Source organism: Sinohyriopsis cumingii, chromosome 2 (genome assembly GCF_028554795.1).
Source record: "Sinohyriopsis cumingii isolate HCF-2022 chromosome 2, ASM2855479v2, whole genome shotgun sequence".
Taxonomy (NCBI): domain Eukaryota; kingdom Metazoa; phylum Mollusca; class Bivalvia; order Unionida; family Unionidae; genus Sinohyriopsis; species Sinohyriopsis cumingii.
In genome coordinates, this window is record NC_142962.1 from 104,974,427 (window position 1) to 105,118,605 (window position 144,179).

Consider the following 144,179-nt stretch of genomic DNA (forward strand, 5'->3'; position numbering starts at 1 on the left):
TTCTGAATTCCATCGTTTACATCCTCACTATGTGGAACAGGAACAGGAACAACTGAATTAAATAATTAACTGAGCTATCTCTACCAAAACACTACTTAAATATTTAGATGATATAATGATGTTTGTTTCTTCCTCTCAGGAGTGTTAAAGATATAACCAAAGTTATTTACAAAGAGGATTTTGAAGCATGAGCAAGAAAAACAACTCTATCACAAGGGTGAAAACTCATTTCCTTTGCACTTCTGTCATACTTTAATTTCATTTTTGACTGAGTAGAGTGAAGATTAGTTTTTTGCTTCTTCACAAGCCTTTGACAATTTATAGTCAAAAAGATTAATCTAGGAATCTTCATTTGAAAGACATTTCTCTTTTACCAACTTTAATAGTCCATGGGTAGCATGTCCAAAAGCTAGTTCAAATGGATTAAAATCCAATGGTTCCCAAAAAGCAAACAAACATCCTCATCCAATTCCTTTCCTGTATCAAAACAAAATGACCAAATCCTGTTCTTTCAAGTTTGATGAAATCTTTCCAAAGCCTCCTGACATACAGGGTGGGTGATAGGCAGATAATTTCAACTGTTGGATGCCTAATTATTACAAAACTTGTTGGAAAATAACAGACATAAAAGTTTGACAATTGATCGGTCTGGGTAAATCTGGGAAGGTCAACAAGCATTAAAAAAAACTTTATCAAAGCTTTTACTATGGTTTTAGTTTTAGTGTTTCTCAAAGGAATTGCTTCTGGAAATATTGTGGATGCACACATTATGGTCAACACATATTTGCAGCCTAACTTGGTCTATACAAGGGACTGACAAAGTCTACCGTTATTTTGCTAATTGGTTCATCAAATGCTGATGAGCCTTAGGTATATTCTGAGTGTGCTTTCCTACTGTGTGACAAATATGGCAAGATATACGGTATATAAAAACATCACTTTTCATTTTTGGCTGAGCACCACCTATCAAATAGCTGTTCTTTTTCCCTTGAAAATTCAACATGGGTGTGTCCAGGTTCTCTTCTACAGTTCCTAAACCTTTGTCAAAATACCTCATATACCAACTCATAACCCTTCAAGATATATTCCTTAAGTGTATCACACTCAGCACTTTGTAGCACAGACAGTGAAGTATAGATGTCATATATATGGAATTGTAGAAATATAATAGCTTTATACCACAGTAAAAATAAATTCTGTTTATAGTATCAATTCAGTTTAAGTTCAATAGAAATAAGTTAAGTTCAATAACAGTGCTCTTCAAAATCCACATATCAAGCAACCCAGAGTTCATGTGGCTTACATTCTCATGTGTTGGTCCAATTGCAGCAAGTAGTACTTAAGGCACGATATTGACTATGTAGGTATATTAGAAGTAACATAGATAGAGACTATGGTAATTACCATGTATGTTTGTAATGAACATGGAAGTTTATAAAAGCATTTAATCATACAATGGATCATAACTGACACCAGCCTTGTGTAAATAGCATTCAGGCAACAAATTTAAGCAATTGATATAATGGTCATATGTGTTCATAGTTTATATTTCTGTTCATCTCTCATCTCCTTGATCAGTCATAATTGTAGTCTTTTATCTTCCAATATATAAAATCTAGTACCAAAATTCTAACTTTATATCTTAAGCAAATATCTAACTTGACTGAATTATTGACATCAGATAGTTAAATAATTTCATTCTTCAGCAGGTTTCCATCTGTATACCATCACTGGAGTCTCTTTCTTTCAATAAAATCGAAGATGGAACTTTCATAGCCATAGATGACCTTGTAAAGTTCCTTAAATCTGACCATTTGATTCATGACAGGAAAAAAATTGTGAAGAAAGAAAATAGTTTACAAGAATTACAGTGACATGAGATAATCCAGACAGAAGAAAATAAATTGGTTTCATTGTCAACTTTCTTTCATTATATGTTTCATCACTATGATGACTTCCAGGTTTGCAAAGTGGTATGTGATGAACTCTTAGAACAACAAACACAGTCTATATCTTCAAACAAATCAAACAAATCAACATGGAACCTATAACAACTACTAGCGTCTGTTGAAATTTTAAGTTTGGGTATGTGTGAAGAAACAATTAAAAAGCTACAACTTGAAGGTTGAATATCTCATCTTTAATTATTGATTATAAAACACAATTCACCAACAGTGAATGGAATAAAATTCAGCTGTTAAGAGTGGCACTATAGTACCTTTTGTAAGAAAGAGGTGTCTATGAAGATGAGCTGGAAAGTAAATGGGAATCTTTGGATTATGTAACAAGTTGGCAGAAAACGGACAAGAACTCAATCAGTTTTGCTTGAAGGTCTGTCAGTGGAATGTTTTTTGTAAGTTTGCTGCTAAAGCGATAAATGGAATACTATCCATCTGGAAAGTATCCATTGACCCGAGAAAATAGAAATCGACACAGAAAATGTTCTTAGAGATGTACCTGTTCTTCAGTTTCAAAATATCATATGTTTTCAGTGCACAAATGTGTGTGCACATAAACAGTAATACACACTGGTATCGAATTACAGGAATTGCAACCTAATGTTGAAACATATGATAATATCTCTGATAGTTCATGCCCCTCTGAAGAAAAGTCACAACGTTTATGTGCCTGTTATACTCTTTATTCCCAAAGGCTACCTTCTGCTTGATAAGCGTTTCATGCAAGAACTCATGTTTAGTCTGGGAATTTCCCGACCCCATTATGTGTCCCTTTCATCTTGTCTGACCACTCCAGTAGCCTAGTGGTTAGAGCATCCACCTCGGATGTGGGAGGTCGTGGGTTCGATCCCCGACCAAGTCATACCAAATACTTATGAAAATGGTACTAACAGCTGCCTCGCTTGGCGTTCAGCATTAAGAGGTTAGTGTTAGGACTGGTCGGCATTGTGTCAGGATAACATGACTGGGTAGGACATCATGCTACATGTATGCAGCATGATGCCCCAGTGCTAGACATCACTATAAACTGTCATACTGCAGACATCGTAGCGATATGACTGAAAAATTGTTAAAGCTATGTTGAAAACTCAAATCACGTATACACACACACACACATCTTGTCTGAATGATCAAGATCTCCCAGACGAATGCTGAATTCTTTACTCCTTTTGCTTTCAATGTTTAACAAAGGAGAAACATTGGCTTGCAGACCCCTTGGATGTGAACCAATTTAAAAGAATGAGAGAATGGCACTTGCATGTTCCTTTACCATTCCAGTGTTTATTAAAACAAACACTAGTGAACAAAGACAGCCTCAGGTGTCGATCATCAGATGATTTCTACCCCTCAGATCTGTCCTCTTTATATTGCCATTTTGATTCATCAGTGAAATACTTAACAGAAATTACAGTCATCTAATACAAGATATTATTACAGATGAGTTGTTCATCAACTACAATAACATCACATCTGTTTTTTTTCCATCACATCTGCTGCCAATATAAGCCAAGTCTTTAAAACATACATGAAACCATATCCATTATACAATGTAAAAGCAAGTGATGTCTCATCTTCTGAACATTTGGTTTGTCTCAGAGTCTGCCATCTTGTATTTTTGCATGGACAATCTTGTCCAGCTCACCATGAAAACAGACCCACAACCTGGTGAAAGGAGAATAAATCAGCTATGTACCCTGCCCATCACAATAAAAACGCATTCCAAAGGATTCAAATGATGTATTAACATGGTATCTTCCACTGTGTGAAGAAAAAGAAGATTGTGCATGCAAGGAAGTACCACAACTGAAAAGAGATCTAGAGAGCTCCTAAAGATGACCTCAGACGAAGAGTATGCTTTTGAACGTTTTCAGTAGCAAGCCACAGGGGGCCTGAAATACATCTGAGCAAGACTTACATTATTCCAGTCCTTCACAGAAATTCTAAACAAAGCAGCTTCAATGGAAAATTCTGAAATTCTGCAAGAAAACGTGCATCTAGACGAAAACGTTTCATCCTTGACCATTCACGATGTGGAGAAAATGGACACTTTAGTAATAATGACAGAAACAAAAACTTCCCATTAAACATCTCCAGTGAAGATATAGACAACATTAATGGAACCATTACCTCCATTACAGCAACTGACGTTAATGGCGATACAGTCGAGGACAGGAAAAACATCCAGAATGATCCAAAAGTATCTTGTGATTTGTTGTCATATATCGATGATAGTCATATAAATGAGAGGATGTACAACCAATTTATGAAGAAGAAAGGTGAGAAGAAGAAGAACAGGAGAAGGAAGAATATTCAAATATTTGGACAAAAGTTGATGCTGATAAAGATATTCTCCGAGATGTTCAAGCCCTCCTTGAAGAAATACAGATACCATTTATGACAAAGATGAAACTGCAGTTTCATGCAGTACTGATAGTAGCCTACTAGAGTATCAAGTACAAATTTCCATCATCGCCACTATTATGCCATCATCCTCCACCTTACAGTGGCAGAGATGACAATATAGGCACATTGAAAGTGGCTCTCAATGATTTTTTAGAGAAGGCTGAATTGAGTGAAACAAATGAAAATGTTTTGCTTGCACCCAACTACAAGATTACAAGAAATCTTTTTAGGCATATAGCTGTGAACAAATTGTATGCAATATTTCTTCCTGACTTTCCAGTACTGCATTTGAGAAAGTCTAAAATCATGAATTTAATATCAGTCTATGAAACATCAGGCCTCACTGATATACTGAAATATATGAGAGATGATGATGTTGAAAAAGACTGCAATAAATTAGTAACAATTTGAGAACATCGAGACAACCACAAGAAACGTTTGGCGATTGTCAGCAGCTTTGCATATCTCGGTTCTCATCACGTTTATTGACTCGCTAGTGTGAAACCCAGGGGAGCTGAGAAAAAAAATTGTGTGATTAGGAGTTATGTCAGCCAGTTTAAAGTGAGATGAAGACAAATATTGAAAGAATTCATTAATAAAAACATCCACTGAGAATAAAACATTTCCCTGCATACTGATATAATGAGACATTGAGACGAAATTGTAGCTATCAGACTAGGAGGAAAATATGGATACAACTTACCTCTGGCCAGTGTGAAGACTTCACTTCCATTCTCGTTCTTAAATGGACCTTCCAGTTATGCTTGATTTTGCTGTCAGCTTTGATAGAACATTACAAATTGAGTCAATTTCACAGACCAATGAAACCTGCTCTATTCACCCTCTCATAATGCTAGTATTAATCAGCTTTGGATTAGATTAGCAATTGACCACAGAGGCGCAAAGAAATGTATTCGACAATCAGCAATGTAATAATAAAGATGTCCACAGTAGACGAGCAGAGACAAGTGCATACAGTATTCCAGTCTGTCATCTCAGACAAAAGATGAAGAGACAGCATCCAAAATATCAGAAAGGAGCATGGGGAAAAAGCCAGTGATAATGACTCGGTCCATATTGTAAGAACATTTGGTCTTATACATCAAAAACAGGAAATGTCATTAAGTTTTGACCACATTCTAAGAAATGTATATCTAAGGAGAATCCAGAGGTGCAGCAAGAAATGTTAGATTCACTCACAGAAGAGATAGAAAAATTCACGATTCACAGATATGCAACAAGAGAGGGTCTGTTAGGTATGACACTGAGTGATTGTCTTAATGTTGAATTGATAAATGGACCCAAATATTGTATTAATACAATAAAAAAGATCAAAAGGGTCAACAATCAAGAGGAATAAAGATGCACCAAAAACAGCATGAACGAGAAAGGCAAGGAGAAAAGGACAGTGAAGTAGATGACAACAATTGTGGACTTGTGGACTGTCTAAGCTCTTCCATGAATATTTGCCAGTCAATCTTTAAGCAAGATGGGACAAAAGCATCCAACAATAAATCTATGAAATGAGCTCTTCTCTAGTTCATAAAGAAAATATATGAAAAACGGATACCCTATGGCACATTCTATAACCTATTTTATAACCAATAGGTGGGTCCCCGAGTACCCGGATACCAATTGGCATCTTTCCTAAGTTGGGTCGGAGTTTTCCAGATTTATCATTCATCATAACGGTATACAAGTTTTCTGACAGTGCTTGTAATGGCAGCACTCCCATTGTTTTCAAGTTGACAATTCTTGTGATTGAAGTACACATACTTTTTCAGTTACAAGCAGACGTGTGTCTTTTCCTGTAAATAACTGACCTTAATCCTATAGCTAGTTTTCCACGTGAGAACTCTTTGATTTAGCTGCAACTTTTGTTCAGTGGCAAGTAACAGAGCGTGGTTATTTCATCTTGCTGCACAAATGACATGTTCAGTTGCAACCTTTAATAGCTTTTACAAATTGTATGATCAAAGTGTTACTTGCAAAGTTCAAGCTCAGACTTTAAATAAGCATCTGCTTATGACAGTGAGGCCAAGGAAAGGAGTCAGATGGTATTTATGATGACTACAACACAAAGATTTACTGGACAACAATGGAGGATTTCAGAACTTTATCAGACAATGAGGATGAATTCTTGGTTTTTGTACCAGATGATATTTGATAGTGGTATTTATAAGATACCATGTGAATAAAAAAAAATGGAGACTTAACTTCATGCATAATACCCAATAAGAACAAGATGATGGCCAAATTTAAAGTGACAAGTGATTGTGTGTGCATGTGTGTGTTTAGTGGGAAGCCTGGCATGGACCTGAAAACAGTTGTATACAGTAAATGTTACATATACTGTAAGGTGATATTGAAAATCTCATACAGTGTAAGATCTCATTCCTTGGCTAACATAAACTTCATTTTCACTTCTCATATAATCAGTATAACCTGTCTTTCAAGACCACTGCTAAGTGAAACCACCTGTCTTGAGAGACCACACTCTCAAAGCACACATTTATTATGTAGCATTGTGACCTGTTATGAGAGACCACCTGTTTTGGGAGACCATACTTTTTTGGCAATATTAGTGGTCTTTCAAGACAGATTCTACTATATATATATATATATATATATATATATATATATATATATATATATATATATATATATATATATATATATATATATATATAATGTATGTGTGTGTGTGTTTGTGCGTGTCGTGTGTGTGTGATGAGTCTAATTAGAGTGTGATTAGGATTTCAATATGCACAAAATTTACTGTTCATGTCAATTTTGGTTGGTTGGTTGTTGTGGGGTTTAACGCCATTTTTCAGCACACGATAGGCCATATATGGCGGCCAGTATTAATGGTGGAGGAAGAACCCGGGAAAACCCCGGAAAGAACCACCGACCCACGAGAAGCTACTGGCATGCTTTCTCACATATCTACATTGGCTGAATCTGAGACTCGAACCGGCGCAGACAGAGGTGAGGTGGCAGTGATCCGTAACGGCGAACGCTTTAGACCACTCAATTTTGAGAATTTGTTTAACTTACATATCATCAATAGGAAAATAAATATCAAGTTTGTTAATTGGATTTTATAAATTTTCAGTTCAGTCTGCAATATATGTTAAATATATTTGGTACAACAGTGTTCCTTTCTGAATGTAAAAATGGTGCATAGCAAATGTTTTTTTCATAAGTTCATGTGTTTACCATCTTAGAATTTCTAAATTTATTATGTGATTCTATTGCTTTTAAAATGCATATTCATTGAAATAAATAAAAAATGCAAGTGCATCATTATTTGAGATCGACAAATTTCAATGTTTTGTTGTTGTTGTTGTTGTTGTGGGGTTTAATGCGATTTTTGAGCATAAGATAGGCCATACATGGTAGCCAATTTTAATGGTGGAGGAAGAACCCGGGGAAACCAAGGAAAAAACCAACCCACGAGAAGCTACTGGAAAGCTTTCTTACATACCCACATAGGCTGAACCTGCAACTCTAACCAACGCAGACAGAGATGAGATGGCAGTGATCCATAAAGGTGAGCACTTTAGACCACTCGGCCACTCTGGGCCCCAATTACAATGTGTTATGTAACAACATTTACATCAACTATTCATAACACCATTTAAAATGTAGCCAGAAAAAATGAAGTAATAAGCCTTTATAGTAGACTTAATTGCATATAAAATGACACTCATTATATTGCAACAAACACCTGTATCAATAACATGTTTGGTTGTTCTGTAGACTAATAACCGGGTGCATACAGTAGTTTACACCAGCCTGGAAGATCTCATCAGGCTCAGACAGTCATGTGCCTGGGATGTTGATATTGGAGGGCCATTCAGCTGGGGTGTCAAATTACCTTGGATAGAAACTATCCAAATTTTAGGGGCCTGTCCTATGAGTAGAAGGCTAAAACTAACACTTTCAATCAAGGACAAAATTAAGCACACAATATAAATTAAATATACATGATCAAAGCAGATTGATATGTAGAATGTTGACAAAACCATTGCTTCTGGAAAAGTGACACCTATGCCTTGCCTTAGAAATGTGAGACATTGAGCTTAATTTTTGGGAACAGCATCCATTCACATATTTATCTATGACAAAAATGCCACAGTCAATATGCATGAATATATGAAAATACATGTGCTTCACAATGCACCTGATTACTGTCTATATACAGATTTTTCCTGTGATATGAATTCTTCATATTTGCAGTTCTGTAGAAAAATAATGCTAAGGTACAAATTATTTATGATAAAAATTTGTGTGTGTGATTTGGATTTTTAATGTAGCTTTAACAAAATTTCAGTCATATTGCTATGATGTCTGGGGTGTGACAGCTCACAGTGATGTCTAGCACTGGGGCATCACGCCACAGACATGAAGCCTGATGTTCCACCCACATTATCCTGACACCAGACTGACCAGTCCTAACACTAACCTCTTAATGCTGAGTAACTAATGAGGCAGCTGTTAGTACCATCTGAGGCGGATGCTCTAACTACTAGACAAGTGAAGTGGTCTGATAAAAATTTGCATTGCTGAACAATTCATTTCTTTTGAATTTCTAAATCTATTGGTTAATTTTCTTTTCAAACTGTCCCAAGGTACAAAAAAATATATAATGTGAAATCAGGAACCATAAATTGAAGAAAATTCGCATAAAAAATATAGATAACATGATTCGTTTGTGATGCATTGCCCAATTTTCTTAGCTATATATTTTAATTGTTAATCTGACTCCTTAACAGTGGACTGAAACAAGGACTGGTTGCAAATTATGGGTGATTACCCGAACAGTGTTTCACATCTGATGATGTGTGCAACAGTAGATCTGTTTTCAGTTGGTAAAGGGTTGTGGGTTTCATATGTGCTCAGGTCAGATCACTCATTCATCCAACTCACTATTGACTACCAATAAATCCAGTCATATGAAGTACACTCCGACATAATATCACACCATGCCCCATGGTCTTGAAACTTTATGACATTGACAACCCCATAAAAATATATATGATCCTTAAATTGCATTCACATCAATGAAAGTAATGGATTCTAGATGAGGAAGAATAGCAGAGAAAATTCTGGAATCTCCTTGTTTCTAAGTTAAAACTGTCAACATTTTATGACTATGAGCTTGAACTTGAGTCTTGGGCAACAAAAGTTTCAAGAATACAGGATTCTGTCACTTTACACAGTTATCATACCAATGATGTAAGGCAAAAGTCAATTCTATTTCAGTACTGCAGTTTCTGTGCCGACAATTTAAAACATTTAGTCCTGGGGAAGGGGATGAAAAGCAATATATCAGCCAGTAATGTTTAATGTCTCCAAGGCACACATACATATGCTTACTTGTCTAAAAACATATAGCACTTGACAATATACAGGACTGTCAATGTCAAACAAACACAGACATGGCCACTGAGAGGAGAATGCTGCCAAAGGTGGCAGAGGGAGCAACTACAGTCAAAATTCTCCTTAATCAACCATCTCCTCCTAGGTTTGTTGACTGCCCACATATTTGGTGTTGGGTTCCAACTTAATAGTAATATAACATCTATATTATGGCAACCTACATAGAATGGCCAAACTCTTTGGTTTCAACTGCATCCAGTTTATGGAAGTTTTATTCTATACAGAAATATAAATAAAGAAATAAAGAATTTCAAATATAAATTGCAAGGAAGGGCTGTAAACTTTATTCTTTTCTTTATTAAAAGATTTAATGAAATGTTTTGATCATGCAACATAAAGAAAGCAAATATCTTTTTCAATTTCTAAACACATGTATACATATATAAATCATTATAATAGCAGATGAAATTAGATGTAAATATTAATCCACAAAAAAATATCTTTTATGTTCTTTATTATATTTATTAATGCATATTCCATTTTAAGAAATATTTGTGTTCACTTGTCTTTTATTTTCTCAGCACAATAAAGTGATTTCATTTCCATCAAGGAAACATTACTGAAGAATATGTAAATGATATTTTAAAAAAATCATTACTTCAACTGAAACATTATGATTAATTTTAATAATCTATTAATTCAAACCCTTTTCAAAAGAAATATTGCTTTAATAAACGGTACAATACTCTATTAATAAGCGGTACAATACTCTATTAATAAGCGGTACAATACTCTATTAATTCAGTTTTCATCATAACCTACCATCTCTTACTCTCTCTCTTTTACACAGGCACCATTTTCTCCTGCTCTCTCTCCTGAAAATGCCCCAAATTCACTAAAATTCTCAATATATTTCCCCACATTTATATTTTACAATATTTTGCTTATGATACTTCAAAGTATGTATTTTTATCAGAGGCTCAGATAATGGAAAGAATGCAAAATCATTTTCTTACAAAATATAATGTTGAAAAAATGAGCTTCAGAGTCCACAATTTTAAGGAAATCCATCAATTTTTCTCAGAGATAAGATAGGACATTTTTTTTAGAGAAAACTCAAGACTGCACTGTAATCCTTGGCATGTGTTAAATGTTCTGTGAAAAATTCATTGTTACTAACCAGCAGCAAGAAAGATATTGAGGAAGAAATTTGTAGAGGCTTAGTGAACTTTGGGTTATGTCTATGTATTTTTCAAAAAAGTATATACAATTGGCTATGTGCATAAAATATGCACTTTTCCCCAACCCCAACAATAAAAAAAATATGTCCTGAACAACCATTATGGTCTATTGCACCCCAAAAAATCTCTTGTTGAAAGTCTTAGCTTTGAATACTCTCAGTGTTTTCTGGGCCCATGAATCTTCAATTCCAAGGCCAAATCTCATCAAAGATGGAAAAACAAATGAAAAATTAAATACAAAATAATGTGAAAATAAATACAAAAAAATGTGAAAATAAACACACAAAAATGTGAAAATACAAAAAAAATGTGAAAATACAAAAAATGTGAAAACAAGAAACCGTTCTGTATAATATTACTACCTTTACGTACAACAATTGGTGATTTACTACAAAAAACAATCAATGTATTATGCAACCAACATAACCAGATGTTGACTGTACAGCAAGACACATTTGCACTGTATGGGCTCCATTTTAAAAGAAAATTAACCTATTGCCAGTCTTTCCAAGAACTCACTCTAATACTTATTTTTGATGTTGAATGTTTGAGTGTGTGTGTGATTTGGATTTTTAACACAGCTTTAAAAAAAAATTCAGTCATATCACTACAATGTCTGCAATCTGTTAAATATTTGAACTGTGTAGGATAAGATTGTGTTTTTAGGGCATCCACAGTGGCTCTGTGGCAAGAATGCCAGACTTGCATGCCAAAGGATGTGGGTTTGAATCCTGCACAGTACAGCCTGGTCGATTGCTGTGGTGTGTCTCTGGGTAAGTTACGTTATTCGCACTGACTCATCACTAAACAGCCTATCCAGTGCTAATGTGCCTTTAAACACTAAAAATTTGCTTTTATTATTTCCACTCTTCTACAACTTAACGAATGCAAGGTCATGGTCACTGCTTCAAACAGACTATAGCATTTGTAAGCTGTCACCTCTGTCCATCAGTTATGTATTAAAAAAAAACATATTTTTATATATACTAGCATTTTACACAAATATTTTCAACCAGACTAAGAGAAAAATATTGCAGAAAAATTACTCTTAGCAAGCAGAGGCAAATGGACTGGTCTTTAAAACTCATTTAAAACAGCATGGCAAGATAACACTTTCACAATTATTTAATCACAATTGTTAAAGATTACAGATTTCTTTATCAATAAACATGTACAAAATACATAATACAGTGAACCCGCCTTTTTGGACATTTTCAAGTAAGGGCATGTGTCAACGGTGGACAGATTTGCTTCTTGACTTTCTTTCAAAGATATGACACTGCAAGGCAGTGCCATTATACCAAACAATTTTTATATGAGTTCAGGCTACCATGTATACTTGCTTTTGAGTCCAACTGCAAACTGCACAGACCCTGATCTGCCATCACATAATTTATCGTAAGATCTGGGTCTGTACAATCCCTCAGGAGGACTCACTTGAACAAAACAACACAGACCCTAATCTGCAGGCACATTATATGGCAGTTAAGGATCTTTGTTGTTTGCAATTTTACTCAACTTATACTTGAGTATATACAGTAAGTAGAGATGATTTTGACAGGTTGCATGCAGGCAATTTTCCTTTAAAACAATAAAAGGTTATATTTGATACTTATAATTTTATTACCACTTTAATGAAATGTGATTCACTACCATACTTACCTTATAACAGGAATGGTAATATAATGAAGGGTCTTATAGTGAGGGAGTACTGTGATTTTTACTCCTGTTCTAGGTTTTGACTATGTGGACTTAATGACCATAGACATATATGGGTATAGATGCTAGAGTTCATTACTGCAGCAGTATAACATGAATGTATTTTAATGATGGAAACAAAATATTTGTTCATTTCCCCCTCAATTTCACAAATATTTTCGACTGAATGGCTTGAGTGAATGTTAAAAAGAGGGGTAAGGAGTAGAGAAACTAATTCACAACAATTTGAGATTAAATGGGTGACAGAAGCTTGAGATCAAATAGGTGATAGAAGCTTGAGATCAAATGGGTGATAGAAGCATGAGATCAAATGGGTGACAGAAGTTATCAGGTCAAGATTAAAAATGAAACACTTTTTTTTAACTGTTCTAATATAAAACAATAAAAGTAAATTATTCGTATGAAATTGGACATTGGTAGGAACATTTTATTTTATTTTAACATGACAAACGTTTGTTGTATCCCATTGATAATATCAATAATAGCATATCATCAAAAGATTCTCTCTCTTTTTCTCTCTCTCTCTCTCTCTGCCAATCCCACTTTTGCAAAACCAAGTAACGACTTACCCCTAAAATTTTCCAAGTTATCAGTTTAAGTTACTTTTTTTATAGCAATTATTTGCATATTGGTCATTTTATCCTGTTGCTAAGGTCAACTAGAGCTATAGTTTTCCACGGTAAAATTAATTAACAGGGTTTCTATAAGAATCTGATTGATTTTCATGACTTTACCAACATATTCCATGCCTAAAGCTTTCCAGTGCTTTCATTACAGACTTCTTTAATCATAATCATCTCTTTTAATGTTTATAACTGAAGAATCAGCTATGGGCTGTTCCATTTAAACATGCATGTTGCCCAGGGAAGGGCTATTCCATTTAAACATACAAAGTGCCCAGGGAAGGCTGATCCATTTAAACATACATAGTACACTGAAAAGGGCTATTCCATTTAAACATACAAAGTGCCCAGGGAAGGCTGTTCCATTAAACATACATAGTACACTGGGAAGGGCTATTCCATTTAAACATAGAAAGTGCCCAGGGAAGGCTGTTCCATTTAAACATACATAGTACCCTGGGAAGGGCTGTTCCATTTAAACATACAAAGTGCCCAGGGAAGCTGTTCCATTTAAACATACATAGCACCCTGGGGAAGGCTGTTCCATTTAAACATACACAGTACCCTGGGAAGGGCTATTCCATGTAAACAAACATGCTACCTAAGAAGGCAGAATGTTTAACAATATACGTCAGAGTACACTGATTACTAAAAAAGTTTGTATAAAAATGATACAAAATTCTAAATTGCATGGGCAACTACTTTACACTTACAATGCCTTCCCTGAGCCACAAGTATGTTTGACTGTAGCAGCCGCCCTAACAGATTCATCCTTGTATTACTGCACATCAGAACTTTTGGGATTACTTTCAAAAACAAAACTTATGCAATTAGAAACTGTTGAAACTGCTATTTCCAGTATGTGTAAACTGTGTATTTCTGCTCATTTAAAATCAATCACATCTATAATTTCTTCTATATCATAAACAGTAAACAAATTAAATTTTCTGTACATCTTCTTCCTTGCAGTATGAATGCACAAAAGTCATATTTTAGAGTATTTACCACCATGTGCCAATGATGCACACATATAATCACCAACCATTAAGCTGTGAGTGACTTACAGTTTGAGTAGGCTAAAAATCTGTTATGTATACTGTCACTAGTTGACAAATGTCGAATCTGAAATACATTAACGAATTTTCAGATTAAAGATAACTGAACAAACACCAACTTCATCCAAAGAATAATTGGTGGGCTTATTTTAAAGTAACTACACTGTCAATCTCTACAAAAGTGTCCGCTCATAGTTATCAGAATTTCTTAGTTATATTTACCATATATACTTGCTTGTAAGTCGAGTCCAACTGTAACTGCACAGTCCGCATCCAAGTCTTTGATAGGAGTAATTAGACTATGATCTGCAGGTATATTATGCTATAGCAGATCAGGATCATTGTTGTTTGCAGTCTGACTTGACTTGTAAGCAAGTATTGATGGTAGGTCACTTGAACTATCTTGTCAATTAAGTACGAACGGACAGATATAGTGATGATGATACAACTTACCCACTAAAATCCCAAATGGGGCATTAATGGTATTATTGTATATACTCGCTTATAAGTAGAGTGCAACTGCACATTTCATAGATCCAGATCTGCTCACACATAATGTGCCATCAGATGTGGGTCTATTCAGTTTACTAGGAGTAATCAACAGAGCAAACAACACTGACCCTGATTTGCCAGATGCACATTTATGTAATGATAAATTAGGATCTATGTTGTTTTGCAATTGAACCATATCTAAAAGTGTTGTTGTTGTTGTTGTTGTTGCTTTGGGGCTTAACGCCATTTTTCAGCACATACATGGCAGCCAGTATTAATGGTGGAGGAAGAACCTGGGAAAACCCCGGAAAGAACCACCGACCCACGAAAAGCTACTGGCAAGCTTTCTCACATACCCTCATTGGCTGAATCCTAGACTCGAACCGCCGCAGACAGAGGTGAGATGGCAGTGATCCGTAACGGAGAATGCTTTAGACCACTCGGCCACTCGGGGCCCCTATCTAAAAGTGAATATATACAGTATTTACACCATGTATTAAGTGAGTAATTAAATAAATTTGTGCTGCCTTATTGTTTACATATTAATTCTGCATATCCACTGTAATTATTTGAATTTGTACTAAATGTTCACAAATTAATCTTCTATTTCCACTGTAATTACCTGAATGTGTCCTAGCTAAATGTTTACAAATTAATCTTGCATTTCCACTGAAATTACTTGAATTTGTACTATCCTAATGTTTGTGTACTCATCTTGTATTTCCACTGTAATTACTTGAATTTGTACTAACTTAATGTTTCCATATATTTCTTGCATTTCTACTTTAATTATTCGAATTTGTACTATCTTAATGTTTGCAAATTAATTCTGCATATCCACTGTAATTATTTGAATTTGTACTAACTAAATGCTTCCATATTAATCATGTATTTCCACTGTAATTACCAGAATGTGTCCTAACTAAATGTTTACAAATTAATCTTGCATTTCCACTGAAATTACTTGAATTTGTACTATCTTAATGTTTGCATAGTAATCTTGTATTTCCACTGTAATTACTTGAATTTGTACTAACTTAATGTTTGCATATTTATCTTGCATTTCCACTGTAATCACTTGAGTTTGTACTAGCTTAATGTCTGCAAACTGATCTTGCATTTCCACTAAAATTTCTTGAATTTCATCCCTTTACAGGATGTGAAGTTGCAGATGTCATTTATTTTATTTATTTTCTCAAGTCATTATAAAAGTGAAATTATTATCATTTTGTTTTCTTAATCATGTCATGGATTTCAAAACTGTTATACTTTTTTCTGCAAAGGAAGGAATTTTTTTAATATTTGTATGGCTGGTGGCAGTTACAAATGCAATGTGGGCATAACCTACAAATGCCCAAATAGTAATACCAATTATATCATGACTATGGCAGTATTTGTTCAATATTCTTTTTCTGCTTCATAAAATACTGTGTAAAAATTGGTTGGGAGGTATATGCAAAATCTGTTATTTTCCCAGTGTAATTCCATTTTTCAACAGGTATTCTCCATTTGGGCTCTGTTCCTGGATAAATTATGTAAGTTCATCCAATCTGCCTTAAATTTCTTTATTTGGAAAAGCCTGTAGAAAAATCTTCAACACAGCAGTCTGATAGATCCATTGTCGGCACCCAGAAGCATGGTCCTGTTCAGGGGTAGGATTGCCATACTTGTTAAAACCCCTTTAAAGGTCTCTGACCTCAACTTGGTACTGGAGAAATTAGCCTGAAAAAAAATTGGAGTTTAGTACTTCATTATTATAACACTATGTATGGAAGTCATAGAGTATACTGCCTTATAGTGAGACTGTATTATAATGAAGTACATAAGTACTACCTTAGTATAACACTATCAATGAATGCCATAGAGTATATCACTTTACAGTGAGACCAACTTATAATTAAATAAATGATCATATAATTTTAATACCATTTGATGAAATGAGATTCATGGCCATATTCACCTTGTAACAGGAACCATGCTATAATGAAGGGCCTTATAACAGGAACCATGTTATAATGAAGGGCTTTATAACAGGAACCATGTTATAATGATACTTTAAAACAAACCATGTTATAACGAAGGGCCTTATAACAGGAACCATGTTATAATGAAGGGCCTTATAACAGGAACCATGTTATAATGAAGGGCCTTATAACAGGAACCATGTTATAATGAAGGGCCTTATAACAGGAACCATGTTATAATGAAGGGCCTTATAACAGAAACCATGTTATAATGATGGGCCTCATAACAGGAACCATGTTATAATGATGGGCCTCATAACAGGTACCATATTATAATGATTAAACTTATTACACAAACCATGTTATACTAAAGGGCCTTATAACAGGAACCATGTTATAATGTAGGCTTTAAAACAGGAACCATGTTATAATGAATGGTCTTATAAAAGGAACTGTTATAATGATGGGCCTTATAACAGAAACCATGTTATCATGAAGGGCCTTATAACAAGAACCATATTATAATAAAGAGCTTTATAGTGAGAGAGTGGTGTATTATACAGTTGTTACCATCTGACTTAAGTGATCACAGACACAATTTACAGTTTTACACCATGAGTTGTCAGTAAAGAATTTTCATTGTGTTTACTTGCAAACTGACACTGTCACATTTGCCACTGACCTGAATTGGTAAATCGGCACCGAAGAGAGCCTCTATATTAAAAAGTAGCTCTGACGCCATTTGGACATTATGACTGTCCTTATCACATAGTTCCATCGAGAATTGTTGTTGTTGTTGTGGGGTTTAACGCCATTTTTCAGCACACGATAGGCTATGTATGGCAGCCAGTATTAATGGTGGAGGAAGAACCCGGGAAAACCCCAGGAAGAACCACCGACCCACGAGAAGCTACTGGCAAGCTTTCTCACATACCCACATTGGCCGAATCCTAGACTCGAACCCAAGCAGACAGAGGTGAGATGGCAGTGATCTGTAACGGACAGCGCTTTAGACCACTCAGCCACTCGGGGCCTCTCCATCGAGAATTACATATCTGGCTATTTTTCAGCAATAATTTTCCAAAGTTCTAAAGAATAAGAATAAGTCTTGTGTTTGAGAATTTGAGTATGTTCAAGACAGTTTTACAATCACAAAAACCTGTTTTAACCCTGGTAGTGCTGTGCTGGTTTGGGATGACCTTCAAACCAGTGCTGATTTGTTTCTAACTGCCCTCTCTGTGTATGCTGATTTGTTTCAGAACAATACAGACTTTTTGGCCCAAATCCATATAACAACTACAAAACTAGTATTTAAAATCAGACTGCTGTGAAATTGTATAAAGTAATGCATATATGCATGCAGATTGCAAACACTAAAAAAATGTCAGTGAGACTGATGTGTGTTCATGAATACCATAGCAACCAAATACAGAAAATGGGTGGAAAAGTAATTTTTGCCAAAAATAATCGAATATAGAGTGTACTTTTCCATCAAATATAGACATTCTGAATGTGTACATGGACAGTTAATTTGTTTCTACATATTAACAACCCTCAGTTCATTACTTTTAGGCCTATGCTAGATAATTAAAACTTTACTTTCAAACATGTCTCTACATTTCAGTATGGTACAATATTTAGATGGTGCATTATTTATGCAGTTATTATTGACAAATTTTCTCCATATGCAACATGATTCTATTCACTTATATAGTTCATAGTTAAGGAACAAATACTAATCATACTGAAAATGATAAATAATTATAAATTTACTTTGGTTGCCATAGCAACCAAAAAGTAATGTTAGTGTTTGAAAGGTTTAAAGGACTGTTTAAAATAATACTGTGGGCAGAATCTTATATCCAATTAAACACAGCATTCATTGTTCAAAGAACTCAATATTATCAAGTTGTTTAAATTATGAAGGTAAAATAATAATTATCATAATGTAGAACAATTATATTTGTCATGTTTTAGGGTGAAGAGAATACTGTTTATGCAATGAAGTCAAACTAATGGAAAACTAGTTATCTCATTTGACAATTATTGGAAGGCAACTGTCTTACAGAGTTTTATGTAAACATCTCTATAAGCAATTAGTGTTGGTTGCAAGAATAAATTTGATGAATACATGTCTCTCTATATATGTGACAAAATGTAGTGAATGACATAAAATCCATCTGCAGGTTTGTTATCGACTGTAGTGGACTATTATTTCATTAAATCATGTAAATGAAACAAATATAAATATTTCCTTCAAAATAAAAAATACTGTTAAAAAGGTTAGGATTTCACACATGGACTTAACGACATTTAGGTTTATTTCTAGACTCAGACTACATAAACTTTTCTTTTTGCCATCATCATTACTAACTCATATGTACATCATAACTTTCCTTTACGATCTATTAATATCCAGACTGAATTAGATTTCTTTAATAGTTTTTTATAATTATGGCATTTTTTAAATATATGACAGCAAATATAGTTTTTGAATAACTTTCTTTACAACTCAAGTTGTTTTAAATTCTCATGTTTAATGCATCTTATAATGTTCAGCTATTTTTTTAATTTTTTGGGTTTTTTGGGGGGCATCCCTCTTTGATCTTTTCAGATCATCAGAGTATGGCCCACCTTTCTAACTGTAGTTGTATCCGTCGGCTTTGTGTATTTGTTCAAGATAAATACTATTCATTACAATTTTTAATTATTGTTTGTTTTCTTTAATTAAGTGTGTGTGTGTGTGTGTGTGTGATATTAATTTTTAATGTAGCTTTAACAATTTTTCATTCATATCACTATGATGTCTGCAGTGTGACAGTTTATAGTGATGTCTAGCACTGAGGCATCATGCTGCAGACGTGTAGCATGATGTCTCACCCAGTCACGTTTTCCTGACACCAGGCCAACCAGTCCTAACACAAACCTCTTAATGCTGAGTGCCAAGTGAGGCAGCTGTTAGTACCATTTTTGTAAGTCTTTGGAATGACTCGGCCGGGGATCTAACACACAACCTCCCGCTTCTGAGGCAGATGCTCTAGCCACTAGGCCACCAGTGCAGTCTCTTTAATTATTTTTTTGGTAGCTTGTATGGGTTGTGCCGGTGCGCTTTCTCATATTGTATATTTTTGTTTGTTTCTTTAAGTATTTTTGTGGGTAACTTGTATCAGTTGTGCCTGAGTGCTTTCTCATATTGTATTTTTTTTCTATTGTATGTTTTGGGTCCTTTTTTTAAAAAAAAATATAAATTTTAATTTTCCACAACTGTCAGTGGCCTACCAAATAGATGTATTTAATTCTTAATACATCTGAATGATTTGAATGCAATATCATCAGACAAAGCAATATTATCACAGCCATTAGTTTGGGTTTTCTCGTGACACAAAAAAATGCCAGTATGCTACCAAGTTAGCTCTTTGATCTTTACCGCCAAGTGGGGCAGAAATAAACAACAGTATGAACAATCGGATGGAGTTTGAAACAATGGGGAGCTCTTGTGTCCGGTACACATGTGATATTCGTTATCAGGTATTCTTTTGAGTGGAGCTGTACATCCAAGAGGCCTGAAAGTCATTATTACCAAAAATTAACAAATATTTCTCATTGATTATAAATTACAGAGCAAGATTTGTGAGGTTTTCAATGATAATAATAATTGCAACTTGCCAAAAATATTTGAAATAAAATTTCTCAGCAACAATCTAAAAGATCATAACATCTGTGTTGTCAAACATTTGAGGAAAAGACTATAAACGATCAAGCTTTTTATGTTCATTGGCCTACCTCAGAAACTTGCTCTGTTAGAATGAAAGAAAACGAACTGACAAGGAAAAAAAAAAGAAAAGATTTCTACCGGGTCGCAAGTTCAGATATTGGATGAAGGTCTTGATTATTAGATTCCGAAGTCACATACAATTCACACTGCTGTCGTAAGAGTGGGTAAAATTAAGAAGTGAATCTCTCTCTTCCCTTTCTTTTTCAACTTGACTGTTGAGAGAGAAAACGAGATAGAGAAGCAGAGCAAAATGAACTTTATAATGTGAAAGAATATTGTGATTTGTTTTAATTTATTTTTTTGATAGGCAAGGAAGGAATGTTGGAGTTGACCCCCCACCCCCCGTAAAATGAATGGTTGGTTCCTTTCAAGCTCGTACAGTTCTCACTCTTGATGATACAATGTATCACTCAATATAAGAAAAGGCTCAGCACATGACAGACTCATTGATAAACTTAGCTACTATATAGTTTAATCTCGATTTAGTGTAACTTTAATGTTGTTACTGAACGGGATGGAGATGTCATAGCATTTATATATCAACACGTGATAATGTCCGAGCACTTTCATATCAACACATGGTATATTCCTGCAGAAAATTAATTCTCAAAATTTGGAAACCTCTGCATATTGCTATTTCCTTCACACAAAGCCCTAACAAGCTCTATTCTAATTTGGACTATCTCATACATACAGTAATTGGCACCAACTGGGTATGGGACAGCTGCAAGACTGCAACTATTTAACAGCCACCATAATGTTTACATCAACGTCCACTGTTGACAACAGACTTTCCTGGGCAAATAAGTCGGTTTGAATATTTGTTTCACTGATGTTCTGTTATAGTGATGCAGAGCCATGATCTTCGAGACAATTAAATATGCTATCTCCCTGTTATCATTAGCACACAATTAATGGTTGGCCTAGATTGGACATATCTAGACGTCACTGTCCTGTGCCATAAAAATATGGTATCCACACAAAGAACTAGGTGACATTTGACCATAAATATATGCTTTCCGCATACACAGCTTCCGCACTAACAGGGTTAATGGCTTTAAAGTAGCATCATCCTTAAAACTCAAATTAAGACAGTGCACTATTAGCATTCTGAATTCCTGAAATAGACTGTTTCCCCAGAATTGGATTAAAGAGACCAAACTGTATAGATGCAGAACTGTACCTGTTTATCAACAGAAGTGTGGACCCCAATCTTGTTCCCTGTAGAAGCACTGATGATCTGACCTTTGTAAAAGTTGACACAATGGATCGGTTCATTGTAACCTAGATGGATAAAATCATAACATGAATTAAAAAAACTATATTCAGGCTACAAGCGGTGAAAAGGTGGGCACTATACAATTGTATTATGTACATTACACCTTTGTCATTGCACAGAACACAGATCAGATTAGAACACTTAGCATACTAAGAATTCTCTATTACTCACTTATAAGTCATGTCAAATTGCAAACAAAGATCCTGATCTGTCATAGCATAATGCAAATGCAGATCAGGGTCTATATTGTTTGTTCTACTAATTACTCATATCTAGCTGCACATACCTAGTTGTTGTTGTTGTTGTTGTAGGGTTTAACGCCATTTTTCAGCACATGATAGGCTATATATGGCGGCCAGTATTAATGGTGGAGGAAGAACCTATAAAAATCTCAGAAAGAACCAACGACCCACAAGAAGCTACTGGCAAGCTTTCTCACATACCCACATTGGCTAAATCCGAGACTCGAACCCACAGAGACAGAGGTGAGATGTCAGTGATCCGGAGAGTGCTTTAGGCCACTTGGGGCCCCTGCACAGACCTAGACCTGCCAGCACATTATGCAATGGCAGATCTGGGTCTGTGCATTTTGCAATTGGACTTGACAAATAAGCAAGTAAATATTGTATTCATGGGAGGGGGGTAATTGGCAAGCTATGCCTTTAATTTTAAAGCACAACCCCAAAAAAAAGATACATGTTGCTCATCTCCCTACTTCTAATACCACTATAATTATTATTGTATGGTTGGGCTTTAATCATTTCACTATAAATATTATTGTATGGATGGGCTTTAATCATTTCACTATAATTATTATTGTATGGTTGGGCTTTAATCATTTCACTATAATTATTATTGTATGGATGGGCTTTAATCATTTCACTATAATTATTATTGTATGGATGGGCTTTAATCATTTTACTATAATTATTATTGTATGGTTGGGCTTTAATCATTTCACTATAATTATTATTGTATGGATGGGCTTTAATCATTTCACTATAATTATTATTGTATGGATGGGCTTTAATCATTTTACTATATTTATTATTGTATGGTTGGGCTTTAATCATTTCACTATAATTATTATTGTATGGATGGGCTTTAATCATTTCACTATAATTATTATTGTATGGTTGGGCTTTAATCATTTCACTATAATTATTATTGTATGGATGGGCTTTAATCATTTCACTATAATTATTATTGTATGGTTGGGCTTTAATCATTTCACTATAATTATTATTGTATGGTTGGGCTTTAATCATTTCACTATAATTATTATTGTATCTTTGGGCTTTAATCATTTTACTATAATTATTATTGTATGGATGGGCTTTAATCATTTCACTATAATTATTATTGTATGGTTGGGCTTTAATCATTTCACTATAATTATTAATGTATGGTTGGGCTTTAATCATTTCACTATAATTATTAATGTATGGTTGGGCTTTAATCATTTCACTATAATTATTATTGTATGGTTGGGCTTTAATCATTTCACTATAATTATTAATGTATGGTTGGGCTTTAATCATTTCACTATAATTATTATTGTATGGTTGGACTTTAATCATTTTTATTATGGCAGCAGGATACTTAGTCATAATGGCCTTATGTGCATAGATCTTAATGTAATCTCATCTTTCATGAAAACATCTACACTGATGCAGACATGCTGACCCTAATAGGACCTTCTCTGTAAGTAATCAATATATTTTCATAATTTAAACAATTTCAGTGATATGTAATGAATTATCATATAATGTATTACACCACTGGAAAACATGCATTTGAAAAGTTCTTAAGTGTGATCGTAATGCAACATATGTTCAACTAAAAAGTTCACAAAGTACACATGAACCATGAATCCAGTTCACTTTCAGAAATTGGTTCCAAACCCCATGAAGGTCAACTGCTTCCTGCTAGATCACTCAACTTGACAATACTAAAACTGGCACATGATGTTCAATCAATGTAATTAGTGTCTCTTCTGCTTTTCTTGCAAGCAAGTCTAAGAATCTAATTATTACTTTCAATGCTGATCATCTGAATTATTTAAGAGGCTGATTGTTCCTCCCCTTTAATGTTGTTTTGTTTTTCTTGAACTACATTTCTAGCTAAAATATCTATTTTGCATGAACAATATGCACAGCTTAAAGTATCTGAGGTACTACTTTAAAGTTAGTCCCTAATCAGCTCCAATGAATATTATACGAATCAAGGATCTGGACCAAAACCAAAAAAATCAAATATCCGTATTTAACTGTGATTATAATATTTTCAAATTTTTGTTATTATTCTCTATGTCCATAATTTTAAAATAATTTTAGTGAGACTTACAGTCATATAGTATGGGTTAGCAGGTTTGACCGATGCTAAATATTTTTTATTTTAATTTTATTTTAATATTAAGACAAATCCACGATATTAAGTACTAACAAAAACAATGGCTGTTTGCTTTGGCCAAATTAAAGCTGATCCGAATCTACAATAATTTGTTGATTCTTCTATTTGACTAATACATTATCACTAGCATTTAACCTGCCACATGTACTTGCTTACTGAAAACATTATAGACCATGATCTGCCATTGCATAGTGTGCCTGCAGAGAATGGTTAATGTTGTTTGTTCTACTAATTACTCCTAACAAACTGCACAGACCCAAATCTGCCAGTGTATTATGTGATGGAAGATCTGGATCTATGCAGTTTGCCCTTGGAATTAACTTGTGAGTACAACAGTATCACTATAGCCAACAAAAGATATCTACTCATCATCTTTACATTTTATGTAAAATCGAGGGTTTTCCAAATACACTTCTCCCTTGATAACTTGAATACAATGGGGTCCAAAAACATAAACTGCACTATAAATGAGGCACGAGTTACCGAGGGAGTGGTGTATAATGAAAATACATTTGAAGAATATGTTAAAACTTGCATGAAAAATGTTTACCAAATATACTGACAAGTCGAGTCCAACTGCAGTAGATCCAGATCTGCCATCACATTATGTGCTGACAGATATGGATCTATCCAGTTTGTTAAAGGTAATAAGTTGAACAAACACAGACTCTGATCTGCTGGCACACTATGCAATGATAAATCAGGATCCATATTGATTGCAGATAGCTTTAAAAAAATTAAATCATATCACTATGATGTCTGCATTGTGACAGTTTATAGTGATGTCTAGCACTAGGGCATCTTGTCCCAGTCAGTCACATTATCCAGACACCAGGCTGACCAGTCCTAACACTAACCTCTTAATGCTGAGTGCCAAGTGAGGCAGCTGTAAGTACCATTTGTTATAAGTCTATGGTATGACTTGGCCAGGGTTTGAACCTGTGACCTCCCGCATCCAAGGTAGATGCACCTAACCAGAGGCCAAACAGAGCAGTCAGATGTAGAAAATAAAAAAGTAGGGTAAAATAAGCAGCTATTTAGGTCCAATATAAAGAAATAAATCTCCATCATTAATGTAAAGAGTTGTAATGATTAATTACCATATTTTTCTGATGCAGCTAATTCATTTTAGAGGTCTTTCTAGAAATGTTATAAAAGTTTCTTAAATTAACTGTAGGGTCCACGAGTGGCCGAGTGGTCTAAAGCGCTCTCTGTTATGGATCACTGCCATCTCACCTCTGTCTGCATGGGTTTGAGTCTTGGATTCGGCTAATGTGGGTATGTGAGAAAGATTGCCAGTAGCTTCTCTTGGGTCAGTGGTTCTTTCCGGGGTTTTCCCGGGTTCTTCCTCCACCATTAATACTGGCCGTCATGCATAGCCTATCGTGTGCTGAAAAATGGCATTAAACCCTACAACAACAACAATAAATTAACTGTAGTATCTTTGTATTAGTATTATGTCTCTTTACTACCAGTGATTTATTCATAAAGTAGGACAATAATATCTTTCAAGTGTAGGACCAGTATGGAGGATCTATGCAGGACTCATTTATCCTACTGCATGTGACTATTATCCTACCTCATGTGAATTTAATTATACCTCATGTCACTGTTATCCTACCTTATGTGGATTTATTTCTACCTCATGTGACTAATAATGCCTCATGTGATTGTAATCCTACCTCATGTTACTCTAATCCAAATGCATGTAAATTTAATTCTACCTCATGTGATTGTAAACCTAATGCATGTGACCTTAATCCTACCTCATGTGACTGTAAACTTAATGCATGTGACTAATCCTACCTCACGTTGACTGTAATCCTAATGCATGTGACTGTAATCCTACCTCATGTGACTGTAATCCTAATGCATGTGACCTTAATCTTACCTCATGTGACTGTAAACATAATGCATGTGACTAATCCTACCTTGTGTTGACTGTAATCCAACCTCATTTGACTGTAATCCTAGTGCATGTGACTTTAATCCTACCTCATGTGACTGTAATCCTAATGCATGTGACTTTAATTCTACCTGATGTTACTGTAATCCTAATGCACATGACTGTAATCCCTCCTCACTCGACTGTAATCATAATGCATGTGACTTTAATCCTACCTCATGTGACTGTAATCTTAATGCATGTGACTTTAATCCTACCTAATGTGATTAATTCTAATGCATGTGACTGTAATCCTAATACATTTGACTAACCCTATCTCATGTGATTGTAATCCTAATGCATGTGACTTTAATTCTACCTGATGTTACTGTAATCATAATGCACATGAATGTAATCCTTCCTCATTTGACTGTAATCCTAATGCATGTGACTTTAATCCTACCTCATTTGACTGTAATCCTAATGCATGTGACTTTAATCCTACCTCATTTGAATAAATCTAATGCATGTGACTGTAATCCTACCTCATATGATTGTAATCCTAATACATTTGACTAACCCTATCTCATGTGATTGTTATCCTAATGAATGTGACTGTAATCTTATCTCATGTGACTTTAATGCAACCATAATCCTACCTCATGTCATTTTAATCTTACCTCATGTCATTTTAAACCTACCTCATGTGACTGTAATCCTACCTTAACTTGTCAAAATGTTCTGATTTGCACATTGCTTCTCTGCATTATTCTTTCACTGACTCATTCTCATCCATGACATCACTGTTCAGAGATTTATGTCAGTTGAATTTTCAGAATCTAATGTATTTCAGTGATTTAACCATGTTTCCAAGTTTACTGCCAATTTTTTTGTTTAAACCAAATTTTATATGTCACTTCTAAGCATCCAGATGTTTTCTTGGCTATAGCATTACATTATTTTTCTTCTGCTCTGCAAAACCTCAATCAAGTAGGATTTCCTTGCTTTGGTGCTAATCCCAACACCAATCCCATTAATCAAATGCTTCGGTATTACATTTTATTGATGCTAACAATAATAAAATCCTGAGGAAGTGTGGACAATTTTATTTATTATTTAATTTCTTGCTGTCAGTTATCAAAAATATATTGGTATGATTATTGAAGTCTAAGTTCAAATTCAGACATTTTGTAACTCTGCTTGAGACTAATGATAAATGATAGTTATTTGGATAGCTTTAAGTTTGCAATATCTCTTGTTGTTGTTGTTGTTCTAGGGTTTAACGCCACTTTTCAGCAAAAGATAGGCTATACATAGTGGCCAGTATAACTGGTGGAGGAAGAACCCTGGAAAACCCAGGGAAGAACCACCGACCCACGAGAAGCTACTGGCAGGCTTTCCTATGTACCCACGCTAGCCGAGCCTTGGACTTGAACCCATGCAGACAGAGGTGAGATGGCTGTGATCCGGAATGGTGAGCGCTTTAGACCACTCAGCCACTTGGGGCCCCTGCAATATCTCTAAGCATGCACAACCTGAATGAGATTGGAACACAGTGGAATATTTCATGTATGAAACTGTATTCTGCAAATTTCTGCCATTTAGATGGCATTAATTTAACAGTAAATAAAAAATTACCTATTGATATGTATTTTCCTTGATATCAAAAAATATTTGCAATGATCCTAAATTAAAGACACTTTGAACCTCATAATGATGACAAAGTTAAAATATTATAGTTGATGTGAATTTTTTTATCTTATATTTGGTGGAGTACCAAATTTTGTGGATTTCTGGGTTGCTATAAAGCAGAAATTTAAATAATGAACTAACAATAGTCATTCTATGCAAACAACAGGCATCATTCATGAATTAAAGAACCAATAAAAATGTCATATTTCCCCCACAAAAAACCAATGTCATTTGATACTCATGAAAATAGATGACTTTGCAGTATTAGAATAACCATAAGATTGCAAGTGCAGAAGATTTGTGAGACAGAAACATAGCGGAGTCATTTCAGGAATAAAACGAGTTTGTAAATTTTAGCATTTTCCATGAATTTAATTAACAGCGAGACCAAATATTATAAAAAAATGTGCATTTTTCTTTTTGATAACAAAATTATTTTTGAAATTAATGGCAAGTCAAACTCGAAACAACCCATATTTGGGGGCACTAGATGGCATTGAATCTTGACTACATTTGCTACAGTAAATTTAATTATAATAATCAAAATAGAATAAACCAATTCTGACCTAAAACAAATGTAAAATTTATATTAGAATGAATTTTGCAATATCATTTTTTCTCTACGTGTAGCTTTGCATCAAGTTTCAAAATATTCCAATTCTGAAGTCATAATCTTGATGATGTCATTGATTTCTCAAGGGAGACAACCAAATCTTACTAGCTTGATGAAAACTGCAAGAAGGCATAGGTTTTGCCATTTACTCTTCCAGACTGATATCTGTAGACTGCTCTGTGCTCAAAGACTTCAAGACTAAGAGGTTCTGTCTACTTATATGCACCAGTAATCATTTCGGAGACACTAAAGTGTTCAGAATATTTTGATTTTGTACAACTCCACCTCAAACAATAATATTCATCTCAAGTTTAAAAGAATTTAACTGTATCATAGCAATGAATGATTTGTAAAACCACTTCACCACCATTAATGGTTCTGTTTGGTGATAAAGTGCACAAATATTCACTGAGTTATGAAAATACTTTCAAAGACTTAAATGTGTTGTAAGTATACAAATGCAGAATGGAAAAGGTAACAAAATAATGGTTAAAGGAGTATTCATCATTGTAAATGGATCTATTAAGCTTAACACACAAAAAAAATGGTCAGAATGTCACCTTTAAATTGACAAATTTCTTCTCCATCAACATTCCATAGCTTCATAGTCATGTCAAAGGAAGTTGACACAAACATATTTTTGTTGTAGGTTTTCATCTGAAAATCAAAATTAGTATAAGAATCACTAAAGTACTGACTAAACTATTCACTACCATCCTACAATTTCTATGACTGATTAGTGGCAGCAAGAAATATGATAAATTTAACAATTAAAAATGCATTGATAATTAGATGAAATAAACATGAAAATATTAATATACACAATTATGAGCTTTCCATGAAAATAATAATATACACAATTATGAACTGTACATGAAAATAATAACAGACACAATTATGAACTGTACATGAAAATGTCCCATATTCTTCAGTATTAGTATCATTCCTCCATGCTTCACTTTTTTTTTATATAAACAAAGTTTCTTCTGAAAACCTTACATTCAAATTGCACAAAACATCAGTTTTCTTTTCCAAAGAGTACAGACTGACTGCTTTTGGTTTTAATGCATTATTACTATAATTCAAATGATCCACAGTGCATGAAACATATTTCAAATGTTTTCAGTGGTACATTTTTTTGGTCTTATAACAGTTTATTCAAGAAAGAACCATATTCTACTAATGTAGTCGCAATCATTCATGAGCATATTTGACTATCAAGACTCTCAAAATAACAAGTGTCGAGCAAAAGCATTAGTAGCAACCAGGCTGTGGGTCAATCAGCAAATCAAACACAAAGGTACATGAAAACCAACAAGGGTGGCATGACTTGATTGCAAGTTTTATTTCGGAATAAACTGTTTGATGCATCTATGTACCATGACACTGCACTAAACATTCAGCTTAATTCAGGCCAGTGGAGCTAAATTATATAGGTCACAGTGACCTACTTCTGACTGATGGATGTAATTCTCTCTTATAATGCATTAAAGTCCTAAGTACATTCAATGTTACACCCACAATGGTAATGCAATACCATGTAACAGTAACACTATGCATTGTTGCCTAAGAGTAACACAATGAAATGATATTGTTATGCAGCCAAACAGTAACACAATGCAATGTCACCTAACAGTAACACAATGCAATGTCACCTTACAGTAACACAATGCAATGTCACCTAACAGTAACACAATACAGTGTCACCTAAGAGTAACACATTGCAATGTCACCTAACAGTAACACAAAGCAGTGTCACCTAACAGTAACACAATGCAATGTCACCTAACAGTAACACAATGCAATGTCACCTAACAGTAACACAATGCAATGTCACCTAACAGTAACATAACTCAATGCAATGTCACCTAACAGTAACACAATGCAATGTCACCTAACAGTAACATAACTCAATGCAATGTCACCTAACAGTAACACAATACAATGTCACCTAACAGTAACAAAATGCAGTGCAATGCAATGCAACAGTACTGTTGTGACACCTAACAGTTATGCATTGGAACAGTTATGTAATGCCATCTGTTCATAAAATAATTTCTCATCACCATAAAAAGACACCCCAAACAATAAAGTCTATAAATATCCAACTAATATTATGTCTGACTAAAACTGTAGATAGTGGTGGTAGTAGTTGTAGTAATTTTGTTGTTGATGTTGTTCTTAATGTCATTCTAAAAATTATTACAGTAACAGTAATAGGTAAAGTCTGTATTAAATACAACTTTTGGTACTATTGCTACTAATTAATAATAATAATAATAATAATAATAATAATAATAATCATCATCATTACAAACATCATGATAGCTATTTTATTTGTAATTAGTACTTGATTATTCGTGAAAACAAAATTAAAAATAAATACCATGAAAACAAAATTAAAAATAAATAATATCACTATACTTTGACAGTTATTCACCAATGGCATCAAAATAAAGAAAACTGGAATCTTTATATTGCAAATAATGATATTTTGAACAAGTAATTTGGAAGAAGAATTACTGTTTTGGTTCAACTCTCTCTCTCTCTCTCATATGTATATCATTATGCAATTGTTTGGGTGCAATGGATTTAAAGCCTCTAATTTGACACAATTTTTTTAATGAATCTGTTGCAAATTTTATTTTATTTTAATATGAGTTAATGTTCACCCCTGTTCAAGAAGACTCTAAATGATCATATAATTAGGGTTTTAATGAATTAAAAGAACACGGGCAAGATTTGTACAGTTAACCTTTATGATAACCATTTTACAGAGGAAATAATGTCCAAGATACTTGCCTATAAATATAGTCCAACTGCAAACAACACTGACCCTGATCTACCATCACAAAATGCACCAGCAGATCAGAATCTATGTTTGTTCAACTGATTAATCCTAACAAACTGCATAGACCTAGATTTGCTGGTGCTTGATGCGATGGCAGATCTGGGTCAGTCAATGAAGTCGGCAGTTGGATCCGACTTATAAGTAAGTATATATGGTAGTGTCTTTAATATATTAAACTGATGTAATGATTTTGAATGTTATGATGACCAATATTATGATGACCAACTGGATGGGTTGCTGTTGTAATGCTATGGAATGATGTAATGACAATTTAGATGGGTTGCTGTTGTAATGCTATGGAATGATGTAATGACAATTTAGAAGGGTTGCTGTTGTAATGCTATGGAATAATGTAATGACAATTTAGAAGGGTTGCTGTTGTAATGCTATGAAATGATGTAATGACAATTTAGAAGGGTTGCTGTTGTAATGCTATGGAATGATGTAATGACAATTTAGAACGGTTGCTGTTGTAATGCTATGGAATGATGTAATGACAATTTAGAAGGGTTGCTGTTGTAATGCTATGGAATGATGTAATGACAATTTAGAAGGGTTGCTGTTGTAATGCTATGGAATGATGTAATGACAATTTAGAAGGGTTGCTGTTGTAATGCTATGGAATGATGTAATGACAATTTAGAACGGTTGCTGTTGTAATGCTATGGAATGATGTAATGACAATTTAGAAGGGTTGCTGTTGTAATGCTATGGAATGATGTAATGACAATTTAGAAGGGTTGCTGTTGTAATGCTATGGAATGATGTAATGACAATTTAGAAGGGTTGCTGTTGTAATGCTATGGAATGATGTAATGACAATTTAGAAGGGTTGCTGTTGTAATGCTATGGAATGATGTAATGACAATTTAGAAGGGTTGCTGTTGTAATGCTATGGAATGATGTAATGACAATTTAGAAGGGTTGCTGTTGTAATGCTATGGAATGATGTAATGACAATTTAGAAGGGTTGCTGTTGTAATGCTATGGAATGATGTAATGACAATTTAGAAGGGTTGCTGTTGTAATGCTATGGAATGATGTAATGACAATTTAGAAGGGTTGCTGTTGTAATGCTATGGAATGATGTAATGACAATTTAGAAGGGTTGCTGTTGTAATGCTATGGAATGATGTAATGACAATTTAGAAGGGTTGCTGTTGTAATGCTATGGAATGATGTAATGACAATTTAGAAGGGTTGCTGTTGTAATGCTATGGAATGATGTAATGACAATTTAGAAGGGTTGCTGTTGTAATGCTATGGAATGATGTAATGACAATTTAGAAGGGTTGCTGTTGTAATGCTATGGAATGATGTAATGGCAATTTAGAAGGGTTGCTGTTGTAATGCTATGGAATGATGTAATGACAATTTAGAAGGGTTGCTGTTGCAATGCTATGGAATGATGTAATGACAATTTAGAAGGGTTGCTGTTGCAATGCTATGGAATGATGTAATGACAATTTAGAAGGGTTGCTGTTGCAATGCTATGGAATGATGTAATGACAATTTAGAAGGGTTGCTGTTGTAATGCTATGGAATGATGTAATGACAATTTAGAAGGGTTGCTGTTGTAATGCTATGGAATGATGTAATGACAATTTAAAAGGGTTGCTGTTGTAATGCTATGGAATGATGTAATGACAATTTAAAAGGGTTGCTGTTGTAATGCTATGGAATGATGTAATGACAATTTAGAAGGGTTGCTGTTGTAATGCTATGGAATGATGTAATGACAATTTAGATGGGTTGCTGTTGTAATGCTATGGAATGATGTAATGACAATTTAGAAGGGTTGCTGTTGTAATGCTATGGAATGATGTAATGACAATTTAGAAGGGTTGCTGTTGTAATGCTATGGAATGATGTAATGACAATTTAGATGGGTTGCTGTTGTAATGCTATGGAATGATGTAATGACAATTTAGATGGGTTGCTGTTGTAATGCTATGGAATGATGTAATGACAATTTAGATGGGTTGCTGTTGTAATGCTATGGAATGATGTAATGACAATTTAGATGGGTTGCTGTTGTAATGCTATGGAATGATGTAATGACAATTTAGAAGGGTTGCTGTTGTAATGCTATGGAATGATGTAATGACAATTTAGATGGGTTGCTGTTGTAATGCTATGGAATGATGTAATGACAATTTAGAAGGGTTGCTGTTGTAATGCTATGGAATGATGTAATGACAATTTAGAAGGGTTGCTGTTGTAATGCTATGGAATGATGTAATGACAATTTAGATGGGTTGCTGTTGTAATGCTATGGAATGATGTAATGACAATTTAGATGGGTTGCTGTTGTAATGCTATGGAATGATGTAATGACAATTTAGAACGGTTGCTGTTGTAATGCTATGGAATGATGTAATGACAATTTAGAAGGGTTGATGTTGTAATGCTATGGAATGATGTAATGACAATTTAGAAGGGTTGATGTTGTAATGCTATGGAATGATGTAATGACAATTTAGAAGGGTTGCTGTTGTAATGCTATGGAATGATGTAATGACAATTTAGAAGGGTTGCTGTTGTAATGATATGGAATGATGTAATGACAATTTAGAAGGGTTGCTGTTGTAATGATAAGGACTGATGTAATGACAATTTAGAAGGGTTGATGTTGTAATGCTATGGAATGATGTAATGACAATTTAGAAGGGTTGCTGTTGTAATGCTATGGAATGATGTAATGACAATTTAGAAGGGTTGCTGTTGTAATGCTATGGAATGATGTAATGACAATTTAGAAGGGTTGCTGTTGTAATGATAAGGACTGATGTAATGACAATTTAGAAGGGTTGATGTTGTAATGATAAGGACTGATGTAATGACAATTTAGAAGGGTTGCTGTTGTAATGCTATGGAATGATGTAATGACAATTTAGATGGGTTGCTGTTGTAATGCTATGGAATGATGTAATGACAATTTAGATGGGTTGCTGTTGTAATGCTATGGAATGATGTAATGACAATTTAGAAGGGTTGCTGTTGTAATGCTATGGAATGATGTAATGACAATTTAGATGGGTTGCTGTTGTAATGCTATGGAATGATGTAATGACAATTTAGAAGGGTTGCTGTTGTAATGATATGGAATGATGTAATGACAATTTAGAAGGGTTGCTGTTGTAATGATAAGGACTGATGTAATGACAATTTAGAAGGGTTGATGTTGTAATGCTATGGAATGATGTAATGACAATTTAGAAGGGTTGCTGTTGTAATGCTATGGAATGATGTAATGACAATTTAGAAGGGTTGCTGTTGTAATGCTATGGAATGATGTAATGACAATTTAGAAGGGTTGCTGTTGTAATGATAAGGACTGATGTAATGACAATTTAGAAGGGTTGATGTTGTAATGATAAGGACTGATGTAATGACAATTTAGAAGGGTTGCTGTTGTAATGCTATGGAATGATGTAATGACAATTTAGATGGGTTGCTGTTGTAATGCTATGGAATGATGTAATGACAATTTAGATGGGTTGCTGTTGTAATGCTATGGAATGATGTAATGACAATTTAGAAGGGTTGCTGTTGTAATGCTATGGAATGATGTAATGACAATTTAGATGGGTTGCTGTTGTAATGCTATGGAATGATGTAATGACAATTTAGAAGGGTTGCTGTTGTAATGCTATGGAATGATGTAATGACAATTTAGATGGGTTGCTGTTGTAATGCTATGGAATGATGTAATGACAATTTAGAAGGGTTGATGTTGTAATGATATGGAATGATGTAATGACAATTTAGAAGGGTTGCTGTTGTAATGATATGGAATGATGTAATGACAATTTAGAAGGGTTGATGTTGTAATGATATGGAATGATGTAATGACAATTTAGAAGGGTTGCTGTTGTAATGATAAGGAATGATGTAATTTCAATTTAGAAGGGTTGCTGTTGTAATGATAAGGAATGATGTAATGACCATTTAGAAGAGTTGATGTTGTAATGATAAGGACTGATGTAATGACAATTTAGAAGGGTTGATGTTGTAATGATATGGAATGATGTAATGACAATTTAGAAGGGTTGATGTTGTAATGATATGGAATGATGTAATGACAATTTAGAAGGGTTGATGTTGTAATGATAAGGAATGATGTAATGACAATTTAGAAGGGTTGATGTTGTAATGATAAGGAATGATGTAATGACCATTTAGAAGGGTTGATGTTGTAATGATAAGGAATGATGTAATGACAATTTAGAAGGGTTGATGTTGTAATGATAAGGAATGATGTAATGACAATTTAGAAGGGTTGATGTTGTAATGATAAGGAATGATGTAATGACAATTTAGAAGGGTTGATGTTGTAATGATAAGGAATGATGTAATGACCATTTAGAAGGGTTGATGTTGTAATGATAAGGAATGATGTAATGACAATTTAGAAGGGTTGATGTTGTAATGATAAGGAATGATGTAATGACAATTTAGAAGGGTTGATGTTGTAATGATAAGGAATGATGTAATGACAATTTAGAAGGGTTGATGTTGTAATGATAAGGAATGATGTAATGACCATTTAAAAGGGTTGATGTTGTAATGATAAGGAATGATGTAATGACAATTTAGAAGGGTTGATGTTGTAATGATAAGGAATGATGTAATGACAATTTAAAAGGGTTGATGTTGTAATGATAAGGAATGATAATGACCACCTGGAAGAGTTGACATTGTAATAAGGAATGACATAATGGATTTTGGAAGGGTAAAAAAACAACCATAGCATCAGGCTATCAATGCCGACAGATATGAAAGGTCAGCAGATGGAACAACAAACGTTCCAATTTTCAGCTGTAGAGTTTATTAAATTTTAAAGAGTGTATTCTTGGAATTTTTGTGGTTGTTAACTTTGTGCATCCAAAAGTGCCAACACTGAAGCAGAATGAAAGTAAAATGAAGACAATAATGATGATGATGACAAGATCATCACCTTGATCTTATGATGATCATAAAAAGTCTTTTAGTGAAAACCTCATGTTGATATGACCATCCATTCGACAGAGTAACAATTAAAAAAAATTCCAAATTGCCAACGTGATGGCCAAAAAGTTGTCTGAGCAACACCATTTACATTTAGGACCAGCAAGCCCATGGGATGAACATGTGCAAAGCTTAAAGGCAATCCTCCAAGAAATTTAGGAGGAGCAGCAACAACAAACTTGTGCTAATGGATGGACAGATGATGGACAATGGACAACACATCATCCCATAAGTTCTTGGTATATGACAAATTCTTTATTTGTAAAATACATGAGATTTTCTTAAGAACCTATTTTTTATTTTACAAAATATTTTTACTTGATAGTTTACTGTCATAGTTTGGGGCAACCTCAAATTTCAATTTTCCAGTTGGAGTAAACTGGGCAAGCTGAGTATTACAACACTGATCCCTGTGGTGTCTACAAACCCAAATCATAACTTAGAACAACCGAGTTTAATGCAAAGGCAGGCACAAATCACTGATACAATATGTGACGGTGACCATGTTTCACTGATACAATATGTGACAGGGACCATGTTTTACTGAAAGCTGTAGTACTCCACAAGGAACATTTACATGCCACAATTTTTTACTCTACATGCAATTATAATATTTAAGAAAAAATTTACCTAAATGTAAAAACCCATAACCAAGTGTTGATGCCAGAAATATGGACTGATGGAAATGGATTGACGGACATGCATTAACAATCCATGAGCATGAATTGCTTTGCAATATGGTAAAAACATATTACAAACCTGGTTTGAAGCTTCTTCAAAAGGCAGAACTTTGTTATATTTTACATGTACCTAATTTGTTTTCTGACCTCCTTTTAAAACTAAAAACATATTCCATAAACAATGACTCCACAAACAGTCAATATAATGACAAGAAAATCATGTATGTGCTCCAAGAGTTTTCATTTTAAAACATACCACCCACAGAGAAAAAGAAGAATAGAGATTCAACAGTCATGCAAAGTTCCTAGAGTGTGTTCACATTGTTCAGCAATGTATGTTACACAAGTTACCTTTTTTAATGCATACCTTACACCTAATGTACCAACCTGCACTATTTCTCCATCATGGCCCTTCCAGGTACTTATCAGTATCCCAGTCTGGAGGTCCAAAATGGAGATAACCCCTGTAGAAAACCCAACAGCCACCCAGGATCCATTGGGACTTACAGTCACACATCGAATTGGACCTGGAACACAATAGTGATATGTACTATCTTCTGTAACTTCTTTTGTATGAATACTGTCACACCTTAATATGTTTCTGTATGCATCTAGCAAACCCATTCCCAACTGTATTTAAACAAATTAATGCCTACCTTAATAGTACACAAGGGTTTGCCAAATATCACACTTACATTAAAGCTCACATAGTAAGACAGCTAAGCGGCAAAATATTTAATTCCAAAAAGCATGGCAATGATTAAAAAAACAAGGGACACCGTTTCGGTGGCCTAGTGGTTAGAGCGTCTGCCTCACATGTGGGAGGTCGTGGGTTTGATTCCCGACCGAGTCATACCAAAGACTTACAAAAATGGTACTAACATCTGCCTCGTTTGGCGCTCAGCATTAAGAGGTTAGTGTTAGGACTGGTCGGCCTGGTGTCAGAATAATGTGACTGGGTGGGACATCATGCTACATGTCTGCGGTATGATGCCCCAGTGCTAGACATCACTATAAACTGCCATATTGCAAACATTGTAGCAATATGACTGAAAAACTGTTTTTCTGCTTTTATTCATAGTGACCATGACCTTTGAACTTTTAACCCCAAGTGCAATCCATAGACAAATCCTGGCAAAGGTAGATGGTGCAAAACTCACGTTATTATGTGGAGAAAAATAACAGCAACTGATAGCTGAATGTCATAATATATGCTCTGTCTTTTGGTTGATGTACATGGATAATAAAAAAATCCATAATTAATAGTACTATGGCTTAAAACAGTGTAATAATACTTTTGTTCACCTTACTTGTGAAACATTCCTTGGCAATCTGACATTGTTTAATATTTTTGAAACAGTTATTAATTTTTTATCTGATGACTTTTCTACTGGATACAGGGCTGTCACTAAAGAGTAAAATTTGAGACTTGTATTTTTAATTTAACAATTATGAAGACATCTGTCCCAAATATTAAAGCAGTCATCATGAATTAAATTTAGGTCCTAATTTTTTTTATTCTTTCAGTAGAATTAGAAGGTTTCTTAAACTTGAAAGAATTCTTAAACTCATTAACAGAAAAGAAAACTACTCCTGGAAGTTTCATATGAAAGTTAGGAAGTTTATTTTGATATTTTTTATCATTCTGAGACCTAAATGAAAATAATTTGTACAAGTTTCATTAGAAAGAGAATGTGAAATATAAATCAGAACAAAAATTTGGTTAGATAGTTTTTAAGACTTTAGGATCTGCATCCTCTTAAAATTCTGTTGCGCCACAAGAATGTCTCTGGGATCAGGCAATGGAGTGTTTTCTTTGTTAGAAGCATGATATAATAATATGAACATTCATCATTATTCATCTATTTCTACAATTATTGTTTTCATTCAATGACCCTAACAAAAACAGTTTATTGGGATTCATTACAAAGTAGACACGTTACCTGACAAATTAGTGTCTTTGACATTTGAAACAATGAAGGTATTAGAGTAATGAAATTATATTGACAGACTAAGCATCAAACAAATTTCTGTCCTTCCTTACCTGCAGAAGTCAGAGTACACTTAAACTCATGGGCATAATCAGCTGTTCTCAGATCCAAAAATCTGCAATACAATTTGATTATTATTAAGGTATGTCAAGTAAGTTAACTACAAGGTATGTTATGTTTCATGTTACAAAGTCAAGTATTTTCAGGTTAATAGTTAATGTGGAGCATACATTGAAAGGGCTAATCAACCAATCAATCAATTAGTCAATCAATCATTCATAGGTAAGTCAATGTGGACAACAATTATAGGAGGTGCCGACCATCAATACAGAAGTTCATCTGTATGATCACTCACTGCTAAAATACTGCAAGGTCTGACGAAGTATCAAAAAATTCTGTTTGATGTACTTGGTATTAAGCTATGTAAACAAAGTTTTGCAAGCAAATCTTTATTTAACTGAAGCCAATAGAAGTTTCCTAAATTTGCTTTGTAATGTGAATATGCCATTGAAAGGAAAGTGCATCAATCAAAAGGAAAAATAATACAATAACCTACTTTCCTCATTTGAATGAATGTTGTTATTAAATGCAATTCAATTTACCACTAGCTGATTGAATTAGGTAGGATACTATGGTATTCTGTCATAACAACACTCTTCATTATATAAGATACCACAGCTGTTGGTACACATGGCAGGTTGGCAAGCTAACCTGTCCAAGATGACCCACTCCTGGTCACCCTATATCACATGTCCAAGATAACCCACTCCTGGCCACCCTATATCACATGTCCAAGATAACCCACTCCTGGCTACCCTATATCACATGTTCAAGATAACCCACTCCTGGCCACCCTATATCACATGTTCACGATAACCCACTCCTGGCCACCATATATCACATATGGTTGGACAGTCAGAACAGCAGATAATAAATGCCATGATGATGGACCATATGGCTGGCAATCCATTTGCATAAGTCAAATTGCAACTAGGCTGGTCAATCTATATGTCTGTCCTAACAAGACAAACAGTATCCCTTCATGTCCAGCAAGAACATTCTCACGCAAAGACTGAGTATGGAATGTTTCTGAACATTCATGCCTTATGGGTGGAGACAAGTTTGACTCTACACCCTCATGCCCCATTGGCAGGGTGATATCTGACCTAGGATTCTCATGCCTTATGGGTGGAGTTCGAGGCCTAGCCCAAGTGGGACTGGAAACAAATTCTTCCTGTTCAGTTGCAGATATTCCTGATTATAAATCCTGATTAATCTGAGAGATCATGCATGATTTCAACTCATGGTCTGAACTGCCTCATATTCTGTGACTGCGTTATAATCTGGTGCTCTTTTCTGTATCATCATGGCATGTAGGTAGAAGGGGGATCTTGATATCCTCCATGAGCCATGTCAGAAATTCAGACATGGGGTGTAAACTCTGCAGCTGATCTGATGAAATTGATACTTTCTTTTTGTGTTTTATTTAGCTGTTTCTTGAGAACATGGGACATTTTATTCTCAGATGACATGGCACACATTTTACACGTGTGTTGAAGAGTACATGGTACAAAGAAGGCATGTTTTGTGGGCATCCTAAATGTTTTCTAATCACTTGCATCTAGTGTATTTTGTTGTCATCTTGATAATGAAGAAGAGAACAAACAAACATGCAACAAATATATATAAAATTTTAAATAAATGACAAATGCATTTTAAAAGTGAGATGTAAATGGAAAGTGCCCAAACACAGTACCTGGAAATTCCACCAGCGAAAATATAAGCTAACACTTGAAGACAACTATGACAAAAACGAACAGTATGATGATGTCAAAATATCAAAAAAATGCACTGGATTTTTACAAAATTGTTGTATACACCATATTAAACAACATTTGGACTTGCTGTACCATTCAAAAGAAAAGATGGACGACCTAATGCAGTGTGAGCTGGTAACATATCTGATGGAGGAACACATATTTCCAAGCACAGCAGGAAGTCTTCCATACAATTTTCAGCAACAAATCATAGCTACATTCATTACAATTTTAAGACTGATCCATTCGACTAAATCTAAAGGAACGTGATTAAGACAAAACCCATGCATGTTTAAACAGAACAGTACTGTGAATGGCACAATTTATACCCACCACCATGTTTAATAGTCCTCTGTGTAAATTACTGAAACTTCTGGGCAGAACCATTTTTCTTTTTCAGCAAAAAGTTACTCTGACCTCTGCTCTTTTGACCATGAAATCAATAGGTTTCTTCCTTGTCCATAGTTTGGGCCATGTTTTTGATTTAGAACTAACGTTATTGTGTGGAAACCCATTTACTTCTTTCAGTCAGTGAAAAGTGCAGCCAAATGCTGGTTGAGGTATGTCAAGTAGAACTAATGTTATTGTGGAGATAACTTTTCAAAAAATTATTTCAGTCAGTGATCTGGACCATTCACCTTTTGAAACCAAAATCAATAAGATTCTTACTCATGCTAAGCGCAAGCCATCCACAGTTTGGTAACTGACCTGACCATATTTCTTTTTTCTGCCAGAGTGACCTTGACCTGTGATCATTAAAGCCTAACATCTGTAGGGTTCTTCCTTAACACAAGTACAAATCATGCAATCTTTGATAATGGATGATGGAGACCAGAAGTTACTGTTTGGAAACCAATTTTTTTTCCAATCCAAGTGACCTTGGATTTTCGACCCTAAAATTGATAATATTCTTCCTCACTCCAAATGCAAGTTGTCCACAAAGTTTGGTAACTTCTGACAGTGGAGAGCTCAAATGATTGTGGTGAATGTTTTCCTATTTTCTATCATAGTGACCTTGACCTTTCACCATTTGAGCCCAAAATCAACATGGCTCTTTGTCATTGTGCAGAAACAGATGGATGGAAAACATCATCACATAATATACTCCTCTATTAGTGGTGAATCAGAACACAAAGCCACCCGAGAAGAATATGGTCTGGCACTCAAATTTCAAAGATAAACATGCAGTAATGTCTTAATAATGGAGCATAATCAACACTAAAGTTGTAGCTGCCAACATCTATAAAACTACTGAAAAAGTGACATCTTTTTCTCTCCACTGATTTAAATATATAAAAACCCAATTTCTCTAGCAAAATACGTTTTTTTGATAATACTTACCCAATCATTATACCTTAGGAGAACTACTACAACCTCACAAATCCAGTCCTCCCAGGTTAAAAGGTTTTAGATAAACAGGTAAAAGTTATCTGCCCACCTAGGTAGCAGTTAGATAGAGTCATTTTCTCTTGATACCAGGACTGGCTCCAAATCCCATGAATTCATCAGTTACTACTGGAGTGGAAGGCATGCTCTCAATATGGATGTAACTACAGGGAGGCTACATGTGTATTTTGATTAGGTAAGTATTATTGAAGAAGCATATTTAACTAGAAAAAAATTGTTTTTTCTTCAAATTTATTACCCAATCATACTACATTAGGAGAATATGCAAGAGGTTGAGAGAAATACATCCCCTTACCTGGAGGGTCCATCTCCAGTCCCATAAGTTAAGTGAAAGAGCTTCTAGAGCCCAGCAACGTGGAATGAATTGCCCACTGAACTTAAGACACAAAGACACAGTGATCCCATTCAAGAGTGCTCTCAAAACTCACTTATTTTGACTGCAAGAACAAACTTAAAGACCTAATAATGTTTCCTACCTTAAATATTCTCAGCATGTTTTTTAATGTTTTCTAATTTCATGGTGTTTGTTTTTGTAATCATATCATTATATGTTTTTTATCTTATAGGTGTTGTCTAATGTTGTAAAGCACTTAGAGCTTCTAAAGATTAGGTGCTATACAAAGTCCTCATTATTATTATTATTATTATTAGATAACCTCACTGAAAAATAGACTAAATATATCAGCGAGTGACTTGAAAAGGGAAATATTTTCCATCCCACAAATACAGCAGAAGGTGTGGAAACAATTAAAAGCAGATTCTTCTGGAGATAATGATCATGTGACCTATGTTGGAACCATACACCCATCTGGTGATGTAGAGGAAAGAGGAGGCCAGAACTCTGATGGGAGTTGGCAGAAAACTTCTTCAGTCCAAACCTGAAAGGTGGAATTTCATTCATCAAAGCGCAATCTAATATAGATGAGGGAAATTGCAGGCAAGCTTTTGTCGGTTTTGGATTAAGTGAAGCCAATGACTCTTGTGCTACCTGTGAAGTAGCTGGAGAAGAATGTTGAGGATGATAGCTCACAACTCTTGCCGCATGCTATAAATAAATCCCCTTCCTTATAAGGTGTAACTAAGTAGAGGTTCCCTTTGGGTGGTACATACTGGAGGGCAAGTAAAAAGACATCTCTTAAGAACTGGGACACCAAGATAGGCACCGTATGATGGAAGTGACTAGAGGTACTATGTGGGTTAGATTAATTCATGAGAGTGCCTATATAAACTGGACATCATCCACAGAAAGTGCCTGGCAGCACTAATATGGTTAAACTGATCATGAGAGTGCCTGTATAGGCTGTGCATCATAAGCAGGAAGTCCTAAGCAGCACTATGCTGGTTAGTTTGCTGTGTAACAGGTTGGATATTGTGGCATTAAACTGGGCATCACATGCAGGAAGTGCTTAGCAAGTCAACGAATTGGACAAGTTCATTTACTGGTGGTTCATACTGTATGATCGACTGTGGTTATGGCTGAGTCCGGTTGTGTAGGAACATGACCATCTTGGCCTGCATTATTTTGTCCTGTTCTTGAGATTTAGACGGTACTAGATATTGATCCATGAAGTGGTCTGTAATTCAGATATGTGAGACTGCTGCTGAGGCTGCAGTTGCTCTCCATCTCAATCACCACTAATGATATGGTTCTGGATCCTTGCTGACGTTTTCTTCCCTCAAGCTATCTTTCGATGCCTACCCTTTAGTTCCCAAACAACTGCCACCCACTGACTTGTGTCCATAATATGCAAGTCTGATATGCAATGAAGAAATGACAAAAAGAGAAAACTACACATTTTAAGTGACTGTCAGACGGGTCTTGATTATGGTCTATATCTGTTAGACAAAAGAGAGCAGAGATAATATATACATGTAGTGAAATGAGTGTCCTGCTTTATTAATTTATTTGTGTTGGTTCAGAGTTACCCACTATGATAAATACCTTAAAAGAGGTGCTTGTGGCCTGTACTGGTAGAGAATTAGAGCATAGTTATTAATATTTACAAAGTAGATGCTAGATTATTCTAGTAACAAGTAACCTTTGAGAAGGTCAAATATGATAGCCGATATGGGTCACATTACTGAAGCATTGATTATAATAATTAAAATGAACAAAGTGGAAGCAAGATAATCTATTCTAATAAAAACTTACCCATAGGATGGCCAATTGACTGCCTATACATGTAAAATCATGGAAGCATTGCTTGTAGTAATTGCAAGTATGAGCTGGAGGTTACTGAGTATAGAAAACTTACCAGTAATTATCTGACCAATTTGGAAGCTACACAGACAAATAAACAAATTTTCTATAATACAGAAAAAATGTGCACATATAAAAGGAACTGAAGCGTCATTTTTTGATATTTATAAACTAGGTACTACAATATCATTAAGAGACAATTTTACCTGTAGGAATGGCCCAGTGACATTCTATATGGGAAAAATCAGTAAAGAGTCACATATACAACTATAAAATAAGATGATAAGACAAGATAATATAGAGGAAAGTATACAGCAATACTGACATTTCTATATCATGCACCAGATATGCACATATTAATAATTGCGACCCATGCAGATATGTACCAAGGTACCTAAGTGAAGACAGCAAAGTGATAACATAATAAAACTTAGGAAATTTTGTCATTGGCAATAGGAAGAACAGAAAAGTTGGAAATTTAAAGAGAGAGTATACTTCTCTTTGAAGGTGAAACTCCTCCAACTTTCTTTTGCGGTAAAAAATTTCTAAACTGCCTGATGGATTTTGTGAGGCCTCAGTCTGCAGAGAGTATGCTACTTGCACAAGCAGAAGTAGTAACTAACGAATTCATTAGGCTTGGTGCCAATCCTGGTATCAAGGTGAGATCACTCTATCTAACTACCACCTTGGTGGACAGATAACGTTTAGCTATTTAGTTAGAAACTTTTAACCTGGGAGGGCTGGATTTATGAGGCAGTAGTAGTGCTTCCAAGGTGTCATGATTGATGAAAAAATTAAACACTTTACTGAACATTGCAGAAAATCCTCCAGGAAATTAAGTATTCACTGAACTTTTGGAGAAAAGAGCAAAATACAAGGTGTCATGATTGATGAAAAAATTAAACACTTTACTCAACATTGCAGAAAATCCTCCAAGAAATTAAGCATTCACTGAACTTCTGGGGAAAAGAGCAAAATACAATAGCCTTGCATTCCTGCAAGATCCTGTGTAGAAAATATTTCAAAAATATGTTTACCTGAGAGTACAGTCGGTGGTTGCTGTAACTATGACAGTACTTGGGAGAGGAAGGGGTGTGAGTGCAATAACTGGACTGTATTTTGAAGAATCCAACTGTCTGATAGTGTGCTCTGTGAATGGGTCCCATATCTGGAGGAAACAAAATGGGTACTTTATATTGACTGAGTCATGATAACAAACTTTTTTTATATGACACATATAACTTGCTTGTTCAAATAGAATGGCATTTAAATATATCTTTAGTATGAATCCAGTAATGTATCAAGCTGTTTTAGCAAACAGTACTCATCCATATGATGAAATCTTAAGTTGGAATACATTGGCTTAGTATGTACGATGCATTAATTACTAATGCACACCTCAGCATCTCTAATTTTGGCTAAACTTTTTGGTGTTGGCAAAAACATCTTTGTGTTTGTGTGTGAAAAGAAAGAGATAAAAAATAAACTGTACAATAGATTGTATTTTTTCGACATTTATTCTAGTAGTCCTAAGTTGTGAAATTATTTCATCAAAATGTCACACAATAATCTCAATATAATATTGTCTATGGCAGCCATAGAGTATACTGCCTCACAGTCAGACACCTTAAAAGAAGCATGTGATACAGTACTCCCTCGTTATAATGCTGTCCATGGCAGCCATAGAGTATACTGCCTCACAGTCAGACACCTTATAAGAAGCATGTGATACAGTACTCATTCATTATAATGCTGTCCATGGCAGCCATATAGTATACTGCCTCACAATGAGACTGTCTTATATGTACATGATATAGTACTCTCTAATAATGTGCTCCATGATAGTCATACAGTAGATTGCCCTATAGTGATATCTCCTTATAAGGAAGTACATTATAATGCTCTCAATGGCAGCCATACAGTAGACTGCCCTATAGTGATATCTCCTTATAAGGAAGTACATTATAATGCTCTCAATGGCAGCCATAGAGTATACTGTCCTATAGTGATGCCTCCATATAATGAAATATGAGTACTCTCTCATTATACTGCTGTCCATAGCAGCCATTGAATATACTGCCTTATAGTGACAATTCCTTTTAAGGAAGTGCAAAATATAATACTCTCTCATTATAATGCTCTCCATGGCAGCCATAGAGTATACTACCCTACAGTGACACCTCCTTATAATGAAATATGAGTACTCTCATTATATTGCTGTCCATAGCAGCCAGAGTATACAGCCTTATAGTGACACCTTATAAGAAAGTAAATGATACAGTACTCTCATTATAATGCTCTCAATGGCAGCCACAGGGTATACTACCTTATAGTAACACTATTTTATAAGGAAGTACATAATACAGAACTTTCTCATTATAATGTAATCCATGGCAGCCATATAGTATGCTGCCTTACATTAAGACTGCCTTATAAGTGAATTATACCATACTCTCTCAATATAATGTTCTCCATGACAGCCATAGAGTATACTGTCTTTCAGTGACAACTCAATATAATGAAATAGATGAGTACTCTCATTATAATGCTGTCCACAGCAGTCATGGAGTATACTGCCTTACAGTAACACCTCCTTATAAGGAAGTAAATGATAAAGTACTCTCTCATTATAATACTCTCCATGGCAGCCATAGAGTATACTGTCCTATATTGACACCACCTTACAAGGAAGTACATGATACAATACTCTCTTATTATAATGCTGTTCATGGAATCACAGAATATACTGTCGTATAGTGATACCATCTGATAAATTAGTAAATGGTACAGTACTCTCTCATGATAATGCTATCCATGGAAGCCATAGGGCATACTGCTTTATAGTGACACCAACTTATACTGAAGTACATGATGCAGTACTCTCTCATTATAATGTTGTCCATGGCATCATTTTTAATGTAATGCTTTATAGTCACACCTCAGAGGGGCTCCGAGTGGCTGAGTGGTCTAAAGCGCTCTCCGTTATGGATCACTGCCATCTCACCTGTCTGCGTGGCTTCAAGTCTCGGATTTGGCTAATGTGGGTACGTGAGAAAGCTTGCCAGTAGCTTCTCGTGGGTCGGTGGTTCTTTCTGGGGTTTTCCTGGGTTCTTCCTCCACCATTAATACTGGCCACCATGTATAGCCTATCGTGTGCTGAAAAATGGCATTAAACCCTAAAACAACAACAACAACAACAATAGTCACAATTCAGGTGATTAAGTACATGATACAAAAATAATTTTACTATAACTTAATGAAACAGGATCTATGACAATCTGCACCTGCCTTATAACAGGGACCATGTTATAGGTGTGTGATTTGGATTTTTAATGTAGCTTTAACAATTTTTCAGTCATATTGCTATGATGTCCGCAGTGTGGCAGTTTATAGTCTAGCATTGGGACATCATGCCACAGACATGTAGCATGATGTCCCACCCAGTCACATTATCCTGACACCAGGCCGATCAGTCCTAACACTAACCTTTTAATGCTAAGCAAGAAAGCCAGGCAGCTGCTAGTACCATTTTTAAAGGTCTTTGGACTCGACCGGGGATCAAACCGATGACCTCCATATCTGAGGCGGACACTCTAACCACTAGGCCACCAGAGTGGTACAGACCATGTTATAATGAAGGGTCTTGTAGTTGGGGAGTGCTATATCTGGTGTTTGGAAACTTCAGCATGTCTTGGACCAGAAATATATCACCTCTATCATAGGACTTGTCTGACCTTGAACTAGGTGAAATATGTTTTTATAGATTTTGCACTACATCCCTATGATATGATATCCTGAATCTGGAAAGGTGCAAGACAAGATAAAGAAATTGAGATGGAAAGGAAAGAAACAAAAATCACATGATCAACCTTCAAACTTAAAAAAAATGAAATTAATCAACTTTTTTAATTAAATTATTTTATCCTTCACATTACATTTTGCTTGATAATTTTTTAAAATAAAAGACATTAACTTACATGAACAGTGCTGTCACAGGAAGCCACAAGTCGGATATTCTCTAGGTAAACAACAGAGAATACTGACTTCTTATGTTGTTCATAGCTTGCCTGGTACTTACATCTAAATAAATGAGAAATTAATGATATACTGAATGCATTGTGCAAACTGTACTTTGAATATCTAATATTTGTGTGATAAATAAAAAAATAAAATACTGTTGTCTTGTTGTTTTCTCACTGCATCATATTGACATTTGCACTGTACTCACTTATCTGTTCTTTTGCAAACACCGCCCTTAACAGAAAACATCTGATGAGTGTTATATTCACTTTTTCTTTCTTTTCTTTAATGAATACAGAAATAATATCTAGTAAGAACTGGAACAGTATTAATTCCCAAAATGTGTGAGCATGTGTCCTTTCTTACTGAGATGAAACCAATTTTGGGCGTAAAATGTGTTTCTTTGAAAATAAATACCTAGTCATACAACAGCTACTACCTTCAAATCCAGGTCGCAAAGCTAAAATTATGTTCACCACATCATTTAGCTTGTTTTAGCAGCAAAAGTCTCATGATATCTGCCTGATGGGATAGAGGTCAAATAAGAGTGGTCTCCCCTTGGACAGAAGAACTGCTGTCAAATCCCACCAATCATCAGTTATTAATGGAGTGGATGTGCATGCTCTATCATGGATATAACTGGATAGAGGGTTTTGAAGGGTGTGCCCATATTATGACTGGGTAAGTATTATTAAAAAGACACATTTTATTCCTAAAATTTGCATTTACTTCAAATATGTGACCTGATCATAATACATTAGAAGAATAGGTAAGAGATGGAAAGAGTTAATCCCTCTGTCCCCCAGACGGTCCTGGTTTTAGTTTCCTAATGAATGTGAATCAACTTTTAGTTTCCTGTGGTGAATGGATGAGGTTAAAGAAACATTTTATCTTCTACAAATCCAGCAAAAAGATCAAGATGCAAAATATCTTCATCAAATTTCGGTAAGAAAATAGAAAATTCTTTCATGTCTTGAGAAAACCCAAAAGGATCAATCATACATGTAAAAAAGCACAAAATGGAAAGTATTTGCAAAGACTCTTACAAAATTGTGCTGACCAGGCACAAGTAGAAGTAGTAAGTAGCACTGGCACCAATAACCCCTATCCAAGGGCTGACCATTCTTATCAGACTTCCATGTAGGAAAGCAGGTATTATATTTAACACTATTTTAAAAGAAGACAAAAGACAGGATTAATGTCTTTTCTTCACTTAGGAGGGCTGGATTTTGTTCTTCTAATATATTATGATTGAATAATTTATTTGAGAATGAAAAAGATATGTGAATGGGTGGGTAATGCATTTTCCATATTTTCAAGATGGCAACTGAACTGGCAGGGATACGTGGGAAGACTTACTTTCCTGATCCATCTCCAAAACTGCAAAGTGACCACAGTTTGACTGTCTTGTCCTTGCTGGCACTGATGAAAGAATTCTCATTGTCAAGGACTGTAATGGATCTTATACTGTTTGTGTGACCTAGAAATATAGAAATGCATCATTCCAAAAAAAAAAATCATAATCATCATGCAACTACGATAATACTGATTATGTTATATACATTTTATTAGGTTGTCATGTGGTGGATCTTCAATGTAATTATTTCTGTGATTTGTTTTCAATACTGGACCACAAAAATCTGGGTTGGCTCATTTGTTGTATATATGAAGATTCTGACTTCACTGGAACATAAAAGAGGTATGGTGTTTTCAAAGTCATTAAACCTAGAAATTCGGGTTATCAATTTGAAATTCTAAACACAAAGAATGAAAATGTTATAAGCTTAGAAGATGTGATTGCAAGAATTGATATACAAATTATTTAATCCATTTTTGAACTGGAAATGAATACAAGTTTATCAAAGTGTGTATTGGTGGGCTTACTTTTGAGCATGGGCTTATCATAAGAAAGTTACAGCTTTCTACAGAACAAGAAATATAGTATTCTTCTAACCAAGAAATACACTATTCTGCTTACCAAAAAATACAGTATTCCGCTTAGCAAGAAATACACTATTCTGCTTACCAAGAAATACAGTATTCTGCTTAACAAGAAATATATTCTGCTTACCAAGAAATATAGTATTCTACTTACCAATAAATATATTATTCTGCTTAGTACCAAGAAATACAGTATTTTGCATACCAAGAAATACAGTATTCTACTATTACCAAGAAATATATTCTGCTTACCAAGAAACAGTATTCTACCAATCAAGAAATACAGTATTCTGCTTAACAAGAAATATATTCTGCTACCAAGAAATACAGTAATCTGCTTACCAATAAATACATTATTCTGCTTACCAATAAATACATTATTCTGCTTAGTACCAAGAAATACAGTATTTTGCATACCACGAAATACAGTATTCTACTATTACCAAGAAATATATTCTGCTTACCAAGAAACAGTATTCTGCCAATCAATAAATACAGTATTCTGCTTACCAAGAAATATATTATTATTCTAACAAAGAAATACAGTATCCTGCTTACCAAGAAAAATAACATTCTTCTAACCAAGAAATATAGTATTCCACTTACCAAAAATTACAGTAAGGTACTTACCAAGAAAGGTCTGCAGTTTGATCTGCTTAAAGTTGAACACTGTATCTCTTTCATTCAATCCTGTGTTTAAGACATAAATTTACTTTTAGGAAAGTTAGGAATTAAATATGAATTAAAACACATATTCACTTTTACATCATGTAATAATAGATAACATGTCATAGACCTGTCCAATTGTAAATTGTAGTCAAATACTACTGATAATTCAGCTACACTAACAAAAACTAACCATATAAAATACTTACTAAATGAATACCTATCTATGTTTGTATAATAATGAACGAAAAAGAGATTAATTAAAATCTCTACTTTATTGAAATAATGAATTGGCACTTCTTTCACTTTTGAAAATGCATGAAAATCAATAATACAAGTTTGAACTATGACTCTAAGCCTGAAATTTCTACAAGAATTCTTGTGTATTTTTCTTACTGTACTCGAAATTTTAAAGAACAGTCTAAAACAAAACTAAAGATTTATTTATTAGTGTTCATGAACTTATAGGACCCACCACAGTGCTTGAAAACTAACATAAATGCAAACTTAAACAAAGTGGGATAAATTACTGGGCAGATGTATGGACTGAAATGGGAAACATTATATACCCACTACCACAGTCATGGGAGGGCATACAATTTTGTTTCAACAGATGAATTTGACATCAATCCCTGTTTTGGGTCTATAATCTATCAACCAAGAAATACAAACATTGCCAGATAATTTTTCCAGGCAAGCATGAAGGACAAAACTGTGAAGTCAATCACTTGTTTTAACTTTATTGTAGTTTCAACTTGACATAATCTAGGTAAATATCGATAGAAGCTGTTACAAAATAAGCACTGCATAAGTATTTGTACAATCTGACCCAAATCCATCCAGTATGTCTTAATATCACTGAAAAGAAACTTTGTAAAGAAAATGAATCTCCCAGTCAAGCAGAGATAAATAGGGACATTACCAATGTCAAATGTCAACTAAAAAAGTGGAAAATCATATTTTATGTCCATTTCATGAATAATGATCTTCAATGAAATTTGATCTGAATCCATTCAGTCTATCTAAAGTTAATAACTGAAATGAAAAAAGGAACACATAAAATCTCAGACATGATTTTGGTTCTTTAAGCAAAAACTGAAATTGTAATGGGGGTAATGGTTGTTATCCCACAGTAGGGTCTCAAGGGGCTGTGACCCAGATCAGGTGGTCCAAAGAACCAAAGGCCCCTAGACAAATATAACTTTTACACTCAGAGATTATATAAAACTGCTCCTGGTGGCCCTTATTATCATTATTATATCAATATTTTGCTAAGATTTTACTCCCTTCCAACAAAATATAATCAGTGGAAAAATAACAAACTTACCCGTTACTCAACTTTAAACAATATTTGAACAATACACTACATGTATAATCATTGTCACATCAACTTATTCTCCAATAATATTAGTGCTGAAGTTATTACATGTGTATTTCTGTGTTCACACAATAACTCTGGTCATTGCCATACATTGAAAAGTTTCCTGGGAGAATCCAGCGAAAGTTACAAGGTCATGCCTGGGGCAAAGCTGTGCTGTCATGAACAGGGATAGTAACAGCCTGACAGTTACCAGTGGCCCAGCAAGATACGGCTCTCTCTTCTGTGAGGCCATGTCAAGCAAATAAAAGCTGGAGAAAGTAGATTGTGCATGCCAGCCAACTGACTACATTGTATCTTCGAACATTAGATGCAAAAGCCAGGCTCATGGAAATCATTCAAATTTCACAAGTCAAAATGTTCTTGAGTTATACCTGATCTTGTGAGAGTTCAGATTACACCAATCTGATAACTGATTTTAACCAACCATCTACCACTTATGGCATTATGTCTTGCTCTCATCAGCATGCCAATATTATAATGCCCTTTAGCCAAGTTTAGAGTGTTTGTGACATCATGTCTTGCTTTCTTGAAAATGCCAATATCATAATGTCCTTTAGCCAAGTGTAGAATGCTTGTGGGGTTTTGTCTTGCTTTCCTGCCCTAACTGGTAGGAAAAGCCATTGATGGCTGAAATAGACATTCCAATCTAACAACACCCTTTTACCAAGTGGAGAGAGCTTGTAGGGTTAAGTCTTGCATTTGTGTGTTAACCAGTAGGAACAGCGTTTGATGGCAAACCACAAACATTCTCCATACAAATGGAAAGGTCCCATTTTGGGAATACGGTGAGCAAACACATCCTGGATAGGTCAAAACCTGACAAGTCAAAAAGAGTGTTGTTCCACCCAATATCTCTTCCAAGATGTCTGAACATGTCAGAGATCATGAAATGGTTTCCCTTGATTGTGACAGGGATTAGCTTCTTGTCTTCACAAAGCAAAAGAAAGAAATTAGCCAGTTGGATGATGGAGGCTGAGAGTGGTGTGACATCATTAAATGTGACACCAATCATTAAAAATGCACCACTTTCCCTCATATGCCTCCAAAGTGGAGGGCTATCAAGTTGTTGTGATCCTCTCCACAACTGAAGTACAAAGCTCCCTATGGCATCTCTGACAAGAGTCAGGCACGAAGGAGTGTCTCCAGATATGGATGAACTATTGGGAACCTCAGATGCATGAACAGCATTGGGGCTGCTATGATTTTCATGCATGTGATCACTGGATCAAGCAGATGAGGATTCAAGTAAAAGAACTCTGAAGTTTTCTTTCCCATAACCTTGATGTTGAGGTAAAGGGCATGGCTATTGTAAATGACACATTATCTAGCCAGGATACATGTTTGGGCAATGTTTCATTACAATATCTTCAGTGGTTCAAAAGTTACACTTTGAATAAGGATACCAGTCACAGAATTACATTTTCTCTTGCTGTGACCATGACATTGAAGCACAGGGAGTGGCTATGTTATTTGGCACCCATCTGCAAAGTTTCATGAGAATGTCTCCAACCCTTAGATGGAGGGATTGATGGATGACGCATCAAGGCAGTCAAACTTGGCTGACCTGGGCAGGTATCAAACCTACAACTCTTGTATTATGAGTCTGAATCCCTACTGAGCTACTGTGGTTCCCTAAGAGATGGACAGACAATGCCATAGATATAAAAAATGGAGTAACTATGGCTGAGTGGCATATTCAGTGAAACAGGTGTTCCTCATAATTTGCTTTCACAAAGGCATTAATTTAACACAATGATGTATACCTTCCTCCCCCTCCTCCAACAACATATATCTGATCTGCAAAAACATAACAAAACTTCGGCACAAAATTTGAGGACTGACAATGATGATATCATCATCATCATTGGAAAAGTGATATTTCTCATTCACCATGCCCACAAAGATAAGATAAAATAAACTGCAACACTTTAAAATATCAGCCAGAAGTTGTATGTACTTTAATAAGACACTGAACAAGTCCTATAAGTTTAACTGAATAGATAAAAGAACTTACCAAGTTCATGCTCCCAATATGCTAGCCAGTCTCCACGCAGATGTCTATGTTTATTACGATCAATATCGGAGCTGAAAATGCAACAAATGTTTTTTATCCACAATAAGCGTTTAGTATCAACATAAATCAAGTAGGCGAATTCACATTTTTGGTCTATTTGTAAAACATTTTCATATAGTTTCAATTTTAATAAAGCTGATTTGTTTAAAAATATAGACTGGTTCACTACCTGACCACCTAATCAATAAAAGAATCTGTTAGACAAAGTTAACTCTTGAAGAAACCCATCTGTTTTCTTCATAATGGGTCATGTAAAGTTGTTATAATAAGCAAATAAGGAAAGTACTCTTACTCTTTTCTTATGCAGCAGTCACCATTTTAAGAATATTCTCAAATTTATATGAGTGCAATAAAAGAGATGATAATAAAATGACAAAAACAACTTTTTATTGCTTTATTTTTAGTTTATTTTTTAACGTATCAAAAAAGTGTAATCCATATGCAGTCTCACAGAAAATGTAATTGGATGAAAAAAGTGTAATGTTTACACCAAAAGCATAATGGTTGGCATGTATGTGAACATTCTGGAAATTTACACCAAATATTAATGAGCATTCTGTTTTCCTTTATGCCATACTATGAAATGCAAGACTATATAGTAAATTATGCTTGTCTCTGAGAACACTTACTCAATCATATTAACATTAGAAAATAAACTCTGCTACCACCCTCCCAGAAATATGACAAACGTCACCTTTTAAGTCTATATAATGGTACAGACAAAAAGAAACTTGAACAAAACAACAAAAGTTTAATTTTCAAAATCTTAAACACAAAATAGATGCATTTTAAGTCTGAAGACAACAACTGACACTGCCAAAAGATACATATATCTTGTACTATCTGCCCATTGCAAGCATTTAGATATTTTCACTGACATACACATACAAATATTCTTAGATCGATCTATCAATTATTTCTGCTCAACAAGATAATGAGGCTTCCAAAACACCAAATTTTGCAGGTCAATTTCTGATCGACAAATTGAAATAACATGTTGGTAACTCGGAAGTTTTGCATGTCTTTCACTTGTATAAACTTTAACACAAACCACATAACATTAACATCAATCAGAATGTCACAGTGAAAAATGAACCACGTAGAATGATGACCTCCCTGTTTTCTTACAGTGTTTCATTCCTAGAACATTAAAACAGCTGCTAGTATTTTATAAATCAAGGTCAATGCTGTATGGTAATTAAATATTAGCTTTTACATGTGTTTGTTTTATTTTTTATTTTAACCTTTTGAAACAAGAATTATAATTATATATTGTTTCAATGCACATGTTCGATAAGGTATCTGATAGCTGTAATTTTACACCCACATCCTTAAACTGATATGTGAGGTAAGTAAGGATAGAGAGAAAATAGAGAAAAAGCATAAGGTATTCAAACAATGGTAATAATGACAATGAAAATAATACAAAATAACATTATATGAAAATTAAAATTTTATACTTATTTAAATCTATTCTTCATTCAATTACAATTGTTGTTGAAACATTTAAATCCTTCTAAAAGTGCATATCATTTTATTGATGCATTTTTAATCCAAAAGAACAACAATCCTGTAAAATACAATAACTATTTCCTGAAATACTATTATCAATGAAACACCCTGTAAATACACTAATTACAGCAGAGTATTAAAGATCACACTTCAGATTTTTGGACAACGCCACTGTATCAACATCATGTCAATCAAGTCTCATGGTACTCACAAATGCTTCTCATGTAAATAATCCCCAAATTGCTGAATTAAACAAGTCCAACTTTCTCAAGACCACTATCCATTCAGCATGAATTGGCTTGATTAATGAGGTTGCAAGGTTTACTAATACTGTGCACTGATCGTCACCAGTAACATCCTTTTCCGTAATGGCGCACATGACCTGTTTAGCATACAACTCATGGAAGTGTGACTTTAATTCTTCTTTAACAACCGATTGGCCTAGTGTTGCTGGCTGCATTGGCTTCCTTTGATGTCGAGAACTCAAACAAAAACATGGTGAAAGTGATTAATCTTGACAGGCGTTTTATTTGTGCTCATAGAGATGGAAGTATTGGTTTAGTGTTTTTGGCTGTGTCAGCTTTGGCAGATATTATTCACTTGGTCGAAAACATGGTGTAAGTATTGAACTTGCCAGGTCTTTGATTTGTGCTCATACAGATGATAGTATTGCTTTAAACATTAAAGTGTCCGCCGTTTGTGTCGGCATAGTTTTATTCTTTTGTATTCTTTATTTTGGGTATTTGTAGAGGCTGAACCATTAAATGAAATACCTATTAATATGTAAACTTGGACAAGCAGAACAACGAATTTAAGTACCCACAAAAATGATATTTGTTTTACAATACCATGAAAATTGCGCCCAACAAAAATAAATGATGCTACAGTATATATATATATATATATATATATATATATATATATATATATATATATATATATATATATATATATATCATTATATACCATTTAGTCTCTTCAGGTTCTACCATGAGTATCCCTGACTGAGAAAATTGGTTTCTGAGGTGTCTAGTCTCTGGACTGATTCCCAAGTCTTCTTCCACTGGCAGACAAATCTGATTGCCAACCATCTCAACATGGCTGCCATTATCAGACACAACACTAACTTGATCAGAGGTACTGGCATCTGCAATGTTAATGCAACATTAATGCCAAATGAAAGTAGAAATTATCAGAGAGATATTATGTTAATGCAACATTAATGCCAAATGAAAGTAGAAATTATCAGAGAGATATTATGTTAATGCATACCTTCCACAAATCGGACAAATTGTGTAACTTTAATTTCTGGTTTTCTCACAATTTACTCCAAACAAGAGATAAGTAGAGAATTAAAATTTTAATGCAATAAAATTAAAAAGGATGAAGAGGAGTTCCTCTAAACTCTGTTCAAATATAATTCTGAACACAAATTAATTTTCTTGATAAATTCTTATTCCTTCCCTAATTCTGAGTTGTGTATTGAATTAGTTTTGAACAAGATTTTATTCAAATGTCACAAACTAAACGAACATAGTAATAGGCATAAAACACATACAATATAAAAAAATGAGTTCCCAGAGTAACATAAAACAATAAAACTAAAAGGATATAACAAAGTGTACAGGTATACAGTGGAATTATGGGTAATCTGAATGGATTTCCATCAAACTACAATGGTTCTTGGAAGTGTTCACAGAGTCTGACAGTTTTTATCTTAAAATGCCATTCTACTCAATTGTATCCTTGATGCAAGTTTCCATTCTATTAAACTGGTACTATTGGTGATGTTGACTGTAGCTTCCCTGAACAAACTCTGTCCTGGCACTTTTAGAACTAAAAAGCTATCATCAAAAAGATATATCAGTAACAAAATGGAGTGTAATCCTTGCAATTACACATCTTTTTCTGTCAACAGTCGTCCAAGAAATTAACAATCCACACAATGTAAAACTAATTTTATTGCAATTCAATAACATGTATGTATGTACAGACTAGACATTTTCATGACATCACATGATAATGTGATTGTTATCTTGAACATTCTGCCAATGTATAGTGAAGAATCTTGTCTTAACACACACTATCCATCTGTCCACATTACTGTATGTGTTGTGCCAGTTTCTTATTAATTCATTCAATCAAGTAATAAAGCAAGTGTTCACTAATAAAAATGCTCCGACAAACGATTTGAAATGGCAAATAGAATTTGCAGTCCTTGCTTTTGTTGTCTCAGTTGTGTTTTTACCATGGCACATTACTTTGGTCTGCCTATCTCAATTCTAATGTGACAAAGTGTATTTGGTTACACTGTTTTGTCACACAGTGTATTTGGTGACACTATTATGTGACAAAGTGTATTTGGTGACACCATGATGTGCTATATCAAGGCATTTAACCTTGCCTGCACCAATCAACCAGGCTAAAATCGTTTTAAATTTTGGATTAATGGGCATGTCATGAACTTGAAATATTTTTTGTCTCACTCCTATATAATGTCATCTTGCTTGTCACATATGCACACTCACCAACATTGTTAATGATGAAATTATGTCCACCCTAAAATGTATCTATTATTCCACTCTTACTAGCACATCATCTACCCTAAATATATCTAGTATCACACTCTAGCATATAATCCACCCTACAATATATATATATATATATATATATATATATATTATTCCATTCTAACAATTTGTCCACCCAAACATTTATCTACTATCCCACTCTAGCATATTGTCCACCCTAAATATATACAGTATCCCACTCCAGCACATCATCCACCCTAAAATATATCTAGTATCCCACTCTAGCATATCATCCACCCTAAATATATCTAGTATCCCATACTAGCATATAATCCAACCTAAATAATATATAGTATTCCACTCTAGCATATTCTCAACCCTAAAATCTATCTAGTATCCCACCCTAGCACATCACTCACCCTAAAATATATATAGTATCCCACCCTAGCACATCACTCACCCTAAAATCTATCTAGTATCCCACCCTAGCACATCACTCACCCTAAAATATATATAGTATCCCACTCTAGCATATCCATTACAATAAAATTTATCTAGTATCCCACACTAGCATATCATCCACCCTAAAATATATATAGTATCCCACCCTAGCACATCACTCACCCTAAAATCTAGCTAGTATCCCACCCTAGCACATCACTCACCCTAAAATATATATAGTATCCCACCCTAGCACATCACTCACCCTAAAATCTATCTAGCATCCCACCCTAGCACATCACTCACCCTAAAATCTATCTAGTATCCCACCCTAGCACATCACTCACCCTAAAATATATATAGTATCCCACTCTAGCATATCCGTCACCCTAAAATTTATCTAGTATCCCACACTAGCATATCATCCACCCTAAAATATATATAGTATCCCTCTCTAGCACATTGTCCACCCTAAAATATATCTAGCACCCCACTCTAGCATATCAGCCACCCAAAAAATATATCTAGTATCCAATTCTAACACATCATCCACCCTAAAATCTATCTAGTATTCAACTCTAGCACATCACACACCCTAAATATATATTTAGTATCCCACTTTAGCATATTGTCCACCCTAAAAGATATCTAGCACCCCACTCTAGCACATCATCCAGCTAATACATATGCCTTCAAGTGAACTGCTGTCGGAAACAAAATACATGTGCAAGAACAATTCCAAAGTAATATCTGAATGTAATTAAACCTAGTGATAACATACTGATCATCTACGACATCCCCATCAATATTCCACAGTGATGAAAATGTATAAAACTTACTGTTAAAATGCCTAGAGATGTTGAGTGAGCTATCAAACTCTGTGCATAGCCTCCGTATCAGGTCATCATTGCTCACATTATCTTCCATGTGATGACTACCAACAGAAAACAATACAAGCATCACATTATGAGAACCTTGTAACAGCACATTTCAGTCAAACTGTAAAATTGGTAATAATAATAGGCCACCAACAAATACTATAACTGTTACATATGAGTTCTTAGTAAATCATGGCTGACACACCAAAAGCTTATTCAAGCTTTTGGACTAAAGTGTGTAACACATTGGTGCTTGTCTGCATATAAAAAATATACAGGGTCAAAGTATCATTGCTTCAACATTTCTCTACTAACTTTCATGAAATTTTGAAACAGATCAAATATTTATAGCAATTCATTTGAAAAATTGTCAAACAAAAAGTTTCAAGTTTTAGTAGAACTTGCTGTAGCAGACACCTCCACATGGCTTGAAATTAGGATTTTTTTCCCATCAAACCACATGATTACCAAAATAACTTTTTATTGATTCTGCCTAAACTTCATTGATCCTGTTAAAACCAGATAGAAGCCAGTTCAGTTTCTACTTTAACATTTATTATCCACTAACATCAACTTGAAATAATAACAAAACCTCAGTGCAAAAAGTGCACATCACATTCTCTCCTGGGCCAAACGTTAACCATTTGGGTTCATTTTCCCTGCATTTCTTATACATTTGTGATAACACTCTTGTTGTCATCTATTTTCTGCTATATTGGTGGTAGCTATGTACCTTGTAAATACTTCTACAAGTTTAAAGTTGTCACCACATAATGCAGTTAATGTTAATTAACAATGATAGAAATATTAAAACACATTGATCAATATAAATCTATATTATTCATGGAGTAGGTGAATATGACCGTTTCCAGTTGGTCAATACTAGCCTGCGATTGGTATAATGAGTAATGAAATATGTGGTTAGGGGCAGTACACCAGACTAGTTACAAAGACTGTTTTGATAATAATCACACCCATTTACCTTGCAGAGTGGATAAGAGGTTGAAAATCAGTCCATCTGTTCTGTAAGCATTTATTATATCTCATCAAGTCCAGGATGCTGGATGGTACTCAATTAACATAGTAAACAGACCAAGTAAAAATTACATGTAATTACAAATCAGGACCACTTAACTGTCATGATAGTGACTAGTGGTAATTTTCACTGCTCTAACAATCAGTAATGGCTGGGTTTTAGTGATCTGCTGGCAAAATCACTAACTGCAGGATAGCAGAGTAGCTTGAATTTCAAGCCTTTTCTCAATGTAGCAGACACCTGTTCAAAATGGGCACATTTTAAATACTGCAAACCTAATACATATACAGTGCTATGTCTGATCAAGTAATTGATTAATTCTTTGTCTATTGACCTTTAAGTCAATGGATTACTTCAGACCTTTTATATGCTATGTTAAATTAGGTAAAAATCTGATGAAAACCTTATTTTAATGATGTAAATAGGAGGCAAAACAATCTAAACCGAAAAGAATTACTGATGGATGGGTAACAGGAAAACACTGAATGCCCCTTGGAGGACACAAGCTGCAGACAATTTAAAAATAAAACAAGAATACTATGAAAAAAGTGAGATTAAGATTCTCCTTCATAAATTTGTTAAGTCAACATGAAATTCATAAATATTAAGCATTGTTCAATGGGATCCATAGTTGGTTCAATTTAACATTTCTTGCTGCTGCACCATAGAAAGTTGTCATGAACATGAAATTAAAAAAATGCCATGGCTTTAACTTTAAGTACTTCGAAAAATCTTGTAGGAAAAATAATTTTCAATTTATACTGTTCTTCTATTTGCTAGTTTTGTATAAAGTTCATCAGGCTATTAAACATACCATTCATATCCTGAATAGACAGTTACATATATAAAACAACTGTTTACTTTATAAGAACAAACAAGCACAATATAGCTTTTGATTCTATCATACAAATATAAACCAACAGAGTTAAGAATAAAAGTGCCTTAGATTTAATTTGCCATTTACTATCTGTATACAGCTAACATATATCTTAATTTTCAAATAAATATTATTTATTACAAGTAGATTACATAATTTACATATATACAAACATTAAAACTGCTGATAATGTGAACTGTGTTCATGGAATATAAATCACCAAAAGACCTGAAATTACATACTGCCTGTACTCACTTATAAGCCGTTAGAGCGTCTGCCTCAGATGTGGCAGGTCGTGGGTTTGATCCCCAGCCAAGTCATACCAAAGACTTACAAAAATGGTACTAAGAGCTGCCTTGCTTGGCGCTCAGCATTAAGAGGTTAGTGTTAGGACTGGTCAGCCTGGTGTCAGGATAATGTGACTGGGTGGGACATCATGCTACATGTCTGCAACATGATGCCCCAGTGCTAGACATCATTTTAAATTGCCACACTGTAAACATCGTAGCGATATGACTGAAAAAATTGTTAAGCTATGTTAAAAATCCAAATCATACACACACACATTTATAAGCCGAGTCAAACTAGAAACAATATAGATCATCACCTGCCATAGCATAATGTGCTTGCATGCCAGGGCATATATTGTTTGTTCTACTGATTATTCCTAACAAACTGCATGGACCCAGATCTGCTGGTGCATTATGCGATGGCAGATCTTATTATTTTCTCCAAATCTTCACTGATGTCCTTGCACAAAGCACTATACTGTGTCACTTTAACAATTATTCCATTGTTTCAATTTATTTTCAAAATTACCATGAATACCTGTAGATTACCTACATTAAACATTTAAAAAAAAAGAAAAAAAAAGAAAAAAAAAAGGATAATCATGGACTGCTTTGTAATCAAATAACCTTCGTATTGATATCTTTTAAAAAAAAACTCAGCTTAAAAGTATAAAAAGTCAGCTTCTGAGGTTGGCTTGCTCTTAATAAAATTAACCTTTGTCTTTGATATCATGCTGGTAAGTTCATACAATGAATTTATTGCTCATTGCCAGTTTTGTTTATTTACCACCCAGACATCTGTTTGCTTGGCATCTGTAGTCATAATTAATATAAAGTGGTATTGATGTCTGCAGGTAAATATTATACACAGCAACAGCTTGCTTTAATAATACTTTTTGTAACCCATGCTAGAAAAAGATTGTCATTTGCACTCAAGCAAATGTATTTTCAAATAATGATTTTTTATTTTCAAGATACTGTCATATAGTTGACCTGGATATAATACAATCTTGATTATTTTGCACCTAACAGTCATTTCTGTCTCATTTGTGATTTTGTCGGATTCAGTTTTCAGTCAAACAAACAGGATTTGTCTCTCTATGTTCTCATCAATTAACAATGTGTCCTGTGTTATCTGACATAAGCAATACATGATGAAGAAAAGAGGAATAAATGAACACAGCACAAGGTTAGTTTCCTTCACTGTATTATCAAATAAGCATTTTGTTTATCTATTTTATTGTAACATGCAGTTGAGGGTGGGGGAACAAATTTACAGCAAATTTATTTTGCTTCTTAAGTCTTGGGACATATGACCCTAAGTGGAAAAGTTTTACCATAAGCTCTGGGACAGGAAAAAATTATTTTGTTATGTCCCAATATATGCAGTAAATAAGGTAAAGGCCTTTATGCAAGGTTGCTTCCAGTCAAATTAAATTTCAATAACAGTGGCGATATCTGAAGGCTGGTCAGGTTTATTTATATAAATACATAGGCCTTTAAACTGGGACACACTTTGTCAAATTCATTCAAATTATGGTGAGCAGTTTTCAGGAAGAAGTTTTTAACACATTAGCCCCTGGAGATTTTTGTCATTTTTGATTGAAATTCAAGTATGAAACACATTTTGAAAGCTATTTCTGAATAAATCCTAATAAATCAACTTCCAGGTGATTTTCCAATAACACAATGCCTAGTTGTGTTAGAAACATTGTTTTTCATTGGCTATTTGGCTTGCACATGAGCAGAAGGGTAAAAGTTGGATTTTTTTAAAAAATTTGCTTAATGGACCCATTATTTTCATATCAAGACCACTCTTTATTCAAATGCCCATCTTATCCTACTTTTTGCAAAGGTTCTTCTATCTGTCTGCAGTTCATACCAGTCTGCCTTAGATCTGAGACCAAAAAGTCTAAAATCCTAACACAAAATCAGATTCCAACCACAGGTGAATTTTGGGTGGAAAAAAATGGGTCCAAAAAATGAGGTTTTTCCCTCTGTATTTTGTAGCGCAACTAGAACTTCCAGATTATTTGGTATCATTGTAGAGCTACATCTGTCTACCTTTCTATAATACCACCCACTTTAGTGTATCATACATGATCTTGATGCTACAGAGCTCAGCAGTAGGCTACTACCTCCTGCCACGTAAACATGTCACCAGGGGTTAATGTGTTAAAGATTTTTCTCTTTCAGTATCGGCAGCCACAACTGATGGTAAATCTGTATCAGTTGTACAAACCTGAAAGCCTTTCATGCCAGGATTCTTTCTGCAAAATTTGGTCAAACTTTTCTGAGTGATCTTAGAAAAGAAGCTGTTCAAAGTGTTTTTTTAATTTTTATTATGGTTACCATATTTAAAGGACAATCAACTTTATTTGTACAAACACAAAAGAACTTGTCTAAAATTCTGTCAAATTCTTCTGATAAGATGTTATTACGAAGTTGTTTGGAGCTTGTCCTGTTGTTAATAACAGTGGCCATATCTGATGGTATATCAGCATCATTTGTTGTTGTTGTTGTTGTTGTTGTAGGGTTTAATGCCATTTTTCAGCACAAGATAGGCTATACATGGCAGCCAGTATAATTGGTGGAGGAAGAAAAGCCCTGAGAAGAACCACCGACCCACAAGAAGCTACTGGCAGGCTTTCTCACGTACCCATGTTAGCCAAGCCTGAGACCTGAACTCAAGCAGACAGAGGTGAGATGGCAGTGATCTGTAACGGTGAGCGCTTTAGACCACTCGGCCTCTCTGGGCCCCAGCATCATTTGTAGAAAGACCTTCAAGCCAGGAAGCTTTGTAGAAAATTGAACTAAAGTTTTGTTGAGGGTTCAGAGTTTTTTTATATAAAGGTTTTTCTATTTTCAGTAACACCAGCCATATTTGATTGTGGATTGCAATCATTTGTATAAATACCATACAGATATTGTGAATAGTTTTGGAGCTACAAACTGTCTCCTCACAAGAAAGAGAATGATGAATGGATGGATGAACAAGTGGAAAAAATGTAAGCAATAACAAAGCTGACAAATTTTGAATTTCAAAAAACAGCACATGTACATCACAAGCCTAATTTGTGTCCCAAGTTTCATAAAGATATCTTCAGAGTTATGCTCAATACAAAAAATGTGAATAATGGATGAATGAAAAGACAGATGAAAATATAAAAAATTAACAAGAATGAAGCAAGGCTCTTTAAAAGTCTAATAAGTATACCAAATTTCACAATCTAATAAGTATACCAAAATTTCACAATCTAATAAGTATACCAAATTTCACAGTCTAATAAGTATACCAAATTTCACAGTCTAATAAGTATACCAAATTTCACAGTCTAATAAGTATACCAAATTTCACAATCTAATAAGTATACCAAAATTTCACAATCTAATAAGTATACCAAATTTCACAATCTAATAAGTATACCAAATTTCACAGTCTAATAAGTATACCACATTTCACAATCTAATAAGTATACCAAATTTCACAATCTAATAAGTATACCAAATTTCACAGTCTAATAAGTATACCACATTTCACAGTCTAATAAGTATACCAAATTTCACAGTCTAATAAGTATACCAAATTTCACAGTCTAATAAGTATACCAAATTTCACAGTCTAATAAGTATACCAAATTTCATAATCTAATAAGTATACCAAATTTCACAGTCTAATAAGTATACCAAATTTCACAGTCTAATAAGTATACCAAATTTCACAGTCTAATAAGTATACCAAATTTCACAGTCTAATAAGTATACCCAATTTCACAATCTAATAAGTATACCAAATTTCACAATCTGATAAGTATACCAAATTTCACAATCTAATAAGTATACCAAATTTCACAGTCTAATAAGTATACCAAATTTCACAATCTGATAAGTATACCAAATTTCACAATCTAATAAGTATACCAAATTTCACAGTCTAATAAGTATACCAAATTTCACAATCTGATAAGTATACCAAATTTCACAATCTAATAAGTATACCAAATTTCACAGTCTAATAAGTATACCAAATTTCACAGTCTAATAAGTATACCAAATTTCACAATCTAATAAGTATACCAAATTTCACAGTCTAATAAGTATACCAAATTTCACAATCTAATAAGTATACCAAATTTCACAGAGATATCTGAAATGATATTTGAGTTTGTCCCCAGAAACAAAAGTGAAGATAATTCAGGACAGATTAATATAGTAAGCATTAAAACTACAGAAACTAAAGAAATGTGAATAGCAAAAAGAACATCTGCAATCACTAGTCTAAACTGTGTACATGTACCAAGTTTCATAGGGATATCTTGAATGGTTTAATGACCCAAGCTCCAGAAACAAATGTCTGACAAAAAGATAGATGGACAGACAGAACCCATTTCTATAGTCCATTCGAAACTTCTTTTCTCCATCTTAAGTTAAGCATTTCACAAACCTTCCAAATACAGAAGTTAGTGGAATGTAGGCTGCGTAGGCCAACTTTGTGCTGAATGTTTCCCTCATTTCTAGTTGAATATTTTCTCCTGTTGATTTATTCATGTCCGGGTCTTCATCTGAAATATATTACAGTTCTTACTAAGTAAACATGCAAAATCTTTTCAATTATGAAGCTTCACATAAAACATACATTTCTTATAATTCAATGATTACAACACAAGTCATACAAGAAACTATAATCTCACATGATTTAACATGGGCAAGACAGAGATATCACTCCAGTAAAAACAGTGACAGCTGTTGGATCACTTTGGTGGCCTAGTTGTTAGTGTCCACCTCGGATGTGGAGGGTCACGGGTTCAAACCCTGGCCAAATTATACCAAAGACTTCTACAAATGGTACATACATCTGCCTCGCCAGGTGCTCAGCTTTAAGACGTTAGTGTTAGGACTGGTCAGCCTGGTGTCAGGATAATGTGACTGGGTGGGACATCATGCAACATGTCTGCGCCATGATGCCCCAATGCTACACATCACTATAAACTGCCACACTGCTGACATCATAGCGATATAACTGAATTGTTTTTAAAGCCACGTTAAAAATCCAAATCACATGCACCTCATTATTGTCAACATTGGTTAAGGTTTTTAGTTCAAAGTTTTCTATATGGTTGTTGTTGTTGTTGTTGTTGTTGTAGGGTTTAACGCCATTTTTCAGCACATGATAGGCTATACATGGCGGCCAGTATTAATGGTGGAGGAAGAACCCGGAAAAACCCGGAAAGAACCACCGACCCACGAGAAGCTACCGGCAAGCTTTCTCACATATCCACATTAGCCGAATCCGAGACTCGAACTCACGCAGACAGAGGTGAGATGGCAGTGATCCGTAACGGAGAGCGCTTTAGACCACTCGGCCACTCGGGGCCCCTTCTATATGGTCTGAAGCCTCAAACACTAAGAAGGATATAAAGGATATACAACTATCATACTAGGACAGCAGAATCATAAAGTTATGCCCTTTTATATCCATGCACATCTACACTTCCTTTAACCTATGGCATGCTCAATATCCATCTGAAAAATTTAGTTAAGTTTCTAACTAATGTTTTGTCCATACTCTTCAGTTATGAGTACCGAACCCTGGGATGGACAGCTGTCATACTTTGACTATGATTGCAGAATCAGTGACTACTGGTTAAATATTTTTTTTGAATTTATTTCATTACAGTCATACTTAAAAAATTTGGGGAGGGATAGCTATCCGACTTAGGTAGCTCTATACAGTCTTCACTTACAGTTGGGGTTAAGGATGTACCCTCTTACCACTGAAGTCACCCATGATCAAAATGAAATTTCAAAATTGTCAGCTTGTATATATTTTAAAACTCACCCTAGAATGGAGAAACAGTATTAGAAAAAAGATTGGCACAGTAAAGGTGATTATTCTATGATTATCCCAGTTAGGGTCATATAAACCATCACTCCTACCACCAATGCATAAAAATCCCATAAACCTATGATTTTCATCCCATACATAATCTATACTGAACAAAATCTGAAACATTCTATATATAAGGTGATGACAATAGTGTCAAAGATATTTTACATATAAGGTGCTGACAACAGTGTCAAAGATAGTCTACATACAAGGTGGTGACAACAGTGTCAAGATATTTTACATACAAGGTGGTGACAATAGTGTCAAAGATAGTCTACATACAAGGTGGTGACAATAGTGTCAAAGATATTTTACATAAAAAGTGGTGACAATAGTGTCATAGATAGTCTACATACAAGGTGGTGACAACAGTGTCAAGATATTTTACATACAAGGTGGTGACAATAGTGTTGAAGATATTTTACATAGAAGGTGGTGACAATAGTGTCAAAGATATTTTACATACAAGGTGGTGACAACAGTGTCAAAGATAGTCTACATACAAGGTGGTGACAATAGTGTCAAATATATTTTACATACAAGGTGCTGACAATAGTGTCAAAGATAGTCTACATACAAGGTGGTGACAATAGTGTCAAAGATATTTTACATAAAAAGTGGTGACAATAGTGTTATAGATAGTCTGCATACAAGGTGGTGACAACAGTGTCAAGATATTTTACATACAAGGTGGTGACAATAGTGTTCAAGATATTTTACATAGAAGGTGGTGACAATAGTGTCGAAGATATTTTACATACAAGGTGGTGACAATAGTGTTCAAGATATTTTACATAGAAGGTGGTGACAATAGTGTCGAAGTTATTTTACATATAAGGTGATGACAACAGTGTCAAAAATAGTTTACATACATGGTGGTGACAATAGTGTCAAAGATATTTTACATACAAGGTGGTGACAATAGTGTTGAAGATATTTTACAAAGTGGTGACAACAGTGTCAAAGATATTTTACATAGAAGGTGGTGACAATAGTGTCAAATATATTTTACATCCAAGGTGGTGACAATAATGTTGAAGATATTTGACATACAAGGTGGTGACAACAGTGAAGATATTTTACATACAAAGTGGTGACAATTGTGTCCAAAATAGTCTACATACAAGGTGGTGACAATAGTGCTGAAGATATTTTACATACAAAGTGGTGACAATTGTGTCCAAAATAGTCTACATACAAGGTGGTGACAATAGTGTCGAAGATAGTTTACTTATATTAAGGTGATGACAATAGTGTCAAAGATATTTTACATAGAAGGTGGTGACAATAGTGTCAAAGATATTTTACATATGTTAAGGTGATGACAATAGTTTCAAAGATATTTTACATAGAAGGTGTTGACAATAGTGTTGAAGATATTTTACATATATTAAGGTGATGACAATAGTGTCAAAGATATTTTACATAGAAGGTGGTGACAATAGTATCAAAGATATTTTACATATAAGATGGTGACAATAGTGATGAAGATATTTTACATACAAAGTAGTGACAATGGTGTCCAAAATATTCTAAATAAATGGTGGTGACAATAATGTTCAAGATATTCAATATATAAGTCTGTGGCAAGTGTTCAATACATGACTCTGATAAAGAGGAAACTATAAAATGAAAAGAGAGATTCCCATATAATCATTCAGTATGAAATTTTCCACACAAAAATAAAAACAGCTCGGAGAAATTCATATCACATGTGTATCATATGATAAAACTTGGTTCTGAACCTAGTTTCTTGAATCTAACTTGTACAAGTGTTTCTGCACCATAACTGTCTCCTTCTGCATGCAACAAGAAACCATGCATTCTTGACAACACTGTAATAACATGGGAGAGGCATCACTGTACTGTAATAACATTCAAGAGACAAAACTGTAAACCTTGGGATAGACATCACTGTAACAACATGGGAGAGACATCACTTTAACAACATGGGATAGACATCACTGTAACAACATGGGATAGACATCACTGTAACAACATGGGATAGACAACACTGTAATAACATGGGAGAGGCATCACTGTACTGTAATAACATTCAAGAGACAACACTGTAAAGCATGGGATAGACATCACTGTAACAACATGGGAGAGACATCACTGTACTGTAATAACATGGGAGAGACATCACTGTAATAACATGGGAGAGACATCACTGTAACAACATGGGAGAGACATCACTGTAACAACATGGGAGAGACATCACTGTAACAACATGGGAGAGACATCACTGTACTGTAATAACATGGGAGAGATATCACTTTAATAACATGGGAGAGACATCACTGTAATAACATGGGAGATGTAGTATGTAAATTTGTTCAATAAAAGCTTTAGTTCATTCTCAAAACAAGTGTTCCCTTCTTTCACTGGTGAAAATAAATTAGACTAGATGACTATCGAACCCACTGCTGACCTCACACACATTTAAAAAGATCTTAAAATTTAGCTTTGTAATTTCTTTATCATACATTCATTCTGCATGAAACAACAATTTGGATCATGTTTTGGTAAATTTTAAAGGCATGCAAGTTTCAGTGAATGACAGAGTGTAATGTTATAGTATCTATAAGGGGTGGGTCATTACAAGAAGAAGAGAGAAGGCTGTCTTGGGGGAAGAAACTGGTAACCCTTTTTTTTATCCAGCAGGAAAACTTTATACATGCGGTTTTAAAAAATGACATAAAAATACCTGCTTTATTTTGATGTAACACATTGAAATTGGTACAGTGGTCTCTCTTTTTGATGTTACATATTGAATTTGGTACAGTGGTCCCTCTTTTTTGATGCAGTATTTTGAAATTGGTAAAAAAATCTCTTTTTTATGTAACATACTTAAATTGGTAGAGTGATCCATCTTTTCATGTAGGACATTTAAATTGTGTTATGTATATTTAATTTCTATTATTTGTTGGCTTTTCTTAAAGATTATATGTTATGTCAATCTGTATTTTGTATGTGACCTTGTCTAAAATCAACTAGTGGTTACCTGACCAGTAACATTTACTTTGTAAACAACATAATACAAAGTTAATATTTCTCTATGATTATAGATTAAATAGTCAAACCATTATTATTGTAGGTAAACAAGTTTATATGAATTTGAGTCTAGGTCACCAGTTTTCCTCTTGAAAATTCCTAATCTTGTTGACAACTTTGAATGTTTTAGAGAGGATGCTGACCTACATCCTGGCTCTATTATTGTGTTCTAGCTTTATATATAATGTTGCTTACTTGAAAATGGTTCATTTTTGCTTTAACAGCCAAGTATACAGAATCATTGTTATTTTTGTGTTCAGTTTTTCATTTGGTTGGATTTATTTATTCAAATTAATATTCACTGGAATTAAAAGTGCTCAATAATATTCTTGGACTGGAACATTAATTTGGAATTATAGTGAATTCAGCAAGAACATTTAGGATTATGTTATTGTGACACATCAAATGACTGTTAGCATATTGCCACACTCCAGGCAATGGGAACATTAGCACATGTGAGATCACAGGCACATCAACACATTCAATATCGGAATTCATTTGGAATACCACTAGAATTCCATTGGAACTTCACACATTTAGACTTGTGATAGAACTTTTAGGATAACCTGGGATTTAGTTCACAATACTCTTAAAATTTTCACTCTCCATCCTATGGAAATAAATTATTTGTTGAATTTTACAAAAACTTGATGGATTTCGATCTTTTCTGTTACTTAGTTCAAGACCATAGAGTCAATCATTGGTAAAATTATCTCTTTTTTAATGTAGCACATTTAAATTTGTACTAGTCCCTCCTTTTGATGTAGCACATTGAAATTGGTACAGTATTCCCTCTTTTTTATGAAGTGCATCATAATTGGTACAGCAGTCCCTCTTTTTGATGTAGTACACTGAAATGGGTACAGTAGTCACTCTTTTTGATATGAGAGATTAAAATAGGTACAATCGTCCCCCTTTTTGATGTAACATATTGACACTGGTACAGTGTTACTCTGAGATAGATCAATGAAATTGGTACAGTGGTACTCTAAGGGAGAAAACTGAGATTGGCAGTGGTACTCTGTTTTGATGTATCACTTTGAAATTGGTACAGAGGTACTCTTTTTGATGTAGCACATTGAAACTGGTATAGTGGTACTCTGAAATAGCACATCGAAATTGGTACAGTGGTACTCTGAAATAGCACAATGAAGTCAGTACAGTAGTATTCATTTTGATGTAGTACACTGACATTGGTATAGTGGCACTCTTTATGAGGCAGCACATTAAAACTGATACAGTGGTACTCTGAAGTAGTGCATCAAAATTGGTACAGTGGTAATCTGAAGTGGTGCATTGAAATTGGTACAGTGGTACTCTGTAGTGCATTGAAATTGGTACAATGGTCTCTCTTTTTGAATTAGCACACTGAAATTGATAAGGGATCCCTCACCATAAAGCCCCTCAGTATACTGCTGCCTTTTTTGTAATAAAGGTCCTGCAATGGATTTCTCCAAATTAGTTAAATTTAATTTTTCTTCCTTTCAACATGAATTATATAACTTACTTTTATGTCTTGGCTTGTAATAACCTATTATAAGATGATTTCACATTATAATGCTTCATTTCACACCCTATTTTTGTCTTTTAATACACTGATATGAGACAGACTTGCTGTAAAAGCCTTAGTATAAGGTTTCCTCAATTATTATATCAGTCACTTTATGCCGCCAATTATGGTTTTACAAAGTTTTGACCTGATACTCATCAACTTTCATCTATCACAATAGCCTCAGTTTTGCTCAGATGAAAATGTTATTCTGTATATACAATTCTTAAACAGGGGAGCTAAGTTGGTTGAACATCAGACTCATAATCAAAGGCCATTAATTCAACACCTGCCCAGGTCAGCTCCCTTGGTGTTACCTTGGGAAGGGCTCTTAGCAAATTTTTCCTTGGCATGTTAGCCAATAATGTGTTAAAACTGCTGATGAATAATACAAAAACAAATCAATTTGTACACAAACTTTCATTAGCACAGTACCTCTCTCCTCAATCATGTGTCCCATGGACAGACTGTAGCTTGCCTTGAGTGGTTTCCCTCTCAACTTTGGACTATGGGCAGCATCGGAAGCCATGATGGAAATAGTTACAGGAGAACCAATAATGTAGTCCTGTGTGGTCTCATCTCTCTTAATGTTCAGATAAGATTCATCTATGGAGCAAGAATCTGCAATGCCATCATACATTAGTTAGTCGTCTCACATGATAAAAACATGGTGGAATTAACTAAGAAACTTTGCAGATGCCACTTTAATCTCCTATGTTTTGCATCTGAAGGCAAATCACATGTTTACATTTTTTTAAATTTACATGATTGCATTACAGCCCCATGCACAGTTAGACTGTCTCCACAAAGTAAGCAAGAAAATAAATAATCATTTTAGATTCACAAAATAAATGTAGCATAAAGGGCTTCAATCTATATAGGGTTCAGAGAAGATTTTTATTAATTTTTCAACTGGTAATTGATAACTTCATTTTAATGAATTCATAACTACTACATCATCTAAAAAAGGTACTATTTATCAAACAATTCAATCAGACCTCTTATCGCATCAAAATGCTATTTCTCTTTGAAACAAGAATAATTCTATTTTTTGCAAAAGATAGTTTATTGGTTTCTCCTAATTGATCCACTGAAGATATCTACATACCGTAAATGATTGAGACTCTTCAACGCATGAACAAGGAAATGATTGACTTGAAAAATATCCTTAAATTATCTATACCAAATGTAATAGAATGGCTGGCTGGAAGAAGAAAAATAATGTACATTTTAAAGTAATGAATGATCACTGATAAACAGTTGCAAGCTTTGTCCCACAATGTATGTAAATCGTGATGTGTTTTATAAACAAGTCATCTAAGTTACCTAGGCTTGTCTCCTTTTGCAACTCATTTGTTCTTTCTCTCCACTGAAACAAATTATTTATACTGAATCCTTAAAATAAGTCCATAATAACCAGCTTTCTGTCTGAGTGAACAAAGAATTTTATCCCTATTGGCACTCAATTACAAATTCCATACTTGTTTTAAGCAGATGTCATCATTCCTTCTGTGTGGGTTCGAGTCTCAGATTCAACCAATGTGGGTATGTGAGAAAGCTTGCCAGTAGCTTCTCGTGGGTCGGTGGTTCTTTCCGGGATTTTCCCGGGTTCTTCCTCCACCATTAATACTGGCCACCATGTATAGCCTATTGTGTGATGAAAAATGGCGTTGAACCCTACAATAATAACAACAACTGACATCATTCCTCAGTCAGATCAGTTTGTATTTGAATATATTTATTTTCTCTCTGGCCATTAATAAAGAGAAACAAAAACCAATCAGTTTTTTTTAAGCTTACCTGCTTGACTGATTGTAGCTTTATGGCACACCAGCACGATAAGGCTATTTTGCACCATAGAAAAGGCTATATGTAAGATTATTTACAGCTGAAAAAGATTTATTATCAACCAGCAATAATAAAATCAAACAATTAAAAGCAAAATGATTTGATGGTGAGGGTATTACATAAAGCCTCTCGACCAACAGGGAAATTAATGTAAATGTCGTGTGTTAATGAATATTTAGATTTAAAGGTACTTAGTACAAATGACAATATATACATAACATAAAAATACTCAAAGTGATAGCATAAAAGTTATGTCTTAGAGGAAAATGTTTACATCTTACAGGAATTTTAAAATGCAAGAGACATTTATTGTATCAAAATCTTCCTTCACATGATGAACAATGTAGTTACGATTGCGCGCATGTTGGAGAATCAAAACAATCTATCATAAAGTGCTTAACAGTGAATGGCTCATTGCAAGAAATGCATTCTGGTGGGTCTTTGCCTTTTACCGTGTTGGAGTGGGTTATATAAGTACAGTGGAACCTAACTATAATGCAATAATATCTGGGTTGCATTAATGCGGGATTTTGCAGTATTTTACTTTTTTTCAGAGAACAACTCATTCATGTCTAACGTATATGCTTAATAGGGTATCAACACCGTTTATTATCCTGCTGTCATGGCATGCAGTTCATCCATAATGCATGTAATTGCATTGAAAAAATGCACACAGATTTACAATATTCAATAATTTAGTCCCAGATCATTGTCTGAATTCAACGTCTAATAATACACCGTTTACTTGCCATCTGATATTGTACCATCTGGGCTTGCAATTAATCCATAATACATGTAATTCCAGTGCAAAAATTGCATACATATTTAAACTATTCAATAATTTTGTCACAGATCATTATGTGTCTGAATTCAATGGGAAAAACTAACAGTAAAATTAGGTTAAGAAAGACAAATGATGTGTATGGTTCATTACGTTCCAGGGTCTATGAACAGTATCTGTAAAAATTTCATACTGCTAAAAAAAAAAATCATATGCATTTCCGTGTACATTTATCCATTGCAAACTTCCAATAATTAACGATTGTAGGCCTATCTGTTTGAACGACTACAGCAAGAATAATTAAAATCAACACATGCTTTCAGCGTGCATATAACATTTACTTCAGATTTTATGAATATCGAAAGAAACGTGTGAAAACTACTATATTAACCATTGCACAAAGTGCTGAGAACAACTTATGTTTGCGAACTTGCATAATGGTAAAATATTTTTATAAAAATAGGAAATTAATGAGTTCATAAACAAACACCATACACACGTAAAACCAGAGAACTAAGTGCAGTAGGCCTGCAATGGTCACGTGTCACTTTTATACATTTTTTTAAGTTGAATGCATGTTCAATTTCATACCCTTTCAATTTCCAGCTAATAAAGTGGACATTATTTACTGGTCAACTGATTGCATCTAATAACATCTCCAAGCCCAGCAAAAATGTTGGCATCTTGTTTTTTTTATGTTTATTAAATTGTCAGAATCTTTTATGAACCACCGCATTGTCTGCTGCTTGATTGTGTATGTAGTTAACGTAGAAACACATGTTGGCTATTGTCTGAGCAACAATTGTATACAGAATTAACTGAAGACAATCACAAAGACAACTTACTGGCTTTATTCATGGATCAGTAATAAGTAACATTCTTGAAAATGTTTATTTTGGCATAAAACTTCAAGAACCTGGTAAAATTGTTAAATTTCAGAATCTATGCTATGATCATATTATATTAAAATTCATATGTGAACTCTTCTTCAAAATTATAAACAATTTACACACTATTTCTCATACTTAAAAAAAATCCAGGTACAAGAAAAATACATGAACAAGTATTTAAAATTTCAGGAACCACGCCACAATCATATTATATTCGAATTCATGCACGATCTCTTCCCCAAAAAGATAATAATTTTTTTCTCTCACTATTTCACGTACTTGAAACAAAAAATATTTTTTTCAGGTGTGAATGAATAAATGAAATTTTGGGAGCCATGCCATGACTGCATGATAGCCAAATTTGCATTATTGCAGGGTGCATTATGGCAGGGTCATACTGCATGACCAATTCTAATTCTTGCAAGGAAGGAGTCCAGTCTCCTAGGGTTGTCTTGACTGCATGGAGTTTGTTATTCACTGCATCATTCCATGATGCCTACCACTTAAGACATAAAAACTTGTTAATAACAGGCTGAAAATCAGTGAAAGGTATTTTAAAATCTGATGGTTCTAGGGTCTACAACTTGCATTGGTAGTTAAAACTGCAATCATAAAAAGAGTACCCTCTCTTCACTGAGTTACAGTGTGATCTACTAAATATCTGAGTGTGTGATATACAATGCATTAACTTAGTGTAAAATGAATAATCAACAGCAAGTAAAGTAAACAACAATTTGGGAAACTGATCCATCTGTCTCAGCAGAACCAGACTCCAATGCTGAATGCAATGTGACAGTAACCAGCCAAACCAAAACCCCAATAATTTCAGAATTGCATCTTCTCCTAGACCCTGAAATATTGTGTATGTGCATGCAGTTTGTTTGATTGCAGTTGGTGATATTATATTTACACTGACTCGATTCATTTTGTATAGTTTTTTGTCACAGACAATCAATTACCATGAATATTCAAATGGCATCTAATTTTCTTGTGACAAATCATCAGTTATCATGAGTACCTCAAATGGCATGTGATTTTATTGTCAGAGACCATCACTTAAAATGAATACCTCAAATGGCATGTATTTTTCTCGTCACAGACCATCAATTACCATGAATAGCTCAAATGGCATGTAGTTTTCTTGTCACAGACTATCAATTACCATGAATACCTCAAATGGCATGTGGTTTTCTTGTCACAGACTATCAATTACTGTAACAATAAATACCTCAAATGGCATGTGATTTTCTTGTCACAGACTATCAATTACCATAAATATCTCAAATGGCATGTAGTATTTTTGTCACAGACCATCAATTACCATGAATAGCTCAAATAGCATGTAGTTTTCTTGTCAAAGACTATCAATTACCATGAATACCTCAAATGGCATGTGATGTTCTTGTCACTGACCATCAATTACCATAAATATCTCAAATGGCATGTAGTATTTTTTACATACTATTAATTACCATGAATACCTCAAATGGCATGTGATTTTCTTGTCACAGACCATCAAGTACCATAAATATCTCAAATGGCATGTAGCATTTTTGTCACAGACCATCAATTACCATGAATACCTCAAACGGCCTGTAGTTGTCTTGTCACAGACCATCATTTACAATAAATACCTCAAATGGCATGTGATTTTCTTGTTACAGACCATCAATTACAATAAATACCTCAAATGGCATGTGATTTTCTTGTCACAGACTATCAATTACCATGAATACCTCAAATGGCCTGTAGTTGTCTTGTCACAGACCATCAATTATAATAAATACCTCATATGGCATGTGGTTTTCTTGTTACAGACCATCAATTACAATAAATATCTCAAATGGCATGTAATATTTTTGTCACAGACCATCAATTACCATGTATACCTCAAATGGCATGTGATTTTCTTGTCACAGATTATCAATTACCATGAATACCTCAAATGGCCTGTAGTTGTCTTGTCACAGACCATCAATTACAATAAATACCTCATATGGCATGTGGTTTTCTTGTTACAGACCATCAATTACAATAAATACCTCAAAACAGATGTGATTTTCTTGCCACAGACCATCAATTACGATAAATATCTCAAATGGCATGGAGTATTTTGTCACAGACCATCAATTACCATGAATACCTCAAATGACATGTGATTTTCTTGTCACAGACCATCAAGTATCATGAATACCTCAAGCAATACATCATTTGATTACTGCCCATCTCATTCTGAGTCACTGGGACTCTGACTCTGGTTCCAGAAATCACCAGACTTCGTTATATCAAGAGCAAGCAACTTATTAAGTTTGGTGAAGTTTGGTTCAATAGAACTCAACCACTTATGTAAAAACTAATTTCTCATGTATGATTGCAGTGATGTTGACCTTAGACCTTAAGAATACAAAATTAAACAGTGTCTTTCCTCTTTTGAGGACAATATATTTTGAGGTCTGGTTAGGTTATGTTAACCCTTTACTTATAGTCTGTTGCTGTGTAAGCTGTCGATATTTATGTGCAAGATTTTGTACAAAAACCAATTTACAGTCCTGCGAGATAGTGGCAATGACCTTTGATCTTCAAAAACACACATAGACCTTTCAATGGGTTTGTTTATCTGCTACAGGGAATATTATTTGCAATGTCTGGTATAGGGAAACCAATCTGAAAAATCAAGCAATATCTCAAGCTATTGCACAGTAACACTTTTAGCTTGGTGGTTCAAGGACCTCCTGACCTCTGACTTATAGAACTCCAAATCAGTAAGAATCTTTGTATCTTAACAGGCAACTGATCTGCAAAGATATGTGAAGAAGAACTCAAGTTTGCATGAAAACCAAATTGTACAAAGATAGACAGATGGAAGGACAAACGAAAAGACATAGCCATAACGTACTACACTCTACTTTGTAGTGGGCATGTGAAAACTTTGTTGGTGCCAGCATCCACCAAAATTGCCTAAAGTAAAAAATGTTAAAGAATGATTCTTTTGAAAGAAAACTGTAAATAAAAATTTCAAGGCTTGTCCTGGTTTGATCTGATCTTGCCTTGGAAGGTCACTGCTAACAACAAGTCTAATGCATTTCTAAAGTTGTACTAAATTACTGAAAAAATGAACTTCAAATACAAACAACTGGCAACAAATACATATTTAGGAAAAAAGCAAATATTTGTTTGAAAGAATGATTGCAAGAAAAGAGGAGAATGATGAAAGAAAACACTAGCAGATGATGGGTAAAGACCAATGGTAAATTAGGACAAGATTGAACACACTGAATTCCACATCCAACTCAGTCAATTCCACTGAGTATGATCCAAAACAGTCAATTACATTGAGCAAAGTCCAACACAGTTAATTCCACTGAGCAAGAACCAACACAGTTGATTCCACTGAGCGAGAACCAACACAGCTGACTCCACTGAGCAAGAACCAACACAGCTGATTCCACTCAGCAAGAACCAACACAGCTGATTCCACTGAGCAAGAACCAACACAGTTGATTCCACTGAGCAAGAACCAACACAGTTAATTCCACTGAGCAAGGTCCAACACAGTCAATACCATTAAAAAAAGGTCCAACACAGTCAATCCCACTGAGCAAGAACCAACACAGTTAATTCCACTGAGCAAGGTCCAACACAGTCAATCCCACTGAGCAAGAACCAACACAGTTAATTCCATTGACAAGATCAGACAGTCAATCCCACCAAGCAAGAACCAACACAGTCAATTCCACTGAGCAAGGTCCAACACAGTCAATTCCATTGAGCAAGGTCCAAGACAGTTAATTCCAATGAACAAGATCAAAAAGTCAATTCCACTAAGCAAGAACAAATACAGTCAATTCCATACAGCAAGATCAAACACAGTCAATTCCATTGAGCAATGTCCAACACAATCAATTCCATTGAGCAAGGTCCAATGCAGTCAGTTCCATACAGCATGATCCAACACAGAAAATTCCATAAGGCAATATCAACATAGTGAATTTCATTAAAAAGATCCAACACAGGGAATTTCACAATGCAATAACAACATAGTGAATTCCATAAAAAAAAGATCCAACACAGAGAATTCCATAGCACAAGATCCAACACAGTCAATTCCATAAAGCAGGCATTGGTGATTACTTTGTAAATTCTAGCAGAAGCCTAGTAAAACAACATTAGTCTACATACCCATGGACTTAAGTGACTTCTGACTTAGCACCTCTTTAAGTTCTCCTGGACTGTTTGATGCGGGTACTTTAGACTGGTTCCCATATACATCACTGAAAGGTTTGAAGAAACTCTTTAAGACTGGTGTTATGTGTCTCCTGGTCATTTCAAAACCCAGGCGCAGTCCATTGATATAGATGATGTCGACCATCTTGAACAGAGCTACACTGCGGTACAAAGATCCACTCGGGAATGTCATAGATGTAGATGAGAGAAGTTTAAGGCTCGGAAGGATAACTTCTTTAATTATATTTTCCTTAAAATAATACAAAATAAAAAATAAGTTTTTTTTGTTCTGTGCTTTTATTCATAGTCATGTATATGTGCATAACAATAAAAAATGATATTACATTTCATAACAAATTCAATGTCACTCAAAAAAATATTTTCTTGCCTTGTACAAAATGGCACTCACCAGTATTGGGTTCATGATGGTACTAATGATTAAAGATCCATTTGAACTCGTACAAATATGAGTCTGCATTCATTTAGAAGATCTTCAGATTAAAGTGCAATTTTTCTGCAGACACGAGAATGTGAAAATGCCTAGGAAAAGAAAATGTCATTGACTGTGATGCAACTGAATCTCTATATTTTACTAGTACTACACTTCAGAAAATAAGGCAAAATATGCACACATATATACTCAAAATAGTTCAAAGTAACAGTAGGCTGTCAATATATGTGTGCCCATGTCACACAGCAGGGTGCTATAAATAAAACACATGTTACCTAAATGACTCAATGTGTATAGGCCTGCCTGTAAAATTAATAGCGGTGTAGTAAGTATAGGTTAAGTTCAACATAAATTTGAACCAATTTACCTTTTCTAGTGTACATCATTTATCTAAAGATAGGTTTAAGAGTAAAATCCGATCTTTATAGTTGTGTCATTATTTTTGAGAAGGAATATTTATATGCTTTAAAATCTTGAGAACACAGACCTCACTCGAAAATTCATCAAGAACTGGTGACTACAGTCAGCAATTCATGAAGAATCTTCGAGTGAGGTACAGTGTTCATTGTCTTAAAATCATTCACCATCAAGTCAGTAAAGCAGTGGGACCAATTACAGCTGATCTTTCTCAACCTTGAAATGTACAAATTCATCTTCTATGCCTTCATAAGAACATCAAAATTAACAGGAGCTGGAACCAAACACATTTCACCTTACATGCTCAAAAGGACCAAAGTGGTGCCTTTGAAATCTAGAAATAACACATACACTTTTACTTAGGACACTGGAGATGTCGTCATGTGATATTCTGTGAATAGGTACTGACGGTCATATATTAAATTAAGTAGAAACAGAAACCAAATAATATGAATGGCGACCAATACTGTAAAAAATGTAAGTCCTAGATAAAAAGTAATTATTGTATGTGCTGTGCTGTGCATGGACAGTTGTCATGATTTTACTATGCTTTGGAATTAATTACTTGTTAGGATGCTAAGTTTTGCACATTCTAATTGTCAGATCAACTATAGATTGATCTTTTTAAGGACTGAGCATTACTTTCAAGATTTCATGAGGTGATGAATCCAGTCAGCAATTCATGATAAATTTTCAAGTGAGGTAAAGTGTTCATTATCTGAAAAATGCTCAAACAGTAGAATTCTTAGACTTGGAATTTTTCTATTGTGATTTTAAAAAATTAAGAAACTATCTTAACAAAGTGTGTGCTTGACTGGTTAAGCAAAACTGTTATGTATCAACTTAGTATCTTTATTTAGGGTGTTAGACCAGTGTGAAAGAAAGACTTTGATATGGTAAAATGCACAAAGTATTTTATAATTTCTAATTACTTTATTTGGCTATATTAAATGTAAAAAGAATTAAATAAATAAAAATATCAGAAGTATACAAACTTGCTCACTGTCCTAAATTTAAAGGCATTTGTAATGTGCTGGTTATTAAAACTAGATGTTATGTGCATCAGCAGATATAGCAAAAGGGACAAAACTCAGTCTGAACCTTTATAGCTTTTCTTCAAAAAATGGAGTTCTGCATTTTGAGTAATCATACCCTTGCCAAAAAGCTGAATGAATAACTTACACATGATTTTAATAAGCCGTAACTTGTCAATCAATTATTATGGTATTAAATTTGAAGATGAAATCATGATACCTGTAGCACATCCATTAAAGCTGTATCGGACAAGAGTGGGATCATATGTCTCATCAAGACAAGAGCTGCTACTAGACCTGCCTCAGCTCGAACTGTCAGTCTCCTCCTTGAAACATGGACCTGAATTTCACAATAAAAACAAACATTAAACTAGGAGAGATTTGGTTTTCAAAGCAACAAATTGTCTTTCTCAATCTCCCCACCATGACAATTAATTTCATACTGTGACACTGGTACTTGACAAAGGAACAGAATAATTTAAATTAAATTTTGTTAAGAGTGTGATATACAAAGTCCCTGTGTTGCAAGGGGTGAAAGTCACTATTTTATGGCTTGAAGGGAAGGTAATTCTGTGACAAAGATATTTCCAACATCATCGTACCAGACCTAGCTTAATTGGTTTTAGTGGCCTTAAACAGATTTTGAAGGTAACTAGTTGATATTTTGTAGTGGATTTTCCACCAGTATGTGAGTCATCTAACATAAACCATTTGTGCTGAGAAAGAATGACATCTTTTGATGATGAAAACAGTATCATAAGAAGACACTGATACCTGCCTACAAAGAATGCAGTCCTCCTAAGCTATCAATAATGCTTGCCATGTCTGTTTGTTTGTCATAGCAACACAAATGCTAAATGGTCATCTGCATACCATGACGGATGTCACTTGAGAATGGTCTCTCATTGGATAGAAAGTTTAGTGCCCAAGTCTGTCATTTTGTCAGTTACTGATGGACTTGAGTAAATTTGCCTAATCTTCCATAGATGGAGCTATGAGAAGGGCCTAGAAGGGTATGCCTATATTATGATTAGGTAAATATTATCAAAAAAACATATTTTACTCTAAAAGTTGGTTTCTTTTTCAAATACATTACCTAATCACAATACATATCAAAAACGGGGAACAGAACCTATGTCCCTTTAGCCCTAGTTGTTCATATCTCTGGTCTCATTCTGTACATCAACCTGCTTCAGATCATATGAGACAGGAAACAGAATTAGTACATGTAGTTTGGAGAAAATCTCACACACCTACAAATCCAATGGAAGTAGAATAATCCATGTCATTGTGAAGTTGCTAGTAAATGGTCTGGGAAAGTAGCCTGTTGCTTTGCTGATGGTGGTCCTACAAGGTCAAACAGCATTATAATAAGAAATGTCAATGAGATAAAAGCTAAAGCATGTTGTCTCTGACCTCCAATCAATGGCTTGGCTGATGAAAATTATAAGCAGTTGAATACTAGTGGCAACCATCCTAACCTCCATAAGCTGATATGCACAAGAACTTTGTCTGGTCTTGCAGTAGTTCTTTACATGATAAGCAGATAACCCAGCCTAACAAGGATGACATAGCCTGGGTATAAATATCATCCTTCCAATCAAGGATGACACAGCCTGGGTATAAATATCATCCTTCCAATCTAGGATGACACAGCCTGGGTATAAATATCATCCTTCCAATCTAGGATGACATAGCCTGGGTATAAATATCATCCTTCCAATCAAGGATGACACAGCCTGGGTATAAATATCATCCTTCCTTTCTAGGATGACATAGCCTGGGTATAAATATTGTCCTTCCAATCTAGGATGACATAGCCTGGGTATAAATATCATCCTTCCAATCAAAGATGACATAGCCTGAGTATAAATATCATCCTTCCAATCTAGGATGACACAGCCTGGGTATAAATATCATCCTTCCTTTCTAAGATAACACAGTCTGGGTATAATTATTGTCCTTCCAATCTAGGATGACATAGCCTGGGTATAAATATCATCCTTCCAATCTAGGATGACACAGCCTGGGTATAAATATTGTCCTTCCAATCTAGGATGACATAGCCTGGGTATAAATATCATCCTTCCAATCAAGGATGACATAGCCTGGGTATTAATATCATCCTTCCAATCTAGGATGACATAGCATGGGTATAAATATCATCCTTCCTTTCTAGGATGACATAGCCTGGGTATAAATATCATCCTTCCAATCAAGGATGACATAGCCTGGGTATAAATATCATCCTTCCTTTTTAGGATGACACAGCCTGGGTATAAATATCATTCTTCCAATCTAGGATGACATAGCCAGGGTATAAATATCATCCTTCCTTTCTAGGATGACATAGCCTGGGTATAAATATCATCCTTCCTTTTTAGGATGACACAGCCTGGGTATAAATATCATCCTTCCAATCTAGGATAACATAGCATGGGTATAAATATCATCCTTCCTTTCTAGGATGACATAGCCTGGGTATAAATATCATCCTTCCAATCTAGGATGACATAGCCTGGGTATAAATATCATCCTTCCTTTTTAGGATGACACAGCCTGGGTATAAATATCATCCTTCCAATCTAGGATGACATAGCCAGGGTATAAATATCATCCTTCCTTTCTAGGATGACATAGCCTGGGTATAAATATCATCCTTCCGATCTAGGATGACACAGCCTGGGTATAAATATCATCCTTCCAATCTAGGATGACACAGCCTGGGTATAAATATCATCCTTCCTTTCTAGGATGACATAGCCTGGGTATAAATATTGTCCTTCCAATCTAGGATGACATAGCCTAGGTATCAACAAGGCATAACTGCAAATAATTCAAATTAATTGACATGGCATGTATCTCTCTGCCATTACATGCTGTAGCATGAATGACAAAGATGTACATTTTGTATGAATGGTAAGTTAAAGGAAGCTCTTGACAGTGGATAAAAAGATGCTTAATTCAGCCATGTCAGAACCCTCTGAAGATTTTATTTCGAACAAATGGCCAAAGACAAGTCACAATTCACAAAATGATTGGAGGTATCTTATTCTTGCCTATATCATCCCTTCCATGATATAGAAAAAATGTCTAAAATCTGCAATTGTGGAATGGTAACGACAGATTGTAATAGAACCTAACTTCTTCGAGAACCAAAGGAGAAAACTAGCTAACTGTGGTACTGAGACTTATAAACAAGAGATGTATTTCTGCTCATTCCAATGAAACAAAACACTTCATTGCACCTCATTGTAATTTATTCCCCAAGATTCTGAAATTTTCAAAACATCCAATACATTTTGAAAAGCAAGTGAATCAGTATATTATACTGAAATTCAAAAGAACTGGGCTTTAAAGAGGCAAATTTCAATCATGAAAGCACATGCACTTGGCCTCATCCATCTGTATTTCTGAAAGGAAAAAAAACCTTTATAAATACAGAATAATCCAAACATGTGGTCTGCCTCAGGTTATGACCAAAATAAAGTTTGTAATGCCTAAATTATGTGATAAAATGATGAAAGATCCCACATACTAAGTCCACAATACAGGGCAGATACTGTAGTAAGATGACTTGCTCTCCGTACAGACAGGCCACGTAACTCAGGCATTCCAGCACCTTGACTGCATGCTTGTCTCCAACCACTGCATAGGTTGTATGAGGAAGACCTTTCTCTGAAAAAGAAAAGTAAATCACAGAAAACTGAGGATAGCTTCATGCTATAATTCTAAGGATCTTTATATTAAAGTACTGTGAAGTGAGACTAACTGATTCAAAAGACCCTGGACCAGTCTAGTGAAAGACTTCAGGTATTTAAAATTATGTTCACAGTGTCAAGGCCGGGAATTAATAAACTGTTTAAAACCATGATTTTGAACTGCAAATCCAATCATTCAAAATTATTACTCAACAAAAACAAAAGATTTCAAATTCTGAATATTTCAAACAAACAAAATAAGGGGGTGGTGGTTGGTTGGTGAACAATTACATGGTACTCCTTATTACTGGTGAATACCAAAGAGTATGTTAGATTTATGGGCAATATGACACAGGGGATGACAATTTCAAAGACCAGCTATCCTGCATAACAAAACCAATTCTTGGGCAAATGAAATTCCATGCCAGTAGCCAAATTTTCACCTAGAAACAAAAAGAGATTAAGAATTAAAATTTCAAGACAATTTTCCCACAAACATTCTTAATGAATACATCAAAACTGGAATTATTAACCCCTAATGACAGGACTTTACATGCCTACTAACTAGTACCTGTGAAGTCCAAAACTGTTTTTCCAAACTAAAGAGTAGCTATTAAAAAAAAGTCAGTTATTTAGAGATATTTGAATGCAAGGTTTTGAATCAATCTCCTTTTCAGCCTTGAATTCCTGGACAGGAATTCCACTTGAATTCCTGTACCAACTGAATTTTTATTGAAAACTTTATAAAAAATATTTAGTACATTATTGGTGGATACTTAACCAACCTCATTAACATTAGAAAAATAAACTCCACAACCTCTACAGTCCAGTCCTTTCAGAAAGTTACAAAATATAATCTTTTTTGTCTGTATAGCATATAGACAGAGGGAAGAAACTCACAAATTATCTCCCCTATTTCACTACTCGGTGACTACCTGTATATCAAATGTTTACCATTTCAAACATAAGTAAAATACAAACCAGGATGATCACATTGTGAAAAGGAATGAGAGGGTTCAGTAATAATTTGATCAGGTAAGTATTCTTGGGAAACATAATTTAATAAAATATCTACTTTCTCCGTCAAATATGTGCCATAATTAATTAACATTAGGAGAATAGGTAATAGGAAAAGTAAATGAATGAGCTTTCAATCCCTATCACAATCATCTGGGATGCAGAGAGAAATTTGAGAAAGTCGAATGTGCATGCCAGCCAATGACTTCAACAATATCACAGATCAAAACAATGTGTCAACTTCAGATTTATCCATATTTGACTTATCCAGATCTCACATCTACATGAATTAATATCAACATCCAATCAGAAAAATAACCATCAGAGATGCAGGTCATTAGCATATATATAGGTGAATGCACAGCATGGGTTCCCAAGCAGAGTATGCCATATTTTGATGTGTTTAGTTGGGATGAAGATTTGGTTCCTAATTGATAGATGAATTTGAGTCACATAAATTGAGCATACACAAGGTTTCTCAAGAATGCAATATACGTGTAAATCATGAGGTTTACTGTATAAGGGAAACCAGCTGGTGAAGGAATTAGGGAATATTTTATGTGATTATTTTTCCTTTGTTGATATGTTATAGAGATGGGAATGACAAACATTTTCATCCTTCTGTGAGGACTAGATTGTTTCTAGTACATAGAAACAATGTGGAAGAATCCTTGTACAGACCAGTAAGTGCAATGTCGTAAGTAGATCTGATAAAATTAGGGGGCAAATGATATGCCTATGTATTGTATCAACATGTTTCATAATACACAACCTAAATATCATACATATTAATACACATTTATAGAAAAAGACTAATAATTATTCATTGCCATTAATGATTTAATGTAGCTTTGAGAAGCTAAAAACTGTTTTGCATTGAGTTTCCATCTTTTGCATAAATGAGTACATCTAAATGGAAAAGCTGAAACATCATTGAATTGTTTCAGCCATAATTAAAATGATCTATTACTTTTCTTTTGTGTTGCTTTCAAATGAAACCTGGCTACTATGGATACAGCTACAACAACTGTACAGTAAGTACAAAGTGAAACTGCATGCCAGAAGAAACATAATACACATTAAAATGAGGATATAACATATCGTGGATACAATGAAGTCAGCAATTTCCCAGTAACAAATATGCATATTTCCTTTATCAACTTTTTTACAACACAACTATCATTTCAAAGTATTGTATTTTTACAAAGAATATGTTAAAAATTAGTTTTAAATGTAGGAAAATGTGTAGGAGATTAAAAAAAAAATAATAATAGATATGAAGTATAAATTTATATATGAACTTCTGACATATTGTCTTCATTTACACTTGCAGTTTGATGATTATAAGACAAGGTAGATAACTCCTCCAAATTCAAGTATTATCTTAACAATGACATTTACTACAAAAGCTATGTTGAAAACAGTTTTGGTTCTTGAAGTCACAGCTGACTTTATAAACATATTTTACTGTAACAGTATTTGTCAATGTACTCTTTAAATCATAAAGAAATAAATGAAAAATGCAATCTTAATAAAAGTGAAACATCACCTCTGATAAAAATAAACGTGAAACATGACCTATTATAAAAATAAATGTGAAATGCGATCAAAAAAAAATAAATGTGAAACATCATCTATAATTCAGAATTTGATGTAAGGAACAATTTTAAATTAATATTAAATTTAATTATGCCACTTTAACTGATGAACTAGAATTTCATCAAATAGATGACAATACAATTTATAAGCACTAACTGCCAAAACAATGAAGATTTTTTTCAAATGTGAGAAATGTGTAACCATTTAATAACCCTTAATTTTATCTGAGATATCTTTTGACTGGTTATGAGCCTTACCTGTTTGATTTACTCTCTCCATCTGTTCTTCACCCAAGTAGCAAAGAGCCAACATTCGCACCAAATTCTTTGATAGAAACTTAGCAGTCAGCAAAGGTCCCAGTCGATGAGACAACCATTTAATACTCTCGGCAGCAATATCTCTTATATTAATAGTCTGTGTGTGATGAATTTGGTTGAACTCATCTGTCTCACTACGAATCAAACTGTACGAGGAAATCTGTCCACTGGCGTGGTTTTCTGATGTCACATCACTAATTTCATCAACATCATCAGCAGAATCTACATCATCTACTGCAATGTCACTATCAAACACTGTCACATCGACATCATCCTCATCTAAATCAGGTTGAAATTCATTAAGGCTGTTCTTGGACTCTTCTTCTGCAGTGATTGGTCGTTGAAGAAAAGCTGATATGCTGTGTATAGAGACTCTATCCAGGCTGCCATCTGGACATAAGTCTTTCCTTCCATCAGTTTCACCACTTTTCATGGATGCTTGATCTGAACTATGGGAATCAAAAGACAGCTCATCTTTGGTGTTCCTTGATGAGCTGTCCTTTATATTCTCCACTGTGACATCCCCATCAATCCACATAGCACCAAATTCCTCATCTGGAATATCATCTTCAACCTGTGGTTCATCAATGTCTTCAATATCCGGACGAGAATCTTCTAAAAGATCATCTTCTATTGTTTTCAGATCTTCTAGTGGGTTCTCTATTGATGACACCTCTGTGTGACAGTCTCCCACAAACACATCTTCCTCTTCCTTTTCTTCAGCTGTCTCATCTTCTTCATCTTCCAAATTACCTGTATTGTCACATGATATGAAGTCCTTATAACCTGCTGATGCTTCAACCAATAGAGTAGAAAAATTGGTGAGGAAAGTATCAAGTCCAAGTCTCAATAAAAGTTGAACTAGGAATGTTCTGTGGTACAATTTCATGTGTTTCGGTGTAGACTCTTCACCAATGAAGATCCTAGTCAGATATGAAAGGAACCTTTTAGTTGTCTCTACAGGACCAAGATCTTGCCCTACAAGGTTAAGAAGGGACCATGCAGCTTGAACAGTTGTGTTAGGGTCCTGAAACAAGTCCTCAATATATGGCAAAAGAATTTCATAGCCTTCCTCAGAAAGGTCTTCCCGATATTTGACCAAATATTTCTCTAAAAGTGCTACCTTCTCTCTGGCAGTGACCTTGATCAACTTCCTCCTCTCAGCTTGACTCTTAGACATGTCCATTTTGACCCTGTCAATTTCACTGTCTTTGTCCTTGAACTGCTGAAGGCACTTATAAAGGTTAGCAAAATAGCTAGGAAAGGGTAAGACATCCACATATGGCTGCAGAAGCAGAGCAGGGGTCGGTGGGGGCAGACCCATTGAGTTTATTAGTGGATAGTCAAACAATGGTCCATCATTCCTCTCTGCTATAGTTTTGGGTGAAAGTTGTGTGTCAAGCTGAAGGAGGATTTCAGATGCATTTTGAAGAAATCTGGAAAACAGATGTACAAAGTTCTGAAACAGTTTTAATAAATAAAATTAAGAATATACATCTATATGCATATGTAAAAGGAACAACTTAGGAATATCTTACTGTAAGGTACTATGTTCAAATATGTATGAATTATTCACTACAGACTGGTCTTTATTAAAATAGGATACTCTGATATAAAATCAATAATTACAATGACTGTGGTCCAGCCCAGCTTGCTGCATCCAGGGATTCAAAACAGCAAAGTGTGTTATTTCATGTAGGAAAAATGTAAATGCAACAATTCATTGCACGATATGTACACATTATTCACTACAGTCTGCTCTGATACAAAATCAATTATTACAATAACTGTGGTCCAGGGCTGAAAGCCCGATTAGAACTCGAAGCAGCAAACACTTTTACTTGATGGAGGAAAAAATGTAAATAGGTTATGAAATGAACAGCGATCCTGTGGAAATGTTAGAAATTACAAATATGGTCAATCTGGTTATCAATAGATTGAGAAGAAGAAGAATAATAGCAATTATTGGAAAGAATTAAGAATGTACTGTGCATTCAAATGTAACTTTCATATTACATAAACCACACTGAAAAAATAAAAAAATAAGGTCCCTATTTTTAGTCAAAATTGTCAACAATGAAATGGTAGACTAAGTGCAATCCAGCTGCAAAGCATGGTCAAGGAATTTAAAACAAATGTTATTCCACAAAACCAGTTTCTCTGGTCACAACTGCCTTTTCACTGCAAAATCAATAGACCTTTCAAGACGGGCATGGTATTACTGTATTATTTTTTCTGGTGGCATGTACCACTGTACTCTTTCATTCTACTAGTAGTTTGGTAGTTTCCATCGATAAGGAATGTATAAAGTAAATATTATGTGGACAAGTTAGTGTTAATATGGGTATAACGTCGTAGTTTAATATTGGTACAACATCATAGTTTAATATGGGTACAACATTGCAGTTAACATGTTGTTGCTGCTGTTGTTGTTGTTGTTGTAGTAGGGTTTAATGCCATTTTTCAGCACATGATAGGCTATACATGGCGGCCAGTATTAATGGTGGAGGAAGAACCCAGGAAAACCCCGGAAAAAACCACTGACCCATGAGAAGCTACTGGCAAGCTTTCTCACATACCCACGTTAGCCGAATCCGAGACTCGAACCCACGCAGACAGAAGTGAGATGGCAGTGATCCATAATGATGAGCGCTTTCGACCACTCGGCCACTCTGGGCCCCCAGTTTAACAGGAGTATAACATCATAGTTAATATGGGTAGAACATCTGATTTTAATATGGACACAACATTGTTGTTTAATATGGGTACAACATCATAGTTTAATATGGGTACAAGATTGTTGTTTAATAGGGGTACAACATTGTTGTTTAATATGGGTATAACATCATAGTTTAATATGGGTAGAACATCATAGTAATGCTAAACCCTTGTCATCATCCATGGCAATTATACATATTTAAAATAAAACTAAAAAGAAGACAGATACAAATTACATATATGAACTCTTTTCTCAAGCTAATTACATCAACCCATTTATAACAATCCCATCTATTAATCATTAAACAGTATTGTCCCGTAACAACCAAACATTATTACTTTTAAAGAACATTATCATAATGAATCAAACACACCAAATATAAAGTGAGGGTAAAAAAATTCTCCTTGTCAAAAACTTACAGTGCATGAAAAACAATATTCTTATGATGCCATGTCCCAACATTTTATAGATGAATAACAAACTATTTGAAAAACTAACTATGGTGTCCCAACTTGTAAAGTGTCCCAAGAGTTACAGTCATTATGATATAAAGTCAAGAACTGAGGTTTTGTCTGCAGAACCATTTTTGCAGTTTCATCTAGTGACCCTGACCTTTGACTTTTTAACCCAAACCCATTAACTCCAACTTTACCCCAAGTAGAAACCACCCAAAAGTTTATTCCAGGTCTGTGATGTAAAATTAAAGTTGTTAACAAATCATTTTGGTCTTCTCTCAAAGTGACCTTAACCTTTGAACCTTTAATCTAAAAATCAATGTTTCTTGCTTACAAGTGCAAGCAATTCAAAAATTTTGCTCAAGGTCTGTGATGTAGAAAATGTTATTGTGCAAAAATAATTTTTATTCTTTAGTCAGTGACCTTGAACTTTGACCTTTTGATCCCAAAATCAATAGGTGTCCCTTTGTCAAAGTTCAAGCTATTCACAATGTTTGTAATATTAGAAGGATGGTGAACTTGATTGATTGTGCAAGAGCAAAATAGGAAATGGATGGATGGATGGGCAGCATGTCAGGCATTTAAAAACAAACATCAGACCTACTTGGAAAGCTCTTCATACTTCATGGTTTTGAAACAGTACATTAATCAGATGATCCTTATTTTATGCATCTTTCTTCGTCTAGAAATTTAAAAAGGATAATAGCCCTCTTTTGCTTTGGCTAATAATATTTTTTAATGTATACATAAAAATATGTCACTTTATTCAAAATGACCATGCAATCACTGTCTACATTATAGATGAGTAACTGGTTGGCTCATGGCTCATTCTACAATGACATCAGATTTAACAGAAAAATGAGACACATGAGGTAATGTGATTGAGGGAATGCAATCCCTAATTTTGAACAATTTAACTCTTCGATGATTTCAACAAGAAATTTGAAGAATTTGGTTGGAATACATTTTACAGGACAAACGGATTTTTTATCTAAACATGTCATGCAAATAGCATCAAAAATTTACATTCTGAACATTTTCTCCACAAATGACCTTTGAAGGTCATTGCAATATATTTACAACTGCAAATAATGTATAATATGTAAAGTTTCTATACAACAACTGACCTTGGCAATATCTGCCTGTCTTGAACACACAACCTTTGGATCATTCTGTATCTTTCCATAAGGCTTGTGTTGGGCTGTAGTAGGGGAAGCTTCTGAGATAAGAACATCTCACACATCACACAGCCAAAGTTCTGCATATCTCGCCACACTGCTTGCTGTCTTCCATGGGGGTCAGCAAGATATGGTGTCTCAAGTTCCTGAAATAATTTGTACTGGTTGTAGTAGGAACAGAGTGCAACAAAGTGTACCATTTACTTCTTTCTCTGACTTTTACTTGAATTATCAAAAAGAAAATTAGTATTAACCAGCATGCTAAAAATGAGATATAGCCATTTTTGAAATGAGGGAGAAGAGTTTGGAGGTACTTACACAAATAAGGCAATATAACAAAACTGACAAACACTGATAATGGGGCCACAGGTGACTGAGTGGTTTAAATTATTTGACCTACTTGTTCAGTGTCATCTGCCACTGCATGGATTGGAGTCTTGGGCTTGGCCAATGTGGGTATTAAGAAAGATGCCAGTGGCTTCCTGTGGGTCAGTGGTTCTTACCGGGATTTTCCTGGGTTCTTTCACCAGTTATACTGGCCACCATGTATAGCCTATCATGTGCTGAAAAGTGGCATTAATCCCAAAACAATAAACAATATATACTGGTAAAAACATATACCATAACTTCGCCATAATCTTATTTCCAGAAAAGCTCATAAATAAAAATTTCCATCTGATGAGAATTTCCTTAAATTCAAAAACTGAACTTTCCTATAAAAAAAGAAGAAAAATAACATGTTCCAAATGACATAAGAACTTTCTCTAACTCATACTCCTGATGCTAAAAAATGCTTAAATCTCCAGTCATTGTCAACATTTTATTCATCAAATATCTGGCTGCTACCTTAGAAAATGACATGAATGTCTGAAGGCAAATACAAAACAATAATGCATCATCAAATTTGGTTCAAAATAATAGAGGACTCACTGATCAAACTTGCAAATGTTTAACAAAAAGTCCCACATGGTCTTACACACTGTTGAGGCATGAAAGAACACAGCACTCTCCCACTAGGCTCTTTATCATAACAGGGTTTGTGTTATAAGGCCACATTGGAAATTGATTCCAATTCACTGAGAACACTAATTATATGTAATATGTATTACATTACATGGCAGTTTAACTCCTGTATTTGGACTTTCATGCATAAAAGTCAGTTCTAAACTTGAACCAATGAGTTTAGAAATCATTTTCCCATCACAGCCATTTGTCTTTGCAAGATTTGTTTTTACATTATTGTTATTAGATTATAAAGGATATTCTAAAAATTGTATTCTCAGTTCTAACACTGACAACTTTTAAGAATTCTTAGGATATAAAACTAATCCAAAAAACCCGAGTTTAGATGATGACAAAAACAAACAGCAAACCCTCCATTTCCAACCTGCCTGAATAAAGACCTCTCCCCAATAGCAACCAAACATAAGTCCCATTAATTATGTTAAAAGTCAAACATATGCTCCTAACTGAGACCAATATGGTAGTCCAAACCCTGCATTCTGGTAGTCCTTACTAGCCTGGACACAGCATTCTGGTAGTCCCTACTAACCTGGACACAGCATTCTGGTAGTCCCTACTAGCATGGACACAGCATTCTTGTAGTCCCTACTAACCTGGACACAGCATTCTAGTAGTCCCTACTGGCCAGGACACAGCATTCTGGTAGTCCCTACTAACCTGGACACAGCATTCTGGTAGTCCCTACAAGCATGGACACAGCATACTGGTAGTCCCTAGTAGCATGGACTCTGCATTCTTATAGCCCCCACTCTTGATGCATAAGATCTGTCAGACCCTAAATGGTTCTAAATCTACCTACCCCATGGTAAACTCGGGGTAGCTTTGGAATGAAAATCAAGGTAGCAGTCTACTTATTTCTGACTTAAGTTCATCTGTACTCACTCTGGGGGTCAGTCCTGTAGACAAGATCCTCATGGCACGAGAAGTGAAAGCATGGAGAGACTCAAACTGATCTAGTGGAGCCAGTGGCTCAAATGACTTGGGAATAAATATTTTTGCAGTTTCTGGACGCACTTCTTTGCTAAAAAGAAACAAAATAGAAAAGAAAATACAAGGAATATATAATGACTGATATAGTGATTGTTTGTTTTTTTTGCATTCTAGCTTATTTCTCTGCACATTTCTCAGATGTCTGTTCATTTTAATATACGTGTAAAAATATGTACCTGTTCTAACATTTAAAAAATATCTAAAAAATCAAACAAGTATTTATAATAATAAATATTCCATATTTTAAATTAAATTTTTTTGCTTTATCAGCATAAATTAGTGTGTGATACATGCTCAATCACTCACTTATCATGAAATAGACCAGTTTGTCAAATATACAAATAATTTAAATTTGCTGTATAAAGTTTATAAAAGCAATAAAAGTAACAGAATCAATAGTTGTTTATGTAGTGAACAATATCAATGGACTGGAGTGTCCCTGGACTTAAGCCAATGATTGCCAGATTAATATGACTTCGGTCATTCACACACAATAGTCCATATCCTGTCTTTCACAAAGTACATTCACTGGCATACTGGCTCCAAACTAAATAAGTACTGCTTCAAAAATATAAAAATGTTATAAAATAATATATCTGAAAAATATAAGCATTTCATGATACACCTCTCCCTTGATAGCTCGCACACAATGGGGTCCACAAACATAGATCAAACTATGAGCAAGGGCGTGAGTTACAGAGGGACCTCCAATTTTTTTTTAAAATTCGCTTTGACAGTGAGAAAACCGTGTAGGGGTGGGGTGGAATTAGGGAACTGGGCTGTTTAATGACTGAATCCTCATTTTATAATCACATCAATAATAATTTTTAATAACATGCTTTTTCTAATGAAGTTGTTCATTATACTGTTTAAACAGCATTTATTTTCAAAATGTCCAACATGTAAAAGATCGTTCCAACTGGTTTCAACAACCATCATGTGTACGCAAAAAATCTGTGTATGTCACTGCTTTGTGTTTTCTTGATGAGTCTGGTTCCCATAGTGTTGTTTAATAGTATCCTGCCAAATCAGGAGTCCACAGAGCAGGGAACTAGACTAAATGTTGATACACCACCAAACAATTATTTTTTTCAAAAACACGCGACATTCATGAGACCACTGTCTACGGTGAAACTCAATCTTTGTATTGTTCAATTAGTACAATACTGATGTCATGATTTCATTAGAAGTAATAATGAAACTTGTTATCATCCTTGAGGATATCTCTAAGTGCCAGTTCAAGAATTCTCTGAAAGTCGCTTGCCCACAATGGTCCGTATCTTTGAAATCAAGCTCTTTATTAGACAAAGTATTCAATTCATTTGGCTGCCTTGCTATCTCTGATCACAGCTATGAAAGCGTTCTTCAATTTAAGGTACAGTTTGACCCCGCTATATTGCGCTCTGCTATAGCGTAAATTCGGATATAACACGGTTGCAGTGTGGCTCCTGAAATTTTATATACATGCATTTTTTCTCGCATATGAAAAAAAAATTCTTTCTGAAAAGTACACACAAAAAAACGTAAAACATTTATTATCATTTTGGAGAAGAAATACAAGATGATCATGGAGTGGCTCCTTAAATTTTATACGTATTTTTCTCGAACACGAAAAAAGTTTTTTCTTCTTAAAAGTACGAAAAATAAAGTGTAAAATGTTTATTCTAGAATTGTGTAGGGCTTTGCCAATGTCGCAAACTGAGATTTTATTTTCCTAATTGTCAGCAAAATATAACATCTGGTGATTTTTTTTTTTATTGGCTGTGTAAACCTGTATATACAAGCATTGGTTTGGAGTGGAGAAATTCAGAGGCCCAACGAAAGGAATTCGCAAACCTGATACAAAATGCACTGAAATTTATCTATTTTTACATAAACAATTTCTTTGTCCATATTGACAAGCCATCTTAACAGTGCATTGTTATATCATAATCTGCTTATGTTGACATCGAGCATGAGTAGTGTATGTTGTGACATATCATCTTTCTTTTGTTGTTGACATTTCTGGTTGCAGAGATCAACCGGATGAGGCATTATCTCGTAAACTATCTTTCGGCAGATTTTCGGCTACTCGCTAGTAATTAACATATTTACACAGACTGACATTTGTGTGTGGATGGTATATAAAATTCTTCTTCTTTCCACTCAGAATTAAATCCTTCAGAACACCCACATGTTCTGTACTAATCCTTGTCATCAGATCAGAACATCTGCATCTCTATAGTCTGTTGACCCTTTGCTAAACTGAGTGGAAAGCAACATCACTCTGCAACCACAAATGTAAAAAAAAATAATCTTGGTTGGTTTATTCAATAGGCAGGGAGGAACTGTAACTACGATCGACTAAACGACGGCCAATTCCTTTTTTAAAAATGTATCCAGATAAAATAGTTTGCTGAAATTTTAAAGAAAACATTACCTTTGAAGAACTGACTGTTATGAAAACGTACTAAGCAAATGGATAGAAATTAGTCTCAATAATGCAATACAATTATTTGATGTTGCCGCCACAATAAGAAACAGGCCTTTTTAGGGTTCTCTAAAGCTGGCTTTTAGTGGTGACTTCAACAGCGCATGCATATTTCATTAAGGAAGGCTGACTACAATCTTCAATAAAAACAAAGAACCTTTCTTCAAAGAAGTCAGCACCAAACTTAAATAAAAGCAATGGAATTTGATGGATTTTTGCATTTTCCAATGTGATTGGAAAACATTTACTGTGCCATGAAAGTTTCCTTTTTGCAGGGAAAAAGTTTGTGCATACGAATGCTACCAACAAAGGCTTAAAACGCAAATTAACTTTTACCGATTTGGGACGTACTGAAAAATTAACGTGCTTCATCATTAGTTGTGCTATGTTTATATACTGAATTCAAACCTATATGACTGTGACAAAATTATTGAATATTTTAAAATCTGTGTGGATTTTTTCGATGGAATTAATTGTATTGTGGATTCAATGTATGTGATGAGATTCGCAGGTGAAGACACGGTGTTGATACTCTATTCATGCTATACAGAAGACATGTATATATAAACAGTATACACGTATATGTACCAATCCATGGTTCTCTAAATAAAGTAAAATATTACATATGCTTATCTGTTTTCAATACAGGTGTATTTCCCATTTAATATGCATCGATGTAAGATGGTAACTGTGCCAATGAAGCACGTATTTTACTCACCCCCCCTGCAAATTTGTTGGGGTACATGCATCATTTTCTTCAGCTAACTGACCTGGTTGCTTATAATACAGTTCGGTCTATAACACGGTCGGGTTTTATGGCTCCCAACTACCATCTTATAGCGGGGTCACAAAGTAGTTTATGTTACATACACAATAACATTCCTAACAGTGTGCAAGTGTGTGTGTGTGAATAAGACTTTTAATGTAGCTTTAACAATTTTTCAGTGATGTTGCTATGATGTCTGCAGTCTGGCAGTTTATAGTGATGTCTAGCACTGGGACATCATGTCACAGACATTTAAATGATGTCCAACCCAGTCACATTATCCTGACACCAGGCTGACCAGTCCTAGCACTAACCTCTTAATGCTATGTGCCTAGCGAGGCAGCTGTTTGTACCATTTTTGTAAGTCTTTGGTATGACTTGGCCAGGTTCGAAACCAAGAACTTCCGCTTTTGAGGTAGACACTCTAACCACTAGGCCACCAGAGCGGTCACATTCATAAGCGTTCGATTGATCAAATGAAGTGAGTTCACCTGACATACGACTTGGGCCGCTAGATTTTAAGTTTGTAGGATTTTCTTGCCTTTAAACTTTTCTTTTATTCCACCTCCTTTATTTGATTCAAAAGACATAATTAACATGATAATACAAAGGAGGCCAGCTTTTAATTCAGTGCAAGAATACAACAAATACTTCCACAAGTCAGTTATCAAAACACGGTCGGCACTTAATTAGGTTCTCAGAGAAATGCTTGTGGACATAGCTGTTATGAAAGACTGACGCATTTTACATTTAATTACAAGAGCACACATTGCATTTATGATGATTAGACTTAAAAGAAACTATAAGAACACAAATTTAAATTAATAATAAAATGTTTTATTTTTTATTTTTTATTAAAATACTGGCTCCACTCAGTGTAAGTGACATTTTCATTGATTGAAATTTCCTTACATATCATTAATTGCGGTGTACTAGGAATATCGTTTGGGAAGCAAATGTAAACAATTTCCAGGTTCTATCTTCCATTCTTGACAATAAAGCAAGCAATATATCAAAGTTTCAGTTACCAATTTTGATCTCAATTTTCTTCAAGTTCAACAAACAGGGTATTTTCTGGTTCAAAAAATGGGATCTACACCTGACCCAGCATTATCAGTGGGTTTGTGAGTTATCAGGGTGCAAGTTCTCAACCAAAATTTCTGTATTCCTATAATGGGCAATACAAATTCTACAATGGGCAGGACAACTTCTTTAATGGACAATACAAATTCTAAAATGGCAATTTATGTTGTCTTCAATGCTTTATTGTTTGATGAGGTAAAATATTATCACAAGATAATCTCTAAATATGTTCTTTTTTTTTTTCTTTTCTGAATAAACAGTTTTCACTTTCATTCTCACAGAGAAAACTCTACAATTATTTCCAACAGATGTCTTTCTCACCCATACACAATATTTTACAGTAAATAAGAACAGTTGGACAAAAAAGAAATGTACACACTGCCTTTGACCAGACCAATAAAGTTGCAATTTTACATATCCTACATGCAATCATCTTTACAATAAAGTGACCACAAACATTCCTCTTTGACTTTGGATACTATTAATATTCTATCATTAAAAGTCTTCAAAGTTACACCATATATATTTAGGAAACTATCCACAAAGGTAAACAGTGCATTTATTTTTTTGTCATATAACACAGGTATGATCATGGATCCCTCATGTAACATACGTATGGTCATGGATCCCACTTATCCAGTCTTTATTTAAAAATAAAGGGAAAGAAATTCCCTAACAGCAGCCAATGTTGGTGCAAACGTTCAATGATAAAGACAATTACATTAAACATAATACACACTCACACTTTTTGTTTATTAACAATTTACGAAAATAACGAAAATTCAAAAAGGATATGTAAGGTTCATACATACCCATCAAAGCAATTCTCTGCATTTATCAGGTCCTGAAAATTGATTGAGAGATAGGGAACGTTTATTACTGAAATTAAACCAAATCATTAGAAGCATAAAAATACAGGTGCATTTTTCATTTTCAACATGTGTAAAATTAGGTTGTACTGGCTTGTAGTTTACAAAATAAATGTTAAGAGATATAATTAGACTGGTCCATCATTATATTGCTGTAATCATATAACACAGGTATGGTCATGGATCCCTCATATAACACAAGTATGATCATGGATCCATCAAAACACACAGGTATGGTCATGGATCCTCAAAAAACACAGGTACAGTCATGGATCCTCAAAAAACACAGGTACAGTCACAGATCCCTAAAACAAACTGGTATGGTCATATAACAAATGTATGGTCAAGGATCCGTCACAAAACACAGGCATGTTCATGGATCACTCATAAAACACAGGTATGGTCATGACCCCTCATCTAACACATGTATCATCATGGATCTCTTATGTAAGACAGATTGGGTCATGGATCCTTCATGTAACACAGTTATGATCATGAATCCCTCATACAACACATGTATGGTTATGGATACCTCATATAACACAGGTATGATCATGGATTCCTCATACAACACATGTATGGTCATGGATCCCACATCTAACACAGGTATGGTCATGGACCTTTCATATAACATAGATACAGTCATGGATCCTTCGTACAATACATATAAAGTCTTGGATCCCACATGTAATACAGGTATGGTCAAGGATCCTTCATATTAACACATGTAAGGTCATGGATCCTTCATATAACACAGGTATGGTCATGGATCCTTCAGATAACATAGGTATGGTCATGGATCCAACATACAACACAGTTATGGTCATGGATTCAACATACAACACAGTTATGGTCATGGATCCTTCATATAGCACAGGTATGGTCATGGATCCAACATACAACATAGGTATGGTCATGGATCATTCATATTACACAGGTATGGTCATGGATCCAACATACAACACAGGTATGGTCATGGGTCCTTCAATTAACACTGGTATGGTCATATAACCTTCATATAATACAGGTATGGTCATGGATCTTTAATATAACATAGGTATGGTCATGGATCCAACATGCAACACAGGTATGGTCATAGATCCTTCAATTAACACAGGTATGGTCATGAATCATTTATATAACACAAGTTTGGTCATGCATCCCACATATAACACAGGGATAGTCATGGATCCCTCATGCAACACAGGTACGGCCATGGATCCTTCATACAACACAGGTATGATCATGGATCCTTCATATAAAACAGATATGATCATGTATATTTCATACAATACAGGTATGGTCATAGATCTCTCACATATCATGTGCATGATCATGGACACATCATGTAACACAGGTATAATCATGGATCCCTCATATAACACTGGTATGGTTATGGATCACTCATATAATACAGGCATGTGTTATGTATATTTAATTTAATTATATCTAATTTAATATATTTTTTCTTCAATTTAATTGTTTGTCAGTTTTAATTTTTTTCTATTTTTCTGTACATGCTATTGTAATGTAAATTTATTCACTAGAGATGATACCTTTTTCAGAAAATAGTTTGACCTTGACTGTTTTAGTAAACACCAGGTGTTGATCTAGATCCTGACCTTGATTCAAAATTAGTAGCAACCACATAAATAAGTCCTATTTTTATTTTAAAATGATTGGTTGTTGTCGAGGTTATGATGGGACTACGTGTTCAAGATGTAAACAATTTTTCAATTTTTATATCTTAGAGTAAAATGATTGGGTTTTGTCAGGGCCACACTGGGTGTATGTGATCTTTAACAAGTACCTAATTTCTACGAGCTTCTGGAACATGATCATGTGACCCTCTTTTTGTGTTTTAGAAGATGCTATAACCTTTGTTTTGGAGAGATATTCTCAGTAGAAGCTGGGCTTTTTCTTACACTAGAAGTTGTATGTTGTGCTGTTTGGAGTTATTTCAACTTACTTGGATTAGAGTTATTTCAAATTACTTGGATTCAAAAGGATTAATTCTTTTTTCCTGGAAAATATGTGTGCTCATGGGAAATTGTTGAACAAGGAGAGTTTTTATAAAAATTTATTCAGATTTCCAAAACCAGAGTGATAGTTCTTGTTTCTACAAGGAACTGTAGACTTCAACACGACAGCTTACAGCATACGTCATTATCTTCCATCTTGGATTCTTCATCAGGACTCAAACTTGAAATCGTTAGAACATTTTGTTATTAGAACTACTAAAATTTTATTTGTGGATTATTTGTGGATTTTTTTAAATTTGATTCTATAAAACCGTAAGTTCATATTTTTTCAATTTTACAGAATTTTTCCAGAGAAATAGATTTATTTAATTTTTTAAAGCTTGATGTTTTCACTCTTTCTTGTGTTATTGTTTATTTCAGCCTAAACAAGTAACAAGATATGATCATGGATCCCTCATATAGCACAGGTATGGTCATAGATCCTTCATATAACACAGGTATGGTTATGGATCCCTCATGTAAAACAGGTATGGTGATAAATTCCTCATACAGCACAGGTATGATCATGGATCCTTCATATAACATAGGTATGGTTAATAATCCTTTATACAATACAGATATGGTCATGGATCCTTTTAACAACACAGGCATGGTAATGGAGACCTTGGGACAACTACAGTTTGGTTCCCAAATTATCTCCATCCAATCCATATTTAAGTGCTGTGTGACTATTATTGGTAAGAAGCACAATATTCCACAAGTGCCAACAACACATTATTAAATTAAGCAATCACAGTCAAAATATGACAACAACCCCCTGGGTGAATCTTTAAAGAAACAAGAATCTTCAATGCTCATCATTTTCATGTAGACAAAATGGTAGTGGCATCCTCCATTCTAGACTTGACACTCTGAATGCCTATAATCTAGTATTATACTTCCTCAATGATCTGTTGAAGTAATGTACATTTCACTCCAGTGCATGAAATAGTTGTTTCTATTGGCTGACTGTGTATATTTTTTACAAACAATTTCAGGCTTCAAATAATTAATGTGATGATGACTCACATTAGATTTTTTATTACCTGGACAGGGGACCAGCTTATAGATGTATTACTTCTTTAATTCAAATGAAATTTCAATAACAAATCACAATGCAGTAAAGACTTAAATCTGAACTATTTGAGTGGAGATTTCGTTTTGAGGTTATCACATCTTACAAAAGACTTGTGCAACCAAACACACATATAAAGACATATATACAGACACCCACATGTATGCCAGTAATACAAGTTGCAAGAAAAGTGGAAATTGTTTTTAATTGCACAAAAAACAACATGTATTCTTGAAGGACATGCAGGTTTTGTTTTAAATCTTACACCTTACCATTAATACTATGCATGAGAAAGCTTGCTGAATAACCTATATGCGAAAGATTGTTGAATAACTTTGATTACAACAATGCTGGGGCAACTGCAGTAAATTACTGGGCAACCAGATTTTTTAAAGCTGATTACCCAGGTATAATTTTGGAATTTCAAACTTACTCTACTTTTGCATGTGCTATCAATGAATTCAGCAGTGCATGAAGACATTTAAAATCACTATCTTAATGAAAATCAACCAGTCGGAATGTATTTTTGGATTTAGTTACAGAGGTCTACCAATGACATTTCAGTTACCTTGTGTTTGTTTCTGAAGCATACATGTATACCGATCTTGAAAGGGAGGCAACTCCAGCTTTACTCATGCAAGATTTTGTCAGCAATGCATGTCAACTTGATTAAAGTCTTTCCAAAGATCAATCATCTATTACTATTAAAACGCACTGTTCAAATATTTGACCAGGACAATGAGGATTACAATTTTCTATATAAAAAAAAGTTGCTAGCACTTCACTCTCATCAAATGTTAAAAACTGTGGTCTCATTAGATACCTTACACTCTCACATATGTTGCAGTCTATCTTTATGGGCTCCATCACTTGCAAGTTACTGATGGAAAGTGTATATGGTAGCCCAGACTAATCATTAAATGGCCCTTCTTGTGCCACGGTAGTTATAGATGAGAACAGTCACTACTTGAGCTACAGTGGTTGTTGATGAGAACAGTCACTACTTGGGTTACAATGGTTGTTGATGAGAACAGTCACTACCTGGGCTACAGTGGTTGTTGATGAGAACAGTCACTACTTGGGCTACAGTGGTTGTTGATGAGAACAGTCACTACCTGGGTTACAATGGTTGTTGATGAGAACAGTCACTACCTGGGCTACAGTGGTTGTTGATGAGAACAGTCACTACTTGGGCTACAGTGGTTGTTGATGAGAACAGTCACTACTTTGGCTGCAGTGGTTGCTGATGATAACAGTCAGTACTTGGGCTACATTTGTTTTTATGAGAACAGTCACTACTTGGGCTACAGTTGTTGTTGATAAGAACAGTCGCTACATGGGCTTCATTTGTTGTTGATGAGAACAGTCACTACTTGGGCTACAGTGGTTGTTGATGAGAACAGTCACTACCTGGGCTACATTTGTTGTTGATAAGAACAGTCACTAAGTCACTACTTGGGTTTCATTTGTTGTTGATGAGAACAGTCACTACCTGGGCTTCAGTGGTTGCTGATGAGAACAGTCACTATTTGAGCTACAGTTGTTCTTGATGAGAACAGTCACTACTTGGGTACAGTTGTTGTTGATGAGTACAGTCACTACTTTGGCTACAGTGGTTGTTGATGAGAACAGTCACTACTTGAGCTACAGTTGTTCTTGATGAGAACAGTCACTACTTGGGTACAGTTGTTGTTGATGAGAACAGTCACAACTTGGGCTTCATTTGATGTTGATGAGAATAGTCACCACTTGAGCTACAGTGGTTGTTGATGAGAACAGTCACTACCTGGGCTACATTTGTTGTTGATAAGAACAGTCATTAAGTCACTACTTGGGCTTCATTTGTTGTTGATGAGAACAGTCACTACTTGGGCTACAATGGTTGTTGATGAGAACAGTCACTACTTGGGCTACAATGGTTGTTGATGAGAACAGTCACTACTTGGGTTACAGTTTTTGTTGATGAGAACAGTCACTACTTGGGCTTCATTTGTTGTTGATGAGAACAGTCACTATTTGAGCTACAGTTGTTCTTGATGAGAACAGTCACTACTTGGGTACAGTTGTTGTTGACGAGTACAGTCACTACTTGGGCTACAGTGGTTGTTGATGAGAACAGTCACTACTTGAGCTACAGTTGTTCTTGACAAGAACAGTCACTACTTGGGTACAGTTGTTGTTGATGAGAACAGTCACTACTTCGGTACAAAGGTTGCTGATGAGAACAGTCACTACTTGGGCTTCATTTGTTGTTGATGAGAACAGTCACTACTTGGGCTACAGTGGTTGTTGATGAGAACAGTCACTACTTGGGCTACAGTTGTTGTTGATAAGAACAGTCACTACCTGAGCTACAGTTGTTGTTGATGAGAACAGTCACTATTTGAGCTACAGTTGTTCTTGACGAGAACAGTCACTACTTGGGTACAGTTGTTGTTGATGAGAAACAGTTACTAATTTGTATATATATGTTGATGAGAACAGTCACTAATTAGGATAGTGGTTACTGATGAGAACTGTCACTACTTGGGCTACAGTGGTTGTTGATAATAGTCACTACTTGGGCTACAGTTGTTTTTATGAGAACAGTCACTAATTAATCTAAAGCAGTTGTTGATGAGAACAGTCACTACTTGGGCTACAGTGGTTGTTTTTATGAGGACAGTCACTAATTAATCTAAAGTGGTTGTTGATGAGAACAGTCACTATTTGAGCTACAGTGGTTGTTGATGATAACAGTCACTAATTGGGCTACATTTGTTTTTATGAGAACAGTCACTAATTAGGCTACAGCAGTTGTTGATAAGAACAGTCACTAATTAATTTACAGTGGTTGTTGATGAGAACAGTCACTACTTGGGCTACATTTGTTTTTATGAGAACAGTCACTAATTAATTTACAGTGGTTGTTAATGAGAAAAGTTATTATGGGAAGCTATATTATATAATGTTTTCTTACCTTCACTTCAGATAAAACTTTCTATTACTTGCCCAGAATGGCATGTGAAATATCAAAGTAAGTTATGTATATCTGTTTGACTTCGTTATCTAAACAAGAAAGAGGATTGTATTTTTCCATCCATTAATTATGGTACATGGGGAAGTTTCTATATAGTTTTAATTTTTCAACTTTTGCTGTTGAGTTTAAAGTCGTAAAAATTCATCCTTCCATAACTTTAGGAATTAAAACTACCGAGCACAAAATCTGCCAAATTAAACACATCTATTTGCTAAAAAAATTGAAAAATTCATAAAAACTACACAAAATCATTCCTATGTTTCAAATCTTATACAGATTTTAAAATGTGCCATCCTGCTCACCTGAGTCCCAAGAAATCTGGGAGGCTGTGCACTGTGTTGCATGCTGATAGGTAGTCTATGGGGGTGGGGGTAGGAGAATAACTGTACCACTCCATGGTTTTTCACATTCTTATGCTGATCTACCAGTTGCAGGTACACATTCTTTGATTTCACAGATGCCTGGCCACTTAACTGTAAAGTTGAATCCAAGATATAATTTGCTTAAAAATTTCAGAAAAAAAGGACATGGGTAAACTAGATTTACTCTGTATTACCAATATTAAGGAAGCAAGTTGTTATAACAGATTCCACTTTAACCAACTTTGTTTAATCATTGTATTTTTTATGCACATTACTCTTATCACATTTGAAATTCCCATTACCAAGTAGCAAATGGTTTTTTTTTACATGGGCAAACAAATATCCAGATGTTCACATACATGTATTAGGAATAATCAAATCTAATGTTATCTTTCTGAGCACTGTAATATCCTCTCCCTGTATATTTAGGTTTGGACTGAACAGGCAGTAATTTTATTTGAAATGTGCTCCTAGTGGAGATGATGAAGTTAGTGTTGTCCTTTACTCAAAATGTTTAGACATGGAAAGTGAACACTGAATAAGGCAGTTAAATTTTAAAATAGTTTGCCTGCTGACAAGTAAACTCGAAAATATTTTGAAGCTCCTTATTCTTGAACCAATACCTTGAATCCAAAGGTAAGATCAATCCAATGGTGAAGTTTCTCTGATACATCTTCGCTTTCCAGGATATTCATGTGTCGCAACACAAAGTCCTGGGCTGAGGTACACCATGAAGGTAGCTGAAGATCAGGGAGATCTTCATGGATTGATGTAAAAATGGTGGGGTCTGTAAAGAATTCTGGGATACATTCATCTGGTGTCCACTGATACATCCTCTGCATGCTCACTGGGTACTCATTAGGAACCCATTTGGAACGGACATACTTGCACAAGATTTGTTTTGGCGTCCTTCTTGCTTTGTATACGTAATAGGTGATATCCGATAAGACGTCGGAGACATGGTGTGGTATATGGTCGATATTATTGGAAAAATTAGCCATGGTTTCATATGTAAAATCAAGCTGACTGTCCCCTTTGTTTAACCTGAACTTTGATCTTTTCAAGTTCCTGATAACCCCATCAGCAGCTGAAAAGTCTGTAACCCATGGCAACACAGGATGATGATTAGGATCTCCTGTACGTCTACCAGTCAAGTAATTCAGAATCATCAAATATTTGAAATTACTCAATTTTCTTGATACCCAGCTTTCAGTAATTCCAGATAAGTCATCCAAACTGTAATTCATAAATTCAGACCCATGAAAAAATTCAACAGCATCAGCAAGAGACTGTTCATTTTCACTGAGATGCTTAATTCTGTTCCTGTGTTCAGATGCAAGTGTCTCTTTTTCTATGTGTCCTTTTTTTGTCTGAGAAGTTTCAGAGACTTCAACCAGATTTTCATTTTCTTGTGAGCCTCTAATTTTAGAAACAGCTGTTTCCTGACCTATCTGATTGCCATTACAATGAAAAAAGGAGATATTTGGCACCGTCACATAAACCCACAACTTTTTATCAACAAGTATATTATACAAGTTAAGTCTCCCTAGAGCAAGGCCTCTCTCATGCAGTGAAGCCATGCATTGTAGAACCTGGTACAAAATAAAAAGTGGCTTTGCATTTGATCTGCTGAACAATGCGGGGCTGTACATGGCAATATTTTGTAAAGAATGAGCCAAATAGGGTTGAACTACCAGATACACATCCTTACAGTCAACAACACCAAGAAGAGGGACTGTATTTTTGGGACTAGAAATTAAACTCCCTGTATGTAAGTTGCTGTCCTGTTTGTCAGTGAGGTTGATATAAAAACCTGGCTGAAGTCTCAGTAAATACTTCTTGACCACTTCTGTGAACTGAAATGAAAAATGAAGATGTTTTACATGGATGATCTTAACTAGTAGACTGATTAATGCTGTCAGATCTAAAATTAAGAATTTTTAAAGTTTATATTAGCCATGGTTTCAAATGTAAAATTTGTATATTTAATCTTGATAAGAATCAGAACTGATGACAAAGTCCAATCTTTTTCCAGATAAAAATTATCAAAGTAATTATTTGTATGCATAATTTCCCTTTGTTAAAATGTTTAAATCTTTAACCAGGAAAAAAAAAGATTTGCATATTCTATTTTCATTTAGATTACCTTATCAAATATGTAAGGAAAATAAAAAACTGCAAAAGAAAAACTCAAGGTATAACAAATTATACTTGGAAAACAAGTAACAAAATTTGGCATGGGTAAAGCCCATCATGCAAAAAAATGAGCAAAATTTCAAACTCAAGTTACAAACATTTATAATGCGGTTAACAGAACTGTCTTATTTTATAATTATAAAAGTTAAATACATACTCCAGACATGCTTGCCCTGTAATAAGGAGTTTTCATGCAAACAACTACAGTGGTCTCCCTCTTTTACGGGTAAATGTACCAGTTCAATGGCGAGAAATTTGCCTGATAAAATGGGTGGCCTTTCTAGGAGGGATCACACTGATGCGAGTTAAAAATGCAAATTAAGTGAAAAAGGTTTAAACTAATTTTTTAATATTTAATATTTTCATTTAAAAGCATAGGCATGATATGGAATCAGTGTGATAAAACTGTTATCAGTGCCTTTAAAAATTATTATCAATAATTATTAACTGTGTGTGCAAAACCACTATAAGTTGGTAATGAAATCAATGTACAAACATGTCTGCAACCATTGTTTGCCATCCATTCCATTTTCCCACAACTGCAGAATATATAATGAGTTCAGATCAATGCCTTGGCAGTATCTTCTTCACTTTGTTCCACATGAATTCATGAATTTTATCCTATCTGTAACTCAGTAGGTTTTCAGGTCAGCATCATTAAATGTTCCCAAAAATATCCTAAAAATATCTAATTCTTTTCTTGTTTAGTATTTTAAACAAAATATGCATTGGATTAGCAACATTTAATGATGCTGAACTAAAAGTTTACTGAGTTACAGATACAATCAAATTAGTGATGCTGTGTGGAATTAAACTATAGTAACTTCTGTTTTCATGAATATTAATGGTATCACTGTATGATATTTCAGATTATCAGCTGTAGGGAAATTGCATCACTGATGCTAAAATGCTTTTTTTCCAGTTTTGTTTTGAAGAGAGAGGGCGGATTTTTTTATTGTTGTTGTTGTAGGGTTTAATGCCATTTTTCAGCACATGATAGGCTATACATGGCAGCCAGTATTAATGGTGGAGGAAGAACCCAGGAAAACCCCGGAAAGAACCACCGACCCACGAGAAGCTACTGGCAAGCTTTCTCACATACCCACATTAGCCAAATCCTTGACTCGAACCCACGCAGACAGAGGTGAGATGGCAGTGATCCGTAACAGACAGCGCTTTAGACCACTCGGGGTCCCTAGAGAGAGGGGGAAGGCATATGTATTCCATTGCATTTTTCTTCTTGTACCTTGTGATCAAAATAAAACATGCCCTGATATAATAGTAAGAAAGAGAAAGATTTCAGCCCTTCTTCATGCTATTCTGCACCTTACTGCCCATATTTAGCTGAAGCTTTTGTCAAAGAGAGAAAAAAGTAATACATTATATAGTAAATGGAAACTATTAAAATACATACCATACTCCTTCAGTTTCAAAGTCTAAATATTTACAATATTTAAATCCATATAGACTATATTTATGTTAAATCACATTTCACATGCTGTACATCTCCATTCCCAACAAATAATATTATCCTTTATGATTAAGTAAGTGCATGTACACCTCCTGTAGTTAGGTGGCATTTGGTTTTGATATTTGCTCATGCTTGTTGTTACTTTAAATAGCTTACAGTTCTGTTGGCCAGTATCAAAGGCATTACTAGTTGAAAACCTTAAATGAATAAGCATGTTATTTGTTTTCATTACACAGTACTGTATAGACCACAATACCCTATGGGTAGCCTCATTTGTCTATTGGTAACCTCACTAATTTGATCTGGTCGGCTGACTCTTGGTCTGAAACAGGTGTGAGCATGGATAACCTGACTAAAGCTGTAGCATAACTAATTAGCCTGTAAAGAACACCATAAAGCCATGTGATTCTATGGACAATGGATATCCCAACTAAAACTAGAAGGAATTGTTTCCTCATTGGTATTAATTGATAATGGAACATGGCATAGCCTTTGTCCATGAGTAAGATCACAATGGTCAGGTAACTAAAGAAAGCAGATTACAAGCATCCTGAAACCTCTCTCTCTCTCATGTTGGGGCATATTTTATTTGATCAGTAGTACAGTACAGCACAGCACAGTACAATGCTGCCTAAGCAAGCAAGTGGGAGCAACTGAAATGGCACTGCCAGAGCAAATTTGAAATGGACTAAAAATCTCAAAATAATTATGATACAATTATAAGAAACTTGCAACGGATAACTCGCAGATAATACTGTATGAACTAATACTAGAGACCACAAGAAATGAGTACTGAACACGCTGCATTATCAGCACTAGATCCACGAGAAAAAATGGTGAATATCAGAGTAAACAATCCGGTTAAAGAACTGAAGAAATACTTCCATACAAGACGGATAGAAGGACAAGGAGAATCCTATTTGGAATGTACATATAAGAAAGGTGCACAGGAAATAGATATGACCAAAATACCGAGAGAAAAAATACCAGGGATAACGTCAGTAATGGTTGCAATTAAAGTGCAGATTCCAGAAAGTTTACAATGAGTTTACTCAATAAACAGGAAAGGGGATGAAGGTTATATCGTATGCCCAAAAGGAACCCAGCCTATTCTACCGTATGGAGATTTCAGTATTGCGGGAGTAACAGCTATAATCAAAGAGCCCACACCAATCCTACGCAAAATCAAAAAACAAACTGGAGAGCTACACATTTCAGATATACCACTAGAGATACCATTGGAAACTACAGTTGAGAAGTTTGAGATGAAACTGAAAATTAAAGTAATATCGTCAAGACTAGAAACCATCCCCATGACAACAATTTACAATGGAACGAAAATCTTGGAAGTAGAAAGAAGCAAACTACCAGAGGTAAAACGAGCCTTTTATTTACACGGCTTTTTGGCAAAGACATGGTATAAGGGGTGTATCTACCATCAGAAATGCAATAAATGCGAAAAGACAGGACACACACCTCATAAATGTCCGAATAACCCAGGCAGCACAAGAAGCGGAAATAATAGTCAGACAAACACTAATGAGGATAAATCAACAACAACATCAGAACAGGACCCAAGTGGAATACTGACATCAAATAAAGAAAACCAACAACAATCTCGAAAACAACAACAACCAGAACAAGAACAAGGAAAATTAGCTACCATGCAGATACAAAAGGAACAAACATGTGTACACAGCAACAACCACAAGAAAACCAAAATCAGCATGGTGGACAAATGAAGAAACAAAAACACCAAGAACAAGAACAGCAGAGAAATAAAACACAAAAGAAAACAATTGCTTATCAGAAAACACAGGCCCCAGTAACAATAACAACAACAACGACAAATGGATCAATAAAAACAATCCCAGCAGGGCAAGAGAAAGAGGATAAACACATAGAAATTAATACAAAACAGAAACAACAACAACAGCAACCAAACCAACAAGATGAGCAACAATGGAAATTAGGTACAGATCTAAGACAAACAGTACAACAACAACAACAAAGTCAACAAGAAACCAAGCAACAATGTCATCAGTACCAACAGAAACAACAAGAAAAAATTGTACAAGCAAAAACACTAGTAATCTCGACACCACAAGGAAATCAGTTACCCAAGCCTCCAATGTCAATACCAGCTGCAGAAACTCCAGAACAAAGAAAGGAAAGAGATAGGAAAAGAAGAAAAGAATTGAGAAGACAAAAAAGGGAGCAAGAAGAGGCAGAAGAATATTTCTTAGCATTGGATGAATTTCTAGATTAGAAAAAAAAAACATTAATTTAACAATTAAAAAAAGATATTAAAAGAAATATATATAAAAAAATTTTTTTTAAAAAATGGAAAAACACAAGTATAATAAACTATCTTATTCTATAAACCAATAAATACAGAAAACCACTACCATTGCATAAACAATACAATATAGCAAACACTTACAAGTAGGGCAGGAGGGCCTCTCCAACTGGTCTGTAAAGATCAACCAGAGAAATCACCCTCCAAAAAACAAAAAAAAAAATTTTTATTTGATCATGAGGTGCAAGAAGAAAAGTGCAATGGAATAACTTGTCACAGTTATGTAATTTTTAACTTGTCTATTGTAATGCATATAAATATATATAGGTCGGTGGTTCTTCCTGGTGTTTTCCCAGGTTCTTCTTCCACCATTAATACTGGCCGCCATGCATAGCCTATCGTGTGCTGAAAAATGGCGTTAAACCCCACAACAACAACAATATATATATATATATATATATATATATATATATATATATATATATATATAATCAAATTTAAACAACATATATTACAAGTACATGCTGCCTCTGATGTACATCTAACATCTGATGTACATGATTTTAATAATGATGACCATGTAAGTATTTCAAATTCTTCTCAATGTTGGGTCCTATATTTTTTCATACATTCCCTTCCCCAAAATAATAATTATTTTTACACATAATTTTTGTACTTGTGGAGAATTTTCTTTAGATACTTAAAGTTATATGGCATATGATAGTGCAATTTGAATTACATAATACTTAAATAAGTCAAATTGGAGTACAAGACAAAACCCATATTTTCAGGTAAAAATATATTGACTCATAGGCTAGCAAATACAGTACCTTTCCATCAATATGATGACAAATTTTGCTAACTTTAGCTGCTGTCTCTAGTCATAACAAAGTTTATCTGACATTTTTTCAACCCACCTGGTCTTGAACATTTTGGAAAACACTGCCTGGTTCTGAACCAAATTTATGAGCTGCACTGGTCCACAGGTTACAGAAATTTTCTCTACAGACTTGGGATAGATGCTCTGCCAGACAACTTGATATGTGAGAACTGGACAATGGTTCATCTCTCAACCTGAAAAAAAACATACATGTTAATTCAGATACTCCTAATGAAGTGAAACAAACATCTAACAGAAATAAATATAGTCCATCTGAATATAAGCAGTTAATTTCAATCTTAATATTGTTGTCTAAAAGTCTCCCTTACTCACAATTAAAAATGTTTATTATATTGTATATAAATTACCAAGGTTTTTCCTTGATAAAAAACCACTGCACTTCCTCTAAGCCTATATTACGGTGTTACTATATTTATCCAGAGAAATATTTATTTATGTCTCCAATTATGTAATTCATATAACTTCTAAACTAGATTTTGAGCTCAAGATTTTGTGCCAGCCAATCATTAAGGACCTTACATTTGTAATGCCACTTTTGATTGGCTGAGAGCGAAAACTCAATCTCAGGGCATTATCATCTCCTATAACTGATGAGTGACAGTACTTGAATTATTAACTGCTGAAGGTTTTGGCTTAAAACAAATTTCTCTTAAATGATGGAGAATTAATTTCAATCTCATTTTCATGTACATGAACAAGACCTGTATGCAAGCATTATCTCTAATAATTTGCAGACTCAGGCAAAACACCTCCAGTCTTTACCTATCAACCAAATGATCAGACTTTTGTATTATTTTCACTGAAATCTTTATCCATGGCTTTGTGAGAACTTCACATGATGGTGCCAGCATTAAGTCAGCTTCTGCAGGGCTGAGAGAACGTGACCGTCCATAGCTTTTGACACTACCTTGTTTCCAATTCAGAAGATATTCTTCTGCGACCTGAATTGAAAGCATAGAAAATCAACTATCATATAACTTACTGTCCAAAGTTAAGCTAACAAGGGTTCAGTACAGTGTGTTGTTTCTTTTTGTGAACAACATTATGATTCTGTGCAAACAGGCTTGATACAAACTCACATTGCAATTTCATGTATGCATGCTTGACAAAAACTCAAGGCATATCAGGGTATAAACTAATAATAATAATAATAATAATAATAATAATAATAATAACAATAATAATAATAATAATAATAATAATAATATAATAGTAATGATAATAATAATAATATAATAATAATAATACTTTATTTAGTAATTTAGGCAACTGGCCCATATTACAAAACGTAAGTAAATACAATGTGTGCCATGTAAAGAAATTCAATATGGTATTCATCTTGAGTACAGATACATAAGTTCCTATTATCAGTACATTATACTATAAAGATGTTACTACCTCTAAGTATATTATTGACAATTCAACTGAGTTATCAAAGATTATCTAACCCAACAAGCCAAATAGATATAGTAAGATTACATAAAATTTATATATTATTTTGACTCATGAGGGATACAAGTTTTTCTACAGAATGATAGATTTAATAAACTTCATTAAAACAAAATGGAATTCATCTCCTACCCAATAAACATTACATTTCTCGCATAATTTACAATACCTGTTAGCAAGTAACTTCCTAAGACAACATGATAATCCACATGATGCCACATGATGGGTATTTTTCCCAATAAACATAGCAGAATTTACAATACCTGTTAATTAGTTCTCTCAATCCTGTAATGCCTACCTGTTTCTACTTTCAGTGTGTGTCTTGAGCACCTATATTTAGCAAGTAACTTCCTAAGAATACCAGTTTCATCAGAGAAACATTTGCTAACATTAATTTGGTTCTGAAGTAGCTTTACTGTATCAGCGCAATTAGCAACATCATCAGCATTAAGTACTGCAAACAAAATATCACCAATATCTTCTGATAAAAATACACCTCTGTTGCATTCAAGCTTCAGTTATGTAATCAAATTGTTAATAAAAGGGAAAAACATGATAGTGCTGATGCATATATACAATTATTCAATGTCAGTAAAGATCTTGCATAAAGTATCATCATCACGTAACTTTATCTTGAAGTAAATGTACAAGTTGCTGAATGCTTTCTATTTCTTCAATCTTTCTCTTTTCTGCCAATCCTTTTAATTTTGACGTCATCTTGATATAATTCTTGAACTGGGTTACCTCTGAATAAGTTGACACTTTTAGTGTGTGTGTGTTTGTAAAATCAAATCCCTGTTCACTAATGTCATGGGGGCTTTTAGATCATTTTATTGCCAAAAGGGCAGTGTCTGCTCAAGGCGTACAGTATTTGCATGTGAAATTATGTTTGTCATATGGCACTGGATATTATACCAGGAGTAAGTTACTTTCGGGTTTTGGGTCAAGTGACCTCTGATGTTACAAACTCTAAATATGCACAAAGTGGACCCGCTATCCTAAGCAGATTTCGAAAGAGAAACAGAGATTTAAAGACCTCAGAAGAAACCTTGAACACAGCTGATAATGAAAACAACAATGTCATCATCAGAAAAGAGATACCTGTGTCTCATATTATCACATGTGTAACCAAATTTTAGTAAAATTAATCTGTGCAACTCATTCCAATCCAACTTTCAGATAAAACTAACCTGTAGAACAAAAGAAAAGAAACAAACTTCTCTTAATGAGGTACTTGCAAGGAATTTTAAGACTTCTGCTTACATTTATTTTACTAAGAGCAGTGAGCAAGTACATTTTATGACAGTCATCATCATCCCAATGGATCTCTCTAATTATCAGCAAGACTCCATGATAAAATCTTCAAAAACTGACAAAAAATGCTAAAAACTCTCAATCTCCCTGGAGCTTATCCATAATTTGCATACCATATATACTTGCTCATGAGTTAGATCAGCATAGACCCAGATCTACTGTTACATAATGCACAGACAGTTCTGGGTCTGTGCAGTTTGTTAGGAGCAATCACTACAACAAACAAAACAGATCCTTATCTACAAGTGCATTCTATAATGGCAGATCAAGGTCTATATTGTTTGCACTTGAAACCCACTTATAAGTGTCAATATGCTTATATTTGTATATATTTTTGGAGAAAAAAATCCCTGGAATGAAGGGAAAAAAATTATCACTGAAGACTGTTCCAGATATATTACATATCATTAAAAACAATAAATTATCTTTCTGTTACTACAATATATTACCATCAAGTGACATATCACCAAACTAGCATATAATATGATAATGGTTTCATAATTGGCTGAGATGGGGCTTTCAAAATGTATAAAAGTCAGCATGCCTCAGGCAAGCTGACTGCAAAACTGAACTTCCCACATGGCAGGCTTGAGCTTGCCCAAAATATGACAATATCATACCAAACATAAACAAATAAGATAAATACAATATGGGATGTTTTAAGAAAATTATATTCTATTTTACAATTAAAAAATGCTTTTGTTTCCTTTTTATATTTGTTTGTACCTTAAAAATGATATGCCAATAAATAATGTTATCAAAAAGTATTCACATATGTAGATAATACATGTATGTAGATATGTAAATGAGACAAAAATGGGTAGAAAGCAGATATAGTTAGAAGAGTAAAGATAAGACATATACATGAATATAGATAGATTAATGGAACGATAGAAAATGGTTTTGGAAATAAATCTGAGAGAAAGAAAGCAACAGAGAGACATGTTTAGATAAAAGACCCTGAACTGAAAAATGAACTAAGAATAGGACTGTGTTAATTAAATTATCTACTTTATCAATTTTAATATCTACTTTTGCAAATAAAGTTCTCATGCACATTTATATATCCATCCAGTAAGAAACATGGCAATTTTTTATTTTTCTTTCTGCACGATCATTATATAACTGACCCTGGAAATTAAATCTGACAAAATCAGCATTAAATTATGTGAACAATTTAAGATAAGGCAAAATAAAATGTGTGATGCAATGTAAACCAGAATGAATGCTGCATATTTTGAAAGGGCTACTTAATAGGGAAAAAAATGTATTAATATGCTTTGGTAATGATTAGACCCACTGTCTGCTTTTCTTCACCCTGTGTAATATCACGCTACCATTGTAAAGTCCATAGCGATCAATAGTTTTTGGTCTGAAAGTTTTGTGACGATTAAGGGACAGATCAATTAATAATCAGGAAGGAACAGCAATATTATATTGATTTATTTATACAGGTGTTACATGGCGAAGCTGATATATACATTATAATTCTATAAGCTCAACCACAATCGTGGTGCAGCATAAAAGAAATTAAATGCAGCATAACTGCAGGAAATATTTTTTTATACATCTAAAACGATGTTCAAACTGTCCAATATCTGTTCCGATTTCAATATTAAATCACCTGTACATTTTATATTTTATGGTTTAGTATCGTGTATATAGACTAATAACAGTATGCTAGCTACATTAATTAGCATGGTACATTTTATGACCAAAAATGATTCATTCAAAAATTATATAACATCTGTACCAAGCAAACGGCTCTATCCTTTGACACCCATCTTTGATGATGTCTCGGTATCAGTAGTGTTTGTATCAAAACATTTTCGTACGACATGTTATGGTTGGATTTTTCCAATATCCGGCTTTATTTTCCCATGATTGTCATATATTGGTTTTCTCTGAATTTACAGCACTACAAATAAAGAAACATATGATTATGTACATGAGGCTGTTGGGGGCGGTGCTTCCTTAATGAAGAGCTACTAAGGGAAGTTAATTCTTATTAAGGGTTATATTATCAACTTCTGAGTAAGAGTACCATATCAAACTGGACCTAACGTTCAGTCCGGTCACAATTCAGCTCTTCGGAATGTATTTTACGCACATTTTTTCAGCAATGTTTATCAGATCCTGAAATAAAGTAGTTGTAACATTTTATTTAGTAAACGGCTGCCAAATTTTCAAAAGGGCCGTATTTTTAAATAACCAAAAGAAAATCTAATTTATGTTAATAAAATAATTATACGCTTTCGTTCACGTATACCAATGATGACTAGATTGCACGCTAGGCCTATGTCCTAATATTTTTATATGTAAAGTTTTTGAAGACTGCATCACGGTGAATATTTTCCAGACTATTTTACTCTTTGCAAATTAGATAAACATGCGTTTTGAAAATCGAGAACTAGTTGAAAACCGCCGTTAGTAGTGAATAGGGTCACCCTAGCGTCAATCGGAATTAGCATTACAGACCCCCCCCCCCCCCGGTCACTCTAGCGTCAATGGAAAATTAACATGGAGAAAAATCGTGGGTCAATCTAGCGTCAAGGGGAATTTAACATGGGAATAAATCGTGGGCTACTCTAGCGTCAAGGGGAATTGAACATGGGAATAAATCCTGGGACTGTCTAGCGTCAAGGGGGAATTGAATATGGAGAAAAAATCGTGGGACTGTCTAGCGTCAAGAGAAATTAAATATGGGATTTTTTTTTAAAAAAAAAATATAAAAAATAATTTTTTTTTTAAAAAAAGGGGTAGGCAATTGAAAGTCATTCTCTTTTCGAGAAATATGGGTGGCCCTGAAAAGGGCCTTTGGTTTTTCTTCTTCTTCTGCTTCTAATTTCTTCTTTTTCTCCACCAACTTCTTATTTTCTCTCCTACACTCTTTCTCTTCTTTTTTTCTCCTCCTCTTCTTTCTTCTTCTCTTCCTCCTCTTCTTTCTTCCTCTTCTCATTTTCTTCTTCTTTTTCAATTTTTTCGTTCCATTTTCTTATCTTTATCCTTTCCTCTTCATCCTCCTTCTCCTCCTTTATCTCTTTCATGACACCACTTATTATGTCCTTTACTTTTCTTACATTGTTGATCTCCATCTTTACTCGATGGGGACTATAGGAATAGTGGTCTTCATTGAGTCTCACTAACATCTGCTCCATCATTCCTAAACTGTCCAAAACGTCTTGTAATTTTTGCATTTTGTCAAGGTGGTTCGAAGCCATCTTCTTTGTAGAATGGTTTGAACGACGAATACTGTGGGTTCTTATACGAAAAGCGCGGACGTGAAGGAAAACATCCCCCAAAACATAAAATTGATCTTACCTAGATCATGACCAAACAACGCGCGGACGTGAAGGAAAACATCCCCTATTTTTCTCATTTCATATAATATACTATCCACATAAGTGAAGCAACAATAAACAAACCCCAAATCTACTATTTACACACGCAAATCATTAAATCAAAATCCATAATCTACTATCCACACAATCGTACGTGAGCGGTTACAAAACCCAAACTATACTCTCCACATACGCTAAGAAACAATAAAGAAACCCATAATCTACTATTCACACAAACTTACGTGAGCAGTTACAAACACAAACACACTAACACATACACTCGCACTATGAAAAAAGAGTCAGTGTTTATATTCACACTACTCTACCTACACACATTAGCAAATTGATTGTTATTTCTTTTCTAGAGTATTTGGGTAGCCCTGAAAAGGGCTGTTTTTTTTGGAACTTCATGGACACCTGGTTAATGGTGGCACCTTCCAGGCCTGGCGCCACATACACATCTTGTTCTCCAGTTACTTTTTACTTTTTTGGGGGAGAAAACAGAGGGAGGATAAATAGCTTCAGAATCCCAATTTTCGGTCTTTGGGATTCTGAAATTTCTTCTTCTTCTCTCCTTTTCCTCCTCTTCTTTGTTTCTTCTCTCCTCTTCCTCTTCTTTGTATCTTCTCTCCGCCTCTTCTTTGTATCTTCTCTCCTCCTCTTCTTTGTTTCTTCTTTCCTCCTCCTCTCTCATCCTTCCCTCTTCCACAATGGCTTCCGCAGCCAGTTCGTTCAACAGGCGCCTGGCATATTCCAGATGCACATGAAGTTCCAACAGTTTCGCTAATCTGGTGTTCATTTTTGGTGTTGATCAATCAACAAGGGTAGCTGGACTGCCGAACGAGTTTCAATTTATACTAAAAGTGCGGACGTGAAGGAAAACATCCCCCTAAAAACATAAAATTGATCTTACCTAGATCATGACCAAAAAAGAACGCGCGGACCTAAAAGAAACACTCACTCACTTTTTTATACTACCCATTCCTATTCTAAAAATTTTTTTTATTAATCACTTCAATATACTATTCACATACTCAAAGCAATCCAATAAAAACCCCAAATCTACTCTCCCCACACCTCAAACACAAAAAAAACATGATCTTAATCTACTATCCACACCAACGTACGTTAGTTAGTTAGTTATTTGGATTATAGTGGTTTTCGTTCTTTTGAACATGTACCACTTTTTTATTCACGCACTGCGTGATTTTTAATTACTCCTGGGGGAAGGAAAAGGAGCCTCATCCCCCAGGCTTTTATGTACTCAAAGAGTACTTTTTAATTTAGCCACTCAGGTGTAGGACTAACTAGTCCTTAACAACCTGACTGAAAGGCTAATAGACATGAGTGGGAATAGTCACACCACACACTCGTGTTTCTTAGTTGGATTGAAATGCCCCAGGTGTCAAACCAAGCAGTATGTGACTCCCGCCACGATTGGTCGTCAGCGATGAGGTCACATTAGGACACCCGGTCTTGTGGCATTGACGAAGTGGCCCGCTTTTTTGATATCATCAATTGCCTTTCCCAGTCCGATATTCCGGTAGACAGAGCCTTCCTTTTTTCCACTCTGTTTAGGTGGTGCAGGTTCATCAGCTTCATCGCCGCTGGATGATGATACTTCCAGGGCCGCTGCCAGCGTGGAAGTTTCAAATTCTTCAGTGTCGTCTGCCAACATTGCCTGGATTTGGCTGAGTATGTTAGTAGAAATAGCTGTGGAAGCTTGATTTAAAAGTTCAGCCAGATGTTGTTTAAGAGACAAGGAGACGGTTAGGAGTATTTTTTTTTTTTTTTTTTTTTTTTTTTTTTTTGTTTTCTTTTTTTTTTTTATTCATGAATTCCTTATTTATTTTGATTCCCTATCTTATTGGTTTGGAATGAAAACTTGTTTTTATGGTTGTTTGTATGTTATTATGGAGTCCTGTTTTAATTAATTCCTATTTTCCTATTTTAATTTTTTGTGGCCTTAATTGGTTTTTATTATTCGGGGTATGAACGGCTGTGTCAGTTTGTGAACCTACGAGACCTAGCAGGCCGTCATAATTCCCAAACAGTGATTTTGTAATATTCGTCCTTAACTGGTTTTTATTATTCGGGCTATGAACGGCTGTGTCAGTCTGTGAACCCACGAGACCGAGCCGGCCGTCATAATTCCCAAACAGTGATTTGTTATATTTTTAACTGGTCTTTGATTTACTTTCTTAGATTTTTTTGAGTAGATTGGATTCGTGTATAAAACTTATGATATTTTTGAATGTTAGATTAATATTGGGGTTTGTGTTCATCAAGAATTCTGGGTATGTTGTAGGGGATCCAATTTTATGCTGTTTAACTTTAAACTTAGCCCTTTCTTTTTCAAGTGTATGGCAGTTGTTAAAAATATGCTCTATGTCTTCTGGGACCCTGCAGTGGTAGCAGTTAGGGTTATGTGGTTGTGGTCCTATGTACTGTCCGAAGCTGTTAGCCAGCTTGGTTTTGCCCGTGAGTATTCTATTTATGAATTTTTGTTCACTGCCTTTTGTTTTGGGTGGTTTTCTATTTCTACATACTTCTTTAATAATGGTTTTTAGTTTCCTGCCTTGAGTGCTTGTGTTCCATAATTCCTGCCATTTATTATCAATGAGGGTTTTAGATATGCTATTGAGTTCGCATATGCTATAATCTAGGTTGATGTGAGTGGTTTCGTTTAGTTTTTGTTTAGCTGTTATATCTGCCATATCGTTACCTGGTATGTTAATATGGGATGGTATCCACATAAATTCTACTTGTAAGTTATTATTGTTCAGTATTTTTAACAATAAATTGGTTTGCCTAAGATAGTTTTCTCTTGATTTGGTGTTGTTATTAAGTATTGAGTTTATGACGCTTAGCGAGTCACTTATTATTACCGCTTGGGGTATTTTGTTCTCTTTGATCCATTTGAGTGCTTCAAGTATGGCCCAGAATTCAGCTGTGTATATAGAGCAGAGGTTAGGTAGTCTTCTTCCTACTTTAATGTTAAGTTCGGGGATTACGTAAGCTGCTGCTGTTCTGGGTGGTTCTGTAATTTTGGATCCATCAGTGTAAATCTTAATGTAGTTGCAATATTTTGAGTTGATTTCTTCTGTACAGATTGTGTTTAGTTTGAGTTCCTGTTCGTTTTTATTGCCATATTTCGTAATGAGGGTGTTAACTGTGGGGTTGATATTTATCCATGGTTCTTTGTCATAGTGATTTGCAATTTCTGCTTGGAGTTTGTCTATAGGAAGTTGTTCAACTAATTGATGGACTAATTTCCCTGCTGGTATGTTTTGTGATAATTTAGTTCTAAAAGGTATGTTGCATTTATTTATAGCTAGCCGGGTGGGGTGTGTGTCGGGGTGTGTTGTTAGCCTGGCTGCATATCTGAGGGTGAGTTCTTGTCTTCTAAGGTGGAGCGGCAGTTCTCCAGTTAAGATTTGAAGTTCCACTAGTGATGTGGATGGTAGTGCACCAGTGCAAATAATTAGGGCCTTTCTTTGTATGCTATCTAGTTTTTTGAGGTTATTTTGCGGTGCCGAGTTGTAAATTTGGCATCCGTAATCTAGTTTAGATCTAATTAACGATTTATATAAAGCTAGTAAGGTTTCTTGATTGGATCCCCAGGTGGTTCCTTTAAGGGTTGTAAGGAGGTTAAGGTCTTTATTACACCTTTTGACTAGTTCGTTTATGTGGTGTCCCCAGTTTAGCTTGGAGTCATAATGCATTCCTAAAAATCGTGCTACATTTACGAATTTAATTTCTTGATTTTGGATGGTGAGTTTGGGAAACTGATTTTGTAATTTACGTTTGGTGGTGAATAATACTGCTATGGTTTTTTCATGAGATATTTTGAAACCCCATTTATCAGCCCATTTCCCTATTTTGTTTAAACTTGTTTGAATATCGCTGATTACTTTGTGGTTGGAAGGGTTTCCTGCTCTCCATAATCCACTATCATCAGCAAATTGTGAGAGTTCAATTAGTTTTGATGTTAAGTTGGTGTCCAAGTCATTAATCATGATGTTGAAAAGGGTTGGGCTGAGTACGCTCCCTTGTGGTGTACCATTTTCAAGTGTGTGTGGTTCAGAGTAGGTGTCGCCGACTCTGGTTGATATTTTACGGTCAGCGAGGAAGTTTTCAATGAATTTAAACATTCGACCTGTGATGGCGTAGTGGTTGAGTTTGGCTAATAAGCCTTTGGTCCATACAAGGTCGAATGCCTTTTCGAGGTCAATAAATACTGCAATTAAATTCCTATCAGCTTTGCGTTTGGAGTTGAACGCCAATTTAATTGCGGTTTCTAATCGTATTAGTTGATCCGTGGTGGATCTTTTGTTTCTAAATCCGCATTGATTATCGGAGATTAAATTATTGCTCTCTAGGTGGTGTTTGAGTCGGTTGGTGACTATGGTTTCCATGATCTTACAAATGTTGTTTGTTAGGGAAATGGGTCTGTAGGAGCTAATATCGTTAGGGTCTTTTCCTTGCTTGGGTATTGGAATTACTATTGCGTGTTTCCATTTATCGGGTAGTTTGCCTGAGGTCCATATTTGGTTTAGTAATTTAATAATTGTTTGTTTAATGTTATTTGGGATATTTTTGTATATTGTGTATCCTATTTGATCTTCCCCTGGGCTAGTTTCGTTTTTGGTTTTCAATGCTAGGTCCCATTCGTAAGTTGTAATGTCTTTATTTAGGTTCGAGACTTTGGGACCGAGGTCTTTAAAGAGATTACTATGGGTTCTTTCTACTTTGTCCCTATGTAATTGAAATGCTGGGGTGTGGTTGGTGTTGCTACTCATATCTGAGAAATGCTGAGCTAGTCGGTCAGCCTTTTCTTTATTAGTAATGGCTCCAGCTATTTTTGGAGTGGTGTTAGTTGTCTTTCCTCTAATTGATCTAATCTTATCCCAGACTTGTTTGGTACTAGTTGTGATATTGATATTCGTGCAGTAATTATGCCAAGTTGATTCCTTTGCCTGTTTAATTATGTTTTTAAGGTTTTTCTCCTTTTGTTTATATATAGTGAAATCAATAGAGTTTTTAGTGCGTTTGAATTTATTGAGGGCTTTTTTCTTATCAGTGATGGCTTGTTTGCATTCATCATTCCACCATGGGACTCCTTGTTTATGTGGGTTACCACTGGTTTTGGGTATGTTAGTGGTGGCTGCCTTTAGTATGGTATCAATCAGGTCTTCGTAATATTTATTAATATTATCATTTTCTATGTTTTTGGTGTCTATTTTGCTTAGTGTTTCATTAAATGAGGTCCAATCTGCTTTTGAATATATCCATCTAGGAGTTCTTTTTAGCGAGTTGTATTGGACCGTCATCTGCAGGGTGACTATTACTGGAAAGTGGTCACTGCCCAAGGGGTCAGTTTGATCCACTCTCCAGTCCGCCACCTGGGTTATTGATGGCGAGCAAATGGTGAGGTCGATGGCGGACATGAGACCGTTTTCTGGGTTAAGGCGTGTTTTTGTACCGTCATTTAAAATGGCTAAGTTAGATTCTGCGGTCCATTCTTCAATCAATTTGCCTCTTTTGTCCGTCACACCGCCCCCCCATAGCTCGTTATGGGCATTGAAATCTCCACAGATGACGATCTGATTTACTCGTTTGTGATCATTTATTTGTTTGTAAGTAATTAAGTTAGCTGTGCCTGATGTTCCCCCTGGGTCATAAATATTGAATATTTGTATTTGACCCTTGCCTGTATGAATTATGAGGGACTGAATTTCGAATGCTTCGTTGCTACCTGGGGTTGGTGTTATGGTTATTGTTGTTACATTCGGGATGTTATCTGCTATATAGATGGCTAAACCCCCACCTCCTTGTCCCGTGGTTCGATTTTTGAAGTGACCTGGGGCATATCCTGGGAGTTTGGGTATTTGTTTGGTTCTACTTGTTATTTTTGTTTCTTGAATGCATATAATATCTGGTTTGTGTTCTAAGCTTTGTAATTTGGCTTTGAGTTCACTGATATTACTTATTAAGCCTCTAGCATTCCATTGCCATATTATAATGTTCCGGTTTGTTGTATAATCCATTATTGGGGTGGTCATTTATTGATTCTTTTGTGTTGAGGGTTATTATGTTAACTTCAAATTTGATTCGATTTTGCTTATTATCTGTGTTATTTTATCCACGATGTAGTGGTGGTTGTTGATAAGTTCGGCTTTGATCTCTGTGAGTAACTTTTCTATTGTCGGGTTTGACAGTGATTTGTTTTTGGTGTTAGTGTTATCTGATTCTTCGGGGTGGAGTTGTGAGTCTTTGTGGGATTTGATTAAGAATGTACCTTGTTTATTTAATCTTGTTTGATCTTGTTTGACCTTGTTTGACCTTGGTAGGTTGGGTGTTTGGGCTGTGGTTGCTTCAGTTGCTGGTTTGTTTGGGGTCATGATGTGATAATTTTTATTACTGGGGGTTAGTTTTTTCGCCGCATGATACGGGATTTGCTTGTTGTTCATGATATCTATGGTTTGATATTCCTTGATAGTGTTGGGGCATTCGTGGGATTTAGGTAGGTGCGGGCCCCTGCAGTTGGTACATTTGGGTGTGGTTCTACAACATACATCTTTGTGGTTTCCCCCACATTTGTAGCATAGTTGGGTATATCTACATCTGTTAGAGAAATGTCCCCAGTGTTGGCAGTTGCTGCAGAACCTGGGTTTGTTTATGTATGTCTCAAGGCGGTGGCGTGCCCCAGAGTGATCTAGTCTTATCATGGTTGAGAGTGGAGAATTTGATTCTAGTATCGCTGTATTGGTTTCCTGTCCTAAATGATTTTTGAGTTTATACGCCCTATTTATGGGGTTACCACTGTCTTTGAGTTTGGCAGTGAGGGTTTCATTGTTTATCCCTTTATTTTGTCCTGTGAGTTTTAGAACTGCTTTAAATGTGGGGGTGTTCGTGCGGGAGTATGTGGCTAAGTCATTTGTTCGTGTGTTATTGTTTATTGCCATGAGGGTCTGGTTGCTATTGTGTGTTTTGGTTATTATGTTCTTTGTCCCTATTTGTTTGTGTCTTTCGACGTTAACCCTAATGTTGTTAATAATTTCAATTTCTAGGAATTTGGCCATTTGACTGCGAGTGCTGCAGTGTACTATTATGTATCTTGTGTTTGGCCTAAATATTTTGAATTGTCCTTGATGAACCCTAAGGAGGGCCTGTGTGAGACTGTTAACAGTTAAGTTTATCAGTTTATTGGAGTTGCTACTGATATAAAGTGTGTGTTCTATGGGGTGGTATGAAAATTTGGTCTGTTTCTTTGGTTCTTTGTGGGGGTGTGAGTTTGAATTATTTTGGGGGGCAGGTTTGTTCTTGGTAAACATGGGTCCCTTCCCTTTACCCTTGCCATCCCACACGTTAGGTTTTGATTTAGTGGTTGGGTTAGCTTGTGTTTTGTTTCGGCTGCTGAGTAATTGTTCTTCAGTTAAGGGTTTTGATGGTCCAGGGGTCTGACTGTTAGGTTTTGATTTAGTGGTTGGGTTAGCTTGTGTTTTGTTTCGGCTGCTGAGTAATTGTTCTTCAGTTAAGGGTTTTGATGGTCCAGGGGTCTGACTGTTATGATATTTCGGTTTGTTGTTACTGATATGAATGGGTGGAGTTATCGTTACCATGGGCCCCATTTTGGGTGTAGTTTTTCCTTTGTTACATGAGTTGGGCCCTATTTTCGGTGGGTTTCTTATTATCATGGCTATATGTTTTTTTTCCGGGGATTGTGCAATGACCATGTATTTGGGGGTGGGTGGCTGGTCTTGTTTTTGGAGTGGCGATATTGGTGTTTCTATAGGTATTGTATCATCCAGGTCCTTGTTTGCCGATGGATCTAGTAAGTTTTTGAAACTTACAGTTGAGTTGATACTTAAGTCGGCTGCTGATATTTGAATTAGTTCATTTCTCTCAGGGGTGGTTAGATGCGGTGTTGTTAAATCTTTCCTTTCAGGAGTGGATGAGAAGTTGAGATTCTTCTCGCAAAGTTCAAGGTGCTTGGAGTTTTCACTGAGATCCAATTTCCCCGTGATTATTTGCGGGTTTGGTGTCATAGGGGTGGGAGGTTTATGTGATTTCATTTCCTTTTCAAGCCTATTGTTTCTCAGAATTTGTTTTCTAGTGTTAAAGTTAAGTTTGTTTGTGATTGATTGAGACATTCCTACTTTGGTTTTGAATAAGGTTTAGGTTACTTATTGTTGTTAATAGTGGTTGTGGTTATGAAGAAACAATGAGAGATGAGATTCTGTTACGTTCCGTGAATCGGAAAATCTCACAGCGGTTAGCTTGTGCTTGTAATTTGTGAGATTCTGACCAGGCGTGGTATCAGTGTGTTTCCTAGTGCCTGTTTTCGGGAACAGTGCTAACAGCTAGAGTTGTTATTATAAGAAAAAGGTAGTGGTTAGTTGTGTAATTTGTCGAATTTATTCTCTATGATTGAAAATCACACAATGATATTTGGTGCTTGTATCATGTGTGGGTTCAATCCAGTCGGTTCTAGTATGTTTCTTAGAGACTGTTTAAGAGAATAGGCGGCAAATTGAGTAGATACGGAATTTAGTACAAGTAAGGTAAAATATATTATAGTGAGATGTAAACAGCATAGAGTTTTAATTGCCCGCAGGCTTAGTAATTTTCCTACCTTGTACTAAAGTACTTAGCTTTTATACGAGGTGGTATGATCCAAAATGGCTGCTTGGCTGGATTTCCTTTGTCTGATATATTACTATCTTACTGCGTGTTCCTATCGTTCCTTTGTGAGAGTTCCTTAGATCTGTGCAATTCCTTTGTTTACGGCTTGCCGGGTTGCTAATCGTTTCCTCTTCTTAGCATTATTTCTTTGCACAAGTTGTCCTGTTCCTTTTTTCTATATTAATTGGTGTTGGTGGTGGCCGCACTCAGTAGAAATTTTAAAATTATACACCAAGCCGGTTTTAAACAGTAAACAAGTCAAGCAAATTCAGAGATAGTTTTCGTACGTGAGCACTTACAAACACACAATCTTATACACAAACACATACCCTCACACTATAAAAAAGAGTTAGTGTTTATATTCACACTACTCTGCCTACACACATTGGCAAATTGATCGTTATTTCTTTTCTAGAGTATTGGGGTAGCCCTGAAAAGGGCTTTTTTTTTTGTCTGTTTGTTTTTGTTTGCTATAGCAATCTTTTAGTTTCTAAGAATGCGATGTCCTCTGAGGATAGACTTTCTGGCGATAGGTCTGCTTCTTCGGAAAGAGAAGAAGAACTCTTTGGTGTCGATACGACAATCGACAAAGCCTCTGTCAGGTTCAGGTTGCTGCTGCTGCTGCTGCTGCTGTTGCTGTTGTTGCTGTTGCTGCTGTCTCTGAAGTCTGTACTTCTCTGTCCATTCTTCTTTCTCCCTGTTCACTTCTTCTCTGAAGAGCTCTTCTATCAGGTCTTCAGTGACTTTTAGCATTCTCACATTCTCTATTTCTTCTGGCTTCGGTATCAGACTGTGTCTGACCCTATGCAAATTCACGTAGGCTTCGTTTAGCTTAGCTAGTTTGGAGCACATCTTCGTAGGAGGATGAGTCGACAATGGATGGTTAGACTGGAAACAACCCGGTTCTTAAAGTCAAAGCGCGGACGTGAAGGAAAACATCCCTCCACGGTTTTCGAGCCGCAACGTTCAATGAGTAACATGAGAGGGATAGTAAGAAGTCAAAGAGCATCAATCAAACATTCTTATAGCCAAACAAACCACAAAGGCATTTTTTTTCAAAACACAACATTTTTTATTCAAAAATCACTTAACACTAACCAACAACAACTCTAACATTTTTTTAACAATAATCCAACATTATAACATCAAACATTTTTTCTTCAAATGACAAACATTTTTTTTCAATTTACAGTCTACTTTAAACAGGGCTGACAATGTTGTGAATGAAATTGTGATTTCCACTGTTGGAAGTCATTAGGCCATTGATGGACACTACGTTTCCTAGCTTGAGACAAAAGATAAGCATAATGGTCACAAAACCATCGATCTACTTTCACATCGTTTCTAGAAGAAGAACGAGGATCAAAATGAGTCACTATTTGTTCTAAGGAATAGCCCAGGCTGCGATGATGCAGAAAATTAACACAATATTATCCACACACCAAGGAATCTGTGCCTTGTAATTTCACATTATTGAATCGGGTGGTCTGAGCATTTCTTCTCATAAAGTCGATGATATCGTCTTCCAAAGGGGGCAATCCGTACGAATCGAAATATTCCACACATCCTTCTTGAGGAAAGTAAACGGCTACCCAGTGGGTTCCTGGGAGATGACTGTCGTCCGTGTTGATCACGTAAGCTAGATGGTCTTGAGGTTTGCGATGAGGGAGTTCATCTTTAGCACAGACGACAGGATTCCAAGAAGCCGTGTACGAACTGTGGTTCAAAAGGTAATAAAGTTCCCAGGTATCCATTGTTTTGTGTGTTTTTTTTTTCTTTTCTTCACAGGTAATAATAAGTCGTCAATTCGATCCTGACTTTTTGCTTCAAAATGTCTGACAAATAACCGTTTCTTTGCTTCGTCTCCTCACTCTGATTCAGGAGAGCTTCGATACGATCGATCTCTTGAGTGGTTAATGGTGGACAAGAATGTTTACGCAAGTCTTTATACCACTGATGCAACACGTCTTCTTCCGAGATGAGACTCCAAGCATCGTCCAGATACTGGTCCAATTTTTCTTCTTGACTCAACATCAGGCATTTATCGTGTTGAACTTGACTGGGATGATCGTTTTGACATCCATAACACTCTTTTTTGATCAATTGCGTCATTTTTTCGACCAAGTGTTTGGCAAAACAGGAGACTAAATGGGCTTCTTGTTCTGGCCATCGGGACTTCATCATGATCACTTCTTCTTTTTCCACGGTCTCCTCACATTCCATCTCCAAAGTTTCTCCACTAGGTAAAGAGGGATAACAGTCTTCCATGGCTTCTAAAAATCTAGAATGACTTCTCTCAAACTGTTGATTTCTATGGCATTATCGAATTCTGCATACAGGATGACGTTCACTGTCTCTTTCAGTGGTTCTGCAAACTGAAGTTCCACACGAATCTGGCCGGATTTTATAGGGTGGAAATGTCCCTCGTCGCTGCCTTGGTCTGGAGTGAAATCGAAAGCCCACAAAGCATAGCCTCCTTTGTAATCGTCGTACGTAATGCCGTGACTGGTGTTGGTTCCTAACTGTCCGGTGGCTTCGTACAGTGACAAGTACGATCTCAAGTAATTCATCTTCGTATCACTAAAGTCTGGTTCGAAAGGTCGGGTACACAAGGTCTTGCCATCGCGACACCAAAAAGTGAGGAAAGTTGAAAGGATTTTTATTGAAGGCTCCGTTGAAGGCTGAATTCAAGACCATACCAAGGATTAAACGTTTGGATAACTGTCCCTGAAACAGATGATCTTCGATCATGGATCGCTGTCCAGCAGGAATGGTGAACGTTTTCACTTCCACGCGTCGTATGGGATACTTGGCACTCGTTCTGCTCAACGTTTGACTGATGTCGTTTCCCACTTTAGGTAACACTTCTACGCGTCGTACGTAGAGTTTGGCCTCCTCGATTTTGCTTTTAGGACTGCCATTCTTAATAGCATCACCATCACCCAACAAATGGAAAGCGGCACTGCTACGATTCAGTCTCAAGCGGACATTGACCCCGTTCAGCAAATATTTCTCTTGCAACCACATGTCCAAATGCAAACGATCCATCAGTTCTAAACTCTTCTTATTTAAGATTTTTTTTTCTCTTTCCACAAAGCCGTCATTGCTTCCATCTATTTTGTCGAATTCGTCCGCATCGTCAGGTTCCCATAGCACACAAGCATTGAGATGAGTATCCTTGGCATCTATTCCGTACGTCAAGAGATTTTCCAGGTAGGCACGGTAAGGGTAAGTATCCATGCTGCTGCTAACCAGTTTGTTATTCAAGTACAAATCCACTCCACTGAACAAGGAATGCATGAAATTGTTCACGGGAGCTATATTCTCACTGTCTTCTACTGCACCATCATCCTTATCTAGAACTTTGACTTTCAAGTACAAGTAACTGCTATTCAGATCGATGTAATCTTCGGGCTGTCCCTTGATTTCAAACTCGATGGGAGCGGAATCGGCCAATGAGGAGACGGGATGAAATTCCACCCATTGGGATTCTTGCATGGTCATCATGGTGGGGGACATGGCAAACAGATCCAGTTCCGACTTGGAACAAGCGCAAGACTCTCGGTGCATCATTTTGTTCTGTTCTTTCTCAGTAATCGAAAACGTCTAAGTCTCGAACGGTTCTTCTTTTCTTGGCCTTTCTAGCTTGAAGTCTGGTGAAAGGGTGTTTTCTTCGTCGTCTCTTTCTGCCTTGTCCTTGCTGAATGCCTGACTCGGTAGCGTGCAGGGCATTTATAGGTGTGTCTCGGCGGCCCAATAGGTCTTTGCCCGTTTGCAGCAAGACATTTTTGCCTGCCCTCATGAAGGCTTCTTTAGGGTTTTGCTTGTCGATGATGACATTTTGGAGAAATTCTTTGCCTTGCGTCAGTGCCGCATCTTTCAAGGCGTGCAATCCACGTGTCACCATCGGTTTCAACACCGGAGCCACCGAACGAAAAGCCGATTTTAACATGTCTCCTAAACCGTGTCCTCGCTGTCGAGCAACCCCTCGGTACACTGGATACATGACTTACGAGTCGTGAGAGAACTGTTTTCGAAAATGGAGTTTCACCGTGACTTTTCCTTTGGTGAATGGAATATTTTGTCCAGATCTCCTTTTATAGCAATGTTGACCGTGTCCAAATAAGACTTGCTGACCGGCAAATAATGAGGATGTACAAATTCGCGGTGGACGTGGTAAGTGTTTCCACCTTCCTCGTCATTGGTCGTGGTACTGTCCACTTTGAAAGGAATGACACGCAGTAACGGTACGGAGGTGTGTCCCACCACGTTGTACTCCACCACATCGGAGTACACAAACATCAAATTCAGTCCTTGGTTCAGATCTACAGGGGAACGAAAATACTGGGCAAAAGACTCGTTGTCGTAAATGACTGGTAATTCGTTTTTCTCTTGTTCTACTTTCTTCCTCATCTCCATGTTCCCGCCCAACATGTCAAACAATTCAGGACAAAATACAATGGACACGATTTTACTCGGCTCAAATTTCATCAAGAAGCGACGAGCTGCTTTGTGGTACTCCATGGTGACCTTTTTTGGGGCAAGCTCCAAAGCTTTCAGAAACACGACATTAAACCTGGAGCTTATGGTGCTGACCAAATGTTGACCACTAAAATAATAGCCTGGGGGAATAAACAAGTGGTAGGTGTACGTTTGAGTTTGTTCATTATAGGTTTTCTTGTCATATTTGACATTATTCATGTACTTTTGCACTTGCTCGTCATGCACTTCCACATCAAATGTATTTTGATTGGGAATGACATTGTGGACTTGGGTCGGGTAAATGATTTCTACTAAAGCCACTTCCCAATGGGCTTCGTGATCTAAGGGGATGGCTTGAGGTAATTTGGCCGTGTAACAGCACAACGTGTTCTTGGGAAACACCTCCATGGAACTGTCACTGGGTAAGGTTAAGTAAAATTGGTTTCGGTGACTCATAATTCCAGAGTTCTGTGGCTGTCCGAGGGGTTACTGGACGTAAGAGGCGTGTCTCCGCCTAAAACGGGGTTCTGGTTGTGGTTGTTGTTGTTGTTGTTGTTGGAGTGGTGACTGGCACTGGCACTGGACACAAGGTTCACGTGGTTCCCGTTCGAAGAGAATTTCAGGGAGGGATTGGGAAGCAGGTAACCGATGCAACTGCTCAATAAAATGGTCCACAATTGTTTGTCTCCTTGTTGCAAACTCAAATTGGCAATGGCTGCCCCGATGACACAATACACCACGAAGATTTGACAGAAAAAGACGATTTAAGTTTTAGGCACACGTTCTCCACACCACACCCACAAGGGTTGTTTTTGTAAATCTTGCACAGAAGAACTATGTGAAGGAGGAGTGGTCGACGTAGCTGCGTCTGTGTGAAAGGCATGATGGTCACTTCTTTTTATAGTCGATGATTTGCGAAGCGTCGATCCAAGAATCAAAACTGGGTGGATATCCTTTCCAACGTACTTTGACTTCTTTGACACGTCGTTTGCCCACTTTACGGGTTCTGCGTTCGAGAATGCTTTCGATATCGTACACGTCGTCTTCTTTTTTGGTCACACGTTGTAACTCGGGCAAATAAAACGTTCCTTTGAGCACTTCTCTGTTCATGTCTTCCAATTTATAGACGGCAGGATGACGGCCATGCACTCGTCCAGTGACGCGAAACAATTCGGTCGTCCAGTTAGGTAAGTAACCTTTGTCGAAAGTGCGTTTGGTTTTGCCAATGCGCACCCAATCTCTTACGGCCAACTCTCCACTTTTCTTGGGGACAGCCCTCGTCGGGGACGTACCAAACAGGCGCTCAAACACCAGCACTTCGTTGTCGGGAGTCACGTCTTGCGGGGCACGTCCGATGCTTCGATGGTAAGATTGGTTGTACGCTTGCACCAGGTGCGGTAAGATGTCGATGTACTTCAGAGTGTGGTGATGCGTAAAATATTTCCACATGCGTTCTTTCAAAGTGCGTTGAAAACGTTCCACGATGCTGGCTTTGGTTTCGGGATTCTCGGTGGTAAAAAAATGAATGTCACGTTTCTTTAATTCTTTTTGGAAAGCTTGGTTCAGAAATTCGGTGCCTTTGTCCGTTTGCCATCGAAGAGGGTGACGACCACTTTGTTTCAACACCCGTTGCAGGTCTCGCACTAACTCGCTGCTCGATTTGGAAGTCAAGGGCACGACCCAGGCAAATTTGGAAAAGACGTCGATGACACAAAACAAATATTTGTAGCCACGATTGTAGCTGGCCAAATGAGAGACATCGGCTAAATCGGCTTGCCATTGATGATCGATGCCTTCCACTCGGGTGCGACTTCTGGCAAACTTGCGTCGAATGGGTTTGTGTAAAGTGTAGGTAGCTTGTTCTTGTAACCATCGTTGCACTTGAGGTAAACGGAGACTTTTCAGTCGAGTTTTGGCAGCACGACACAATTTTTGAACTCCTGCGTAACCTGCAGGATGCGAGGGATCGTAGTAAATGCTGGCTAAGACTTTTTCCATTTTTATTTTTTTGTGTTGGTTGGTGTGTTAATAAGTCACCCACTCTTCGGTGATGCTACTTTAGGTGGGTCGAAAGGGTGGTTTAGAAACGGATTTACGTGTCCGATGGGCTACGGGAGTAGAAGTCGAAGGTAGTGGTGGTGGAGGTGGCAATGGAATAGCTTTGGTTTTCTTTTCTTTTTCACTTCTGGTTTCCCTTCTTTCTTTTTCACTTCTGTCGAAGGAGGAGTGGACATCATCCTTTTAACCCAAGCTTTCATTTCTTCTCGTTGGGGTGTGGGGGACGGGGTCAACAAGGATGCTGCAATCTTACTCGAAATAGGAGCTGCTGACAGTGCTTGAAACACTTCTCGCATCTCTTCTTCCTCAGGCCTTCGTGGGGTAGCATCTCTGGTGACCCCTGCGGATGGTAGTAGTGGTGGTGGTGGTGGTAATGATGATGGTGCTGGACTTTTCATCAAGGTCTTAAAATCTTTCAGAGTGGGTAGAGCTGTTTCGTCTAAAGCTTTCTGGTGAAAGAGTTGCAGTCGTTGCAAGAGTTGACCGTACTTTTGCGATTTTTCTGTTTCGGACAAATCTTGGCGATCCATCAAGGACTGCAATTCGTGTTGTAACTGGGACATCTCGCTCAAATTGGGATTGGGAGGTAAATGCGGGGTGCGTTGTTCTTGCCACCGATGGTATTCCATCCATCGTTTGTAAGGCACTAAAGCTAGTTTTCGTCCTTCCATGGGATTGTCAGGGGTCGATTCTGAGATGTTGGGACTTCCGAGGGCCATTTTATCTTGCTCCCACCAGTCCTCCCAACATGGTTCCCAAGACTCCTTTCAGTATGGGGCCTAACAATAGGGGTAAAATGCCTCCACGTTGGACCAACATCTTCTTCTTTTGACGAATGGGAATTTTCTTTTGAACCATTTGGCGAAGTACGAGACGATGTTTGCTTAAGCATTGTTTCTGGTGTTTGGACAAAGGGATTGTGCCTTTCAAAACGTTCAAACAGCGTTCGCACACGGTATTGATGACCTCTTTGGAGGCCGATTGAATGAGTTTTTTTCGTAGAGGTGGAGAAGCTTTGGACAGGACAGATAACATGTCCCCATGTATGACTAAACGTGGTGGTAGTCCTTTTCTTTTCTTTCCTTGGGGTTTTCTGGAGGGTGACATCTTTGAGTCTTCCGGAGCACCAAAAAACACTGATGCCCCCGACATGGTCACAGACCTTTTTATACTGGAACGCGTCGCCACTGATTGTCTTTACGTCGTATCAGTTTGAGGACAGGCATGACACGTCGTGGAGGGGTACGCAACGGACTAAATCGAGCCAGTTCTTGCTTGGACAAATCCAGCAAACTTTGTAACATGCCCGATCTTTCATGGACTTTGATTTTGGGAGAAGGTACTTTGTGAGCAGCAGCCACTGCCACTGAGTTGGAGGGTCCTGCCACTGGGGAAGTTCTTTTTGGGGTCATCAACGGAGATGTTCTTGGTGTGATCAACGTCTCCAAGTACTCTTCAGTTCTTGGTGTCATCAACGGAGAAGTGGATGAACGTGAGGCTGCCGGAGATGCAGTCACCGCCGTGGCAGGTCGTGGTTTGCGAGTGTAAAGTTGCGTCCTGGCCGAAGAAGTGCCTCTCTTGCGACTAGTTTTCTTCTGTGGGCTTTTCTTTTTCTGGGGACTTTTTCTCTGTTTCTTTTTCTGGGGGCTTCTTTTCTTTTTCCGGGGTGGTGTCTGGTAAGAGGAGGGTCCCGCCACTGGAGAAGTTTTTCTTCTTGGGGACCTGGTCTTTTTCTTTTTCTTCTTGGGGCTTCGTTGGACTTTTTTCTTGGGTATAACTTTGGGGGCATTAGGATCCCATCTTAAGAGAGAGCGAATGATGACCCCTCCTAGAGTACCGCTCCCTCTAGGTTTCAAAATGATTTGTTTTTTGGTTTGAGTGTCGATGCGGGGATCGGCCAGTTGGACCAAAGCGACTTCGTTTCGATCGAAAAAGCGTTTGGTTTGATGACGAATCTGAATGATTCCTTGGAGTATTTGACGTGCCGTCACCGTGAACCATCGTAAGACTTCTTTGAGACTAGCTTCTAAGACACGAACTCGTATTTGTGGATTTTTTTCTCGACTGATGCCATACAAGGCACGAATCAATTTGACGGGAAGATGCGACTGAAGGGACGTCATGTTGACGCTGTGTGAGACAGACGAAAAGGGTCTGAGGTTTTTATAGATTTTTTTATGTGGAGTGAAATTAAGTCGAGGACGGAAACGTGTACAGGACAGGCCCTCCGTCTTGGCACCAGTGGTGAAACAAGTGGGTACGAAATCGCAAATCCTCGGGGGTTGTAGGTTTCAAATCGACGAGTAAATAGGCGTGTGGCGTTTGAGTGGCATCGTCGTACGCCTGAGTCAGCCAAGGCGTTCCTAACTGTTTGGCTAAGACTTGCACTTGCGATTTATCTCGAGGGCTTTTAAACAAGACCACGTAATGCGCATTAAGACTGATGGTGCGATGGGCTTTACTTTGTTGAAACAAATTTTGGGTGATGTAAACGACACTGGCATTACGGTGATGCCCTTTGCGCGTGAACCACAGTTTAATTTCTTCTTCGTCTTCTCCTAACATGTCGTCGAAAATGACCAAATGGGTTTGACGGGAGTCAGAGACGATGCCGTCGTCTTCTTTAGGAATGCCTTCCACAAACACGATGGAATCGCCTTGACTTTCTCGCAAGAGGCTGTACGCCGATTGCCACTCTTTGTAACAACACACGATCCGTTGAGGTGGCCGATCGATCAAATGATGTTTATGTTCGATCAAACGTTTGACGAATTCGGTTTTGCCTGAACCGCTAGGTCCAGCAATGAGCATGTTAAAGGGATGGCGAAGATACAAAGCCTCCCAACTGGCACGATCTAAGTGTTCGTCGATGACTTTGACAGTAGAGGAAGAGGGAGCAGAGACAGCAGAGGTAGCCATAGTGTGAGAAATGTAACTTGTGACACGAAAACAAACAAGACGAGAGTTTATATACTCTTTTTCAGAACACGTTTATTGAATGTTTCAAACATGAATACGAAAGACAAAAATACATAAAAGCCAAAGGCTTAAGTACAAGGATAAAAGGCACATGATAACCATTAACGTGGAATAAAAACAAGTGTCTGTACAACAACATGTTTTGGGTAATGTTCTAACCAGTTCTATAGTAGGGGGTAAGGTCACACAAGTGTCCTCCCGAAAGGGTCTTTCAGGCCTGTCCACGACAGTCCCGTCCTGGGTGACGGATTCTTCTGGCACCGTCACTAACACGGGTTGAAAAGTAACTTTTTTCCTTGAACAACTCTCGTGCATACTGGGCCACTGGTAAACGAAATCCCAGAAAACAAGTCACTAAGACACACACCACTTGTCGACCCCAATTGAATGGATACAGTTCTTGTAATAATCGATGGTAATGATCCACGGTTTGAATATGGTCATTGAGTTCCTTCCACGGAATCTGTTCAATCACTTGTGACATAAGTCGTGGCATGGATTCCTGTTTTTATGCTCTCTTTTTTTTCGGAAGTAATACACGTACATTCTACCCAGACATCTTCGTTCTCCAGAAGGAAATCTAGAATACTGTAACCTACAGTTCAAACTTCGATTAGAAGTTTTCTCTTGCACTAAGTAGATTCCATGTAACATATGTTGGTAATCCTTTAACTCGTCTTCCTCAATGCGTTGCTCTAGGTGAATCTCGAAGTAAACAAAATGATGAACATTTCGTTCATTCACTAACTCACTAACAAGATCTGACCACTGAAACAATTTCTGACGAATCAGTCCTCTTATACCATTCAGGTACCAGTGGTTAAAGATCTGGTGACGTAACGGATGCAATAGTTCTTTACGTTTGACTTGTATTTTCACCAGCTCTCGGTAAATCCTTTCTCTCAACTCCTCAGGCAAGCCCAAAATGTTCTCTTGTAAAGTATTCATAAGTATATACACTGTTTTTGGAATCCTTGGGTGGTGGCCAATAGCCTCGTTTACCTTTGTGCCTAATGTAATATCCACTCATAATCAGTCTTCTTATACTTTGGAACAGAGCATAATTTAAAAACGGTTCAATAACTTTGAGTTTGCATTTCACTTGTATTTTGATCAGTTCTCGGTAAATGCGTTCTCTCAACTCTACAGGCAAAGGACGAATGTTCTCTAGCAAAGTATCCCTGAATAGGTCATACTAAATCCTCTTTGGTCTGACACAAGAAATGTACTCTTTGCACAGACATGGTTTTACTTCAGTGTCGAATTTAAATCGTTTCATCACTAATCTACACATTACAATTCGTTCAGAAGTTTCCTCTTTCACTAAGTTGACATTGTGTTCAAGATGTTGGTAATTCGTTAACTCTTCCTCTGGAATTCGATGCAGTAAGTTTACAATGATGTAGTAGATAGAATCGTCCATAACAAACCAATCCTTTTTAAAACTAGGGGATCGTTGATCAATGTCTGTCCAATGAAACACTTTCAATTGAATCAGTCCTTGTATAGCCTTCAGGTACCAGTGGTTCAAACACCGGTGACGTAACGGATGCAATTGTTCTTTACGTTTCACTTGTATTTTGACCAGCTCTCGGTAAATGCGTTCTCTCAACTCCACAGGCAAAGCACGAATGTTCTCTTGTAAAGTATCCATGAACAGATTATGGTAAGTTACTTCAATGTCTCGGTCCCACTAAGGGTAAGTAATGACAATTCGGTGACCATCGAGCATGTTCTACGTAGGCTGAATCTTGCGGTTCCCAGTAATGAAGTGACACAACGCAACTGAAGCACTTGACTTTATCTCCTTCGCCCAAGTAGAAAAATCCGGCTCTGGCTAATTCTTCGGGGGTCGGTCCTCCCAGATACTTAGGCCATTTTCCTTTGAACGATTGAAGACGATTTTCAAAGTCGCAGTATTCCGAAAAACGCACAGGAAACGAATATTCGTCTTTCACAGGATCGTTTCGATGAGGGTTGGGTGACATGAACAGGAGTTTGCTCAGGGCTGGATGACATCCGTAGGGGGGTAGACGTGAAGGTGAACATTCCGCTTTAAAATGAAACCCAGTAAAATGTCCAAGAGGACGAGCGGCATCACTTTCGCATCCCTCAGGTTTGACACGCACAGCATCCCTTTCCATAATAGGGGTAGTGACACTAAAGTTCCCATGATGCTTTACGGAATCGCTAAGGTCACAACGTACAGCATCGTACCCATCGCAAGGCTCACAATCGCATTCCACTTCAGAAGCCTCACACTTGAATTGTGCCTTTCTAAACAACTTGTTTTGTGTTTCTCTGAAAGTATTCATCTTGTTCCCTCGGTCTTGGTAGTCACAATGAACTATCGATCTTGCCTAGGGTTCCTTTTTATATAGAAACCAATACCGACGTGTCCATACGGTAAGGTGAAATGATTGGGAAGTCGAACTCGCTTCTGGTACACGATTTGATAGCCTCTTTCCAAGGGTCGACTGACGATGTGGTGAGTGGGTAAACGTACAATCTTGTTCGGTTGGTAGGTGGTCACTTTAAAGTTTCCATCCTCTCCCGATTGCAAGGCTTCTTTCAATACCCCAAAGTTCACCACACGACTGGTACGATAATTCAGAGTCAGTCCTTTCACTTTGCACGTCGTGTGCACTTCTCCTTGTTTGTCCCGGTATTCGTAGCCATAATTGTTGGGACCGCCACTGACGAAACTTAGAATCTTGTCGTCGGGATGCTCGTCTGTCCAGGCTCTTAAACGGTCTCCTTCGATGTCAGGGTGATGTTGACTCGGGTGATGGATGTAAATGCAACTGTCCGTGTCAAAGTACAGGACGCGTTCCCCTAGCAGTTCTAAAGCTTCGTACAATTTTAAGCGAGCATGAGCTGTCACGTAAGCCGCAATGATGACATTTCCAAAAGGGTCGTCTTGTACAAAGTCCAGATCTTCTTCGTAATTGACCAAGATCAAATCCTCGCGAACGACGTCCACGTGTTTCATGTATTTGGTTTTGTCGTGAATCATCTGGAAGTAGCGGGAAGGTTCTGTCAAATATTCCGTCTTGGGTAAACACGGTCGTTGTGCCATTTTACCCCACAAGCAATTTAACATCACTTTGGCAAACGATCGCCTGCCTTCGTTTTTCTCGATGTGGTCTAAAGTGATGCCTTCTTGTTCATAGTATTTCTCTTTGAATTGTAATTGGTCTTCGGGAGTGTGACACCAGGACGGATAGCCGCTGGCTTCTTGTTTCAGTTTCAAAAAGGCATCCACGTAGTCGGCGAAAATGCCTTTCTGACTGGGATCACTCTTGTGGTATTGTTGTGTCTTGGGAAAGTGGCAAATTTCGTACACTTCTAACAGTTGGTATCCCATGTCCAGAGCTTTGAACAATTCTACGCCGACCCAGGTTCCCGTCAAGGCCCGTTCTTCCTGGGTGTGCTGACAAGGTTGGTCTTGGTTGCACGTTTCGGCACAAGTACGGCACGATGGAAACATCAGTTTGCCTTGACAATGGTGAGGTAACACGGGATGGTACAAATCCGTGGGAGGCAAAACTTTACACTTGATCAAGCCTTCGTATTGTCGAATGTTTTTCAGGTCGATGTGTTCCGTTAACAATTGCGGGTGCCCTACAGGAAAGCGACAATATTTGCACACGTAGGGATACAACGAACACACGTCCAAGTATTTGATTTCTTCTCCTTTCTTTTCGTCGGCTTGGTACAGCAAACAGGTGGCATTGGTCCTTCCTCCGTACAAACTATCCCTCGGGTTCAGCGGGTCCATGAACTGGCAACTTTCCACGAGGCGTTTAAACTCGGGATCGGTTTTCATACGGTGATCGTACTCGTGTTCCCACATTTCCACCACTTGGTATCCTTCCTGTTCCAACTTTAGGCGCCGCTGACAAGTGTCCTGGTACAAGTCTTCCATGGTTCGTTGTAAAAAACTGATTTTTAGTACCACGGTCAGGGTAACAGACGGGACATCCGTGAAATAAGCAACCGTTAAACTCGTACAGGATCTTGGGGTTTTCTAAGTCCCAGCCATCGACCGAATGCGTTCCAATGGTCTTTTCACCCCCTCCGTTGCGGGCATGCTGAATCCGTTTGTCTTCCTTGTCGCACAAGTAATGTAACCAGCGTAGGGCTTTGACCGAGTATTGACGTTTCACAAAGTTGGTCGTTTGAGGGCTGATGACAGCCACGGTGTTTTCAGGCATGAATCGTTGCCGGTACACTAAGGAACACGCTTTGGCAATGGTGCAAGCTTCTTTCAAAGGATCGACCCCTCCGTGTTCCATGAACAGTTCTCGAAATTTTCCACAGCAACGCCGTAAAATGTCCACGTCGGAACGACAATACTTTAGCATTTCTTCCTGAAAGTCGAAAGGGTCCGAGGCGTGAGCCTGGTACCAAGCGTAGAAAGCTTCTCGTTGTTCGGTACGCATGTTGTCGGGGTCGTGATAGTGAGCCTCAGGTAAATGGGGTAGAACGACGTGTTGATTGGCTTCCGTATTGAAAAAGTGTGGAAAGTACCCTTTAGCCATTTCTGTCATTCCAAACGTTTTAGGCATTCGACTCCAAGGCATGGCCAAGTAGCTCATCGAATCTTTAAACTGTACTTGTCCCACTTGCATGAAAATGATTTTGGCTCCGTTCAAAGTCACTTTAGGACGTTCGGTGCCTTGTTCCGTATAGTACCTCAAAAGAAACTGTCCATCGTATCCGGAGAAATTGTGAGCCATCACCGTGGCATGACGATGACAATCTCCGTAATGTTCGATGTCCTCTTGGCTCCACGTCTTGTCGATGGGGTCTAAGACCCATTGTGCAAAATCGGCTAACGTGTTCGGTCCCCGAAAGATTTTTTCACGCCCTCCAGGAATCTTGCTGCAGTGAGGGCAATGACTGAAAATAGGTTCTTGAATGCACTTCTCGCACGCTCGATGAGCCACGCAGAAATTAGGAATGTGAATGCCGGTCTCTTGCATGCATTCGAAATCGAAAAAGATGAAATTGCCTTTCTTCTTGTGACCGTCCTCTTTCTCTGGTGGAGGTTGGTATTTTTGCACGTAGCATTGGTGTTCCAAGTCCACGATGTGGTGACAAATGTGACATTTTTTCTTTCCTCGACATACGTGTGCCTTGGCAGTATTGGTACATATGCCTTGTCCACACGTGGGGCACAATCTCAGGAGTTGACAAGCACATTTCTTCTGTGAACCTTGCGTCTTCAAATGTTGTTGGTAACAGGTAGGGCTAACAAACGTGCGCAGACAAGTTGAACAAGGCACTGGTCCTTCGCTCAGACAGGGTGGAGAGGCCAAACATCCTGGGCATTTCGATCCACAGTGTTTGTGTTGCTCTCGATTATTATAACCACGGTCACATTTCTCACAATAATAAACATATCCCAGGAATCCGGTGATAGTGGTAATGGTATCGAAATGGTCATCGTGATAATAGACATGAATGTATTTTCCATCCTTAAGATCTTGGCCTCGAAACAACAGAGGTCCGCGCACTTCTTGAGGGTGCACTTTCAAGGTGTAGCGTGGAGCTAGGACATCTTGCAATTTTTGCATTTCAGGAATGCCACAGAGTGTGCCTTTGGACAGGCCAGCTTGTTGCAACAGGAGTTCTGCTTCGTTTCGTTGTTTGGCTCGGTCCGATTGTTGAATGGTTTTCCAGGCTCTTTTCCATTCTACCGTATCGTTCTTGTTGGCATAGGTTCGTCCCACCACGATGGCACGGGCTAAACACATCTGGTCTTGAGGGTTGTTAATTCGGACGAGACTTGTTTTGGTGTTTTGCGTCCAGTCCCTTGAGGAGGAGAGACGTGGGTCATGTCCAGTGTGGCTTTTCCATCGGTGATGTCAAACTGGTCATTAGATTGTTGTACGTGTTGAATCTTGTCCATGACTTTGGAAGCGGTCAATTCTGCAGGGGTGCTAAACTCGATCCAAACAGGGGATTTCAAACCGTCGTGTTGTATGGAAAGTCTCAAGCGATCGTCTTATTTGGGTTGACATTGTCGCTTGAGTGCGGTGAGCAAAGAATCCCACACCCCAGTGATGAACACTTCTGCTTTCTCTAACGGTAC

At 35.9% G+C, this 144,179-nt stretch overlaps 1 protein-coding gene across 1 annotated transcript; it reads right to left on the reverse strand.

The window, feature by feature from the left end:
* Positions 1-10,067: 10,067 nt before the first annotated feature.
* LOC149805541 (WD repeat-containing protein 81-like) lies at positions 10,068-118,491 on the reverse strand. The gene is made up of 26 exons (XM_089950147.1): positions 118,285-118,491; positions 114,531-114,709; positions 113,785-113,941; positions 107,525-108,757; positions 106,842-107,012; positions 100,368-100,399; positions 95,129-95,267; positions 93,173-93,369; positions 88,812-90,307; positions 85,776-85,915; positions 82,458-82,577; positions 80,291-80,585; positions 73,028-73,213; positions 66,544-66,661; positions 59,858-59,952; positions 57,013-57,193; positions 54,475-54,545; positions 51,044-51,103; positions 49,832-49,952; positions 48,430-48,532; positions 45,490-45,620; positions 39,082-39,143; positions 37,425-37,564; positions 29,057-29,153; positions 21,799-21,899; positions 10,068-16,598 (listed from the first exon to the last, which is right to left on the reverse strand). The coding sequence occupies exons 1-26, from the start codon at positions 118,369-118,371 to the stop codon at positions 16,470-16,472; spliced, it is 5,841 nt and encodes a 1,946-aa protein (XP_089806273.1). The 5' UTR covers positions 118,372-118,491; the 3' UTR covers positions 10,068-16,469.
* Positions 118,492-144,179: the final 25,688 nt, after the last annotated feature.

Excerpts from the sequence above, each read along its gene's own strand:
- LOC149805541 (XM_089950147.1), bottom strand. The coding sequence starts at position 118,371 with ATGTCGTACGAAAATGTTTTGATACAAACACTACTGATACCGAGACAT. Across the intron at positions 93,370-95,128 it reads CTACAGGACTGACCCCCAGA|GAACTTGAGACACCATATCT; the intron begins GTGAGTACAGAT and ends AAATTATTTCAG. Across the intron at positions 57,194-59,857 it reads CATCTCTAGGCATTTTAACA|ATGCCAGTACCTCTGATCAA; the intron begins GTAAGTTTTATA and ends TTAACATTGCAG.